General features: G+C 41.5%; 1 protein-coding gene and 1 pseudogene across 1 annotated transcript; one reads left to right on the forward strand and one right to left on the reverse strand.

The window, feature by feature from the left end:
- Positions 1–12,509: 12,509 nt before the first annotated feature.
- On the forward strand, positions 12,510–23,248 carry LOC138362865 (serine/arginine repetitive matrix protein 5-like). Its single transcript, XM_069321440.1, has 6 exons — positions 12,510–12,694; positions 17,231–17,529; positions 18,471–19,104; positions 19,649–20,356; positions 21,408–22,549; positions 22,680–23,248. Exons 1-6 carry the CDS (start codon positions 12,510–12,512, stop codon positions 23,246–23,248), a joined length of 3,537 nt encoding a protein of 1,178 aa, XP_069177541.1.
- A 5,894-nt stretch (positions 23,249–29,142) lies between these two features.
- LOC123751543 (probable glutamate receptor) lies at positions 29,143–95,434 on the reverse strand (annotated as a pseudogene).
- Between the last annotated feature and the right edge of the window lie 48,745 nt (positions 95,435–144,179).

Below are 144,179 nucleotides of genomic sequence, written 5' to 3' on the forward strand. Positions count from 1 at the left end.
TCTTCACCACTAAATGAATATATTATATATTTACATTCACAATATCATACAATTTGCCCTAGAGAGCCACTTGAAAGTCCATTTCAATAAATAAAGGGGAAATATACTAAATACATTTCTCCACAAAATAAATGTGTCTTAGATGCCAGCAAATACGTTATCGTTGGTAAACTGAGCCTCTAGGGGTATGGGGCAGATCTTGAGGTTTCTGGGGTCGGAATAATTTCTGGGAGATTGAGGAAATGTGGGAAATTTTTCTGCTAGTCGATAGTTTTGAATAGCAGCAAGAAGACCCAACTGTGCTGAAAAGATATATTCATTTTGGCAAATGTGTCCCCATGGGATGGTTTGTGGATGAGCTGTTGGACCATAGTTTACATTCGGAGAGTGTCCTGAGTCCACAGTAATTGCTGAACGCTTTAATTTCTTCTTACGCAACGCACCATCATAAATTTTTCGTTTGTGGCACAGAAGTTTCCGAACATAGAGCTTTGCATCGCCGTTGCCCTGCCACAGCCATCGGTGGATCCACCTGAACACCGTCGACACGCTGGTGCCAGTTATGTGAGCAATAGCACGGAGGGACATGCCATCCACCCACATGCTAACAAACCTGGTGCGCTCTTCTACAGAGGTTTGCTTACATCTGCGTTGCATCTTGTTTATATTCACCTGTGATGAACTGAAAAATTCAGTTGCTCAGAATCAATGATTCACAAAATAATAAAAACAAATGAATTGTCTTAATGAATTAGATAAATTTGCAAATATTGTTGATTATAATTTTACAAGAAAAATGTGTTGTTTGAGACTCAGGGGACATGAATTAACTTTTGAGATCTGACTTCCTCATGAAAAACATATGAACTAACTGATTGGAATGAAATAACCACTGAGTTACCACGATAAATGTAGAAGTTAATTATACTCGGGAATTACGGAGTCAACATACTTCGTGCTACTTAAAACTTTTTGTTCCCAGTAGTTGAATCTGAAACGACAACATACTTTGCCATATTGATGATATAAATGCACAGTTTATCATAGAAACATGTTTAGATATTTTATTTCTTCGTGGTTTATTACTTTATGCTCTATACCTTTCTCCCCTCCCCCTCCCCCCATACACACACACACACACTTTCTACCAGCCAGTTCTCTCGAGTTGCCACAACAGATAGAAAATAATGTATTAAATTGTCTGAACCTAACTATTAACTCTACACCTGCCAACCATCGCTGTCTTATCCCTGTTGAAAATTTCCCACACTAAATTACTAACATTTAGTACTTTAAGAAACAATTCTTGTACTAACCATTATATTTTACAAATACTGCTAATCAGTAGAGTAATAACATTAATTCATATCACACTGCGTAGTAATCACGATAAAAGTTTCCTAGTATCCATGGGTGTTGCGTCAGCCAGCTCGACTGGGGGATAAAAATCTACATTTAAGAAAATTTTCTTAAATTCTCCTTTATTACAGCATTCTTTAACAAGAATTATTAGCTGATAATATATTCATCACTGATCAAACGATATTTGCTGCGATCACATTATACAGTTACGAGCTGTTATCACAAGGCATTCATGGAGGAAAGAATTTCCCCTATAACCGTTCCGTCTATGTGAACTTCGTTTCATATTAATTGTTATATAGCGAGAATTTAATTAATATTAGCGTTCTTATGATAAACGTTGTCTTTATTATCTCACGTAGTTGGGCAAATTATAGGAGTTATTTCCTCCGTTCCAACACTCCGTGCTGTCGCGCATGCGCGGGCGAGACAGGAAAGGAAAGGAAAGGGAAGCAGCCATTGTTCTCAGTGAGAGAGAGTGTCTTGATGCTTACTAGATTTACTGCCTTGCTATTGTGTCATCCTTGTTCCTGCGGATGTCAGAGTGTCAGACCAGCTTTATCATATCTCAGACACCAGTATCGGCAAACTATAAGTCCTTTATTACCTCTATTGTTTGTGTTCACAATCTAATATTAGATAGGACGTTTGTCGTCAAACTGCATGCGCTCTAAAAAATAACAAATGAGTTTTATTTCAGGGCGCTCTCACATTTAATTTACAAATATGTGTAGTATCATATCTCTTTAGATAGTATTTTTATACTGCCCGTATTTCAGCAATTGCATTATTGGCAAGAGAGGAGAACATGTGACTCTACCTCAGTCACATGTTTCCAGAACATCCTGATGCAACAAGTTTCAGTGACAATTATTACCGGATGCATACTACTATTTCTCCACACAGCTAAGCTGTTATTCTGTTCTTGTAGTTTAGTGGAACATTAATTATCATTTATTTGATGATCTTCAATATAAGATCTAATATTCCATATATATTCTTTACCATGTGATGTATATTAATGTTGCAGTAATTGTAGTTGAAGTGCATTAGCTTATTATTTAAATTAACCCCCCAAAGTTTGTGGTGCGAGTCTGCTCAATATTTCATTTCATTCAACATTTCATTTATTACTTAAATATTTCACGATTTATTATTCAAGAGAACCATAGGCACTGGTTCTCTGATTTATTTCCAATTTATTTATTTTATTTCCCTTTATCTAAAGGGTGGTCCTTCGAAGTTATTGAAATTTATTATTATTATTATTAATATTCTGAGTCAGATTTTTCCACAATCCCCTCCCCTTCATCTTGTTCCTCCACCCACTGCCCCCCCTCACACCACCACCCGCAGTCCCCCCCTCACACCTCCACCTGTATTCTCCCCCTCACTCCTCCATCTACCGCCCCCCACACACCTCAACCTACAGCCCCCCTTACACCTCCACCCTCTGCTCCCCCCTCACACCTTCACTCGCGGTCCCCCCTCACACCTCCACCTTCGTACCCTTACACCTCCACCCACCATCCCCCCTAACACCTCCACCCGCGGTCTCCCTCACACCTCCACCTGCAGTCCCCCCTCACACCTCCACCCGCGAGGTTCCCCCCCCACACCTCCACCCAGAGAGCACTCCACAACCCGTGCAAGCTGCTCCTGCTCTCCACACCCACCTCTCCGCTTCACCAGCTTGCATACCTTGCATAACATATGTTCTCCCCCTTACTTACATGCCCCTCCTCTCCCCTTGCAACACCCGTTTACCACCCCCGCCCCCCACCCCTCACCACCAACCAAACGCCTCTCGCGCCTCACTTCTCTCTACTCTTTCCCTTCCTCACTTATCTCTCCCATTTCTCCGTATTGTTGAGAAACCCGACTCACTTGTCTGTCCCACGTCTCTTGTTTTGTTGATTTCTGTAATATTCTTGCTTTACATTTTCTGTATTTGTTCCATGAGGCGGAACTCATTCATTGTTAATATTGAAATTGTTTTGCATATATATTAGCCATTCCGGTTTGGTGCCTTCTATTGATAATTACTTACTTGCATATATATGTTATAGGAAGTTAGCAGAGGAGACAGTTACACAGAAAGAGAACATAAGATCATAAGAACATAAGAATAATGGTAACTGCAGAAGGCCTATTGGCCCATACGAGGCAGCTTCTATTTATAACCACCCAATCCCATTGATTGGTCTTCCTCCAAAATAATCTTTCCTGCCTCTACTCTACACAGACGCCGTCTTGTTGAATCGGCTCTAATACACAATGTACCCAACATGAACTTGAGTCCTGGCTTTGTTGCTGTGGACTCTTCCCTTTCACAGTATATACTCAAATGCTCTAATCTTTCTAACAAACGTGACTTAACATAAGCTTACCCCTTCCATTTATCTTTCTTTCTCTTTCCTTTTTTTTCACTCTTCTCCCTTTTTCTGTTCATTGTCTTCTCCTACGCTCCCTTGCTATTCTCTTCTTATTCCTATCTCCTTCTCATTCGGTGGTTATAATAGGAGCTGCCTCGTATGGGCCAATAGGCCCTCTGCAGCTCTTATAATTATTACTATCCCCTCTACTACACCTTACTTTGCTCCTCAGCTCTCTCTTGCCTATTTATTGCCTGTCTCTACTTCCTCATCACAATCGACTTGAGAATGGTCCAGGATGGACCGAAACGTCGTCGTCCCTTCACCTTCTAGTGTGTGGTCTGGTCAACATCCAGTCCCACTCTTATACATGTTCAACCCACGTTTGAAACAATCAAGGGTCATCACCTCCATAACGTTAATTGGTTCCACAAATCAACAACCCTTTTACTGAACCAGTATGTACCCAGGTCTTTCCTAAATCTAAACTTATCCAATTTATATCCATTGTTTCATATTCTGTCTTGTGTTGATACTTTTAATACCCGACCCCTTTTAATATCCCATTTGATATGCCCCTTCATCCACTTGTACACCTCCTAATCATGTCACTCCTAATTCTTCACCTTTCAAAAAAATGTAATTTTAGCTTTGTCAATGAACAAATCCACAAGGGCCGTGATGAGGGTTTGAACCTACGTCCGGGATAATCCCAAACGTGCCTTCCTTATCTTGAGAGGATTTCGGGGCTTTTTAGTGTCCCCACGGCCCGGTCCTCGACCAGGCTTCCATCCCCAGGAAGCAGCCTGTGACAGCTGGCTAACACCCAGTTACCTATTTACTGCTAGGTAACAGGGACATAGGGTGAAAGAAACTCTGTCCATTGTTTCTTTCCGGCGCCCGGGATCGAACCTGAGACCACAGGATCACAAGAACAGTGTGCTGTCCGCTCGGCCGACCGGCTCCCTTAGGCGGCCTTAGACCAGCCCTAGACGATTGCGCTATGACATGCTCAAAAGAATTGCAACCAAGAGTGCAACTGCCATCACACGGATCCCGCAGCCTTTCCGAAGCACAAACAGGGGTTTAACACAATTACCCCATGCACCCGGGCTTTGTCAACAAGCTGTTATACCTCTTCACTCTTACTTTGTGTGAATTTTGTCAATCTTTCTTCATATGACAGGTTTCTACTTTGGGGGATTAACTTTGTCATCCTACACTGGATGCGATCTAGTGAATTTATATCAATTCTAAATTACGGCGACCAAAACTAAACTGCATAATCTAAATGGGGCCTAACCAGAGCAAGATATAGATGGAGAACAACACTAGGTGTCTTGTTACTAATGCTTTGATCAATAAATCCCAGCATCCAATTTGCCTTATTACGAACATTTATACATTAATTTTCTGGTCTTAAATTCTTACTAATCATAACTCACAGATCCCTTTCGCAATCTCAACACCATCTAGCTCGTATCTTGTAACTCTATTATCATTACCTAGCCTCAAAACCTTACATTTGTCAGCATAAAACTGCATCTGCCAATCTTTTGACCATTTGAAACCCATATTTAGATCGTCTTGAAGTGATAGTGAGTCTTTTTCCATGTTTATTACCCTCCGATTTTTGTATCATCGTCAAATTTGCAAATATTGCTGCACAAACCAGAATCTTAATAATTTATATTTATTATGAATAACAGAGGTCCCAGGACGAGCCTTGAGGCACTCCACCTACAACATTTTCCCACTCTGACTTGACCCCATTTATACTGTTTCCTTTGATATAGCCATCCCCTAATCCAACTTATAATAGCACCCCTAATACCGTGAACCTCTAACTTTTTAATCAGTCTTTCATTCATGTTGCACTGTATCAAAAGCTTTGCTAAAGTCAAGGTACACAACATCACAAACTTTACCACTATTAACTGCCTCAACCATGCTGGAATAAAATGATAGCAAATTTGTTAAACATGAACGTCCATTTATAAAACCATGTTGTGAATCATTTGCTGATTAATCATTCCCACAGAAAATTTATTAGAAGCTATCAAAGCAACATCGGCCAGAACCTTGCAGCACATCCCTAAAGCAGCCCGCCCCCATGCAGCAGCCAAATTATCTGCCCTCCTGAGAAAGGTCAACGACTCTCCTGGAACGACCCAAGCATAGCACAACCTCCTAATGTTTGGCAACATATGTCTAGCCACCCCTGCAAGGAGAGACAAAACCTTAGCTGCCTCAGTCATCAAAGCTATAACTGATTTTCCCAGGGAGGACAACCAGGTGCGCCTTCCCACTCGCGCGAGAAACACCCACGGCAGGAAGAGCAACAGTGGCATATCCGAGACATCAAAAATCAGAACATCAGTCACCAAGAAAATAGAAGAAGGAAACACTATTGGCGCAATACGAGTCATCACCAGTGAGGACTCAATTGCCGACACAGATGCCGCAACAGCTCAAGCCCTAAGGGAAAAACACCCACCCAGGGCTCCGCGTGAGGACGACATTGTACATGTGGGGCTACCGGAGCAGAACCTCTCTGGGTGGCTGAATCTGTGGTCCATAAAGCAGTCATGTCTTTCCCTACAGGATCAGCAGGTGGGTTCACAGGACTAAAACCCAACCACCTCAAGCAAATGCTCAACCCTGCACTGGGTGACATTGCAAAGAACCTCTTGGTGGAACTAACCAGATTCACCAACACATGTCTAGCTGGCAACATACCAGCGCCCATAAGACCTATCTTTTTTGGAGCATCTCTCTGTGCTCTAAAGAAAAAGGATGGAGGGATCAGGCCAATAGCTGTGGGCAATTCTCTCCGGCGTCTCGTCGCAAAGGCAGCTGCAAGAACAGTTAGTGATGCAGCGGCCAACATGCTGAAGCCAAAACAGCTCGGGTTTGGCATTCCACAAGGGTGTGAGGCGGCAACCCATGCAGCTCGAGCCTTCATCGCCAACATCACAGACGAAAAGGCCCTTATCAAGCTAGATTTAAAAAATGCCTTCAATTTGGTGCGGAGGGATGCTGTACTCCGTGCGGTTCATAGTCATTTCCCTTCCCTCTACCCTTTTGTACATTCATGCTACAGTATGGATCTTAAGCTACTTTTTGGCGAACATGAAATTGACTCGCGAGAAGGCGTCCAACAGAGTGACCCCCTTGCTCCTCTCCTTTTCTGCTTAGTCATCAAACAAGTCACAGAGGTCCTGTCCAGCGAGCTTAACATCTGGTTCTTGGATGATGGTACCCTAGCTGGTTTCCAAGACTACCTCCTGGAGGACATCAGAAAAATCCAGGAGCAAGGTGCAGTTTTAGGCCTCACCCTGAACCCTTCTAAATGTGAAATAATATGTTCCAACCAGGGCATCGTAGAGAGAATAGAGGGTCTTCTGCCAAATATCCATAAAACTAAACCTGAAGACAGCACACTCCTAGGAGCTCCCCTGGGGTTGAAAGCCATCGATGAGGTCCTTGATAAGAAAATCGCCGACCTTAAGAGGATGGATGGGAGGATTGAGGATATTGATGCTCATGATGCACTCTACCTCATCACCAGATGTCTGTCCCTCCCCAGGTTAACCTACTTTCTGAGGTGTTCACCATCTTACAGTAGCCAAAAACTAAGTGAGTATGACCGGTTACTGAAATCAATGCTAGAAAAAGCCCTTAACCTCTCTCTCGATGACCTACAGTGGAAACAAGCCTCTCTTCCCGGAAGACTTGGGGGCCTCGGAGTTCGAACAGCAACGCAAATCGCTGTTCCAGCCTTCCTGTCCTCCTTATCAGCATCCGACGACCTTGTGAAGGAAATTCTACCTGCCCACTTGCATCAGCTGGCAGGTGTACATGATCCCAATTTTACACGCTGTGCCACAGAGTGGGCCTCTCGTGCAGGCCAATCACCTCAACCACCATCCCCAAAAGCCCACAAGCAATCCAGCTGGGATGGCCCCATTGTAGACCAAGTTGCTGCAGAGTGCCTGGGTGCTGCAACAAAACAACACGACATTGCTCGCCTCACAGCAGTAGCAGCACCACATGCAGGGGATTTCCTGTTAGCAACTCCAATGTCGGCAACTGGCACGCGTCTCACACCACACGCCCTCCGAATTGCTGTGGCCCTTCGCCTTGCTGCCCCAATCCACACCAGATATAGGTGTATTTGCGGCGAGGTGGTGGCTGACAGGTACGGCCACCATGGCCTACTCTGCCGAAGCACAGGGGGATGGCACTCGAGGCACAGTGAAGTTAACGACATCATCAAGAGGAGCCTCACCACAGCTGGATGCCCAGCTGAAAGAGAGCCCCGTTACCTAAAGCCCCGTAACTCTGATGCTCTTATTGGTCGCCCGGATGGTATCACAGTGAACCCCTGGAAGAATGGCAAGCAGTTGGTATGGGACTACACGTGCGTATCAACCCTGGCTAACACCTACATTAACCTCAGTGTTGCACAACCAGGTGGCGCTGCCACCCACAGGGAAGCAGCCAAATCCCATAAGTATAGAGAACTGGATCACCACTACAATTTTGTCCCCCTTGCTTCTGAGACACTCGGCGCCTGGGGTAAAAATGCTACCAGTTTTTTGAAGGAACTGGGTTCTAGGCTCATTGAAACGACAAGGGACCCAAGAGCTGCAAGCTTTCTTTTACAGCGCCTCAGTGTGGCGATACAGAGGGGAAATGCGCACTGCATCCAGGGTTCCTGCCCGCTATCTGAGGAGCTGGAGGAACTCGACAACCTATGATAACCATCTTTGTAACCCGTATGTAACTCCTTTTTTGTAAAAAAGTTCAAATAAAGTAAATATATATGTGTACATACAAAAGAATGGGGGTGGTAGGAGAAGATAATATTAGTGTTCAGTGAGAAACCACAAGGTTTCTCACTGAACTATTTCTCACTATTAGGCAAATCAGGCATTGCATAGCAGGCCGAGTACGACGTTCTGGCTAGTAGGTACAACATATATATATATATATATATAGTCTTGAATCGACTCAAGACACGCTTCTATATATATATATATATATATATATATATATATATATATATATATATATATATATATATATATATATATATATATATATGTCGTACCTAGTAGCCAGAACGCACTTCTCAGCCTACTATGCAAGGCCCGATTTGCCTAATAAGCCAAGTTTTCATGAATTAATATATTTTCTCTATTTTTTTCTTATGAAATGATAAAGCTACCCATTTCATTATGTATGAGGTCAATTTTTTTTTATTGGAGTTAAAATTAAAGTAGATATATGGCCGAACCTAGCCAACCCTACCTAACCTAACCTAACCTATCTTTTTAGGTTAGGTTTGGTTAGGTAGCCGAAAAAGTTAGGTTAGGTTAGGTTAGGTAGTCGAAAAACAATTAATTCATGAAAACTTGGCTTATTAGGCAAATCGGGCCTTGCATAGTAGACTGAGAAGTGCGTTCTGGCTACTAGGTACGACATATATATATATATATATATATATATATATATATATATATATATATATATATATATATATATATATATATATATATATATATATATATATATATATATATATATATATTGGTGTATACTGGCAGCAGGTTTTCTTTCAAACATGTCTCATTGAATATGACCGCATATTCTGTATTTACTATCTTTTGATTTAGGGCTTCTATCCCTCTAACTATTTTCTTAGCATCAGGGCTTAGCTGAAGTAGGAGTTCTCCAAAACTAATTTCCGATGGAAATTAGTTTATTAGAAACCTTCAATGTAAGTACATAGGTACGACGTCGACCAAGCTGACGAGGCGTTTGACATGCCATCTTCAATCCGGTGCCCCCAGGAATCACATGAGACAAGCCCATGACATCACCCTAACAAGAGAAATGTTGAACAAAAATTCCTGTATAATAGACAAAACCCAAGATGCAAGAAGATTACAAATTCTTGAAACAATTCACATAAGAATAGAACAACCTACCATGAACACCCAAGTCACAGAACTATTTACTCTACCCACCATGAGAGTAAGGACAAGACCGGAACATAACGATACCAACATAAAAGACACTGTTCAACATAACAGGCCAATTACACTTGATTAATCTTTGTATGTAGTTAGCAGCTGCCTCATATGGGCCAATAGGCCTTCCGCAGTTACCTCTATTCTTATGTTCTTATGTTTCACCCCTTCCCCCCCTTTATCCCTTATGTATCCCCCCATGTTTTCACCTTTATTGTCTTATCACCTGACCCAGTGCGGGTATAAAATCAACCAAACCTGAAAATTCTTTTCAACTGAGAATGAACCATGGAGGTTCGAAATGTTGTGCAAATTGTATAAATAAGTGTAATACATTCAATAGTAATTCACTTCTTTTCTTGACCTTGAAATTACGAAAATGAGTTTTGGAGAACTCCTATTTCAGCTAAGCCCTGATGCTAAGAAAATAGTTAGAGGATAGAAGCCCTAAATCAAAAGATAGTAAATATATATATATATATATATATATATATATATATATATATATATATATATATATATATATATATATATATATATATATATATATATATATATATATATATATATATATGAAAGCACATCACTCATGATATGATCGAATCATCATACTATGAATCATACAATCTAGTCATCTAATCCACATCGCATATCCATATTGAACATCATCCACGTCCTTAAGAGTAAACGTAGTAGTTTTAAAAGTTCAGAAAATAAACTTAGCTTGCGCAGAATAGGAACAAGACTGACACCTTAACCCACTAAGAGAATTCTGTTAGACAAAGACAGTCAGATGAACAGACAAAGGGCAGATAAGACAGACAGACAGACATTTCCCTACAACATATTCCAATAACTGTTAACCATGTTTTGGAGTATATGTTCAAGTGCTCTTTAAAAAATTATATTACTTTTGTGTATCAGGTAACTTCTTACATGTTTTCGGTGCAATCAGTCTCACATTTTCTTGAGCAAAAACTTACTGATTCATAACATGCTACTCTTTATCAATTAACAATTTAATATTACATCTCTAACTCTTACTAAGTCAAATCATTCTAAGACATAAGTTTACAAAACTGTTTCATGTAACTACAAAACTTGCTAAGAAAACTAAATTAACAATTCTGTTTTATGTAAAAACAAAAATACACTAGCATAATTTTTCTGTAATATAACTAACACTGTTTGTTTTTTATTTAACAACAAAACTAGACTAGTATAACTTTTCTGAAACAAAACTAAATTAAAATTGTTGTTTTATGCAACAACAGAACTAAATGAGCATAATCGTTCCACAAAATATATATTATGAATAATGATATATGTAACAAAGCAAAAAGTAGAACAATCTCTCTGTATCATATCTTAACAATGAATACTCTTTTTATGTAACATTGAAACTAGAGTAACATTTTTTTTTTAACAAACAGAACAAAATTATCTTACTTCTCTGTAACATATTTATACTATCAGTTCTGTTTTCTGTAACAACTTAACACAAAGCATAATAAGGGAATTTTTTTACTAAAGACTAAACTTGTTACTCATTATCAGTTAGTAACTTTAGAAAAACATACTACGATAAACTTATACTAATGACAATACTTGTTACTCTTTATCGCTTACCAACTTAAGACAAAACATTTTAAGAAATGGTAAAAAAATATTTAATGGCTAATAAAAGTATATGGGATACTTTTGGTATCCCAGATACCAAATATTGGTCTATAGTATCTAGAATATTAACTGACAGGGTCGAAGCCATCTCCGGAAGTATACATAATTGTTTCACTCTCGTGACATACAGATGATTATGCGGCGGAAATGAGGACAACCTCTAATAAACTAGATAAGGACAGAATGTAACATGCAACATATATCGGACTAATGCTGGTGAATAATGTACGAACATTGAGCTCCCGTTTTCAAAAGCACAAAATGAAGACATGGAACTGTGGAGATTTGTTACAAGAATGGTCCTAGCATTTTTGAACTGAGAGTTTAGCTGATATTACCGACCAAGTGAGTGGCCCGTAATGACACTGTCGGAATAAAGAAACATAGCGAACGAGACATAGAAAAGGGTAAAGTGTCTTGATGAGACAGAGAAGATGTTTAAGATGAACAATAACGTAAGAGAAAGAGAGAGAGAGAGAGAGCATGTAAGTTTCCTACATGCTGAAACTAGACTAGCATAGAACTTTCGTGAGTTTAAGAGCAGCCAGCAAGTTGTTTTAAACAGAGAGTAAAATAGTAGAAGCTGATAGAGCGCCCAGACTGGTGCATTGTACCGGGAAGAGACCGAAGGTCTCCTTAGCAAAGTGCAACCTTCTGTTACTAAGCCTTAAGTACCATGATCGACCGGATCAAGGTGCGATTCAGAAGGAACCGGACCCTTACCCGATCAGAGATCTTGGACTTGATCTAAAAACTACTGTTGCACCACTGGACGTCGTCGACGACGGAGGACCCCGAAAGCTGTCCAGCAGTACCTCAGCATTACAAGGTCTGTTCGACCTTACCACCCTCACTGCTCTTGAGGAGGCGCACCTGATCTTCACCCCACTATGTCACTACCTCGCAGTCAGGACAGTGTTTGTTTGGAGAGTGAATTCCCTATTCTTTGAAAAAGCTAGCCATCGACGTCGTCACCAGCATTAACGAGCAGAACACTTTCTTGACCGCTGTCACTGTTAAGTTCATTCCTGTAAAGGACAGCCACCTCTCCACGATGAAGGTCATCTTTGCATCGCCTTTGGAAGTTACCTTTGCTATTGACAACGGCTTCCGGTGCTGTGGCATCGACAGTACATCTCGCCAGATCACCAAGGAGCACCACTACTACAGACTTCGTCAGTGCTTCAAGTGCTGCCGCTACGAGCACTTCACGAAGAAGTGCACTTCCCAGTACCAACGGTACAGCAAGTGCGCCGAGAACCACCACTGTACACGACTGTATCAACGACTTTCTTCGGTGCCTTCTCTGTGAAGGTGAACATGCTGCCGTCTCCGCTGCGTGCCCCCGAAGACTTGAAGAACCAAGATGTCCGACGCCAGGTAGACCTCCCCAACTGGTAGTGTACTAATGAGTTTCATCGTTCAAGCTGCCAACATCCCGGCGCTTCAGGAAGGTTGAAGAGCTACCGTATCTGCAAGCCAATGGGGACCTAGCTCCCAGTCCGCCAGCCCCTCATCGACCCAGCAGTCACCAATAGCCACACTCCGGCCAAGCATCAATCCAACCTTCACAACAGGTGCCTGCTCACAACACCGTTATTAGTACTGTTTATGCACTCACATTTCAGGCTGACAAGATAGCAGGCCCAAACATCAAGGAATTCGCCTGAATTCTCAACAAACTCTACGTTGCAAGTGGACTCCCAACATTTACTGTTTCAGAGGATCTCATCACGACTCTAACGTCTGCTACTACAACCTCTTCAACTTCTGACATCACCTTCTCTCCTGCTGTACTCACTGATCTCCTGCCTACCCCCCCCCCTCCCATCAATACACACAGAAGAGGTGTATTTGTGTCTCGAAGACGCTGTGGGATCCGTGTGAGGGCAGTTGCAATTCGTTTGACCATGTCGTGGCGCAATCGACTAAAGCGCGTCAGAGATCATCCCGGACGTAGGTTCGAACCCTCATCCCGGCCCCTGTGGATCTGTTCACCCCCATTAATCTGCACTGGCCACGCTGCTTCCTGTATCTACCGCTCCTACACTTCTTCAGTCTCAACTGACTCAATCCAAACGTCTCCAGTACTTGTACCAGCTTATTCGTCATCTCACCTCAGCTTTTCACCGGCTGATGATTCTACTTCCTCTATTGATGTTGAAGCTCACTCACCCGAGGCATCGAACCTCTACTCTCCTACTAAGCAAGACCTGTTTCTGCAACGAGATAAAACCGCTTATGGATCCACTGATTTTAGGAAATTTACCAGCTGAATCTACAACAAGCAATATGAAGAACTTCTAGTGGACAATCCAAAACGGGCACGTGTGAGCCAAGTTCCTGCAGATTCCATCCTAACTGAGTGGAACGAGTCCACTTTCTTACCAAACCTCATCTCTCCTGACCTTCAGAACCTAAAAGCTCACGATATGCAGCTACGGCAACAGAGGAAGAAGAAGATGATGAAGTAAGAAGAAAAAAGACACAAGAGAAGAAAGAAGACACCACCAGTAGACAGACTGTCACAACCTATCTTGAGGTTATCTTGAGATGATTTCGGGGCTTAGCGTCCCCGCGGCCCGCTCCTCAACCAGGCCTCCTTTTTGTTATACACACCACCAGGAAGCAGCCCGTAGCAGCTGTCTAACTCCCAGGTACCTATTTCCTGGTAGGTAACAGAGCCATTAGGGTGAAAGAAACTTTTTGCCCATCTTTATCCGCCTTCACCGGAGATCGAATACGGAATCTCAGGACTTTGAATCCGAAGCGCTGTCCACTCAGCCCTAGAATGAAGAAGCACCGCCAAAGCCGGCCTTTCTGACCTGAATGAGCGCCTAGCCAGTTGTGGGATTGATCCAGAATCGACTCAAGACACGCAACTGGGTTTAGCTCTTTCTTGCAACTTCAGCGCTTGCCCTCAACAACTTCTCTTCAGCTGTCTCCACTTTCATGCTCGACCAACGGGTATCTTATCCTGTAGCTTCGTTCGTTCGTTCGTAGAAGCTAACTACATCAACAGATTAAGAAAAGTTATTGTGAAGGTGCAGATTGTAGAATGAGGTCATTCACAAGAAATCGCGATAAAGCACACGTGTATGGAAATATGAGGTCTGTAATATCAATGGAAAATGTATGATGATGTACCAGTGAATAACACAGTTCCTCGCCAGTCCAGTAATGCAAAGTGAGTCTACTTAGAATGTGATGGGACCTAATTATTATACACAGAAAAATCAGTAATATCAGAAAAATCGTGATATATCAATGAGAAAATTCACCGGAGCAGTGATGAGGATTCGAACCTATGCACTGGGTATTCTCTAGCGAACCTATACACTAATTATAATATCATTTAACTGTTGAGAAATCTGGGAACTATGATATCAGTGTTGGACTACAACTAAGGCTCTGGGCGTGGAAAGATAAGTTAACACATATTAACACAAAACTCAGTAGCTTAGAATCATACTTATGAAGGGGCAAATGTCCTGAGAGAATATTAATAGCCTTGGTGGTCCATTCGTTAAAGTATCGTATTACCTTTATATTCTGTAAGCAATCGTGTAGTTTTAATATTAAACGATTGTTACTGATACTTTGTCTTAATGAAACCTAATTTCATGGGAAAGTTAACGACGAACGAATGACCATGGTAGTTCTGCCTCATATATAATCAAATGCTCGAGATCACTGCTATCTTCAACATCTCCTGAAGCTTGATTAAGTATAGTAGGCCAAAAAAATCAAATTCCTAAGGCACAGCACATTGTTCACCGTAGCAGGCATTTTACTTTGGACTGATCTAGTAATGGTGAGGTAAAGTGTTCTACGATTCTTAGCCGAATCTCCATGAATCAACTTAATCAACTACCAAAGCTGAATGTTTATGACTACAATACCCACCGTTTAATTGTCCAACAACCAAGGATGCGCATCTCCATAGAACAATAACCATACTTTAGGATGACACAATTCTTGAGATGGTCGGTAAAACAAACCAAAAAAAGACTATCGGCCATACACGGCATAAAAAGAGATGAAAGACAATTGGACAATGAATTCATATCAAAAGTTTGATATGAATTTATATTCAGACAATCTTAGAAGATAATGAAGTGTGTATTTTTTTAAATAAACAGAAGATTCGAAGAGGTCTTCACAGAAAATAATAATAAGTGTCTATGCCATAGAATACAAAAATTTGCATAGATGGAAGAGTCATAATTAAGTTTTATTCGTTATTTAGGTGAATAGTCTGCCAGGAAATATTGACTCAAAATCCCAGTTTTATGAAAATGAGCTTTTTTAAGTTATATTTAGAATAACTTACATACAAAATTTGAAAATTAAAATGATTACATTCATTTTTTCTAACTAACAGATGAACGCACAATATATAATACGTAGCATGGAAGTCTCCAGAATGCGGTAATGGCAAGAACTAAACAATTCACCATAAGGAAAAATCCAAATTGAAAAATTCACAAACTACAAAGCTTTATGGAAGATCACCTCGCTTCTACACACACCCAAACCTGCACTAAATATATATTGGAAAGAACATTAACGAAATAATCGACAGCCACATTTAATAACGAGATAAATAATTAGAGAGAGAGAGTGAGAGAGAGAGAGAGAGAGAGAGAGAGAGAGAGAGAGAGAGAGAGAGAGAGAGAGAGAGAGAGAGAGAGAGAGAGAGAGAGAGAGAGAGAGAGAGAGAGAGAGAGAGAGAGAGAGAGAGAGAGAGAGAGAGAGAGAGAGAGAGAGAGAGAGAGAACAAAAAAAGAAAGAAAGAAAGAAAGAATGAGATACAAAGCAGGCAAATAAGGAATCAAACAAAATTATATATTACCAACGTGTTGAGATGCGGGTGGAGAGGTACTAGCCGCACCAGCTCCACAATAACAATGAATCACTGGAGTCATCTCAAGAGTTTTTATTTGCGCTGCAGGCGAAGCGCGGTTTCTCATTGGCCGTCGTCATTTATAAAATTCCAATTAGATCCACAGCGATTGGATGAGAGTCCGGGAGGGTGTGTCCTACTTAAGAAGTAATTGATGTATTTGCACTTATTTCCTTCAGCAGAAAAAACAGCGAAGACTAACACACCGCTGAGAACACCTGAGATGACCCATACTCAGCCGAGAACACCAGAGTTTATCAACACCTAGCATAGTATACAGTCCTTATCCATCCTTATCCATTGACTGATGAAGAAGATTATATGTCAATGGATTACTGTTGAGATAACCCATACTCAACTGAGAACATCAGAGATAACCTATACACAGCAGTGAACACCAGAGTTGATCAACACACAGCAGAGAGCACCAACAACGACCATCACCCAGCACAGAGCACCAGCGACGACCTTCACCCAGCACAGAGCACCAGCGACGACCTTCACCCAGCACAGAGCACCAGCGACGACCTTCACCCCAGCACAGAGCACCAGCGACGACCTTCACCCAGCACAGAGCACCAGCGACGACCTTCACCCAGCACAGAGCACCAGCGACGACCTTCACCCAGCACAGAGCACCAGCGACGACCGTCACCCAGCACAGAACACCAGCGACGACCATCACCCAGCACAGAGCACCAGCGACGACCACCACCCAGCACAGAGAACCAGCGACGACCATCACCCAGTACAGAGCACCAGCGACGACCATCACCCAGTACAGAGCACCAGCGACGACCATCACCCAGCCCAGAGCACCAGCGACGACCATCACCCAGTACAGAGCACCAGCGACGACCTTCACCCAGCACAGAGCACCAGCGACGACCTTCACCCAGCACAGAGAACCAGCGACGACCATCACCCAGTACAGAGCACCAGCGACGACCTTCACCCAGCACAGAGCACCAGCGACGACCTTCATCCAGCACAGAGCACCAGCGACGACCTTCACCCAGCACAGAGCACCAGCGACCACCTTCACCCAGCACAGAGAACCAGCGACGACCATCACCCAGCAAAGAGCACCAGCGACGACCATCACCCAGTACAGAGCACCAGCGACGACCATCACCCAGCACAGAGCACCACCGACGACCATCACCCAGTACAGAGCACCAGCGACGACTCATCACCCAGCACAGAGCACCAGCGACGACCATCACCCAGCACAGAGCACCAGCGACGACACATCACCCAGCACAGAGCACCAGCGACGACCACCACCCAGCACAGAGCACCAGCGACGACACATCACCCAGCACAGAGCACCAGCGACGACACATCACCCAGCACAGAGCACCAGCGACGACACATCACCCAGCACAGAGCACCAGCGACGACCATCACCCAGCACAGAGCACCAGCGACGACCTTCACCCAGCACAGAGCACCAGCGACGACACATCACCCAGCACAGAGCACCAGCGACGACCACCACCCAGCACAGAGCACCAGCGACGACCATCACCCAGCACAGAGCACCAGCGACGACCATCACCCAGCACATAGCACCAGCGACGACCTTCACCCAGCACAGAGCACCAGCGACGACACATCACCCAGCACAGAGCACCAGCGACGACCATCACCCAGCACAGAGCACCAGCGACGACCATCACCCAGCACAGAGCACCAGCGACGACACATCACCCAGCACAGAGCACCAGCGACGACACATCACCCAGCACAGAGCACCAGCGACGACCATCACCCAGCACAGAGCACCAGCGACGACCATCACCCAACACAGAACACCAGCGACGACCATCACCCAGCACAGAGCACCAGCGACGACCATCACCCAGCACAGAGCACCAGCGACGACCTTCACCCAGCACAGAGCACCAGCGACGACCACCACCCAGCCCAGAGCACCAGCGACGACCTTCACCCAGCACAGAGCACCAGCGACGACCACCACCCAGCACAGAGCACCAGCGACGACCATCACCCAGCACAGAGCACCAGCGACGACCACCACCGAGCACAGAGCACCAGCGACGACCATCACCCAGTACAGAGCACCAGCGACGACCTTCACCCCAGCACAGAGCACCAGCGACGACCTTCACCCCAGCACAGAGCACCAGCGACGACCTTCACCCAGTACAGAGCACCAGCGACGACCTACACCCAGCACAGAGCACCAGCGACGACCACCACCCAGCACAGAGCACCAGCGACGACCACCACCGAGCACAGAGCACCAGCGACGACCATCACCCAGTACAGAGCACCAGCGACGACCTTCACCCCAGCACAGACCACCAGCGACAACCGTCACCCAGCACAGAGCACCAGCGACGACACATCACCCAGTACAGAGCACCAGCGACGACCTTCACCCAGCACAGAGCACCAACGACGACCATCACCCAGTACAGAGCACCAGCGACGACTTTCACCCAGCACAGAGCACCAGCGACGACCTTCACCCAGCACAGAGCACCAGCGACGACCATCACCCAGTACAGAGCACCAGCGACGACCTTCACCCAGCACAGAGAACCAGCGACGACCATCACCCAGTACAGAGCACCTGCGACGACCATCACCCAGTACAGAGCACCAGCGACGCCCATCACCCAGCACAGACCACCAGCGACAACCGTCACCCAGCACAGAGCACCAGCGACGACACATCACCCAGTACAGAGCACCAGCGACGACACATCACCAAGTACAGAGCACCAGCGACGACACATCACCCAGCACAGAGCACCAGCGACGACACATCACCCAGCACAGAGCACCAGCGACGACCTTCACCCAGCACAGAGCACCAGCGACGATCTTCACCCAGCACAGAGCACCAGCGACGACCTTCACCCCAGCACAGAGCACCAGCGACGACCTTCACCCAGCACAGAGCACCAGCGACGACCTTCACCCAGCACAGAGCACCAGCGACGACCTTCACCCAGCACAGAGCACCAGCGACGACCTTCACCCAGCACAGAGCACCAGCGACGACCTTCACCCAGCACAGAGCACCAGCGACGACCGTCACCCAGCATAGAACACCAGCGACGACCATCACCCAGCACAGAGCACCAGCGACGACCACCACCCAGCACAGAGAACCAGCGACGACCATCACCCAGTACAGAGCACCAGCGACGACCATCACCCAGTACAGAGCACCAGCGACGACCATCACCCAGCCCAGAGCACCAGCGACGACCATCACCCAGTACAGAGCACCAGCGACGACCTTCACCCAGCACAGAGCACCAGCGACGACCTTCACCCAGCACAGAGAACCAGCGACGACCATCACCCAGTACAGAGCACCAGCGACGACCTTCACCCAGCACAGAGCACCAGCGACGACCTTCACCCAGTACAGAGCACCAGCGACGACCTTCACCCAGCACAGAGCACCAGCGACCACCTTCACCCAGCACAGAGAACCAGCGACGACCATCACCCAGTACAGAGCACCAGCGACGACCATCACCCAGTACAGAGCACCAGCGACGACCATCACCCAGCCCAGAGCACCAGCGACGACGACCACCCAGCCCAGAGCACCAGCGACGACACATCACCCAGCACAGAGCACCAGCGACGACGACCACCCAGCACAGAGCACCAGCGACAACCATCACCCAGTACAGAGCACCAGCGACGACCATCACCCAGCCCAGAGCACCAGCGACGACCACCACCCAGCCCAGAGCACCAGCGACGACACATCACCCAGCACAGAGCTCCAGCGACGACGACCACCCAGCACAGAGCACCAGCGACAACCGTCACCCAGCACAGTGCACCAGCGACGACACATCACCCAGCACAGAGCACCAGCGACGACACATCACCCAGCACAGAGCACCAGCGACGACGACCACCAAGCCCAGAGCACCAGCGACGACACATCACCCAGCACAGAGCACCAGCGACGACACATCACCCAGCACAGAGCACCAGCGACGACACATCACCCAGCACAGAGCACCAGCGACGACACATCACCCAGCACAGAGCACCAGCGACGACCATCACCCAGCACAGAACACCAGCGACGACCTTCACCCAGCACAGAGCACCAGCGACGACACATCACCCAGCACAGAGCACCAGCGACGACCACCACCCAGCACAGAGCACCAGCGACGACCATCACCCAGCACAGAGCACCAGCGACGACCATCACCCAGCACAGAGCACCAGCGACGACCATCACCCAGCACAGAGCACCAGCGACGACCTTCACCCAGCACAGAGCACCAGCGACGACACATCACCCAGCACAGAGCACCAGCGACGACCATCACCCAGCAAAGAGCACCAGCGACGACCATCACCCAGTACAGAGCACCAGCGACGACCATCACCCAGTACAGAGCACCAGCGACGACCATCACCCAGCACAGAGCACCAACGACGACCATCACCCAGTACAGAGCACCAGCGACGACACATCACCCAGCACAGAGCACCAGCGACGACCATCACCCAGCACAGAGCACCAGCGACGACACATCACCCAGCACAGAGCACCAGCGACGACCACCACCCAGCACAGAGCACCAGCGACGACACATCACCCAGCACAGAGCACCAGCGACGACACATCACCCAGCACAGAGCACCAGCGACGACACATCACCCAGCACAGAGCACCAGCGACGACCATCACCCAGCACAGAGCACCAGCGACGACCTTCACCCAGCACAGAGCACCAGCGACGACACATCACCCAGCACAGAGCACCAGCGACGACCACCACCCAGCACAGAGCACCAGCGACGACCATCACCCAGCACAGAGCACCAGCGACGACCATCACCCAGCACATAGCACCAGCGACGACCTTCACCCAGCACAGAGCACCAGCGACGACACATCACCCAGCACAGAGCACCAGCGACGACCATCACCCAGCACAGAGCACCAGCGACGACCATCACCCAGCACAGAGCACCAGCGACGACACATCACCCAGCACAGAGCACCAGCGACGACACATCACCCAGCACAGAGCACCAGCGACGACCATCACCCAGCACAGAGCACCAGCGACGATTATCACCCAACACAGAGCACCAGCGACGACCATCACCCAGCACGGAGCACCAGCGACGACCATCACCCAGCACAGAGCACCAGCGACGACCTTCACCCAGCACAGAGCACCAGCGACGACCACCACCCAGCCCAGAGCACCAGCGACGACCTTCACCCAGCACAGAGCATCAGCGACGACCACCACCCAGCACAGAGCACCAGCGACGACCATCACCCAGCACAGAGCACCAGCGACGACCACCAACGAGCACAGAGGACCAGCGACGACCATCACCCAGTACAGAGCACCAGCGACGACCTTCACCCCAGCACAGAGCACCAGCGACGACCTTCACCCCAGCACAGAGCACCAGCGACGACCTTCACCCAGTACAGAGCACCAGCGACGACCACCACCCAGCACAGAGCACCAGCGACGACCACCACCGAGCACAGAGCACCAGCGACGACCATCACCCAGTACAGAGCACCAGCGACGACCTTCACCCCAGCACAGACCACCAGCGACAACCGTCACCCAGCACAGAGCACCAGCGACGACACATCACCCAGTACAGAGCACCAGCGACGACCTTCACCCAGCACAGAGCACCAGCGACGACCTTCACCCAGCACAGAGCACCAGCGACGACCATCACCCAGTACAGAGCTCCAGCGACGACCTTCACCCAGCACAGAGAACCAGCGACGACCATCACCCAGTACAGAGCACCAGCGACGACCATCACCCAGTACAGAGCACCAGCGACGCCCATCACCCAGCACAGACCACCAGCGACAACCGTCACCCAGCACAGAGCACCAGCGACGACACATCACCCAGTTCAGAGCACCAGCGACGACACATCACCCAGTACAGAGCACCAGCGACGACACATCACCCAGCACAGAGCACCAGCGACGACACATCACCCAGCACAGAGCACCAGCGACGACGACCACCTAGCCCAGAGCACCAGCGACGACACATCACCCAGCACAGAGCACCAGCAACGACACATCACCCAGCACAGAGCACCAGCGACGACGACCACCCAGCCCAGAGCACCAGCGACGACACATCACCCAGCACAGACCACCAGCGACAACCGTCACCCAGCACAGAGCACCAGCGACGACCATCACCCAGCACAGAGCACCAGCGACGACCACCACCCAACACAGAGCACCAGCGACGACATATCACCCAGCACAGAGCACCAGCGACAACCGTCACCCAGCACAGAGCACCAGCGACGACCATCACCCAGCACAGAGCACAAGCGACGACCACCACCCAGCACAGAGCACCAGCGACGACACATCACCCAGCACAGAGCACCAGCGACGACACATCACCCAGCACAGAGCACCAGCGACGACCACCACCCAGTACAGAGCACCAGTGACGACCTTCACCCAGCACAGAGCACCAGCGACGACACATCACCCAGCACAGAGCACCAGCGACGACTATCACCCAGCAAAGAGCACCAGCGACGACCATCACCCAGTACAGAGCACCAGCGACGACCATCACCCAGCACAGAGCACCAGCGACGACCATCACCCAGTACATAGCACCAGCGACGACACATCACCCAGCACAGAGCACCAGAGACGACCATCACCCAGCACAAAGCACCAGCGACGACACATCACCCAGCACAGAGCACCAGCGACGACACATCACCCAGCACAGAGCACCAGCGACGACACATCACCCAACACAGAGCACCAGCGACGACACATCACCCAGCACAGCATGCACATGGGACAGCTCTTGATGCCTTCATACTTCAGCATCTAATGAAGTTTTTTCTGATGTTCCGGCAATCTGTTATTTTTAACCTTATTTGTTTAGTGACATTTTACCATTTCATTACATCATCAAAAACTTTTTTTACTATTTTTTTAAGTGGTTAAATAATAATTTAACAATGTATGTGATTTATGAATTACAAGCACATTTTACATTATATATATAGTTTAGAGCAGCACTCCAGGGTATTAATGCTTTTATTTTAAATGGTGCAAAAATATATTAGATGCCGCCACTGAAACTGTAGATACTGTACAACATGAAGGATTTTAAACAGGAGACTAGAGATTGGAAAAAGTTAAAAAAATTCTTGAAGGAATAAAAGTTGCAGAAAACAATATCAGAGTAATTATTTCAGTGTTTGAAATTATTGAAGCATTTTATATCATCTTAATGAAGTTAAGACAGGACTATATATCAGTTAGTGATTCCCAATCAGCTCATTCTTCCTTACGTCTCAGGCACCAAACTAGCTAAAGTTGATATGTGCAAGCCAAGAATTTCAGTATTACTGTGATATGAAATCATGTATGTGATCCACTGCCAACATGGTCAACACATTAACAAATTATTAAACATTGTGTGTACTGGCATGAAATAATGTGTAAGGAAATATTATATGCTTTAGTGTTTGCATATAATTTGTAGAAAAATGTTTTGCTTATTGCTTTAGAGTGGAACGGTCCTTAGAGAATTGCTAAGACATTCAGTAATATCTCCGCATTGCTTTTGTTAGTTCACCCAAAGTTGTTGTGAAAGAGAATCTGAGTTTCATGATCAAATTATTTAAATACATATATTATATAATACAGTCTTTTAGAGCACTGACAACTGATGACCAAACCACACACCAGAAGATGAAGAAGCGACGACGTTTCGGTCCGTCCTGGACCATTATCAGGTCGTTTGTGATAATCACATACGACTTAATAATGGTCCAGGACGGACCGAAACGTCGTCTCCTCATCTTTTGGTGTGTGGTTTGGGCATCAAACCTTCAGCCACGTTGTTGTGACTCATCGTCTGCGCTGACAACTGCCCATCACTCGCAAGCTCATGGCATAGTGAAAGGAACCAACCGGACGACATAAAATGACAGTTTCAATTTGTACATTATTTTTTTTTTACATTTGTATGTGTATCAAATTATTCAGACCAAACCTCTGATTATAACTCGTAGGAAAGGCTTTCACCTGTGAATCTGTTTTAACAAAATGATATAATTTTCTCCGTGGATATGGTTTCCACACATACCATATTTCGGCAGCTGAAGGGTAAAAGCAAGTAAAACAAAAGGTACAGTTACAGGCAGTTACTACAGTATTGTTACTGGTGGAACACGCAAGGTCGTAGCTGGGCATTGGTGGAAAGTCCCAGACCATGTGACTTGGAAAACTAACTTTAGAAATTAATCTATTAGAAATTGTTTTGATGCACTATAGAAAATGTTAATAAGTATTAATAAATTCAAAGTTGTCAATCAAAGTGAACAATTACACATGACAAGAATGTTTAATTCGACAAGAATTAAACATTCTTGTAGATTATACTGAGGTGGTTATCCCACAAGCATAATTATTCAGCGGACAAATTAAGTCAGTCCATTGAATAAATACTTGAACAAGAGCAGGATACCAGCATTAATGATGAGCAAACTCTTCCTCTAACGATATGTACGAATTATTACCTAACTATAAAAAAAGACCAGTAAACTGTAGTTTGTTAAACTACAATGAATAACAAAATTTTTATCCCACAACATTGTTGCTCAGAAAGCGCACTAATTCTGGCACCAAAGGAGTGCACTTCACTAATGGCCTCACTAAGTACAGTTGGATATCGCCTGCTATTACCAGAACACATTAAAAACATTATAGTGCATCTCGTACACATCAAGTCAAGAACCAGAGGACAAACACTATTGGATAACCGAACTCAGCAACCACACTGGGAACACTGACCTCAGCCCTGACCCAGGTACTGCACACAGGGTGACAGGGTGAAAAAAGGGTGACAGGCAAGAGGCACTGAACTACAGGCCAGTGTCCTTAACTTGTATACCATGCAAGGTGATGGAGAAGATCGTGAGAAAAAACCTAGTAACACATATGGAGAGAAGAGACTTCGTGACTACCCATCAACATGGGTTCAGGGAGGGTAAATCTTGCCTTACAGGCTTAATAGAATTCTACGATCAGATGACAAAGATTAAGCAAGAAAGAGAAGGATGGGCGGACTGCATTTTTTTGGACTGTCGGAAAGCCTTTGACACAGTACCCCATAAAAGGTTGATGCATAAGCTGGAGAAACAGGCAGGAGTAACTGGTAGGGCGTTCCAGTGGATAAGGGAGTACCTAAGCAATAGGAAGCAGAGAGTTACAGTGAGGGGTGAGACCTCAGAATGGCGTGAAGTCACCAGTGGAGTCCCACAGGGCTCTGTACTTGGACCTATCCTATTTCTGATATACGTAAATGTTCTCCCAGAGGGTATAGACTCATTCCTCTCAATGTTTGCTGACGACGCCAAAATTATGAGAAGGATTAAGACAGAGGAGGACAGCTTGAGGCTTCAAGAAGACCTGGACAATCTGCAGGAATGGTCGAACAAATGGTTGTTAGAGTTTAATCCAAGCAAATGTAATGTAATGAAGATAGGTGTATGGAGCAGGAGGCCAGATACAAGGTATCATTTGAGAGATGGAATACTTCAAGAGTCATAGAGAGAGAAAGACCTGGGGGTTGATATCACGCCAGACCTGTCCCCCTGAAGCTCATATCAAGAGGATAACAGCAGCAGCATATGCCAGGTTGGCTAACATAAGAACGGCCTTTAGAAACTTGTGTAAGGAATCTTTCAGAACATTATATACCACATATGTCAGACGAATCCTGGAGTATGCGGCTCCAGCATGGAGTCCATATCTAGTCAAGCATAAGACTAAACTAGAAAAGGTTCAAAGGTTTGCCACCAGACTAGTACCCGAACTGAGGGGTATGAGCTACGAGAAGAGACTACGGGAATTAAACCTCACGTCACTGGGAGACAGAAGAGTTAGAGGGGACATGATCACCACTTACAAGATTCAAAGAGGAATTGATAGTGTGGATAAAGACTACTTTTTAACACAAGGGGCACACGCACTAGGTGATACAGATGGAAATTGAGTGCCCAAATGAGCCATAGAGACGTTAGAAAGAATTTTTTCAGTGTCAGAGTAGTAGACAAATGGAATACATTAGGAAGTGATGTGGTGGAGGCTGACTCCCTACACAGCTTCAAGTGTAGATATGATTGAGCCCAGTAGGCTCAGTAGAGCCCAGTTGATTGACCGTTGAGAGGCGGGACTAAAGAGCCAGAGTTCAACCCCCGCAAACTCAACTAGGTAAGTACAGAGATTCCAGGGTACAGGAAGTGACTCCAACTATGACTCCACCAACTATTCAACAATGAATGCTGTTGTTGTTAAAGATTCGCTACCTGGAACAAAGTTCCAAGTAGCACGGGCTATGGTGAGCCCGTAGGAATGAATGCTGCAATGCGATGTTGGCCAGACACCTGCGCTGTTCACCCAACATGTTCACCCTTGTGGTCCGACCACAAGGAGTTATTTACCAGGGACTTTCATCACCAGTCTCCTCCACGTTGATCAGCTTCCGCTACCACGTTGATGATCTGCCACTTCCACGTTGATCACCTTCCGCTACCACGTTGATCACCTGCCGCTACCACGTTGATGATCTGCCACTTCCACGTTGATCACCTGCCGCTACCACGTTGATCACCTGCCGCTACCACGTTGATGATCTGCCACTTCCACGTTGATCACCTGCCGCTACCACGTTGATCACCTGCCGCTACCACGTTGATCACCTGCCGCTACCACGTTGATGATCTGCCACTTCCACGTTGATCACCTGCCGCTACCACGTTGATCACCTTCCGCTACCACGTTGATCACCTGCCGCTACCACGTTAATCACCTTCCGCTACCACGTTGATCACCTGCCGCTACCACGTTGATCACCTGCCGCTACCACGTTGATCACCTGCCGCTACCACGTTGATCACCTGCCGCTACCACGTTGATGATCTGCCACTTCCACGTTGATCACCTTCCGCTACCACGTTGATCACCTGCCGCTACCACGTTGATGATCTGCCACTTCCACGTTGATCACCTTCCGCTACCACGTTGATCACCTTCCGCTACCACGTTGATCACCTGCCGCTACCACGTTGATCACCTGCCGCTACCACGTTGATCACCTGCCGCTACCACGTTGATCACCTGCCGCTACCACGTTGATCACCTGCCGCTACCACGTTGATCACCTGCCGCTACCACGTTGATGATCTGCCACTTCCACGTTGATCACCTGCCGCTACCACGTTGATCACCTGCCGCTACGACGTTGATCACCTTCCGCTAGGACGTTGATCACCTGCCGGGTCCATGTTGATCAGCAGTAAAGACCACGTTGATCCGCAGCTGTCCCAACGTTGGTCATAAACTATTTCCACATTGGTTATCAGACACAGCTACATTAATCAGCATCAGTGATCACGTTGATCATTTTAATCATATTTGTTACTAGTTAATTAAATCTTGTCAAACATAGCGCAAAAATTATGAATAATTTAAGTTTAATTAGATTTCTGAATGAAAAATGTTACGGCTTTATATATTTGTTGGCTATTGTATATACAGCTGGCTGCTGTATATCCAGATGGCTGTTGTATATATCCAACAGGCTGTTGTATATCCAGCCGGCTGCTGTATATCCAGATGGCTGTTGTATATATCCAACAGGCTGTTGTATATCCAGCGGGCTGCTGTATATCCAGATGGCTGTTGTATATATCCAACAGGCTGTTGTATATCCAGCGGGCTGCTGTATATCCAGATGGCTGTTGTATATATCCAACAGACTGTTGTATATCCAGCCGGCTGCTGTATATCCAGATGGCTGTTGTATATCCAGCGGGCTGCTGTATATCCAGATGGCTGTTGTATATCCAGCGGGCTGCTGTATATCCAGATGGCTGTTGTATATCCAGCGGGCTGCTGTATATCCAGCGGGCTGCTGTATATTTAGCTGGATGTTGTATATTTCGATGGCTGTTGAATAAACTTGACACAACTTCTGCATAAACAGGTGTATGAAGATGTTGACCAGCCTTTCTCGTCCTGTCCACACCAAGAAAGACCATGGAATACCATGGTAGACCAAGGTAGAACATGGTAGACCATGGTAGACCAAGAAAGATCATGGTAGACCATGGTTGACCAAGGTAGACCAAGGTAGAACATGGTAGACCATGGTAGACCAAGAAAGATCATGGTAGACCATGGTTGACCAAGGTAGACCAAGGTAGAACATGGTAGACCATGGTAGACCAAGAAAGATCATGGTAGACCATGGTTGACCAAGGTAGACCAAGGTAGAACATGGTAGACCATGGTAGACCAAGAAAGATCATGGTAGACCATGGTTGACCAAGGTAGACCAAGGTAGAACATGGTAGACCATGGTAGACCAAGAAAGACCATGGTAGACCATGGTTGACCAAGGTAGACCAAGATAGACCATGGTAGACCATGGTAGACCATTGTAGACCAAGGTAGACCACGGTAGACTAAAGTAGACCATGGTAGACTATGGTGGTTGGGAGTAACATTCTGGTGATTCCGCCAAATTTCAATTTGGTAAAGGTCCTTTTAAAGTTAACCTGAAGTATTATCTGATCATTTAATCCTTGTGCACGTCAAGTGTTGGCATTGTCTACCTATGTGTTCCTTCACATGTAATTGCTCACGACCCGTAGCTCTGTATATAGCCAATTTAAATGACAAATATATTTCAAGTGATGAAGGAGTCCATCAGTGGAGAATGTTGACGGTCATAAGCTCCAGGAAGAATACTAATACGCTGATAGTGTGACCAGCAATAGAGATGACAAACAATTCCTGAAATAGAGATACCTCTATTAATGGTTAAAATTCCATACTGAATCTCGTTTAAAACAAAAAATTCAGACTTGAACATTTACTAATATAAATGGCCTTATTTATTCAAATATTGTTATTAACAGCTTTATTACCCAGACATTCTTAAGTGAAAGTGACTCTTGGCTGGTGATTTTTGTGTGAGCATACTGGCACACAGTGGAGCTTGTCTCAGCGACCTTCATCCAGTAGTGGAGCAGCCCAGCCTCAGTCATCGCCCGTGTCCTTCATCAAGGGAACAAGGAATATGCACATTGCTTAATACTCACAATACCTTAACTTTCATAAGAACATGAGAACATAAGAATTAAGTAAACAGAAGAAAACCTATTAGACCAATTGAGGCAGCTCCAATCTATATTCAGTCTATATCCAAACTCATTCAAGTACTTGTTTATCCACACTTCAACTAACCATTGAATTTGGTTGTGTTTCCGGGGTATCTGATCCCCAAATCATAAGCCCTGTTTCTAAACTAGAATATACCCACGTTATTCTTTAAACACAGCTTATCCAATTTATTTCCATAGCTTCATGTTCTATTTAATGTTGATATATTTATCACCTTTTTAATGCCCCCCCCCCCCCCCTCTTCTCTTACACACTGTCATTCATTTGGACACTTTAGTCATGTTAACCCCCTAACTCTTCGCCATCTTAAAGAGTGCAAATTAGATTTTCTCAATCTTTCTTGAAAAGGAAGGCTTCTAATTGAATGGATTAATTTCATCATCCTGTGAACGCGTTGAAGTGAATTGATGGCAATTATATATAGTATGCGATCAAAGCTTAACCACATAATCTAAATGAGGTTTAACAAGAACAAGATTCAGCCGAATAAAAACACTAATTTTTTTATTGCTTACATTTCTAGATATAAATCCCTGAATCCTGCTTGATTTATTTTGAACATTTAGGCACTAATTTTTTAGATTTATATTTCTGCTAATCATGTACTCGGCGTATTTTTCTAGGAAAATAATTAATTTGATTTAGTGCAGGCGATGAGTCACAATAACGTGGTTAAGGTATGATGACCAGACCACACAATAGAATGTGAAGGGACGACGACGTTCCGGTCCGTCCTGGACCATTATCAAGTCGATAATGATAATGGTCCAGGACGATTTTCAGGTTTTCTTCTGAATTGACTTGATAATGGTCCAGGACGGACCGAAACGTCGTCGTTCCTTCACATTCTAGTGTGTGGTCTGGTCATCAATTTGATTTAGTGTTTCTCAGTCAATCATAATATATTGCTTATCACTCATTGCCAGTCTTTTGTTATTAATTACTCACATACATATATTAATTTTGCTTACAATAATTATCCTTATATTTAGACAAAGTTTTTTTTTACGTTAGGCAGAGTTAAAGAATAATAGCTATATTTATGTAAATTTAGTCTGCTAAGTTTAATTTATTCAAATTGAAGACCTTACACATCTATGCTATAAGAGACAATGTCTGACTGTCTATCTGTTTGCCTTTTCAAAGTAGGAGACAACATGCTTAGGGTTGATATGAAACCCTATACAAATTTGTAGGGGAAAAGGTCTGGGGTATGGGACAGTTGTAGGCTGCTCAAGGTAGGCCTAACTTAAAAGGCTCATGAAATATAATTACTTATTCACAGCTCCCTACCCGATTCTCACGGATTCAGTTCTGGTCAAGTGTGAAATACTCATTCAGACGTCAGAAGACTTTTTTCGACGTCAGAAAATAATTATTTATTTAAACACATATATAAGTTTAATTTCTTTATTATTATTTAGTGACGAGAAGGGGAGAAAAAGCGCCAAGCCATTACGACTATATAGCACTTGGATGCGATCAGGATAAGGATTTGGGATAGGACGGGGTTAAGGAATGGTGGCCAACCACTTGGACGGTTGGGGATGGCCGGACGGTCGGGACGTCCGGCCAAAGTGGTTGCACTTCATTTTTCCAAATTATTTTATTATCTGAAAGGGAAGAGGGGCTAGTCGGTGGGGAGGGGAGGAGGTAAGGCGAAGGCCTGTGGATGGGAGAGAGGACGAAAGGAAGAGCGAGAGGGGAGAGATGTTGTTTTATATTGAGCTTCTCGGAACAAAAAGTAGCAAGAAGCCCGGGCTATGGTGAGCCCGTAGTGGACTTACCTGGCCCCTGGAGCGGGGTTGTAACTGAGGGAGGAGAGAGAGGTTGATGTGGGAGGGAGGACATGGAGAAGGGAAAGAGGGGGCAGGGGTGAGAAGGGAGGATAAGGGAAAAGGTGGGAGAAGACAGGACTAGGAGACGGGGAAAGAGGTGAGAGTGGAGGACTAAGAGAGGGGGAGGAGGGGGGGGGGGAGGGTTCGGTGGGAAATTATGGAAGGGCAGGAGGAGGAAGTGGGGTGGATGAGGGGAGGGGGAGGGAACCTGGACACTTCCGGGTACCTCCCTAATATTATATATAACGGAAGGGGAGATGGAAAAAGGGGAGCGATGGGGAAGGGAAGACGAAGGGAGGGCGAATGGGGAGAAGGGTGGGGAGGACAAAGGGGTGGGGGAGGACGATTTGAGTGAGAGAGGGACTGGAGGGGGAGGAGGAAGGGTGTGGAGGACAAGGGAAGGGTGGAGAGAACGAGGGGCGGAAGGGGTGTAGGAAGGGTGGGGCGGACAAGTTTCATGAGGGAGAAAAGGAGGTAGATTATTTAAAAGAGCTGTTACATTGCTCTCTGGGATTGTATGTTCAGAGGAAGAGAAAGTGACAGACCCGGGCAGCGCCGGGTACCCCATTCATAAAATTTATAAATAGTAACATATCTGTCAATCCATTCAGGGTTAAATGATATTAAACACATTATAAAGATACCTGGTGCAGATGAAGAGTCACAATAACGAGGCTGAAAAATGTTGACCAAACCACACACTAGAAGGTGTAGAGACAACGACGTTTCGGTTCGTCCTGGACCATTATCAGGTCGATCGGCAATCGACTTGATAATGGTCCAGGACGGACCGAAACGTTGTCGTCTCTTCACTTTTTAGTGTGTGGTTTGGTCAACAAAGATACCTGGTATTTAACGCTGAAACAATTGGGCTTCCTTTCTGGCCGACCATGGCAAGCATTAGAGGCAGAAAACCCTCTTTAGACTCGTAAAAGGAACACTGTCCTGTGTAGGAATGAACTAGATTTTTTAACAATTTTAAAATCATATATAAATGCCAAATTTACAGTTCTCTCACTTGGAAGCTAATTTGTAACCTGTTGTTTGTGTGTTACAAATTCAAAATTGTGTCATATGATTCATGAGCTCTTCAGTTTTATATTATACAAATTTATTATGTTTTGACTCAAAATAAAATACCTGAAATGGTAAAATCTCGAGACATGTAAATCTTTAGGCCAAAATCCACCTCCATGAGAACGTGGTCACCTCTTCTCACCAACGTGTTGATGCTCTCATCAAACTGTGAGTGAGTTCTGTATATGAGACGACCCGTCTCCTCCAGACCAGCAATCTCTCGGTATATCCCAGACTTGACCTCCTGCAAATATCGAAGTGAAGCTCGTTCTGCTTTTTTTTTATTAACCACTTTAATTTTAAGTGATAGGTAAATAATGTTTGGTAGTTTTACTTGAGTGATAATATATATTATTCAAATCACAATATAATACAGATAATAGATAATAATAGATAATATTATTATAATATTATTATATTATTATAATAATATTATTATATTATTATAATAATATTATTATATTATTATAATAATATTATTATAATATAGATAATACAGATAATACAATACAGGATTCCAAGGGGTTGTCATAGCCAGGGGTGGTAATGGGGGACGAGCTCCCATGGCCTATAAAATCTCCTATGCGGCATGCGTCTCAAATAGCCGCTGAAAAGCAAGACCAACACGGCCTGCACGGGTGGCTTAGTCTTTAAGTCCGGCGGAACTGCTTTTACCGACAGGAGAAGGGGCAAGGGCGTGCCTCAGGCGCCTTAAAACAAGCTGCTCCGGGTAGATGTGACTCGATAGCCTGGGAAGGCAGCCCATCTAGGGGAAGGAAAACCCTGATTTTAAACCTTCGCTGCCTTGCGGCCATACCCGTTTTTTGCGAATGGCTTCAGGAGTCAACCTCGAGGAAAAATCCGGAGTTGGAGCCCCTAAGGCAGTTCATTGTTGAATTCGACCTCGCTCTGGCAGCTCCTGCGACGATGCTGAAACCATGTGTATTGGCATTTGCTTTTCCATTGGATAATTTCAGCAACGTGGAGAGGGGGGGACCTGCTGCATGGGTAACAGCTTCTCCTCCATATCTACCTACCCAGGCTTTGTGCCCTGGAAAGGACACTCCTGTTTCGGATCACAGCGTCGAACCAACAGTGTACCGGTTTAAAGTCTTCTGCTTGATTGGCGAAGAGTGTGACACCAGAGGTTGCTTCCGACGGTGGGAGGGGTCATCGCGCCCCACTGGGCAGCTGCCGCCCGCCTCAAGCTGGGCAAATCCAAGCTAGTAAGGTGTTGCCTCGCCACGGTCCGTTAACCTCATTGGGTGCGTGGGGTTTAGGGTAAAAACCGACAAGCGGCCCGGCAACTTTGCACCAAGCAGTACCAAACCTAAAAAGAAAACCTCAACTGCTCTAAAGCTGGGCACATGGAACGTTAGGATACTGACACCAGGTTTCTCTGACGACCTGCAAGAAATCAACGACGCCCAAAAGACAGCAATCATCGATAGGGAGCTGAGCAAACTGCAGACGGATATTGTTGCTCTCCAAGAAACAAGGCATCCAGGATCAGGATCTGTGAGAACGAGGGCTTTCTCTTTCTTCTGGCAAGGAAAACGTCCAGATGAGACCAGAGAACATGGTGTGGGATTTGCCGTCAGGCATGCACTGTTGGGACACATTATGCCACCAATGGGGGAAACCGAACGAATTCTGTCTCTGCAACTACACTCCCAAACAGGACCTGTCAATGTAATTAGTACATATGCACCAACCCTGACTTTTCCAGCAGAGGCAAAGGAAAAATTCTACGATGGCCTCAACAGAGTCATAGCGAGAATCCCTGTAAAGGAGCCACTGTTCATCCTCGGCGACTTCAACACCAGAGTGGGTGCCGATCACAACTTTTGGCCCACTTGTCTGGGTCAATTCGGCACAGGGAGGATGAATGAGAACGGGCAACGTCTGCTAGAACGCTGCTGCCTTCATGGTCTCTGTGTCACCGACACGTTCTTCGGCACAAAGCCTCAACACCGAGTATCTTGGAGACACCCCAGATCCAAGCACTGGCACCAGCTTGACCTGATTCTTACCAGGCGTGCAAGTCTACCCAGCATCAAGATTACGCGTAGCTACCAGAGTGATGTCTGTGACACCAACCACTCCTTGGTATGTAGCAAGGTCAAGATGCAAAAAAAAAGATTCATGACTCGAAAATGAAGGGCAGACCTCGCATCGACACCACAAAGACCCGCAATCAGGACAAGGTGGAATATTTTGCACACGTGCTCGAGGAAGCTCTCCCTGGCCCAGCCGGGGTCACTGCCTGTAAAAGATGGGAGCACTTCAGAGACGCTGTGTTCAACGCTACCAATTCCACCTTTGGCAGAAAGACCAGCAGGTCGGCAGACTGGTTCGAGGCTCACTCGGAAGAGATGACACCTGTCATTGAAGAGAAGAGAAACGCCTTGGCAGCCTACAAAGCCTGCCCAAGTCCGCCCAACTTACAGATCCTTCGGGCCGTCCACTGCAAAGTGCAGCAGAGCGCCAGGCGATGTGCCAACAACTATTGGCTTCAGCTCTGCTCCCAGATACAGACTGCAGCGGATAGAGGCAATGTAAGGGATCAAGCAGGCCCTCGGCCCAATCCAGAAGAAGACCGCTCCTCTGTAATCTGCCACAGGGGAGGTGATTCAGGACCAGACACTGCAGCTGGGTCGAGCACTACTCTGAGCTATACGCCAGGGTGAATGTGGTCACCGAAGACGCCCTGAGCGCCATTGAGTGCTTGCCTGTGTTAATGGAGCACGATAGCGAACCGACCCTGGAAGAACTCAGCGAGGGCCTAGACTCCCTTGCTTCTGGTAAAGCTCCTGGAAAAGACGGCATTCCTGCTGAGACCTTGAAGTGCTGCAGAGGTAGCCTGCTCATGGAGCTGCATGAAATTCTCTGCCTCTGCTGGGAAGAAGGAGAGGTGCCACAGGAAATGAGGGACGCCAATATCGTCACGCTGTATAAGAATAAAGGTGACAGAGGCGACTGCAACAATTTCCATGGAATCTCCCTCCTAAGTATTGTCGGGAAGCTGTTTGCTCGAGTCGCATTGAAGAGGCTCCAAGTACTTGCAGAGAGAGTCTATCCAGAATCGCAATGCGGACTCAGCGCTAACAGGTCCACCATCGACATGGTCTTTTCCCTCAGACCACTGCAGGAGAAATGCAGGGAACAAAAGTAGCTACTCTTTGTAGCCTTCATAGATCTGACGAAGTCCTTCGACCTCGTCAGCAGGAATGGCCTGTTCAAGATCCTCCCCAAGATGGGATGACCAACACATCCTAAATGGCTCCCCTAACCTTCATGACTTGGAATGAAAAAAGCATTAAAACATCCCTCACAGAACTTAAACAATTCCTTTACTCATCTAAACCGGACTTAGCTTTCATAACCGAATCCTAGTTCACCCCTAAACAAAATCCTATTTTTAAAAACTTTCAGATGCAGAGACTGGACAGACCAAACCGTATGGGTGGTGGTATTTTTCTCCTAACACGGAGTAACATGACATGTAAACCTGTAACGCTTACACACTTTGTAAATGGTAAACTAGAAATTTTAGCATGTCTAATACCCTACAATGCTACACACATATCCTTTCTGGGTATATACAACCCTGGTGGCACAATAAATTTAAATGAACTAGAATTCTATCAAAACCAATTACGACACTCGATCATTGTTACAGGTGATCTCAATACAAACCTCCCCACATGGAGTAGAGGTACCCAAAATACTGCAGGCACCGATTTATATAACTACTTAGACACTACACCATATATTCTTCTTTCGCCGCCCTACCTGGCAACCTACTTTAACTACAGAACCAATTATGAAGCCTCACTGGACATCTGCTTTGGCTCGGCACACTTTTAACATGAACTACAGTTTCATACTGGACCAGATATTGGAAGTGACCACAAACCCCTCATTATAAAATTTACTAACTTTCAGCCACCAACCCACCCCCTAACACTCCCCAAGTGGAACATTAAGAAACTAGATAAGAAAAAATGGGCTGATACTGTCTGTCTCCCAGATACAGATGACGTAGACCCAAACACCCGACTGTCCACAATCACCTCGGCCATAAATTCTGCAGCCACACAAATACTCAAGAAAACTTCAGGACATAGGTCCAACAAACCACTTAAACCGTGGTGGAACGCGGAATGTGCACGAACAGTCGCTTTACGCCGACGAGCCATACAAAAACAAAGACGTCAACCCTCCCTACAGAACTGAGTTAATCTCCGGCGGGCTACAGCAGAAGCCAAAAAAACCATACTGTCAGCAAAGCGAGCATCATGGGCAAAATTTTGTGATAGCCTCACACCCACCACGCCACATTCAAAAGTCTGGGCTACATTTAACAGCATTAAAGGTCGCCCAACATTCCCTTCGTTCCCCCAGACGATCAACGGTTCACTCTGTCAAACACCTCAGGAGCGTGCAAATGTTCTTGCTGAATGTCTTAAAGTTACCCTCTCAACACCCCTTCTTTCATGCCCAAGAACTCCCCCTCAGACAAGAAATTGACCGTGCCATACTGCTACCCATGCCCGGCGTCGACAACATGTACACCTTAAGCGAGCTGCAATTAGCCTTAACCCGCCTACCTCTTGGCAAGGCACCTGGAGAGGATGGAATTCCATATGAACTCATTAAACATCTTCCATCAACTGCACATAGTGCTCTCCTAAACTATTACAACCTATGCTGGACTCACGGAAATATTCCCTCACAATGGCAGACCAGTATTATTCTTCCGTTCCTTAAACCAGGAAAAGACCCATCCCAACCTGCGTCATATAGACCTATTTCCCTACTATCATGTCTCAGTAAAGTCATGGAAAGACTAGTACATACTCGCCTCCAATGGTACCTAGAATATAATAATATTATACCGTCACTCCAAGCTGGATTTCGACCGCAATGCTCCACACTCGATCAAATACTCTGCCTTGAACATGAAATCCGCACCTGTCTCAGAAGCAGCAAATTTTGTATTGTTCTCTACTTAGACCTCAAAGGAGCTTTTGATAGCATTCCTCATACTTGCCTCCTCGCAAAGCTTGCGCGTTTATTCGTACAGGGAAGATTACTTTTATGGTTAAAATCCTATCTTACGAACAGGACCTCTAAAGTCTATATACAAGGCGAGTTTTCCGATGACATCCCAATACAAACGGGTGTCCCACAAGGCTCCATACTAAGCCCAACCCTTTTTGCTGCATTCTTAGCAGATTTGCCTAACACCCATCCTGTTCACCTCTCGGCGTACGCCGACGACTTAACACTGTATTATTCAGACAACGCCCTACCTAATACAGTCTCAACAATGCAAACAGCACTTGATCACCTCATAGATTGGACACAACAATGGGGCCTTCAGGTTAGTACTACCAAAACCTATTATCAAAAAAAGACTTGTTCATTTACCCACCCTCACAATACACAACACTCAGATCCAACACGTACGAGAACATAAATACCTTGGTAATGCACTTAGACTCGCCCTCACTTACCTGGAAAGCACACATTTAACACCTTAAACAGATGACAACCCCGACTCGCCATACTGAGTGCCCTCACTGGCACCACCTGGGGAGCACACCATAAAATCCTGCTCCGTTTCTATACAACCTACATTCGCAGCCAACTAGACTATTGTTGCCAAGCATATGCGTCGGCTGCGCCTACTAACCTACAGAGCCTAGAGGTCATCCAAAACAATGCCATGCGACTTATATGTAGCGCAATGCATTCCACTCCTATCCTCGGACTTTACGGGGAAACGGGCCTCACAGGCCTAACCACCAGACGAGACATAATGTGTGCCAACTATCTGTCACTCTGTACCACTGCTCACCAGACACACCCATACAGATCAAAAATTAACCCAACAGTTAACCCACATAACCCCCGCTTCCCAACCAATCACTCACAACCTTTCCTCACACGGGCTACAAATAACCTCAATATAGACCTCTCTCTACTCCAAAACTCGGAAACCCAACTTACTGTTCCCCCTATTCCACCCTGGCTTTATACAACTCCTAATACAGCAATACAACTCGAAGACAACATTCCAAAGTCTGCACCAAACTCAGCCATAGTCTCAGTCTTTCTCTCAACAATGAAAAATTGCTACCCAAATACTACAGCGATTTATACAGATGGATCTCGCATCATCATGAACAACGTACCCTCGGTCACTAGCGCTGTATGGATACCGGAATACCCTCTCAAGCAGGGATGGCGGTTACCAAACCGCCATCTGTTTTTACAGCTGAATTATATGCCCTATATCAAGCTCTCCAAATAATCACAACATTACCAATCGGGACATATACAATCTGCAGTGACTCCAAGAGTGCGATTCAAGCAATTACGTACTCTTCAAAAACGTGCAAGAAGTTTGTTTACCCATGTCTTCAACTTCTTCATGAACATCGATTGAACGGTTATGATACCTCTATCCAATGGGTCCCAGCGCATTGTGGTATGCTCCATAATGAACTAGTAGATCAACTAGCCAAAGCAATGCACAACACACCTCACATTACCCGTCATCCAGTTCCCCATGTTGCACGTAAAGAACCTTCAAAAATACCATCACCAAAGATTTTGCGACGAAATGGAAAACGTGATGCTCACCTTTGTACTATGGGTCCATTAAAAAGAAATAGGAAACTTGGAAACATGTCAGATATAAAAGCAGAGAAATTGATATAGCGATGACCAGATTAAGGCTGGGACACACCAAACTAGCAGCACACAGCTCTAAGTACAGAACAGACATCAACGAACTCTGCATCCACTGTCAGGTGCCTGAAACAGTCGAACACTATCTCCTTCACTGCTTCCAACATTATAGTGCCAGAGTAAATTTCAAACAAGTACTTATCTCACTTAAAATACCCTTTACCATCGAGCATATATTAGGAGGCAGTGACCACTCGTTACAAGAAAAATACCAAATAGTCAAAGCACTGGCTAAATATCTCCAATCGACCAACAAATTGGGTCACATCTGATCCGCGCCACATTTATACCTGGCGCCACCAACAGCTAAACACAGAAACCAACTGCCTCATCGCAGCACCATAGATCAGCTGACGCCATAAACACAACACACCGCCCTACGGTGTGGCGAGTCTCCCTCCAACACACCTCTGTTGTAGTCGCCGCTCCTCTGTCTACAGCACAACGCAACAAGGACCTTTGAAACTCTTATCATCTTCAACATAAACGCCTCTACCAACATCTGTACTGGTGCAGTCATCGGGAGGACAAACCCTTCATGCAAACTGCACCTACTATCAAGAAGAAAAAGGGATGCCACCCAGGCTCCTCCGCATCATCAGGTCTTTCCATGAGAACATGAAGGGCACCGTGGTCTTTGATAGCCAAACATCAGACGCCTTTGACATCTGAAGTGGAGTAAAGCAGGGCTGCGTCCTGGCTCCAACCCTATTCAAGATTTTCTTCGCAGTTATGCTGCAGCACGCCTTCGGATCTGCTATGGAAGGCATCTACCTCCGGACCAGGTCGGATGGAATGCCCTTTAACCTCGCCAGGCTGAGAGCCATGATGAAGGTTCGGCTGAAGTGTCTGCGCGACTTCCTTTCTGCCGACGACGCAGCAGTCACTGCCCACTCAGTCTAAGACCACCACCGGCTCATGACCCGCTTCAGCGAGGCCTGTCAGGCTTTCGGACTCACCATCAGCCTGAAGAAAACACAGGTCATGGGACAAGGAGTAGACTCCCCACATGATATCGGCATCTCCGATTCCAAACTGGAAGTCGTTCACGACTTTGTGTACCTTGGCTGCAGAATCTCTGACTCCCTCTCTCTTGATACGGAGCTAAACAAACGCATCGGTAAGGCATCTACTACTATGTCCAGACTGACAAAGAGAGTGCGGGCCAACAATAGGCTGAGTATACAAAGATTCAGGTTTACAGAGCCTGTGTCCTGAGCACTCTCCTTTATGAAGGACTGATGGATGCCTACTACTACAGATCACAAGTAATGGGGTCACAAGGTGCACTGGTAAGCGCAGTCGGGTCACGGCCACAAGGTGACTAAGTATAGTAACAAAATATATGCTTTACGGCAACGAACACTTATCATAACCTACCAGAGGACCCAAAACAGACAACGGGACATTATGTCAATTTAGGGAGCCGCCTCCATTTTCTAGTACGACAATTTTTAGCCCTAGGTAGAGTAATATCTATATAAATAAAAATGGAAATGTTCGTTTGTTCAAAATCGCTAATCTCCGAAAGTTCTTCACTGATTGCTTTGAAATTTTCACACAATGTTCCATTTGCATCCGAGCAGGTTTTTTATATATATATTATAATGATGTCACGTCTGTGACGGAAAAAAACATGTTTTTTTGGAAAATCTGTGTTTTTCATGTGAAAGAAATCTTCGAAACCTCTTTACCGATTGCTTTGAAATTTTGACACGACGTTACATTCAAATAGGCGCATGTTTCTATACAATTACTATATACATGCCTTACCTGTGACCGTAGAAAGCATGCTTTTTTGAAGAACATCGCCATCTGTTGGATATAATAGCAACACAGGCTGTAATCTCCCAAAGTTTTTCACCGATTGCTTTGAAATTCTGACGTAACGTTCGATTCGATATGAGCGTCTTTTATATACCTCCTATATTGATGCCACCTTTGTGACAAGTAAAAACATGCGTTTTTAAAAACCAGCGCCATCTGTTGCACATAATAGCAATATGCACGATATAATAAATATGTCACGAATTCCATTTGAAAGTTTCTGATTACATTATTAAATTTTTTTTAATAGATTTCGATTTATTTAATTATTTATTTATTTATTTTGTATGACATTGTGTTGGAATTGAGCTGTGTTGTTTACCATACCGTTCATTTCATAAGTATAAGTATAGATGCCACTCCTGTGACAGGTAAAACTATGCTTTTTCTTGAAAAAACAACGCCATCTGTTTCATGTAAGATCAACACACATGCTATATTAGATATGTTACAATTCCATTTCAATATTTCTGATTGCATTGATAAATTGAATTTTCATAGATTTTGATTTATTTTCATTTTGATTTAATTATTTTGAGTGAATTGCGTTGGAATTGAGCTGTGTTGTTTACCATACCGTTCATTTCATTTAGTTTATTTTTTTACTTTTTCATATTTTCATTTCATTTTTAACTGTTTTTCTTATATTTCAGTGAAAGGATCATCATATCACTTGATGTTTCAATTTTCTGATGGGAACATCAGACCATTTGGGAAGGCATCAGACGAGGGAGTGGTGAATGGTGGGGATGACGAGCGCACGGATCGAGAAAAGGTGGGGAGGACGATGGGACAAGGGAGGGGGGAATTGCGGGGAAGGACTGGGGGACAGGGAAGGTTCCAGGGAACAGGAATATATACTAGCAGTACCCGGCCAACGCGCGACCGGGTACTGCTGGCATACATATATGTCTATATATATAAAATGTATATGTTCGTTTGTTCAAAATCGCTAATCTCAGAAAGTTCTTCACTGATTGATTTGAAATGTTTGCACAATGTTCTATTCGCATCCGAACAGGTTTTTATATTCATATTATATAGATGTCACGTCTGTGACGGGACATCAAAAAACATGCTTTTTTTATAACTGTATTTTTTATGTGTTTTTCATGGGAGAGAAATCTTCGAAACCTCTTTACCGATTGCTTTGATATTTTGACACAACTTTGCATTCGAATAGGTGAGTGTTTATATATACCTTCTATATGCATGCCACACCTGTGACCAAAAAAAAATCGTGCTTTTTTCTTAAACAGTGTCATCTGTTGGACGTAAGAGCAACACACGCTGATATCTCCGAAAGTTCTTAATCGATTGTATTGAAGGTTTGATACAACTTTCCATTCGAATACACTCATGTTTTTATATATCGACTATATAGATGCCAGTATATATATACTGTGACATGTAAAAACATGCTTTTTTGAAAAACAGTGCCATCTGTTGCACGTAATAGCAACTCACGCAATACTAAATATGTTACGATTCCATTTCAATGTTTCCGATTTCATTCATAAATTAAATTTTCATAAATTTCGATTTATTTTCATTTTGATTAAATATATTTTGTGTGACATTGCGTTGAAATTGAGCTGTTTTTTTTACCATACCGCTCATTTCCAGAGTATAGTTTATTTTCGTATTTTTTCATTGGTTTTCATTTCGTTTTTTTGCCTGATTTTTTTATATTTCAGTGATGGGAACATCAGATCATTTGACGTTCTTAATTTTCTGATAGGATCATCAGATCGTTTGGGAATGCATCGAACGAGGGAGTGGGAGATGTTGGGGAGGACAAAGGGAAAGGAGTGGGGGATTTTGGGGAGGACGAGAGGACACGGGAGTGGGTAATGGTGGGGATGACGAGGGGACGGGGCAGTTTGGAGATGGTGGGGTCGATGGGATAGGGGAATGGAGAATGGTGGGGAAGACAAGTGACAGAGGAGTGGGGGTAGGTGGAAAGGACGAGGGGACGGGTGAGTGAGGAATGGTTGGGAGGATGAGGGGATGGGGCATGGGGAATGGTGGGGAGGACTGGGAGACAGGGAAAGGTTACTGTGGCCGGGTACAGCTAGTATATAATACGCAAACAATTTACGTATAACTCCTTAAACTCAAGACTTTGATCACGTACATGTAAAAACTGTACATTGGCCGAGTCTTTCTCCCATATGGTGATGACGGAGCGGTCTTCCAGCACGTCCTGGAGGGACTGGAAGGGCTGAGAGATGTGTCTGACAGCCAGGAGAGCCATGAGGTTGCCGGCGTAGCTCTGCGTCAACACCACCGTCACCAGCCCCCACACCGCCAACACCACCCGCTCCCACCACCAGTCATCACCACACCCCAATACACCTATGTGAAGATTATGTGTTAAATAGTAGTAAGTTATACATTTTATTTCCGAAACCGTATTTTTTTAAATAAGTAATTTCTATTCAGTAAAGAAAGTAACGTTAAAAATTTGATATTAGGCATTTTAACAGTATTAATGATTTGACTGAACTCTTATTTGAATTTTGTTTGCCTTATCTGCCTAAGTGAAGCTAATATATTGTTAAACAGAATAATGGAATTCTGAATAGTTGAAAATACGATACCGATTTCATAGAAAAGAAATGGAGTACTTTCATTGATCTATGAGGTATTTTGTTCAGGCGGTGGGTGGTAGAGATTTAGTTATCATGTGCTGTACGGTGAGATCTGGATTTGAGCATTAGGGGGCATATTCTGGTTAAACAAAAGTTGTTCTATTTGCTTATAAATTTATGTATAAAATGGTTATAGAAAGGGCTGCAACTGGTCCAAGTTTCACCATCACACCCTAAACAGAAAAGTAGAAAAAAAATACACAACGTATTATGCAACGAATTTTCAACATTTTCAAATAATCTCAGGGAACACATGTGTCAACTAAAATCCTTTCTATAACACTCAGGTATTAAATTTAGCACATAATAAAGGATTGTAGTATCAGTTTTATCAAAAAAGTGTTTAGTGCAATAATATAATTATTCAAAGTTACCCTTCCAAAAATATGCAATATATGATGTTTATAAATTTTTATAAAATCAACAAATGTACTTTGGACTAAAATGTCTACTAAATGCTGTAGAAGCACAAACTCTATATATAAGGTGTAATTTGCATGTAAATTGATTAATAAATGAAAGCTCTGAAGTACTTTGAAGTTGTAAATTACTTTCCTGAGTAAAATAAAGATCCAAGTTCGGCCACCTGTAGCTGAGCTTGACTTTGACAGATTTCGTTCATAATTGGCACCCTTGCAGATAGGCATCCATTGAGCAAGGTGTGCAAGTTTCATGCAAATCCCTTGATAAAAAACGAAACAAAAAAATTGACAAAAAAAAAGAAAAAAAAAAGAAAAAAATTACATATATATATTGCACATACATATTACAATTAATACAAGAGTTTGTGCTTCTACAGCACATAGTAGACATTTTAGTTGACACATGTGTTCCCTGAGGTTATTTGAGAATGTTGAACATTCGTTGCATAATACGTTGTGTATTTTTTTTTCTCCTTTTCTGTTTAGGGTTTGATGGTGAAACTTGGACCAGTTGCAGCCCTTTCTATAACCATTTCATACATAAATTTATAAGCAAATTGAACAACTTTTATTTATCCAGAATATGCCCCCTTATCAAGGTAACGAAGTCGTTACTTTGAATATTTAGGGTGGGTCTTTTATCGTTTAAGAATTTGACTTTCAGTATTTGCATTTTTCTCTGGTCACTGGTAGATGCCAGGACTGTTGTATTTTCTACAAGCTTGCTAGTATATACTTGTAGAATATACAATAATCTAGCATGATAGTACATAACTCAGTTTTTTACCTGAAAATAAAACTGAAAACTCCACACCCCAGAAGTAACTCTTGTACACCAGTTGCATAATGCTCTTGGTAGTATGGGTTCGAGTCACTTCCGGGGCGTGGAGTTTTCAGTTGCATATATACCTGGGGCCCATTCAGGCTTTTTCACATTTGTGTTACTCACGTGGCCCCAAAAAACGAGGTGATTTGATAAAATACTATGCCAAGGTTATCATCTGAGTGCCGGCGGGATGATGAAGGAAATAGCCTCGGCTGCGATCACCTTTTGTCTGGTCGTGATGGTCGAGCGATTAAGGTCTCCTGTACACTAGTTGCATAGTGCTCCTGGCTGTATGGGTTTGAGTCACCTTCTGGGGTGTGAAATTTTGTGGTTATATATATATATATATATATATATATATATATATATATATATATATATATATATATATATATGTGTGTGTGTATATCACGAAAATAAACACGTGATTAAGAATGTGACAATGTCAGACCACGGAGGAAAATGAAACAGGAAATTTCCTTAAGTACTTTCGTATATTAAATACATCTTCAGAAGGAATGATTCCTTCTGAAGATGTATTTATTAATATACGAAAGTACTTAAGGAAATTTCCTGTTTCATTTTCCTCCGTGGTCTGATATATATATACATATATATATATATATATATATATATATATATATATATATATATATATATATATATATATATATATATATATATATATATATATATATATATATATCAACAAATGTTGATATATATATATTTATATATATATATGTATATATATATATATATATATATATATATATATATATATATTTATATATATATATGTATATATATATATATATATATATATATATATATATATATATATATATATATATATATATATATATATATATATATATATTATTAAATATGACCGAAAAAGTAAGATTAATAATTCTAACACGAATTTTCTCAATCTTTCGTACATTACGCTTCACTGCTGGAGGTAAATCAAAAATCACTTCTCCAAAATTCATTTTTATTTCTAGTCTGACGCGACACGGGCGCGTTTCGTTAAACTTATTACATTTTCAAAGACTTCACAAATACACAACTGATTAGAACGTATCTCTGATTTTATATCTACATTTGAGTGAGGTGGGAGGGGTGATGTGGCATTAACACAAGACAGAACAAGAGGGGATATTAATAGGGTATTAAAAGTATCAACACAAGACAGAACAGAAACAATGGGTATTGAATAGAAGTGTTTGTAGAAAGCCTATTGGTCCATATTTCTTGATGCTTCTATATTGGAGCGGAGTCTTGAGGTGGGTAGAATATAGTTGTGCAATAATTGGCTGTTGATTGCTGGTGTTGACTTCTTGATGTGTAGTGCCTCGCAAACGTCAAGCCGCCTGCTATCGCTGTATCTATCGATGATTTCTGTGTTGTTTACTAGGATTTCTCTGGCGATGGTTTGGTTATGGGAAGAGATTATATGTTCCTTAATGGAGCCCTGTTGCTTATGCATCGTTAAACGCCTAGAAAGAGATGTTGTTGTCTTGCCTATATACTGGGTTTTTTGGAGCTTACAGTCCCCAAGTGGGCATTTGAAGGCATAGACGACATTAGTCTCTTTTAAAGCGTTCTGTTTTGTGTCTGGAGAGTTTCTCATGAGTAGGCTGGCCGTTTTTCTGGTTTTATAGTAAATCGTCAGTTGTATCCTCTGATTTTGTCTGTAGGGATAACGTTTCTATTAACAATATCTTTCAGGACCCTTTCCTCCGTTTTATGAGCTGTGGAAAAGAAGTTCCTGTAAAATAGTCTAATAGGGGGTATAGGTGTTGTGTTAGTTGTCTCTTCAGAGGTTGCATGGCTTTTCACTTTCCTTCTTATGATGTCTTCGATGAAACCATTGGAGAAGCCGTTATTGACTAGGACCTGCCTTACCCTACAGAGTTCTTCGTCGACTTGCTTCCATTCTGAGCTGTGGCTGAGAGCACGGTCGACGTATGCGTTAACAACACTCCTCTTGTACCTGTCAGGGCAGTCGCTGTTGGCATTTAGGCACATTCCTATGTTTGTTTCCTTAGTGTAGACTGCAGTGTGGAAACCTCCGCCCTTTTCCATGACTGTTACATCTAGAAAAGGCAGCTTCCCATCCTTTTCCGTCTCGTAAGTGAAACGCAGCACGGAACTCTGCTCAAATGCCTCCTTCAGCTCCTGCAGATGTCTGACATCAGGTACCTGTGTAAAAATGTCGTCAACATACCTGCAGTATATGGCCGGTTTCAAGTTCATGTCGACTAAGACTTTTTGCTCGATGGTACCCATGTAGAAGTTTGCAAACAGGACACCTAGGAGAGAACCCATGCGACCCCATCTACTTGCTTATACATGTGCCCATCCGGGCTCAAGAAGGGTGCCTCTTTAGTACAAGCTTGGAGTAGTTTCCTCAGAATACTTTCTGGCATGTCAAGAGGAGTACAGGCTGGATCACGATACACTCTGTCGGCTATCATTCCGATTGTCTCGTCCACAGGTACGTTGGTAAACAGCGATTCTACGTCCAACGAGGCTCTTATCCCTGTGGCCCGTGTGCCCCGCAGTAAGTCCACAAATTCCTTTGGAGACTTCAGGCTGAAGGCGCAAGGAACATAAGGAGTCAGCAGGCCGTTGAGTCGCTTTGCCAGTCTGTACGTGGGTGTGGGTATCTGGCTAATGATTGGCCGAAGTGGGTTTCCAGGCTTGTGCGTCTTGACATTTCCATACACATATCCAGGTTTATATTCCCCAATGATCTTTGGCAGGTGGAGTCCAGATTTCTTGGCGTTTACAGTTTCGATCAGTTTGTTGACCTTTGCTTTTAATTCGGCTGTAGTGTCCTTCGTTACCCTTTGGAACTTAGTTTGGTCAGAGAGTATGATGTTCATTTTCGCCAGATATTCGTCTTTTTTAAGAATGACATATATTGGCGACTTGTCACCTCTCCTGACAACTATCTCCTTGTTCTCACGAAGGCTTTTAGCTGCCGCTTTAAGCTCGGGGGACAGTATGGTGCTTCTGTAGTTGCCTCGATTCTTTCCTCCTTCTGCAATAAGTTCTGCTTGTAAGGTATCTTTGGTAGTGACCTTCTTTTGTGTCTCGAGGTCGAATATGTCGTCCAACAGAATTTCCAACTCTACTTTCCGGGCCATTTCACTCGGTCTGGACATAACATGACAGTTTATGCCCAGATTTAGGAGAGTGACTTGGTCCTCAGTGAGGTTAATTCCTGCAAGGTTCAGGAAGCCATCTCTTGGTCGTGGAATTGCCATAGGTCCTCCATATAATGTTGTTAGTTTCTTGATAATCCTTGTTTCAGTGCTGAGGTGATGTTGGTCTGTGAGGATGTCGAGGTGTTGTTCAATGCGGGTACGGATACTATGGTTGATGTTGCTATTTCTCCACTCGTTTGTAGCATGAAGTAGTTGCGTTTTGTTGTCTTTGATTTCATTCTCTGCCTTGTATATCTGATCACGAATCAGATCCTGGCGATATTTTATCGTGAAGGTTTGATTCCTTGCTGCTGGGTCGGTCACTTTAATATTAGTATATTTTGGTAGCAGTCTTTCCTGTAGACATATATTATTAAATATGACCGAAAAAGTAAGATTAATAATTCTAACACGAATTTTCTCAATCTTTCGTACATTACGCTTCACTGCTGGAGGTAAATAAAAAAATCACTTCTCCAAAATTCATTTTTATTTCTAGTCTGACGCGACACGGGCGCGTTTCGTAAAACTTATTACATTTTCAAAGACTTCACAAATACACAACTGATTAGAACGTATCTCTGATTTTATATCTACATTTGAGTGAGGTGGGAGGGGTGATGTGGCATTAACACAAGACAGAACAAGAGGGGATATTAATAGGGCAATTCCACGACCAAGAGATGGCTTCCTGAACCTTGCAGGAATTAACCTCACTGAGGACCAAGTCACTCTCCTAAATCTGGGCATAAACTGTCATGTTATGTCCAGACCGAGTGAAATGGCCCGGAAAGTAGAGTTGGAAATTCTGTTGGACGACATATTCGACCTCGAGACACAAAGAAGGTCACTACCAAAGATACCTTACAAGCAGAACTTATTGCAGAAGGAGGAAAGAATCGAGGCAACTACAGAAGCACCATACTGTCCCCCGAGCTTAAAGCGGCAGCTAAAAGCCTTCGTGAGAACAAGGAGATAGTTGTCAGGAGAGGTGACAAGTCGCCAATATATGTCATTCTTAAAAAAGACGAATATCTGGCGAAAATGAACATCATACTCTCTGACCAAACTAAGTTCCAAAGGGTAACGAAGGACACTACAGCCGAATTAAAAGCAAAGGTCAACAAACTGATCGAAACTGTAAACGCCAAGAAATCTGGACTCCACCTGCCAAAGATCATTGGGGAATATTAACCTGGATATGCGTATGGAAATGTCAAGACGCACAAGCCTGGAAACCCACTTCGGCCAATCATTAGCCAGATACCCACACCCACGTACAGACTGGCAAAGCGACTCAACGGCCTGCTGACTCCTTATGTTCCTTGCGCCTTCAGCCTGAAGTCTCCAAAGGAATTTGTGGACTTACTGCGGGGCACACGGGCCACAGGGATAAGAGCCTCGTTGGACGTAGAATCGCTGTTTACCAACGTACCTGTGGACGAGACAATCGGAATGATAGCCGACAGAGTGTATCGTGATCCAGCCTGTACTCCTCTTGACATGCCAGAAAGTATTCTGAGGAAACTACTCCAAGCTTGTACTAAAGAGGCACCCTTCTTGAGCCCGGATGGGCACATGTATAAGCAAGTAGATGGGGTCGCCATGGGTTCTCCCCTAGGTGTCCTGTTTGCAAACTTCTACATGGGTACCATCGAGCAAAAAATCTTAGTCGACATGAACTTGAAACCGGCCATATACTGCAGGTATGTTGACGACATTTTTACACAAGTACCTGATGTCAGACATCTGCAGGAGCTGAAGGAGGCATTTGGGCAGAGTTCCGTGCTGCGTTTCACTTACGAGACGGAAAAGGATGGGAAGCTGCCTTTTCTAGATGTAACAGTCATGGAAAAGGGCGGAGGTTTCCACACTGCAGTCTACACTAAGGAAACAAACATAGGAATGTGCCTAAATGCCAACAGCGACTGCCCTGACAGGTACAAGAGGAGTGTTGTTAACGCATACGTCGACCGTGCTCTCAGCCACAGCTCAGAATGGACGCAAGTCGACGAAGAACTCTGTAGGGTAAGGCAGGTCCTAGTCAATAACGGCTTCTCCAATGGTTTCATCGAAGACATCATAAGAAGGAAAGTGAAAAGCCATGCAACCTCTGAAGAGACAACTAACACAACACCTATACCCCCTATTAGACTATTTTACAGGAACTTCTTTTCCACAGCTCATAAAACGGAGGAAAGGGTCCTGAAAGATATTGTTAATAGAAACGTTATCCCTACAGACAAAAATCAGAGGATACAACTGACGATTTACTATAAAACCAGAAAAACGGCCAGCCTACTCATGAGAAACTCTCCAGACACAAAACAGAACGCTTTAAAAGAGACTAATGTCGTCTATGCCTTCAAATGCCCACTTGGGGACTGTAAGCTCCAAAAAACCCAGTATATAGGCAAGACAACAACATCTCTTTCTAGGCGTTTAACGATGCATAAGTAACAGGGCTCCATTAAGGAACATATAATCTCTTCCCATAACCAAACCATCGCCAGAGAAATCCTAGTAAACAACACAGAAATCATCGATAGATACAGCGATAGCAGGCGGCTTGACGTTTGCGAGGCACTACACATCAAGAAGTCAACACCAGCAATCAACAGCCAATTATTGCACAACTATATTCTACCCACCTCAAGACTCCACTCCAATATAGAAGCATCAAGAAATATGGACCAATAGGCTTTCTACAAACACTTCTATTCAATACCCATTGTTTCTGTTCTGTCTTGTGTTGATACTTTTAATACCCTATTAATATCCCCTCTTGTTCTGTCTTGTGTTAATGCCACATCACCCCTCCCACCTCACTCAAATGTAGATATAAAATCAGAGATACGTTCTAATCAGTTGTGTATTTGTGAAGTCTTTGAAAATGTAATAAGTTTTACGAAACGCGCCCGTGTCGCGTCAGACTAGAAATAAAAATGAATTTTGGAGAAGTGATTTTTTATTTACCTCCAGCAGTGAAGCGTAATGTACGAAAGATTGAGAAAATTCGTGTTAGAATTATTAATCTTACTTTTTCGGTCATATTTAATAATATATGTCTACAGGAAAGACTGCTACCAAAATATACTAATATATATATATATATATATATATATATATATATATATATATATATATATATATATATATATATATATATATATATATAAAATATGTATAAAAAATATAAAAAAATATAAAATATAAAAAATATAAAATATACATATATATGACAGTGTCATACCATGGAGGAAAATTGAAACAGGAATTTCCTTAAGTACTTTCGTATATTAATACATTTTCAGAAGGAGTGACTCCTAATGAAGATGTATTAATATACGTAAGTACTTAAGGAAGTTCTTGTTTCAATTTTCCTCCGTGGTCTGACACTGTCACATTTTTAATCACGTGTTTATTTTCGTGATACACACACACACACACACACACACACACACACACACACACACACACACACACATATATATATATATATATATATATATACATATATATTTATTATTAAATATGACCGAAAAAGTAAGACTAATAATTATAACACGAATTTTCTCGATCATTCTTATGTTTCTTTGCACTGTTGATGGTAATTGAAAAATCAATTCTCCAAAATTCATTTTTATTTATAGTCTGACACGACACTTGAGCGCGTTTCGTAAAACTTATTACATTTTCAAAGACTTTAGTTTACACACACACAACTATAACTGAATAGAGCTTAAACATCTTCGATTTGTTATACCTGCATTTGGGTGAGGTGATATGTTACAACAGTTTTGAATGAGGTGAAAACAAACTTTCAACACAAGACAGAACACGAAACAATGGGTAATGAAGGTAAGAATGGAAGTAATTGCAGAGGGCCTATTGGCCCATATTTCTTGATGCTTCTATATTGGAGCAGATTCTTGAAGTGGGTAGAATATAGTTGTGCATTAATTGGCTGTTGATTGCTGGTGTTGACTTTTTGATGTGTAGTGCCTCGCAGATCTCAAGCCGCCTGCTGTCGCTGTATCTATCGATGATTTCTGTGTTGTTTGCTAAGATTTCTGTGGTGATGGTTTGGTTGTGGGAAGAGATTATATGTTCCTTAATGGAGCTCTGTTGCTTATGCATCATTAAGCGCCTGGAAAGAGATGTTGTTGTCTTGCCTATATACTGAGTTTTTTGAGGCTTACAGTCCCCATTTGAAGGCATAGACGACGTTGGTCTCTTTTAAAGCGTTCTGCTTTGTGTCTGGAGAGTTTCTCATGAGTAGGCTGGCCGTTTTTTTTGGCTTTATAGTAAATCGTCAGTTGTATCTTCTGATTTTTGTCTGTAGGGATAACGTTTCTATTAACAATATCTTTCAGGCCGCTTTCCTCCGTTTTATGAGCTGTGGAAAAGAAGTTCCTGTAAAATAGTCTAATAGGGGGTATAGGTGTTGTGTTAGTTGTCTCTTCAGAAGTTGCATGGCGTTTCACTTTCTTTTTTATGATGTCTTCAACGAAACCATTGGAGAAGCCGTTGTTGACATGGGCCTGCCTTACCCTACAGAGTTCTTCGTCGACTTGCTTCCATCCTGAGCTGTGGCTGAGAGCACGGTCGACATAAGCATTAACAACACTCCTCTTGTACCTGTCTGGGCAGTCACTGTTGGCATTCAGGCACATTCCTATGTTTGTTTCCTTAGTGTAGATTGCAGTGTGGAAACCTCCGCTCCTTTCCATGAATGTTACATCCAGAAAGGGCAGCTTCCCATCCTTCTTCTGCTCGTAAGTGAAACGCAACACAGAGTTCTGCTCGAATGCCTTCTTCAACCATTGCAGATGTCTGACATCAGGTACCTGTGTAAAAATGTTGTCAACATACCTGCAGTATATAGCCGGTTTCAAGTTCATGTCATGAACTTATTTTTACACAAGTACCTGATGATGATATATATATAGTTGCATATATATATATATATATATATATATATATATATATATATATATATATATATATATATATATATATATATATATATATATATATACATATATATATATATATATATATATATATATATATATATATATATATATACATATATATATATATATATATATATATATATATATATATATATATATATATATATATGTATGCAACTGGCGTACATATACTTGGAGACCATTCAAGTTTGTTCGCATTTGTGTTGCTCACGGGGCCCCACAAAGTGAGGTGATTTGATGAAATAACTATGCCCAAGATTACCATCAAAGTGCCGTCGAGACGGTGGTCAAATAGCCTCGGCTATCATCGTCTTTTGTATTATCATTGGTTAAGGTACACAATGGAATTGGTGTACATGGTACCTTAATCACTCGACCATCAGTGACCGTACAAAAGACGATGATAGCCGAAGCTATTTGAGCACCGTTCTGATGGCACTTTGATGGTAATCTTGGGCATAGTTATTTCATCAAATCACCTCACTTTGTGGGGCCCCGTGAGCAACGCAAATGTGAACAAGCTTCAATGGTCTCCAAGCATATATGCAACTGAAAACTCCACACCCCAGAAGTGACTCGAACCTAGATCGCCAGGAGCCCTATGCAACTGGTGTACATGATACCTTAACCACTCGACCATCAGTGACCATACAAAAGACGATGATACCCGAGGCTATTTGACCACCGTCCCGACGGCACTTTGAGGGCACTTTGCCAAAAATTTGCGAAGGGGAGTTGCCCCATAATTTTCCTTGTTTTCATATAGAAGTCAAGGTGGATAAAAACATTTAGTTAGAAATTAAAATAATTTTATATAATTATAATAATTTTATATAAATATCTAATTAATGAAATATGTATTGTAACAGTTCTCTTTTTTTTTTTTGGCGCCTCGTAAAATTGACTAGCTATAAAAAAATGCGGCTCGTCACCCATTAATAGACAGCGGCTGCCCCGCTGCCTTTTCCTAGGTGTTCGTTAGGTTAGGCTCGGGCAATTTATAACTTTTGAGACGTAACAACTTCAGAGGACGGGTTGGACTCCCAGACCCGTCTCAACTTATTCTGATACCTAGGAGTCATATCATCCTGCAAGGGCAGCGCCATGAAATTCCAATATTTTAAGGACTTGTCTTTTCATGCCCTAAGTCACCAGCTTCCGCAGTAGGAGTCAATGCTACTCACACAAAGCAGATACGTAACTCCTGTCCCATCAACATTGCTTCCTCATTCTCATCGTGGTGCAGTGTCTAACCTTCATCGCAATGTCTCGCATCATTGCATACTTCTTGAGAAATTGTCATGTAATTATCAACACAAGGCACTGAACCCGGAAGACTTCGTAGCAACGTTTATTTCATAGAACAATACAACATTTGTATACACCATTCTAGATAGCAATATGAGAGTAAAAAGTCATAAGACGAGTGACGTCTAAGGTAAAAGATTCATCCCATTTGTTCCCTCGGTCTTTATCGAAGGGGACAAATGATTGAGAGGAACATTTTTTCATCTTAAAAAAGAAGTCTCTTTTTAAAAGAAAGAGCACGCCTGTCAGTGGGACAATTCATTTCTGAAAATAAGGCACAGGCCTTTGTTCCACCAAGTGCTCTAGAGATAACTGGGAGAGTTGAATAAATTTAAAAATTAATTCAACCAATTTTTTATATTTTACTCAGCAGGTCCACACCATTTTGTGCCACCACGTGTCTCCAGCTTGTTGGACTTTAATATTATATTCTCTGAAATTTATCTAGTAATTCTTCTTCTTTATTATCTCATTAAATACCTAAGAAGCCAACCGAAACTTTTCCGTCACCATATTCACATTCTCTTCTCCACAAATCATTAGAGAGAAATTTGTTTGTGTTTAAATATATTATCTTTTTATGAATGTTGTCACACTAGTGTTTATACAGCCAATATTTCTTTCAAATATTACCTGCTGTAATATCAGAAATACCCAGCCAGCAGTTTGGGTGTGTGAATTATTTAATTTAAATATATATATATATATATATATATATATATATATATATATATATATATATATATATATATATATATATATATATATATATAAATATATATATATATATATATATATATATATATATATATATATATATACATATATATATATATGCGAACAAGCCTGAAATTGAGTTTTCAGTTTGATATATATATATATATATATATATATATATATATATATATATATATATATATATATATATACATATATATATATATATATATATATATATATATATATATATATATATGTCGTACCTAGTAGCCAGAACTCACTTCTCAGCCTACTATTCAAGGCCCGATTTGCCTAATAAGCCAAGTTTTCCTGAATTAATATATTTACTATAATTTTTTTCTTATGAAATGATAAAGCAACCCTTTTCTCTATGTATGAGGTCAATTTTTTTTTATTGGAGTTAAAATTAACGTAGATATATGACCGAACCTAACCAACCCTACCTAACCTAACCTAACCTATATTTATAGGTAAGGTTAGGTTAGGTAGCCAAAAAAAGCTAGGTTAGGTTAGGTTAGGTAGGTTAGGTAGACGAAAAAACATTAATTCATGAAAACTTGGCTTATTAGGCAAATCGGGCCTTGAATAGTAGGCTGAGAAGTGCGTTCTGGCTATTAGGTACGACATATATACATATATATATATATATATATATATATATATATATATATATATATGTCGTACCTAGTAGCCAGAACTCACTTCTCAGCCTACTATTCAAGGCCCGATTTGCCTAATAAGCCAAGTTTTCCTGAATTAATATATTTACTATAATTTTTTTCTTATGAAATGATAAAGCAACCCTTTTCTCTATGTATGAGGTAAATTTTGTTTTATTGGAGTTAAAATTAAAGTAGATATATGACCGAACCTAACCAACCCTACCTAACCTAACCTAACCTATATTTATAGGTAAGGTTAGGTTAGGTAGCCAAAAAAATATAGGTTAGGTTAGGTTAGGTAGGTTAGGTAGACGAAAAAACATTAATTCATGAAAACTTGGCTTATTAGGCAAATCAGGCCTTGAATAGTAGGCTGAGAAGTGCGTTCTGGCTATTAGGTACGACATATATATATATATATATATATATATATATATATATATATATGTCGTACCTAGTAGCCAGAACGCACTTCTCAGCCTACTATGCAAGGGCCGATTTGCCTAATAAGCTAAGTTTTCATGAATTAATTGTTTTTCGACTACCTAACCTACCTAACCTAACCTAACCTAACTTTTTCGGCTACCTAACCTAACCTAACCTATAGAGATAGGTTAGGTTAGGTTAGGTAGGGTTGGTTAGGTTCGGTCATATATCTTCGTTAATTTTAACTCCAATAAAAAAAAACTGACCTCATACATAATGAAATGGGTAGCTTTATCATTTCATAAGAAAAAAATTAGAGAAAATATATTAATTCAGGAAAACTTGGCTTATTAGGCAAATCGGGCCTTGCATAGTAGGGTAAGAAATGCGTTCTGGCTAGTAGGTACGACATATATATATATATATATATATATATATATATATATATATGTCGTACCTAGTAGCCAGAACGCACTTTTTGGCCTACTATGCAAGGCCCGATTTGCCTAATAAGCCAAGTTTTCCTGAATTAATATATTTTCTCTAATTTTTTTCTTTTGAAATGATAAAGCTACCCATTTCATTATGTATGAGGTCAATTTTTTTTTATTGGAGTTAAAATTAACGTAGATATATGACCGAACCTAACCAACCCTACCTAACCTAACCTAACCTATCTTTATAGGTTAGGTTGGGTTAGGTGGCCGAAAAAGTTAGGTTAGGTAAGGTTAGGTAGGTTAGGTAGTCGAAAAAACATTAATTCATGAAAACTTGGCTTATTAGGCAAATCGGGCCATGCATAGTAGGCTGAGAAGTGCGTTCTGGCTACTAGGTACGACATATATATATATATATATATATATATATATATATATATGTCGTACCTAATAGCCAGAACGCACTTCTCAGCCTACTATTCAAGGCCCGATTTGCCTAATAAGCCAAGTTTTCCTGAATTAATATATTTACTATAATTTTTTTCTTATGAAATCATAAAGCAACCCTTTTCTCTATGTATGAGGTAAATTTTTTTTTATTGTAGTTAAAATTAACGTAGATATATGACCGAACCTAACCAACCCTACCTAACCTAACCTAACCTATATTTATAGGTAAGGTTAGGTTAGGTAGCCAAAAAAAGCTAGATTAGGTTAGGTTAGGTAGGTTAGGTAGATGAAAAAACATTAATTCATGAAAACTTGGCTTATTAGGCAAATCGGGCCTTGAATAGTAGGCTGAGAAGTGCGTTCTGGCTATTAGGTACGACATATATATATATATATATATATATATATATATATATATATATATATATATATATATATATATATATATATATATATATATATACATGTCGTACCTAGTAGCCAGAACGCACTTCTCAGCCTACTATGCAAGGCCTGATTTGCCTAATAAGCCAAGTTTTCATGAAATAATTGTTTTTCGCCTACCTAACCTACCTAACCTAACCTAACCTAACTTTTTCGGCTACCTAACCGAACCTAACCTATAGAGATAGGTTAGGTTAGGTTAGGTAGGGTTGGTTAGGTTCGGTCATATATCTACGTTAATTTTAATTCCAATAACAAAAAATTTACCTCATACATAATGAAATGGGTAGCTTTATCATTTCATAAGAAAAAAATTATAGAAAATATATTAGTTCAGGAAAACTTGGCTTATTAGGCAAATCGGGCCTTGCATAGTAGTCTCAGAAGTGCGTTCTGGCTATTAGGTACGACATACATATATATATATATATATATATATATATATATATATATATATATATATATATATATATATATATAAATATATATATATATATATACATATATACATATATATATATATATATATATATATATATATATATATATATATATATATATATATATATATATATATATATATATATATATAACAGAAAACTCACACCCCAGAAGTGACTTGAACCCATACTGCCAGGAGCAATGCAACTGGTATGTACAGAACACCTTAATCCACTCGACCATCATGACTGGACATGAGGTGATAGCCGAAGCTATTTGAACCCCCCCCCCCCACCCGGCGGCACTCGGATGGTAATCTTAGGCATAGTATTTTATCAAATCAAGTGTTTTCAAATAGCTTCGACTATCACCTCCTTATGTCTGGCCGGGATGGTCGAGTTGATTATGGTGTCCTGTACATACCAGTTGCGTTGTTCCTGGAAACGGGTTTGAGTCACTTCCTGGGTGTGAGTTTTCAGTTGCATATAGTCCTCGGGACCATTCAGGCTTGTTCGTATATATATATATATATATATATATATATATATATATATATATATATATATATATATATATATATATATATATATATATATATATATATATATATATATATATTTATATATATATATATATATATATATATTTATATATATATATATATATATATATATATATATATATATATATATATATATATATATATATATATATATATATGTCGTACCTAGTAGCCAGAACGCACTTCTCAGCCTACTACGCAAGGCCAAATTTGCCTAATAAGCCAAGTTTTCATGAATTAATTGTTTTTCGACTACATAACCTACCTAACGTAACCTAACCTAACTTTTTCGGCTACCTAACCTAACCTAACCTATAAAGATAGGTTAGGTTAGGTTAGGTAGGGTTGGTTAGGTTCGGTCATATATCTACGTTAATTTTAACTCCAATAAAAAAAAATTGACCTCATACATAATGAAATGGGTAGCTTTATCATTTCATAAGAAAAAAATTAGAGAAAATATATTAATTCAGGGAAACTTGGCTTATTAGGCAAATTTGGCCTTGCATAGTAGGCTGAGAAGTGCGTTCTGGCTACTAGGTACGACACATATATATATATATATATATATATATATATATATATATATATATATATATATATATATATATATATATATATATATATATATATATACATATACATATATATCAGAATATATAATCTTCAGAACCCTTCTGAAGATGTATTATTAAATGTGAAAGTACTTAAGGAAATTCCTGCTTCAATTCTTCCTCCGTGATCTGACACTGTCACATTTTTCATCATGTTAAGTTTCGTGATATACACACATACGTATCAGAAGAACATTGTATCATCATCGCAGTACCAGTACCTCGACATGTCATAGGAACAGCATTGTATCTAAGTAGCACTGCTACATCATCAACCTACTGATGTACTCAATAGTGTGTCGTTCTGGACAACTCCATCAGGTAAAGCATTTAACTTTCATATCTTTCGTTTGTTGGCTAGATTATTGGGGAAGTTATGAAATTCTTGTACCGTTGAAAACAAATGATGACATATCTTAAGTTATTATCCAAGTTTCTTTTTATCTCCTGATAAACCAAATGTAATTCTTATAAAGTTATAAAAATCGAAGACATTTTTAATAATTAATAATCTTCGTATCATTACTACAAAATTATCAAAAGACTTAAAGGTATTGATGCACATTCAGTGTTCGAATGTAATTTACGCTGACCTGTAGGTTGGCAATTTCGTATTTGATAATTTTACTAACTTGCTGATTTATTTAATTAATCTCACTATAAACACTACAATAACAATAAAGTTCGCAATATGTTATCTAAAACATAATCAATATCTAATATTTTGTTTTATAGTAATGTAATTCCTTACTTTGATTCAACAAAATACGGAGGTAAGCGGATGTTGTCAGAAAGTTCTTATTTTGATGGACGGTCGTGAGTGAGAAGCAAGAAGACATGAGGAAGGCCGTCAGAGGCAGCACCAGCAGCGCCGCCAGGATGGCCGCCCACACCACCGGCTCCAGAGGGAACAGGAAGCCCCACGGGTCCACCTCCGGCCGGCCGCGGGATCCCAGCATCCTAATGTATTCTATAAGAATTGGCTCCATGAAGTCCACTACCTCAGCGCGGACTCCACTAATACCGAAGAGGCCAACTGCTACATCTACTTCCTGCAAGTTTGAAATAAAACAACTACATTGTGCAAATAAGGAACATGATAAAACCGGATGAAGTCGCTCGTGGAGAATAATAAGAAAATCATAGCAGAATACATGTTTATTTGATAACTGAATGTGATGATTCTAAAGCCCAAGAGACATGATACCACACTAACACCACAACAGACTGATGTAACCGGAATGATTTAACTCATGGTAACTTTTCTCTAGTGGAAACGATGAGTCTAACGCTGCTGAAAATATGATGATCAAATCCCACATCAGAAGATGGAGAAACGACGACGATTCGGTCCGTCAGGGACCATTATTAAGTGGTGCGTGTGGTCTTGATAATGGTCCAGGATGGACCACACAACTTAATAATGGTCCTCGACGGACCGAAATGTCGTCGTTTGGAATTTTATGAAAAAAGATATTGTGATTTAGCATATTATAGCACAAAAAGTTTAATTTCTGCTCCTGTATGTTAAATGCTTCCTAGTGGACTTAACTTACCTGCCTGATCACCATACCCATCATGCCTGACCAGGTACCATCGACACGCTTAATGCCCCAAGATCCATCAGGAGGTCTCAAGTACATGTACCTAGAGCCAAGAAAAACAAACTGGTTTACTAATAGAATACCACTCGTAATACAGCAACTTGCATTATGTTTGCCAGTGCAATGTCTAAACATTAAATTACTTAAAAATGATGCTAACTCTATTGCATCGTAGATAAAGAAGTACCTTCTAGTGATCATATACAGTGCGAAGGATTTATCAATATTTTTTTATTACTTTTATTGTTCTAAAATGCCACAACCTAATATATTAATGTTACCTAGGCTCAACAGTTCCTGTGTATCATACCAATTAGTTCCTGTATGTTGTACCTGGGATCTTTCTGGAATTTTTTTACGTAACTGTAATCATCCCTTACTCGTAATTTTTCCCTCTCAGTTAATGAATATTTTAATTGTTGATAATGGTATAATTCTTCTACCCTTTTATGATCGACACTTAGACTACAGGCAGTAAAATAGCATTTATTAAGCAATATGTTGGATTGGCTGCCTGAGGCTGTAGAAGTAAATTAATTGGGTAACAGTTTATAAGTTTAAGCTGAGAAATTTCTGTCTGTGGTCATGGAATTGAGAAACCTTCATATGCGGAGTAATGTCATCTTGGCATTGATATTTCTGTCATCACTAAGCTGCAGAAGGTAGTGCATACATACAGTCTTGTGCACAAAGTGCTAAAGAAAACATTCAAGTAGTAATCTATCATACTAGTGAAACAGAGTGATATTTAACATCCATGTACCAAAATTAGCTACAAAGATTGAGTACACATCCACAAATTATAGTACATAAATTTTTTCCTTGAAACCTGGATTCAGAAACATTGTTTTTCGTTGAACTCCTATAGTAATACCAGACCAACAGTACTAGGTGTGGATATTATCTAAGTGTAGGAAACCATGCATTGCGAACATGTCTAGTTTATTTTTAAACATTAAGTTATTAATTTGGTCTGTCTGTATATCTGTGAGACAGTTAATCTTTTATTGGTTGCTAATTAACGTAATGCGAATCTCCTTTTTTATATAGCAGTGTAAATAAACATAATGTAAATTTTATCTCTATATTTTATGTATCCCTCTTTTCTTTAAGTGATAAAAGTGCTTAATGCAAGATTCCCTACAGATTGTCATACATAAAGAGCTAAAAAATTTCTTGTCAAAGACTTTTGCTCATTCAAATCCACCATTTAATCTCTAATATATTCCTGCCGTAGAGTTTGACATTTAATTGGAAAATGGTGATTAGCATAGTGTCAGAACTAGAATTATAATAATTCTTTGGTTGCTGTGGAAAAGTTTGGTGAATCAGACACTCGAAGTCTACCATGGGTACTACAAACTGTGATTTACGAGAAGTTGAGAGCCGTGGCGAGGTATGACACACAGGTCCGTCAAGGGTCCAACAAACTCCAGTCTCTCTTCCGGGCGAATCTTGGTTTTCTCCCTGGTAACCATGATGTTAAGGGAGTTTATCTCTGTTGCCAACTTCAAAGTCGGCCGCTGAAGTAACCTATAGACAGAGTAGATAACAATGCTTCCTTCAGTAGGGTAAGCCTGCAAACAGTATACATATATGAATATAAATAAGTTTCGCTATTAACTGAAATATTTACTTTTATCATATATCTTGAATATTTTTTTCTAACAACCAAACATAAAACACAATTTATATTCTTCTGAATAATCTTCCGACATTTTAAATACTTAATAAAGTATTTAGTTATTCAATTAATTATCTGTCTCATAATTTAACTAAATTAAACTCGCGAGTATTTGCATTAGTTATTCCTTGCATTTGTTTCTTCATTCTCACCTGGAGAACTTGTCAGGGAAGAGCGGGAGGCTGGAGGTGAGGGCGAGGCCTCGGTGGGACGTCCAGGAGGCCACCTTCAGCGCCTGGGCTCCCCTAGGACTGTACGGCAGCTGGATGTACATAACACATCTATTGAGAGGTTCAGAAAGTATTCATAAAATATTTGTTTTGATATTTGATAATATTAGCAACAAGTAGAAAATCTTTCTTCCCCTAAACAAAACGAATCATGCTAACCCATATCTCTCACAGAGTATAATAAAGAGTATGTGAAAAGCAGCAATACCTGAAGCTGATTAGTGATTCATGAATAATCAGAAGAATGGAGTTAGTCATGGAGAGCAGCCCATGGAGGACCTGCAGGTGGTGGAGGGGGAGGTGGGTGAGGACCAGGAGCCTCGTCGACCACACCAGGAGGCGGCCCTAGTAGTATGATTTATGACTACGAGGGGCCGTTTTGCTTTTTTCGAGGGCCCCTCGTAGTCATACCTGTTTTTCGTTGCAGTTTTGAAGGGCCCCTCGTTGTCATACCTGTTTTTCGTTGCAGTTTTGAAGGGCCCCTCGTAGTCATACCTGTTTTTCGTTGCAGTTTTGAAGGGCCCCTCGTAGTCATACCTGTTTTTCGTTGCAGTTTTGAAGGGCCCCTCGTAGTCATACCTGTATTTCGTTGCAGTTTTGAAGGGCCCCTCGTAGTCATACCTGTTTTTCGTTGCAGTTTTGAAGGGCCCCTCGTAGTCATACCTGTTGTCGTTGCAGTTTTGAAGGGCCCCTCGTAGTCATACCTGTTTTTCGTTGCAGTTTTGAAGGGCCCCTTGTAGTCATACCTGTTTTTCGTTGCAGTTTTGAAGGGCCCCTCGTAGTCATACCTGTTTTTCGTTGCAGTTTTGAAGGGCCCCTCGTAGTCATACCTGTTTTTCGTTGCAGTTTTGAAATGCCCCTCGTAGTCATACCTGTTTTTCGTTGCAGTTTTGAAGGGCCCCTCGTAGTCATACCTGTTTTTCGTTGCAGTTTTGAAGGGCCCCTCGTAGTCATACCTGTTTTTCGTTGCAGTTTTGAAGGGCCCCTCGTAGTCATACCTGTTTTTCGTTGCAGTTTTACAGTTTTATGGGGACACGATCCGGCATACCTGTTTTTCGTTACCCGAGCAGGTGATTGCCTTATAGTCCATGAAATTACGCTCAAGGGTATTAAAAGGTCCCTCGTAGTCATACATGTTTTTCGTTAACCCCTGTGGTTCATGCATAGGCATTGCTAATGGTCAATGACGTCACCAGCTAGCCGCTCAGCGTTCCTGCACAGGCACGATCAAGGGGATTAAAAAGCCGGTCTATGAGTCGTGTGTTTTGTGATACAACAGTGGTCCTGAAACCTAATGTAAAATACCATCAATCCTAGTCTATTTTAAATTTCCTATTTACTTCCAACTATCGTCCATTGCAAAAAGGGGAAGCAACACAGAGCATTAACTACCATGTATCTCAGCGTTCATCCCTGTAACTGAACCAGTATTTACCCAGGTCTTTTTTCCTAAATATAAATGTAAAACTTATCCAATTTATTCCTGTTCTGTTTCATGTTGATACGTTTAATAGGTTATTAATATACCCCTTTACTATGACCATTCAGTCACACCTCTATCATGTCACCCCTTTTTCTTCTTCTTCATCTTTCTAGATAATGTAATTTTAGCTTTGACAATCTTTCTTGAAGGATCGTTTATTATGCATAGGGCAAAAAATAAAAATGAAAAAACTGTTATCAGTCGTTTATATGAAAAAACAGAGCCCTGGGCATTGGTGATTTCAATGCGAGTTCAGTATTAAACCAATATTGTCCCTAACCGTATACACATCTCACATTCGCTGAAAACATACCTACCACACCTTACTTCAGCATATAACAAATAAAAAATACTCATTCAGTAAAAGCAAGCCTCTCATGTTTTTTGAAATAAGGCCTTATGCGGCGCGAGGCGCGCTAAATGTGGATCCCAGGAGGTTCACACATAAGTGTGAACTCTTAATCTGGCTTAATACCTCAACTGTACTCTGTGCTTCATCAAAGTTGATATTCAGCTACAATAGCTCGTATTTTCGCTCATTGCTTATATTTTCTGTTATTCATAAACCCGATCAAACCATCCTAACCTAACCTAACTTAACTTATTATATATAACAAACAAATACATTCTACAGTCCAGTTATTGTTGATGTTTAGTGACATCGTGAAAAGCGACCTCAGGTATAGGGATAAGGTATTGCTGGCCATTAGCATATAGGTGTCAAGGTATTACAGCACCTGACTTGTCAACTATGTATGACGTCACCAGATGGCCAATGCGGCCTTTAGCTTCCTACCTGTATATGTTCTGTATTTAATGTTATTATTAAAAAATGACTAGACTAACCATCCCCACCTAACCTAATCAGAGGTTTAAGAATATACATTGTATAGGTTTCTATTATTTTATTAGTAATAAAAGTTTACATTCTAGTCTTAACAGTAAAATTGTAATGGGGAACAAGCATAATATTTCAGATGTTGGTCATAGCAATCCCAGATCCTGGTAATTTTTTGTGAGACCAGTTCCTCTGCCACATCAAATCTGGAAGAATAAATAGAAACCATATTAGCAACACAGAATAATAATAATAATAAATAAGCAATAATATGAAAGACAATATATGGCAAACACCTAAAATATACTTACAGCTCAGTAATATGAGGAGTCATCACACAGCGATAGACATTTATCCTGTCCATCTATGCAAAATGTCTTTTTGCAGTTAGGCATTGCAAAATTAGAATATGCAAATTGAATTATCTTCCTATCGTTCATATTATATTCCCCATATTCAAATAAAGTTTGAAATTTATGTAGTGCAGCTCTCAAGTTCAGGTTGCATAATTGATAAACGAAAAACAGGTATGACTACGAGGGGCCCTTCAAAACTGCAACGAAAAACAGGTATGACTACGAGGGGCCCTTCAAAACTATAACGAAAAACAGGTATGACTACGAGGGGCCCTCGAAAAAAGCAAAACGGCCCCTCGTAGTCATAAATCATACTACTGGCCCTTGAGGGACCACTGGGCGAAGGTGGCGAGGAAGGCGAGGTCGTCGCTCACCACCACCACCGTCACGCACCATGACACCTGCCGCACCTGTTGACGTCAACATGGTAGATGTTATGTGAGAGTGACCAACCCGCCTCAGTAGTGATGTGAGAGTGATCTACCCGCCTCAGTAGTGGTGTGAGAGTGACCTACCCGCCTCAGTAGTGATGTGAGAGTGACCTACCCACCTCGGTAGTGATGTGAGAGTGACCTACCCGCCTCAGTAGTGATGTGAGAGTGACCTACCCGCCTCAGTAGTGATGTGAGAGTGACCTACCCGCCTCAGTAGTGATGTGAGAGTGACCTACCCGCCTCAGTAGTGATGTGAGAGTGACCTACCCGCCTCAGTAGTGGCGTGAGAGTGACCTACCCGCCTCAGTAGTGGCGTAAGAGTGACCTACCCGCCTCAGTAGTGATGTGAGAGTGACCTACCCGCGTCAGTAGTGGCGTGAGAGTGACCTACCCGCCTCAGTAGTAATGTGAGAGTGACCTACCCGCCTCAGTAGTAATGTGAGAGTGAGCTATCTGCCTCAGTAGTGATATGAGAGTGACCTACCCGCCTCAGTAGTGATGTGAGAGTGACCTACCCGCCTCAGTAGTAATGTGAGAGTGAGCTATCTGCCTCAGTAGTGATATGAGAGTGACCTACCCGCCTCAGTAGTGATGTGAGAGTGACCTACCCGCCTCAGGAGTGATGTGAGAGTGACTTATCCGCCTCACTAGTGACGTGAGAGTGACCTACTCACCTAAGTAGCGATGTGAGAATGACGAACCCGCCTCTGCAGTGATGTGAGAATGAACTACTCGCCTCTGCAGTGATGTTATTGATATTAAACCGCTCAAGAAGTAATGTGAGAGTGACTACCTTCTAATATAATTCTCAATTCTATATATATATATATATATATATATATATATATATATATATATATATATATATATATATATATATGTATATATATATATATATATATATATATATATTTATATATATATATATATATATATATATATATATATATATATATATATATATATATATATATACACCCGTCCACTCATGTGCGGTACCAGCATGTGCGTTGCTGAGCCACAGCAACCTTCCCTGTCCCCTCGTCCTCCACACCATCTCTCACTTTCGTCCCCTCGTCATTCCTACCATTTCCCACTCCCTCGTCTGATGCCTTCCCAAATGGTCTGTTTCCATCAGAAAATAGGGAACATCAAGTGATCTGATGTTCCCATCAATGAAATATAAGAAATACAGTTAAAAATTGAAATCAAAATATGAAAAAATTAACAAATAAACTATACCCAAGAAATGAAATGGTAAACAATACATCTCAATTCCAATGCAATTCACACAAAATAATTAAATCAAAATGAAAATAAATGAAAATTCATTTTATCAGTGTAATCAGAAACATTGAAATGGAATTGTAACATATTTAGTATAGCATGTTTGTTGCTTTTACATGCAACAGATGGGGCTGTTTTTCAGGAAAAGCATAGTTTTACCTGTCACAGGTTCGGCATCTATGCTCATACTTACGAATGAACGGTATGGTAATCAATGCAATCGGAAACATTGAAATGGAATTCGTGACATATTTAGTATAGAGTGCATGTTCCTATTATGTGCAACAGATGGGGCTGTTTTTAAAAAAACACATGATTTTACCTGTCACAGGGTGTGGCATCTATATAGTTGGCATATAAAAAGATGTGCTTGTTCGATTGCAACGTTGTGTAAAAATTTCAGAGCAATCGGTGAAGAACTTTCGGAGATTACAGCGTGTGTTGCTCTTATGTCCATCAGATGACGCTGTTTTTTTTTTTTTTTTAAGCATGTTTTTTTATCTGTCACAGGTGAGGCATGTATAAAGTAAATATACAAAAATACGCGCCTATTCGAATGCAACGTTCTGTCAAAATTTCAAAGCAATCGGTAAAGAGGTTTCGAAGATTTCCCTCACATGAAAAACACATGAAAAACAAAGCTTTTCTGAAAAAAACACAGTTTTGAAAAACACAGTTTTCTGAAAAAGCATGTTTTTTTTTTTTACCGTCACAGACGTGACTTCTATATAGTATGTATATATAAAAAAAAAACCTGCCCGGATGCGAATGGAACGTTGTGTGAAAATTTCAAAGCAATCGGTGAAGAACTTTCGGAGATTAGCGATTTTAAACAAACTAACATTTCCATTTTTATTTATATAGATGTCAGGCTTATATCTAGGTCCCCCCAAATGTCTAACTGCTGACGACCGCCATGATGAACGACCGTCCTCACGACAGTTCCCAATGTCAAGAAGCTGTTGTACTAAAGTGCCCGACTGTAATCAACCCAAGAACAAGGACCCAAGAACAGAAAACGGGACATTGTGTCACTTTCGCGAGCCACTACCATTTATGTGTACATTATTGTTTGGCCTTCCTGGCTGCTACCAGGCCAGGAAGGTAATGTTTGGTCTAGTTTCTCATCTTACTATCATCATTGTTACCAATAATGGCCCTAATTTGATCTCTATTCTATTTATATACGTTGATTGTAGGCATCCATCAATATCATTAAACTATGGAGTTGGCGGTCTAGATTGGCCTCTCCGGGGCGCAAAGCCAGGGTAAGTTGATATGTGGAAGAAGCTGTTACCCATGCAGCAGGTATAACAGCAGGTATTATTCTTGATAACAACATTGATATCATGATTTGCAGTTGGTTGTCTGTGTTGACTGGTTCTCTGATAACCATCTTAAAGGTAGGTGCCCTCCATAGTCCTTGACCTGACCTAATCTAACCTATTACCTAATCTAATATTGACATTTAATATAATCTAACTTTACCTAATCTTATCTAGTGTACCCTAACCAACTTAATCTAATCTGACCTAACATTAACCATACATAATATAACGCACGCACACGCGTGCACACGCGTGCACACACACAAGGGACCTGTGGCTGAGGGGACAGTGCTTAGGACTCGTAAACCTCGCGTCCTGTTTTGATCCTGGTGCCGGCTGAAACAGATAGGCAGAGTTTCTTTCACCCTGATGCGCCTTTTACCTAGCAGTAAATAGGTACCTGGGAGTTAGACAGCTGTTACAGGTTGCTTCCTAGGGGGTGTGTGGGAAACAAAGAATGGTTAGAAATTAGTAACAGTTGAGAGGCGGGCCAAAAGAGCAGAGCTCATCCCCTGTAAGCACAACTAGGTGAACACACACACACACACACACACACACACACACACACACACACACACACACACACACACACACACACAGACACACAGACATACACACACACACACACACACACACACACACACACACACACACACACACACACACACACACACACACACATACACACACACACACACACACACACACACACACACACACACACACACACACACACATACACACACACACACACACACACACACACACACACACACACACACACACACACACACATACACACATACACACATACACACATACACACACACACACACACACACACACCATACCCACCTGCTCATCATGGGCGACATCAATCACGGAAAGATTGACTGGGAGAACAAGGAACCGCATGGAGGCGAGGATATGTGGAGAGCCAAACTATTGGAGGTGGTGACAAGAAACATTTTAACCCAGCATGTCAGAGAACCCACAAGGATGAGAGGCAATGACGAACCAGCGAGACTCGACCTAGTCTTCACTCTGAACGACTCCGACATAAAAGAAATCGGTTTTGAGGACCCAGTAGGAATGAGCGACCACAGTGTACTGGTGTTTGAGTACCTGATTGAAGAAGGGTTATTGAACTCGAGGAGTGATACCGAAACCAAAAGGTTAGCATACCGAAAGGGAAACTATAGGGAAATGAAAGGGAAACAGATATAGCATGGAAAACAGAGCTCAGGGGAAAGACGGCCTAAGATATGATGGATTACATCACGCAGAAGTGCAAGGACGCATCAAACAAGTTTGGCCCAGTCCAAAAGGAAAACAGAGAAATGAAGATGAGAAACCCATGGTTTATTCAGAGATGTAGGCTAGCTAAACAGCAAAGTAAAAGGGCATGGAGAAACTATAGTAATAACAGGACACTGGAGAGCAGAGAAAGATACCAGAATGCCAGGAATGAATATGTCAGGATGAGAAGAGAGGCAGAAAGACAATACGAAAATGATATCGCAAGCAAGGCAAAGACTCAGCCTAAATTGTTGCATAGCCACATTAGGAGAAAAACAACAGTAAAGGAACAGGTTATAAAATTAAGGATAGGGGTGGAAGGATTCACTACAAATGACAAGGAAGTGTGTGAGGAACTGAAAAAGAAATCCCAGGAGGTCTTCACCTTAGAGCAAGGAGAAATTCCAGAGATAAGTGAGGGAATAGCTAACCAGGAACCACTGGAAGAGTTTGAGATTACCAGCGGGGAAGTAACGAAGTGTTTACTAGAGTTGGATATGACAAAGGCTATAGGCCCAGATGGAATCTCCCCTTGGATACTAAAGGAAGGAGCAAGAGAACTGTGTCTAACACTCTCCATAGTGTATAACAAATCACTGGCAACAGGGGAACTGCCAGATATTTGGAAAGCAGCTAACATAGTAACGATATACAAGAAAGGGGATAGGCAGGACTGAACTACAGGCCAGTGTCCCTAACCTGCATACCATGCAAGCTGATGGAGAAGACTGTGCGAAAAAAACTAGTGGAGCATCTGGAGCGAAGGAACTTTGTAACACAGCATCAACATGGGTTTAGGGATGGCAGGTCCTTCCTCACAGGGTAACTTAAATTCTACGACCAGGCAACAAAAATAAGGCAAGAAAGAGAAGGGCAGGCAGACTGCATATTTTTGGATTGTCAGAAAGCCTTTGATACAATGCCACACAAGAGGCTAGTGCGAAAGTTGGAGATGCAGGCCGGAGTGAAATTGAAGGTACTCCGGTGGATAGAGGAGTACCTAAGCAACAGGAGACAACGAGTCTGTGTGAGGGGTGAGGTCTCAGATTGGCGAGACGTTACAAGTGGAGTCCCGCAGGGGTCAGTCCTTGGACCTATACTGTTTCTGGTATATGTAAATAATCTCCCAGAGGGTATAGATTCGTTCCTCTCAATGTTTGCCGACGATGCAAAAATTATGAGGAGGATTGAAACAGAGGATGATAGTAGGAGGCTACAAGATAACCTAGATAGACTGAGTGAATGGTCCAACAAATGGCTGTTGAAGTTCAACCCGAGTAAATGCAAAGTAATGAAACTAGGCAGTGGAAACAGGAGGCCAGACAAAGGATACAGAATAGGAGATGAAGTACTTAATGAAACAGACAGAGAGAAAGATCTAGGAGTTGATATCACACCAAACCTGTCTCCTGAAGCCCACATAAAGAGAATAACGTCAGCGGCATATGCGAGGCTGGCTAACATCAGAACGGCGTTCAGGAACCTGTGTAAGAAATCATTTAGAATCTTGTACACCATATATGTAAGACCAATCCTGGAGTATGCGGCCCCAGCATGGAGCTCGTACCTTGTCAAGCACAAGACGAAGCTGGAAAAAGTCCAAAGGTATGCTACTAGACTAGTCCCAGAACTAAGAGGCATGAGTTATGAGGAAAGGCTGCGGGAAATGCACCTTACGACACTGGAAGACAGAAGAGTAGGGGGGGACATGATCACAACCTAGAAAATCCTCAGGTGAATCGACCGGGTAAACAAGGATGAACTATAGAACACTGGAGGGACGCGAACAAGGGGACACAGGTGGAAGCTGAGTACCCAAATGAGCCACAGAGACATTAGAAAGATTTTTTTCAGTGTCAGAGTAGTTAGTAAATGGAATGCACTAGGAAGTGATGTGGTAGAGGCTGACTCCATACACAGTTTCAAATGTAGATATGACAGAGCCCAGTAGGCTCAGGAATCTGTACATCAGTTGATTGACGGTTGAGAGGCGGGACCAAAGAGCCAGAGCTCAATCCCCACAAACACAACTAGGTGAGTACAACTAGATGAGTACACACACACACACACACACACACACACACACACACACACACACACACACACACACTCACACAGTTGAGGTCAGACAGCCGCAGTGGTCAGAAGGGTCTGGAAAGCTCTTGCAAAGCTAGTGAATTGGGAGGGATAATCAGTGTATATGCGTATATGAGTGTATATAAGTGATTGAATAACTAGTAAGCTCACTCAAACCACAAGAAAGTGAAGAAAAACAGTAGAAAAAGTACCACTGAAAATAATTGTTGAGTACATCGTGGTATTGTGAAATTGTGGAGCTGGAGCCTTACTAGTGACCTCACCAGCTGTGACGCAGGGACGCGGGGATCTCACACCTGACCAGTCGCGTGAAGTACTTTCTCGCCTGTTTGTGCTAGATTGTGCAAGGTATTGAGGAGTGCCTTTTTGGCTAGGTTGTTACTGCAATGACTAGATCAGGAAGGGGTTCAAGGTCAATCACCAGCAGGGACGAGGAGGAGGACAAATTTATAGAAAAATTTATAGGGAAATTTGTAGAGAGAAGGAGCGATTGGATGGAGGATCCAATCCAAGGGATTAAAAGCGAGTTATTTCAGAAAATACAGGATGCGGTAGAGAAGCAGAAACAAGAGCTTATGCTCTATATTCAGGAAAAGATTAGGAAGAGAAGAGAGGACTGGGAGAGGGAATGTGCTCGGATCACAAATGAATTAGGAAGGATTAACAGCATGGCTAAGGACAGAGGATTAGTGGGGGATGGGTTAGTGAGTGCGGTTGGGATGGAGAATCCCCACGGGACAGGCTACCAGCAGGACAATGAATTACTGAGGAGACGGTCTATTATATTACATGGATTCGAATCTGGGGCACCAACAAGACAAGAAAAGATAGAGACGGAAAAATATGAATTGCATGAGATATTGAGATGTATTGGAGCAGGAATGGCAGAACACGAGGTGGATATCAGCCGCCGGGTTGGACCTTACAATTGTACCAAGAATAGACCTGTTCTGGTGCAATTCTCCAATGAGGAGGCTGTGGAGTGCATAATGAGGAACAAGCATTTACTCAGAGGAAGTGAAACCCATTACAATGTGTTTATAGAGAGGTTTATGACGAAAGATGAACAAATAGCCCACAAGAATAGATGGCAAGCACAACACCGAAATAGCCTCCCAGGTAGTCTCAACTCCCAGGTCACCTCCCAGGTCGCATCCTCCCCAGCTCAGCCCTCCTATACCTCCCCCCCTGCCTCAGCCCCCTAAACCCCCCCCCCCCTGCTTCATCCCCCCAAAACCCCCCCTGCCCCTTCCACATTTGAACTTCCCCAACAACTCCCCTGCCCCTGCTGCATTACACCTGTCAACGACCCCAGTGAGTCAAGCCTTGCCCTCCCCAAACCCACCTTCTCATCCCCCCTCCCCTACTACCCCCTTCTACTCCCCTGCCCCTTCTACCCCATTGCCTTCAATTCCATCTACTCCATCCCAGCTCCCACTGCACCCCTCTTCCACTCACCCCCAAACCCCACCCAACCCTCGCCCCTCCTATGCACCTCCAGCCCACATTTAACCCCCTCACCTTGTAACCCCCTAACACCTTCCCCCATCTCCCCCCTTCCCCTCTTCTACCCCAAAACCCACACTTACCCCCGATTCCCCCCTAACTAATACACCCTCTCTTCCAATTCCAGCACCCATGCTCCATTCTCCTCTCAGCCCTCTGCCCTCAATATCCCTCTCCACCCAAACCTCTCAACCTCTATCTGACTCTCAGTCTCACTCTATTTCTCAACCCCCCTATGCTATTCAGACCCTCCCTAACTTTCAGACCCATTATGCCCTTCCTACCCCCTAGATGCCCAGACCCCATTTGACTACCAGGCACTCCCAGGCACCCCCCCTAGCACCCCCCAAGACACCCCCCCACAGCCCCCACTTGCCCCCCAGAAACCCCCCAGTCCCCCCCAGACCCCCGGTGAAAAGGGGAACTCTGGCACCAGAGTTTCCAAGAAGAGTCTCAAGGTTTGGTACACCAATGCTGATGGGGTATCCAATAAAGTAGAAAAGATAAAAGAAAGAGTTAGTGAGGCAATGACGTTTATTTCCGCGTTGCTATATCCGTTGTTCACCAATACCTGAGTTACTCTTTCAAACTCTCTACTCACGTTGCTCCATTCAGAGTAGTGGGTAAGCGCTCGACGAATATAAGCATTGAAAACACTTGCTTTGTATCTTTGGGGGCACTCACTTCTACCGTTCAGGCACAATCCTATGTTGGTGGGCTTAGTATATACTTTGGGCCAACGTAAATACTAAGTCCAAAGATGGATATAAGATGAAAGCTGTTGAAAATTATAGCATAGAAGAACTCTGTTTAGTGTTTGCAGGTTAAAGTTGTGTGTATGTGTGTGTACTAAAGTCTTTGAAAATGTAATAAGTTAATACGAAACGCGTTCAAGCGTCGCGTCAGACTAGAAATAAAAATGAATTTTGGAGAATTCATTTTTCAATTACCATCGACAGTGAAAAGAAACATAAGAAATATTGAGAAAGTTCGTGTTAGAATTATTAATCTTACTTTTTCGGTCATATTTAATAATATATGTTTACAAGAAAGACTGCTACCAAAATATACTAATATATATATATACATATATACATATATATATATATATATATATATATATATATATATATATATATATATATATATATATATATATATATGTCGTACCTAGTAGCCAGAACTCACTTCTCAGCCTACTATTCAAGGCCCGATTTGCCTAATAAGCCAAGTATTCCTGAATTAATATATTAACTATAATTTTTTTCTTATGAAATGATAAAGCAACCCTTTTCTCTATGTATGAGGTCAATTTTTTTTTATTGGAGTTAAAATTAACGTAGATATATGACCGAACCTAACCAACCCTACCTAACCTAACCTAACCTATATTTATAGGCAAGGTTGGGTTAGGTAGCCAAAAAAAGCTAGGTTAGGTTAGGTTAGGTAGGTTAGGTAGACGAAAAAACATTAATTCATGAAAACTTGGCTTATTAGGCAAATCGGGCCTTGAATAGTAGGCTGAGAAGTGCGTTCTGGCTATTAGGTACGACATATATATATATATATATATATATATATATATGTCGTACCTAATAGCCAGAACGCACTTCTCAGCCTACTATGCAAGGCCCGATTTGCATAGTAAGCCAAGTTTTCATGAATTAATTGTTTTTCGTCTACCTAACCTACCTAACCTAACCTAACATAACTTTTTCGGCTACCTAACCTAACCTTACCTATAAAGATAGGTTAGGTTAGGTTAGGTAGGGTTGGTTAGGTTCGGTCATATATCTACGTTAATTTTAACTCCAATAAAAAAAATTGATCTCATACATAATGAAATGGGCAGCTTTATCATTTCGTAAGAAAAAAATTAGAGAAAATATATTAATTCAGGAAAACTTGGCTTATTAGGCAAATCGGGCTTTGCATAGTAGGCTGAAAAGTGCATTCTGGCTACTAGGTACGACATATATATATATATATATATATATATATATATATATATATATAGACATATGTCGTACCTAGTAGCCAGAACGCATTTCTCAGCCTACTATGCGAAGCCCGATTTGCCTAATAAGCCATGTTTTCCTGAATTAATATATTTTCACTAATTTTTTCTGATGAAATGATAAAGCTATCCATTTCATTATGCATGAGGTCAATTTTTTTTTATTCGAGTTAAAATTAACGTAGATATATGACAGAACCTAACCAACCTTACCTAACCTAACCTAACCTATCTTTATAGGTTAGGTTAGGTTAGGTAGCCGAAAAAGTTAGGTTAGGTTAGGTTAGGTAGGTTAGGTAGTAGAAAAAACATTAATTTATGAAAACTTGGCTTATTAGGCAAATCGAGCCTTGCATAGTAGGCTGAGAAGTGCGTTCTGGCTACTAGGTACGATATATATATATATATATATATATATATATATATATATATATATATATATATATATATATATATATATATATATATATATGTCGTACCTAGTAGCCAGAACGCACTTCACAGCCTACTATGCAAGGCCCGATTTGCCTAATAAGCCACGTTTTCATGAATTAATTGTTTTTCGACTACCTAACCTACCTAACCTAACTTAACCTAACTTTTTTGGCTACCTAACCTAACCTAACCTATAAAGATAGGTTAGGTTAGGTTAGGTTAGGTTAGGTAGGGTTGGTTAGGTTCGGTCATATATCTACGTTAATTTTAACTCCAATAAAAAAAAATTGACCTCATACATAATGAAATTGGTAAATTTATCATTTCATAAGAAAAAAATTTGAGAAAATATATTAATTCAGGAAAACTTGGCTTACTAGGCAAATCGGGCCTTGCATAGTAGGCCAAAAAGTGCGTTCTGGCTACTAGGTACGACATATATATATATATATATATATATATATATATATATATATATATATATATATATATATATATATATATATATATATTTATATATATATATATATATATATATATATATATATATATATATATATGGCACAACTCTCCTAAACACGAGAGTTAAGTATACAACTTTAGAACATTTTCCCACCAGGAGACTCGAACCCTAGCCAGCACAGAAGCCTTCCAGCAACTGGCATAACAGGTACGCCTTAACCCGCTCAGACCCTTAAAGAGATGGTAATTTCGGAGTATTTAAATACCCCAAAGATCAACACCTCCCAAGAGCACCAGAGCAAGTGAGGGGTCATTTATACGTTAATTTCATCAAGTCCCTGTTAATATGGGAAGACACAGTGTCTCTGCTTAAGGCACAACTCTCCTAAACACGAGAGTTAAGTATACAACTTTAGAACACTTTCCCACCAGGAGACTCGAACCCTAGCCAGCACAGAAGCCTTCCAGCAACTGGCATAACAGGTACGCCTTAACCTGCTCCACCACCCACTCAGACAATTAAAGAGATGGTAATTTCGGAGTATTTAAATACCCCAAAGATCAACACCTCCCAAGAGCACCAGAGCAAGTGAGGGGTCATTTATACGTTAATTTCATCAAGTCCCTGTTAATATGGGAAGACACAGTGTCTCTGCTTAAGGCACAACTCTCCTAAACACGAGAGTTAAGTATACAACTTTAGAACACTTTCCCACCAGGAGACTCGAACCCTAGCCAGCACAGAAGCCTTCCAGCAACTGGCATAACAGGTACGCCTTAACCTGCTCCACCACCCACTCAGACCCTTAAAGAGATGGTAATTTCGGAGTATTTAAATACCCCAAAGATCAACACCTCCCAAGAGCACCAGAGCAAGTGAGGGGTCATTTATACGTTAATTTCATCAAGTCCCTGTTAATATGGGAAGACACAGTGTCTCTGCTTAAGGCACAACTCTCCTAAACACGAGAGTTAAGTATACAACTTTAGAACACTTTCCCACCAGGAGACTCGAACCCTAGCCAGCACAGAAGCCTTCCAGCAGGGAAGGTACTATTAACAGGGACTTGATGAAATTAACGTATAAATGACCCCTCACTTGCTCTGGTGCTCTTGGGAGGTGTTGATCTTTTGGGTATTTAAATACTCCGAAATTACCATCTCTTTAAGGGTCTGAGCGGGTGGTGGAGCGGGTTAAGGCGTACCTGTTATGCCAGTTGCTGGAAGGCTTCTGTGCTGGCTAGGGTTCGAGTCTCCTGGTGGGAAAGTGTTCTAAAGTTGTATATATATATATATATATATATATATATATATATATATATATATATATATATATATATATATATATATATATATATATATATGTACCCTATATGTAACCCCTTTTTTGTAAGAAAGTTCAAATCAAACAAATATATATGTGTACATACAAAAGAATGTGGGTGGTAGGAGAAGATAATATTTGCGTCCAGTGAGAAACCACAAGGTCTCCTCTGAATACTTTTTTTTTTCTTCCTCGATGCAATGGGTCCCCACATTGGCACCAGAGGTGATACCCTCACAAACAAAATATATATATATATATATATATATATATATATATATATATATATATATATATATATATATATTTTGGTAGCAGTCTTTCCTGTAGACATATATTATTAAATATGACCGAAAAAGTAAGTCTAATACGAATTTTCTCGATCTTTCTTATGTTTCTTTTAACTGTTGATGGTAATTGAAAAATCAGATCTCCAAAATTCATTTTAATTTCTAGTCTGAGGTGACACTTAAGCGCATTTCGTAAAACTTATTACATTTTCAAAGATTTCAGTTTACACACACACACACAACTATAACTGAATAGAGCTTAAACATCTTCGATTTTTTATACCTGCATTTGGGTGAGGTGATATGTTACAACAGTTTTGGATGAGGTGAAAACAAACTTTCAACACAAGCCAGAACACCAAACAATGGGTATTGAAGGTAAGAATGGAAGTAATTGCAGAGGGCCTATTGGCCCATATTTCTTGATGCTTCTATATTGGAGCGTAGTCTTGAAGCGGGTAGAATATAGTTGTGCATTAATTGGCTGTTGATTGCAGGTGTTGACTTCTTGATGAGTAGTGCCTCGCAGACATCAAGCCGCCTGCTGTCGCTGTATCTATCGATGATTTCTGTGCTGTTTGCTAAGATTTCTCTGGTGATGGTTTGGTTGTGGGAAGAGATTATATGTTCCTTAATGGAGCCCTGTTGCTTATGCATCGTTAAACGCCTGGAAAGAGATGTTGTTGTCATGCCTATATACTGAGTTTTTTGAGGCTTACAGTCCCCAAGTGGGCATTTGAAGGCATACACGACGTTGGTCTCTTTAAAGCATTCTGCTTTTTGTCTGGAGAGTTTCTCATGAGTAGGCTGGCCGTTTTCTTGGTTTTATAGTAAATCGTCAGTTGTATCTTCTGATTTTTGACTGTAGGGATAACGTTTCTATTAACAATATATTTCAGGACCCTTTCCTCCGTTTTATGAGGTGTGGAAAAGAAGTTCCTATAAAATAGTCCAATAGGGGGTATAGGTGTTGTGTTAGTTGTCTTTTCAGAGGTTGCATGGCGTTTCACTTTCCTTCTTATGATGTCTTCAACGAAACCAATGGAGAAGCCGTTGTTGACTAGGACCTGCCTTACCCTACAGAGTTCTTCGTCGACTTGCTTCCATTCTGAGCTGTGGCTGAGAGCACGGTCGACATAAGCGTTAACAACACTCCTCTTGTACCTGTCTGGGCAGTCACTGTTGGCATTTAGGCACATTCCTATGTTTGTTTCCTTAGGAAGGAACTGCAGTGTGGAAAATGCAATGAATTCCTTAGGACTGCAGTGTGAAAACCTCCGCTCCTTTCCATGACTGTTACATCTAGAAAGGGCAGCTTCCCATCCTTCTCCATCTCGTAAGTGAAACGCAAAACAGAATTCTGCTCAAATGCCTCCTTCAGCTCCTGCAGATGTCTAACATCAGGTACCTGTGTAAAAATGTCGTCAACATACCTGCAGTATATGGCCGGTTTCAAGTTTATGTCGACTAAGACTTTTTGCTCGATGGTACCCATGTAGAAGTTCGCAAACAGGACACCTAGGAGAGAACCCATGGCGACCCCATCTACTTGCTTATACATGTGTCCATCCGGGCTCAAGAAGGGTGCCTCTTTAGTACAAGCTTGGAGTAGTTTCCTTAGAATGTTTTCTGGTATGTCAAGAGGAGTACAGGCCGGATCACGATACACTCTGTCGGCTATCATCCCGATTGTTTCATCCACAGGTACGTTGGTAAACAGTGATTCTACGTCCAACGAGGCTCTTATCCCTGCAAACGGCCATCAATACTCAGAATAGACTTAAAACGTTGATAAAGCGAGAGGGGCTATTCAGTAAATTCAATTTTAATAATAAAAGGATAGACTGGGAGATAATAAACAGGGAACTTACAAACATTCCACGGGGAACTATTCTAAGAAATACAAGTCCTACAGAAGGAATAGAAAACCTGACTTCAGAAGCGTATCAAGTCTGTCTGAAACATGTTCCTTTGAGGAAAGCCAGACAGAGATCTAACGTAGAAAGAGAACGCAGACGACACTATAAACGCAGAAAAAAATAACGGAACTGCTTATGTAGACACGAATTTCCCGTCAGAGAAGGAATAATTTAAATAGGGAGATTGAAGAAATCGAGCGAAAATTGAAACACTCATGTGAAACTGAAGAAAGGCATTTAGAACAGAAAGCAATTCAGGAAATAAAGAAAAATCCAAAATATTTCTTCTCATATGCGAAATCAAAAGCAAAAACCACTGCCAGTATTGGACCTATTCGTACAAGTGAAGGTTCATACACGGAGGATGACAAAGAAATTAGTGAAATCCTAAAAAAGCAGTATGAGGACATGTTTAGCACTCCAATAAACAACATGAAGGTGGAAGATCCAGACAATTTCTTTATGCGGGATATTCAAACCCCTGTAAATATAACTGATATAAACACGAGCACACTAAATTTTGAAAGAGAAATTGAAAACATGCCCATGCACTCGGCCCCAGGTCCAGACTCATGGAATTCAATATTTATAAAGAAATGTAAAGTGCCGGTAGCACAGGCACTCAGTATAGTGTGGAGGAAGAGCTTGGACATGGGGGAGATACCAGATGCACTTAAAGTAGCAGACATAGCCCCTCTAGACAAGGGAGGGAGCAAAGCATTGGCAAAAAATTATAGACCAGTTGCTCTAACATCGCACATCATAAAAGTATTTGAGAGAGTGATTAGGAGTCAGATCACCAATTTCATGGAGACCAATGACCTTCACAACCCCGACCAACATGAATTTCGAGCGGGAAGATCGTGCCTCTCACAGCTACTTGAGCACTACGACAAAGTCACTGAGGCATTAGAAGAAAAACAGAATGCAGATGTGATATACACGGACTTCGCAAAGGCTTTCGATAAATGTGACCATGGCGTGATAGCACACAAAATGAAGTCAATGGGAATAACCGGTAAAGTAGGACGCTGGATACTCAGTTTTCTGTCAAACAGGACTCAGCGAGTAACGGTCAACCATATAAAATCTAGTCCAAGTGCAGTTAAAAGCTCTATACCTCAGGGTACAGTCCTTGCACCGCTGCTTTTCCTTATTCTCATATCAGATATAGACAAAAATACAAGGCACAGCTTCGTATCATCCTTTGCAGATGCCACAAAAATCAGTATGAAAATTACCTCGGCTGAAGACATTGAAAAACTTCAAGCTGATATTAATAAAGTTTTCGACTGGGCATCAGAAAATAACATGATGTTTAACAGTGATAAATTCCAGGTACTCAGGTACGGTAAAAATGAGGACCTTAAACATAATACAGAGTACAAAACACAATCAAATGTACCCATAGTAGGAAAACAGCAGGTAAAAGATTTGGGAATAACAATGTCTGACGACCTAACGTTTAAGGAGCATAACCAAGCAAATATTGCGACAGCCAGAAAAATGATAGGATGGATTACGAGAACTTTCAAATCCAGGGATCCCATCACAATAGTTGTACTCTTCAAGTCACTTGTGTTGTCCCGTCTTGAGTACTGCTCAGTACTCACTTCCCCCTTCAGAGCAGGAGAGATTGCTGAAATAGAGGGAATACAGAGAACATATATGGCATGCATAGACGCAATAAAGCACCTAAATTATTGGGATCGTCTCAAAGCCCTCCAAATGTACTCACTAGAAAGAAGACGAGAGATATCAAATAATATACACCTGGAAGATACTGGAGGGCCAAGTACCAAATCTACACAGTAAAATAACAACGTACTGGAGTGAAAGATATGGAAGAAAATGTAGAATAGAACCAGTGAAGAGCAGAGGTGCCATAGGCACAATCAGAGAACACTGTATAAACATCAGAGGTCCGCGGTTGTTCAACGTGCTCCCAGCAAGCATAAGAAATATTGCCGGAACAACCGTGGACATTTTCAAGAGGAAACTAGATTTATTCCTCCAAGGAGTGCCGGACCAACCGGGCTGTGGTGGGTATGTGGGCCTGCGGGCCGCTCCAAGCAACAGCCTGGTGGACCAAACTCTCACAAGTCAAGCCTGGCCTCGGGCCGGGCTTGGGGAGTAGAAGAACTCCTAGAACCCCATCAACTAGGTATCAACCAGGTATTCCTTTGGAGACTTCAGGCTGAAGGCGCAAGAGACATAAGGAGTCAGCAAGCCGTTGAGTCGTTTCGCCAGTCTGTACGTGGGTGTGGGTATCTGGCTGATGATTGGCCGAAGTGGGTTTCCAGGCCTATGTGTCTTGACATTTCCATACGCATATCCAGGTTTGTATTCCCCAATAATCTTTGGCAGGTGGAGTCCGGGTTTCTTGGCGTTCACAGTTTCGATCAATCTGTTAACCTTTGCTTTCAATTCGGCTGTAGTGTCCTTCATAACCCTTTAGAATTTAGTTTGGTCAGAGAGTATGAGGTTCATTTTCGCCAGATATTCGTCTTTTTTAAGAATGACGCATATTGGCGACTTGTCACCTCCCCTGACGACTATCTCCTTGTTCTCACGAAGGCTCTTAGCTGCCGCTTTGAGCTCGCAGGACAGTATGGTGCTTCCGTAGTTTCCTCGATTCTTTCCTCTTTATGCGATAAGTTCTGCTTGTAAGGTGTCCTTGATGGTGACCTTCTTTTGTGTCTCGAGGTCGAATATGTCGTCCAATAGGATTTCCAACTCCACTTTCCGGGCCATCTCACTTGGTCTGGACATAACGTGACAGTTTATACCCAGATTTAGGAGAGTGACTTGGTCCTCAGTGAGGTTGATGCCTGCAAGGTTCAGGAAGCCGTCTCTCGGTCGTGGAATTGCCATAGGTCCTCCATAAAATGTTGTTAGTGTCTTGATTATCCTTGTTTCGGTGCTGAGGTGATGTCGATCTGTGAGGATGTCGAGGTGTTGTTCGATGCAAGTATGGAGACTTTCGTCGATGTTGCTGTTTCTCAATTGGTTTGTAGTATGAAGTAGTTGCGTTTTGTTGTCTTTGATTTAATTTTCTACCTTGTGTATCATGTGAAGAAAATTCAAATGTTTTTGCGTGTATAATAGAAAATATTTAGGCAAATCTGACCTTGCATAGTAGGCCAAGAACGGCGTTCTGGCTACTAGGTAATATATATATATATATATATATATATATATATATATATATATATATATATATATATATTAAATATGACCGAAAAAGTAAGATTAATAATTCTAACACGAATTTTCTCAATATTTCTTATGTTTCTTTTCACTGTTGACGGTAATTGAAAAATCAATTCTCCAAAATTCATTTTTATTTCTAGTCTGATGCGACACTTGAACGCGTTTCGTAATAACTTATTACATTTTCAAAGACTCTTAGTTTACACACACACAACTATAACCTGCAAACACTAAACAGAGTTCTAACTATGCTATGATTTAAAAAGCTTTCATTTTATTTTATACTCGCATTTTGGGTGAGGTGATATGTTACAACAGTTTTGGATGAGGTGAACAAAACTTTCAACACAAGACTGAACACGAAACAATGGGCATTAATTGGGTAAATTGAAGGTAAGAATGGAAGTAACTGCAGAGGGACTATTGGCACATATTTCTTGATGCTTCTATATTGGAGCAGAGTCTTGAAGAGGGTAGAATATAGTTGTGCATTAATTGGCTGTTGATTGCTGGTGTTGACTTCTTGATGTGTATTGCCTCGCAGATGTCAAGCCGCCTGCTATCGCTGTATCCCTCGTTGATTTGTGTGTTGCTTGCTAAGATTTCTCTGGTGATGGTCTGGTTGTGGGAAGAGATTATATGTTCCTTAATGGAGCCCTGTTGCTTATGCATCGGAAACATTCTAAGGAAACTACTCCAAGCTTGTACTAAAGAGGCACCCTTCTTGAGCCCGGATGGGCACATGTATAAGCAAGTAGATGGGGTCGCCATGGGTTCTCCTCTAGGTGTCCTGTTTGTGAACTTCTACATGGGTACCATCGAGCAAAAGGTCTTAGTCGACTTGAACTTGAAACCGGCCATATACTGCAGGTATGTTGACGACATTTTTACACAGGTACCTGATGTCAGACATCTGCAGGAGCTGAAGGAGGTATTTGAGCAGAATTCTGTGTTGCGTTTCACTCACGAGATGGAGAATGATTGGAAGCTGCCCTTTCTAGATGTAACAGTCATGGAAAGGAGCGTAGGTTTCCACACTGCAGTCTACACTAAGAAAACAAACATAGGAAAGTGCCTTAATGCCAACAGTGACTGCCCAGACAGGTACAAAAGGAGTGTTGTTAACGCTTATGTCGACCGTGCTCTCAGCCACAGCTCAGGATGGAAGCAAGTCGATAAAGAACTCTGTAGGGTAAGGCAGGTCCTAGTCAACAACGGCTTCTCCAATGGTTTCGTCGAAGACATCATAAGAAGGCAGGTGAAACGCCATACAAACTCTGAAGAGACAACTAACACAACACCTATACCCCCTATTAGACTATTTTACAGGAACTTCTTTTCCACAGCTCATAAATCGGGGGAAAGAGTCCTGAAAGATATTGTTAATAGAAACGTTATCCCTACAGACAAAAATTAGAAGATACAACTGACGGTTTACTATAAAACCAAAAAAACGACCAGCCTACTCATGAGAAACTCTCCAGATACAAAGCAGAACGCTTTAAAAGAGACCAACGTCATCTATGCCTTCAAATGCCCACTTGGAGACTGTAAGGCTCAAAGAACTCAGTATATAGGCAAGACAAAAACATCTCTTTCTAGGCGATTAACGATGAATAAGCAACAGGGCTACATTAAAGAACATTGATTCTCTTTCCACAACCAGGCCATCACCAAAGAAATCTTAGCAAACAACACAGAAATTATCGATATATACAGCAATAGCAGGCGGCTTGACATCTTAAATGTCAAGCCGACGCCGAGACCAAGCCGTTGGTCTCTTTTAAATCGTCAGTTGTATCTTCTTCTAATTTTTGTCTTTAGGGATAACGTTTCTATTAACAATAACTTTCTGGACTCTTTCCTTCATTTTATGAGCTGTGGAAAAGAAGTTCCTGTAAAAAATAGAAAATGGGTATTCATAATATATATATATATATATATATATATATATATATATATATATATATATATATATATATATATATATATATATATATATATATATGTTGTACCTAGTAGCCAGAACATCGTACTCGGCCTGCTATGCAAGGCTCGATTTGCATAATAAGCCAAGTTTTCCTGAAATAATATATTTTCTCTATTTTTTTTCTTATGAAATGATAAAGCTACCCATTTCATTATGTATGAGGTCAATTTTTTTTATTGGAGTTAAAATTAACGTAGATATATGACCGAACCTAACCAACCCTACCTAACCTAACCTAACCTATCTTTATAGATTAGGTTAGGTTAGGTAGCCGAAAAAGTCAGGTTAGGTTAGGTTAGGTAGGTTAGGTAGTCGAAAAACAATTAATTCATGAAAACTTGGCTTATTAGGCAAATTAAGAAACTAACAACATTATATGGAGGACCTATGGATATTCCACGACCATGAGACGGCTTCCTGAACCTTGCTGGAATCAACCTCACTGAGGACCATGTCTCTCTCCTAAATCTGGGTATAAACTGTCACGTTATGTCCAGACCAAGTGAGATGGCCCGGAAAGTGGAGTTGGAGATCCTGTTGGACGACATATTCGACCTCGAGACACAAAAGAAGGTCACCACCAAAGACACCTTACAAGCAGAACTTATTGCAGAAGGAGGAAAGAATCGAGGCAACTACAGAAGCACCATACTGTAAACCGAGCTCAAAGCGGCAGCTAAGAGCCTTTGTGAGAACAAGAAGATAGTCATCAGAAGAGGTGACAAGTCGCCAATATATGTCATTCTTAAGAAAGACGAATATCTGGCGAAAATGAACCTCATACTCTCTGTCCAAACTAAATTCCAAAGGGTAACGAAGGACACTGCAGCCTAATTGAAAGCAAAGGTCAACAAATTGATCGAAACTATGAACGCAAAGAAATCTGGACTCCACCTGCCAAAGATTATTGGGGAATACAAACCTGGATATGCGTATGGAAATGTCAAGACACACAAGCCTGGAAACCCACTTCGACCAATCATCAGCCAGATACCCACACCCATGTATAGACTGGCGAAGCGAATCAATGGCTTGCTGACTCCTTATGTCCCTTGCGCCTTCAGCCTGAAGTCTCCAAAGAATTTGTTGATTCACTGCGGGGAACACGGGCCACAGGGATAAGAGCCTCGTTGGACGTAGAATTACTGTTTACCAATGTACCTGCGGATGAAACAATCTGGATGATAGTGGACAGAGTGTATCGTGATCCGGCCTGTACTCCTCTTGACAAACCAGAAAACATTCTAATCAAACTACTCCAAGCTTGTACTAAATAGGCACCCTTCTTGAGCCCGAATGGGCACATGTACAAGCAAGTAGATGGGGTCGCCATGGGTTCTCCCTTAGGAGGCCTGTTTGCGAACTTCTACATGGGTACCATCGAACAAAAGGTCTTAGTCGCCATGAGCTTGAAACCGGCCATATACTGCAGGTATGTTGACGACATTTTTACACAGGTACCTGATGTCATACATCTGCAGGAGCTGAAGGAGGCATTTGAGCAGAATTCTGTGTTGCGTTTCACTCACGAGATGGAGAATGATGGGAAACAGCTCTTTCTAGATGTAACAGTCATGGAAAGGAGCGGAGGTTTCCACACTGCAGTCTACACTAAGGAAACAAACATAGGAATGTGTCTAAATGCTAACAGGGACTTCCCAGACAGGTACAAGAGGAGTGTTGTTAATGCTTATATCGACCGTGCTCTCAGCCACAGCTCAGGATGGAAGCAAGTCGATGAAGAACTCTGTAGAGTAAGGCAGGTCCTAGTCAACAAGACATCATAAGAAAGAAGGTGAAACGCCATGCAACCTCTGAAGAGACAACTAACACAACACCTGTACCCAATATTAGACTATTTTACAGGAACTTCTTTTCCACAGCTCATAAAACTGAGGAAAGGGTCCTGAAAGATATTGTTAATAGGAACGTTATCCCTACAGACAAAAATCAGAAGATACAATTGACGATTTACTATAAAACCAAAACAACGGCCTACCTACTCATGAGAAACTCTCCAGACACAAAGCAGAACGCTTTAAAAGAGACCAATGTCGTGTATGCCTTCAAATGCCCACTTGGGGACTGTAAGCCTCAAAGAACTCAGTATATAGGCAATACAACAACATCTCTTTCCAGGCGATTAACGATGCATAAGCAACAATGCTCCATTAAGGAACATATAATCTCTTCCCACAACCAGACCATCACCAGAGAAATCCTAGTAAACAACACAGAAATCATCGATAGATACAGCGATAGCAGGCGGCTTGATATCTGCGAGGCACTACACATCAAGAAGTTAACACCAGCAATCAACAGCCAATTAATACACAACTATATTCTACCCACTTCAAGACTCCAATATAGAAGCATCAAGATATATGGGCCAATAGGCCCTCTGCAGTTACTTCCTTTCTTCCCTTTAACTTACCCAATATTATACCTATTGTTTCGTGTTCTGTCTTGTGTTGAAAGTTTGTTTTCACCTCATCCAAAACTGTTGTAACATATCACCTCACCCAAATGCAGGTATATAAAATGAAAGCCGTTTAAATTATAGCATAGTAGAACTATTTTTAGTGTTTGCAGGTTATAGTTGTGTGTATGTAAACTAAAGTCTTTGAAAATGTAATAAGTTATTACGAAACGCGTTCAAGAGTCGCGTCAGACTAGAAATAAAAATGAATTTTTGGAGAATTGATTTTTTAATTACCATCGGCAGTGAAAAGAAACATAAGAAACATTGAGAAAATTTGTGTTAGAGTTATTAATCTTACTTTTTAGGTCATATTTAATAATATAAGTTTACAAGAAAGACTGCTACCAAAATATACTACATATATATACATATTATATGTATATATATATATATGCATATTATATATATGTATATATATATATATATATATATATATATATATATATATATATATATATATATATATTTATATATATATATATAGACATATGTCGTACCTAGTAGCCAGAACGCACTTCTCTGCCTACAATGCAAGGCCATATTTGCCTAATAAGCCAAGTTTTCATGAATTAATTGTTTTTCGACTACTTAACCTACCTAACCTAACCTAACCTAACTTTTTCGGCTACTTAACCTAACCTAACCTATAAAGATAGGTTAGGTTAGGTTAGGTAGGGTTGGTTAGGTTCGGTCATATATCTACGTTAATTTTAACTCCAATAAAAAAAAATTGACCTCATACATAATGAAATGGGTAGCTTTATCATTTCATAAGAAAAAAATAAGAGAAAATATATTATTTCAGGAAAACTTGGCTTATTAGGCAAATCGGGCCATGCATAGTAGGCCGAGAAGTGCGTTCTGGCTACTAGGTACGACATATATATATATATATATATATATATATATATATATATATATATATATATATATATATATATATATATATATATATATATATATATATATATATATATACATATATATTATTAAATATGACCGAAAAAGTAAGATTAATAATTCTAACACGAATTTTCTCAATCTTTCGTACATTTCTTTTCACTGTTAGAGGTAAATCAAAAATCAGTTCTCCAAAATTCATTTTTATTTCTAGTCTGACGCGACACTTGAGCGCGTTTCGTAAAACTTATTACATTTTCAAAGACTTTAGTTAACACATACACAACTGAATAGAACTTACACATCTCCGGTTTTGTTTATATCTACATTTGAGTGAGGTGGATAGGGTGAGGTGGTATTTAATAAGGTATTAATTTCATCAACACAAGCCAGAACATGAAACAATGGGTATTGAATAGAAGTGATTGTAGAAAGCCTATTGGTCCATATTTCTTGATGCTTCTATATTGGAGCGGAGTCTTGAGGTGGGTAGAATATAGTTGTGCAAGACTCCGCTCCAATATCTCTACAGGAAAGACAGCTACCAAAATATACTTATATATATATATATATATATATATATATATATATATATATATATATATATATATATATATATATATATATATATATATATATATTGGATTCATACTCGAACTCTCGACTTCACTTGTCAGCTCCGCTGTCCCCCCACTATTATCTGCTATCCATGAGCTCTCTAACCCTCAAATGATGTGGCTTTCCCAGAAGGTAGCTAAGTACTTAATGACCCAAATGTGATTGAAACAATCTTCAAGACTAACCCTCAAAATTTCATTTCGACCTCAGTAGTGTTGCTCCCTGGAGGAAGCTGCACCCGACGTTCTCTGCTGCCACATCAACGAGTCTTCCTTATTGTGCCTGCCTACATTTTTCCTACTACAATGAATAACAAATCCAAGTCCAGCAACGCCACTAAGGCAGATAGCACACCGATCAGGAATAAATAGCCAAGCTAGCAACATGGTTAGTTCAGCTCTCTCTCTCTCGTGGTCCGCCAGGGGGGGGGGGGAGGGGGACGGGGGTACCGACTATCCCCTTGTCTAAAATAACAAACCATCACAGCTGGGTGGTGCGTCGAGATCGTCACGGGCCATGCAACAATTATGCAGCCGTATGGATTGACCTGAACGAGCTGCTGCCCCTTCTTCCGATTTCAAGCGCTCTGCTGATAACCCATGGTTCAAGTTATTAACCCAAATACATGAAGACTAACTGTCAGTAATCCAAGAGCAATCAGAGTTAATAATTAACAGGCGAAGTGAAGCTTCAGCAATGCTCAAGATTAATCAAGATCTGTCTGCCAGAGACAACCTCCTTCAACTAGAATTAAACTCTCTCAAGACAACAGTTACTGACTTTAAACCAGCAGAAACCACTAGATAACAGGAAGCTATGCTACAACAGTTTGAAAACCATCTTAACACCCTCTAACAGCAACACACTATTACCCAAGACGAATCAGACCAACATAAACTCCTTGATTCTGTCATTATCTCTTCACGTGATATTCCCCAAGAATCTGAAGGAGAAGACTGTGATGCCATCGTGATCCATGAATTGCAGGATAAGATAAGGTATTCAATCAAAACAAGTGATATCAAATCAGCCTATAGAGTGGGCATCAAATCACCTGTTATAAATAAATAACAGGAAAATTCGAGTTAAACTAGATAGCTGCTCCCCCAAGTCAGACCTTATCAAATCTGCAGTCTCTAGTAAATCCACTGTTCATGTGAATGAATGTCTGACCAGGTTCAGACAAAATCTCTTACTTAAACTGCGTGGTTTCTGCAAAAATTCCCCTGTAATTAAACATTGTTTTGTGCGAGATGGTAAAATTATAGCTAGGAGGACTGACAAAGGAAAAACCTATTTAATAACCACTGTTACTAACCTCAATTCTTTCCTGTGGAATAGCTGCTGAATAACAAGAATTCAAATTATAATCTCATATAACTACCAACGTGTACTATAGCTCTGCCTTTCCTTTTAAAAGGTTTTAACTTTATTTAAAAAAATGTCCTCTTTATTATTGTCTCTTTTTTTCTTTTTTATTCCCTTGTTCCATTGTACACTGGCTTGGCCTGTGCCTTCTAGTATAAACCTTATCATCCAGTGTACCTGAGTGTATCTCTATTTAATCTACCTAGTTTTGTTTTAGTGTTTTAGTGTAACTTTAGTATTTAACTATGGTGTACTTATAATATTATACTAAGTAAGCTATTTGTTTTATACATTTCTTAATTGCTTTTTTACTTCTATTGGTCTTCTATTGTTATTAATTATTCTAGCTCATTTTTACTTTTCTTAAGTTCCAATTAAGTTTTTATTACTTAAATTACCATTAAGTTTATATTACTTTAGAATGTTTATTCTACTTTTCTTTGTAACCCAGGTTGCCTAGCCTCACCACCCTTGTAACCCAGGTTGCCTAGCCTCACCACCCTTGTAACCCAGGTTGCCTAGCCTCACCACCCTTGTAACCCAGGTTGCCTAGCCTCACCACCCTTGTAACCCAGGTTGCCTAGCCTCACCACCCTTGTAACCCAGGTTGCCTAGCCTCACCACCCTTGTAACCCAGGTTGCCTAGCCTCACCACCCTTGTAACCCAGGTTGCCTAGCCTCACCACCCTTGTAACCCAGGTTGCCTAGCCTCACCACCCTTGCTCCATTGTGCTCTTGGCTTTGCCTGAGCAATTTTGATCATTAGTGCAAATTATTACCTTCGGTGTACCTGAAAGTACCTTTAAGCAACCTACCTCAATTTTGTGTATAGTTTTATATATTCTATTTTTTTCATAGCCAGTTCTTTTATAATTTTATTTTTTGTCTTTTCTGTAAAACAGCCCTCTTATGCAAACTATTATAGACCCAGACCTGAACCTCTTATCAAGTATATATGACAATCATCACTTTAATGATCAAAATTGCAGGTATTATACAGCACATGATGTAAACAATGTTTTAGCGTGTAATCACAAAGTTACTGTAATTAACTTGGATGTAAGATCGCTAAGCAAACACTTTGATGATATTAATGCCCTGATTCAACCAGTTGACAACAAACTCTCTTTTGTTGTGTTTACTGAAACGTTGTTAAAAGAAGACACTACTCAACTCTACAACACACCTAACTACTCAGCCATTCACAACTGTCGTCCTATACAAAGAGGTGGTGGTACTTCTCTTTACTACCACCAAGAACTGACTTGCTTAAAAGTAATTAAATCTAGAGACCCTTATGGATAGTATATATTTGCCTGTTTCAGAGTCAAGGATAGCGATGCTATCCTGACTGTGGGGTCAGTCTACAGAGTTCCTAACACTGATGTGAGGGAATTTAACTCTAACCTTAGAAATCTTATACTAGAGAGCAGACTGAACAAAATCCACTTAATTATTTCTGGGGACTTTAACATTGACCACCTCTGCGAGCCTGATAACCTTCCTGCTGCTAGTTTCCTCAACTGTATGAATTCCTGCTTCATCATACCCTTGATCACTAGACCTACTAGAATCACAGATAGTACTGCCACGGCTTTTGATTCACATCTAGACCAACATAACCTCTCCACATACTTCAGGGATAATCATCGATAGCACTACAGACCATTACCCCACATTTCTCCTAACCAACATTAACAAACCACCTCTAGAGACAAGGGAGATAAGCTTTAGGCTGCACAATGAAACTGCTATACGCAATTTTATAGCTGCTGCTGCTAATATAAACTGGGAATCCGAATTAGGTAACATAAGGGACATCAACCTACCAGTGTAATCTTTTTTTTTAAAAACTCTCAGCCTTTATAACACCCATTGTCCTATGCTAACAAGACAAGTCACAACTAAAAGGGTAACAATCCTTGGTTTACAAAGAGGGATACTTAAATCCATTAATACAAAACATGACCTTGAGAGGAAGTATAGGTTAGGAATCGTCTCCGAAGAATTTTCAAAGAATTACTCATCATTGCTATCAAAAATAATTAGAAGAGCCAAAATTAAATACTACGAAGATAAATTTATCCACACAAAGGGCAACATTAAGAAAACATGGAGCACAATTTCTCAAATATTGGGATCAAAGAAAATTTTAAATAACAAACCAATACTCCTGTCAAATAATGATGGTCTGCTTTCAGCCCCTGACACTGCTCTTGAGTTCAATAGGTTCATCTCTTCCATTGGGTCATCCCTTGTAAATGATATTCCATCTTCCAGTACTAATGTTCAGGACTATCTTACAGGTAACTATCCACAGTCTCTGTAACTAATGCCTACTAATTCCACTGAAGTTACTGAGATAATCCTTTCCCTTAAAACCAAGTCAAGTGCCCTTGAGGAGATACGTACTCTTATTTACAATTAAGCCTCCAGATCTTTAGCTCCTGCCATTGCATTGCTCTTTAACAAGTCACTTGAACTCCAAACCTTTCCAGATATTCTAAAAAAAAAGCGAGAGTAACCCCTGTCCACAAATGTGGTGATCCTAATGATGTTAACAACTTCAGACCTATATTAATTCTGCCAAACGTGTTAACAATATTTGAAAAACTAATGTACAAGCAGCTTTACTCTTATCTAGCCAAACTCAATATACTTAGCTCTTGTCAATATGGCTTCAGACATCAAAAAATTACTAACGATGCACTTAAAACACTTTCGCGCTCTCGGGGCTCAAAAAAAAATAATACCCTAGATGCTTTCGGCGCTTCGCGCGCCTACGCGGTAAGACCGAAAAAGTGTACACTCTTTTGACTGTCCTGACAATAATTGAAGGCGCACGTATTTAAATTTGGTATCACTGTGTTCGCAATGAAATTGTCTATAAGAGCATACCTATAAAATGCCGCCCAAGCATAAGGACTATCAACACCAAATAAAAAACTATTGAGATCACTCGCCGAGAGCGCCAAACAGCAACAAAATGTTTCCACTCTCTTAATGGTTGCGAAGCCTACAGTTGTCCTACATCGCTAATTGTGGTATCATTGGAATCGCAATAAAATGTTCTACGCGAACATATGCATATGAATGTATAATAAAGGTAATTGCCCACCCGCAAGAGTGTGTGAAGTGGAGAGTAGTTAGCCGCCAGCGCACTGGCGAAAACACGGGGGAAATCACGCTTGGAAAGTTTATACATTTATACGTTTCCTGACCCTACTTTTCTATGTACGTATTTCTTTTTTATACCAATGTGTTCGCAATAAAACTTTCTATAAGATGAAATGTATAACAATTGTACAAAGCATGTGAAAGAGAAGCGCCAAATATAGAACCACGTCGCTCAGTATGCGTTCGCGGCAGAAACGAACGCATTGTTTTCGTTCGTTTGATGTTTCTCATGTTTATACTTGTTGAAACATTTTATAATTTGTATGACAGTGATCGCAGTAAAATTTCCTACACAGACATATACATAACACATACAAATATTTCCCACGTGTTGGATATATCAACGGCTAAAGGGAACCCACTGCCACACGCCCGCCACACCCAGAGCCACACCCGCCACACCCCCAAAAATACTTTGTTTTTTTTTTGTGTTACTCATAGAAGTTAATGTGATATAATATTCATTCTGGTACCAAAAAATTCGCAAATAAATTCTCTACAAAACGTATATAATATAACTTCTTATAGATGATAAAAAATTCCAAATAGGTGTACTTACCGTGTCTATGTTGATTGAAGATCAACAGTTGAGCATTTTTTCTTCACTCCACCATCTTCAGGCTTCTGATCCTGAAGTTGCTCATCTGATGTTTCTTAGGTGGAGTGAAGCTGTTGCTGGTGGTTATTTTTTCTCCACCCAAAATATCTTTCTTCGGTGGTACCTTGTGTAGCAAGGCGCAGCGCACAGTGCCACATCACAAGTTTTACATCCAAGTCGCACGTCCCTCCTTATGCCAGACTTGAAACAAACACGGCATCTTCTTTTTTTAGCCAAGTTCACGATTTCATGCGTCAACTTGTAGTTCAGACGTTGTTCTGAATCTATAATTCTTCTATTTCTTGGATGCATTGGAGGAATATTGTCTTCTACAGGAACCACCAAACTTGTAGTAGAATCTTCTATGAAATCAGAAACATCAAGTGGTTCTATGTCCTCAATGTCCGTTTCAGAATTTGTGGTTGATGAGTGGGCTTGAGGTGTTGAGGTGAACAGAGGACGCCTCGCACCAGATGGCCCGGGTGTTGAAACTGCCGCGTCAGCAGGAGGAGCTGCGCTGGCATCTATGTCGGGAACATGTGGTATGCTTGTTGTTGTTGGCCATTCCTCGCTGTTCCACGCCAATAAGGCTTTTATTCCTACTGCGTGAAACTCTAATAGTGTTAGTTTTTTTGTGTCTGTGGAGTAGTGGTTATACAATGCGTATGCATTGTGCATGTCCATTTGCAGAAAATAGAAAGTGATCTTCTTGGTCCATTTGTGCGTTTTTCTTGCAAACTCATAATATTTGACCATTTGATCAAAATGATCAACACCTTTCATGAACTTATTGTAATCCACTATGGCCTTTGGTTTGCCCATTTTCACAATTTCTACTCCAGTTCTCCCGTCTCGTTTACGAACGCGTTTCCTGCGCTGTGCTTGAGTAGTGTCGGCATTGTGGATATTGGTGATGACAGAGACGTGGCGCTTGTCCTTCCATACTATAACAAAGGTGTTATCCTTACGCATGTATACGGTCGTGTCGGTTGCCATTTTACCCTTTACCACTTGTTGCAGATCCTTGGGGGCGCCACGTTGGAGTCTAAGTGTGCCACATGTGTAAACACCCACTTCACGTAATTGTTCTGTTAGGCTTACCGAGTTATAGTAGTTATCCATATACAAATGATAACCCTTGTTGACTAGGGGCGCCATCAACCCCATCACGGTTTCCACTGTCGTTTTTCCAATTCCACAATACACATGAAATTTATATATGTAGCCTGATGTCCCTTCGTCCAACATATAAAATTTTACACCATATTTATCAGGCTTGTTGGGATTGTAGACCTTGAAAGAGAGGCGGCCGCGCCATGCCATTGTACCCTCATCGAGACTCAATTCTTTTTTGGGGATATATACAAATGCAAATTTTTCTGAAAAATAGTCCATTAGTGGTCTAACTTTTATCAATCGGTCACTATTATTCACTGGAACGCCTTTTTTGTTGTACATGTGGAAGAACTTAGAAATGTGTTGGAACCGAGCAGACGACATAAACAAGTTGAAGAATCGACAATGCCACATCTGATTCGTCTGCCAGTACATCCTCATTGTAGGCATCTTCACTATGCCCATCAGTATGCACAGGGCCAAATATCGGGCCATTTCTTTCACAGGCACTATTTCCACGTTTTTCTTGCTGAGTCAGCCATGAGATGTATGATGTGTGTGGCATGCAAATTGGTTTCATACACTAAGTATTCAACCACTGCTCTAGTGAAAAATAGCTGTAAAAAATGCAATGGAGTAGTAGGTAGTGGAATTGTTAGGCCAGGGTTTGCAGTAAAGTCATCAACGATGGAAGGAGTATTGCTACAATTCCACTCATCACCCAGCCTAGCCCTCTTTGGTACCGGACACATGCGGGTTCCGCGTGGCGGGGCTGGGGCTTCTTCTTCACTCTCATCCTCACTCTCACTCGAAATATCATCATCAGTTGTGGAAACCTCATATAACACATCATTTTCAGGTTCGTCAACTTCAAAATCATCATCAGAAGACCCTGAAAAGGCTTCAACAACGTCGGGAATCTTGGATGGAGTCAGCTTGACCCCCACGATACAGATCGTGAATCATGGCGATCTCTTCTGCTTTCCTAGATTTCCTACCTTTCTTTTGCGTTCCACTGCTTGTTCCTGGTGCAGCATCCATGTTGTGGGTATTGAATTGGTTTTAGGTACACAAGAACGGAAACGGAACGGAAATAAATGCGTAAAACGGGTCACGTTTGCCGCGAGAGGGGAGCGCAGTGTGGGCACTTGGCGTGTCAACAAAACAATGGGCCGACCACGTGACCGGGTAGGCCGAGATGCCATGTGTTCGGTGAGGGAGAACGGGAATTTCATGGCGAAAAATCTGAGAGTATCCCCATCCAGTTCGGTTTGAAAATGGAATTTATACAAATATTTTTTCGATGGACTACAGGCGTAGTCTGTTATGCGGAAATGTAAGAAAATACGGTGACGACCTATGGCTAATCTAAAGCGCGAAAGTGTTTTAGTATGATTAACTTGATACATGCAGCTCTTGTTAAAAATGAGTTCCCTGTTGGGTTATTTGTGGACCTGCATAAGACTTTTGACACTATCAACCACCAAAACCTTCTTCTTAAATTACATCATTATGGAGTCAGAGGTCACTCCCTGCAATACCTTAAGTCTTACATTACTGACAGGCTCCAGTATGATTCAGTGAATAATTCAATTTCTCCCACCCTACAAATCAACATTGGTGTTCCTCCGGGCAGCATACTTGGCCCTCTCCTCTTTCTCATCTACATAATGACCTTCCAAATGCATCCCAACACCTCAAACCAATTCTATTTGCTGACGACAAAATCTTCATTTACTCTAGTCCTGACTCCCTTGGACTGAATGTCACAATGAATACTGAGCTAGATAAAGTCCATCTCTGGCTAACTTCCAACAAACTCACCCTCAACTTTGACAAAACTCTCTATATTTTGTTTGGCAATAAATCCTCAAATCAAATAAATCTCAGGATAAACATTACCCAAATTTGTAACAAAGCAGATGGCAAATTCCCTGGCGTTCTCATTGACCCAAAGGTGAATTTTCAGGGACACATTCTAAATATATAAAAAAAAGTTTCAAAAACTGTTGGTATTCTTTCTAAGATCAGATATTAGGTACGTCGACCTGCCCTGATGACACTCTATTACTCTCTCATTTATCCTTATCTCAACTATGATATTTGTGCTTGGGGTTCTACTACCCAAAATCATTTACATCCTCTAATTACTCAACACAAAGCTGCTATTAGGATAATATCTAACTCTGGCCCCAGACATTACTCGGTACCCTTACTCAAATCTCTGAAAATGTTGGATATTAAGTCACTGCACATCCTCTCATGTGTATTTTATATATATAAAACGCTGAACTATAATCAGGTACCTGCGTAAAAATGTCGTCAACATACCTGCAGTATATGGCGGGTTTCAAGCGCATGTCATCGAGCAGAGGGTCGTAGTAGACATGGGCTTGAAACCCGCCATATACTGCAGGTATGTTGACGACATTTTTACGCAGGTACCTGATGCCAGATGTCTGCAGCAGCTGAAGGAGGCATATATAAATATATATATATATATATATATATATATATATATATATACATATATATATATATATATATATATATATATATATATATATATATATATATATATATATATGCGAACAAGCCTGAATGGTCCCCAGGACATATGCAACTGAAAACTCACACCCCAGAAGTGACTCGAACCCATACTCCCAGAAGCAACGCATCTGGTATGTACAAGACGCCTTAATCCACTTGACCATCACGACCGGACATAATGAGGTGATAGCCGAGGCTATTTGAACCACCCCACCGCCGGCACTCGGATAGTTATCTTGGGCATAGCATTTTACCAAATCACCTCATTCTTTGGGGCAACACGTGAGGAACACAAATGCGAACAAGCCTGAATGGTCCCCAGGACATATGCAACTGAAAACTCACACCCCAGAAGTGACTCGAACCCATACTCCCAGAAGCAACGCATCTGGTATGTACAAGACGCCTTAATCCACTTGACCATCACGACCGGACATAATGAGGTGATAGCCGAGGCTATTTGAACCACCCCACCGCCGGCACTCGGATAGTTATCTTGGGCATAGCATTTTACCAAATCACCTCATTCTTTGGGGCAACACGTGAGGAACACAAATGCGAACAAGCCTGAATGGTCCCCAGGACATATGCAACTGAAAACTCACACCCCAGAAGTGACTCGAACCCATACTCCCAGAAGCAACGCATCTGGTATGTACAAGACGCCTTAATCCACTTGACCATCACGACCGGACATAATGAGGTGATAGCCGAGGCTATTTGAACCACCCCACCGCCGGCACTCGGATAGTTATCTTGGGCATAGCATTTTACCAAATCACCTCATTCTTTGGGGCAACACGTGAGGAACACAAATGCGAACAAGCCTGAATGGTCCCCAGGACATATGCAACTGAAAACTCACACCCCAGAAGTGACTCGAACCCATACTCCCAGAAGCAACGCATCTGGTATGTACAAGACGCCTTAATCCACTTGACCATCACGACCGGACATAATGAGGTGATAGCCGAGGCTATTTGAACCACCCCACCGCCGGCACTCGGATAGTTATCTTGGGCATAGCATTTTACCAAATCACCTCATTCTTTGGGGCAACACGTGAGGAACACAAATGCGAACAAGCCTGAATGGTCCCCAGGACATATGCAACTGAAAACTCACACCCCAGAAGTGACTCGAACCCATACTCCCAGAAGCAACGCATCTGGTATGTACAAGACGCCTTAATCCACTTGACCATCACGACCGGACATAATGAGGTGATAGCCGAGGCTATTTGAACCACCCCACCGCCGGCACTCGGATAGTTATCTTGGGCATAGCATTTTACCAAATCACCTCATTCTTTGAGGTGATTTGATTAAGGCGTCTTTGAGGTGATTAAGGCGTCTTGTACATACCAGATGCGTTGCTTCTGGGAGTATGGGTTCGAGTCACTTCTGGGGTGTGAGTTTTCAGTTGCATATGTCCTGGGGACCATTCAGGCTTGTTCGCATTTGTGTTCCTCACGTGTTGCCCCAAAGAATGAGGTGATTTGGTAAAATGCTATGCCCAAGATAACTATCCGAGTGCCGGCGGTGGGGTGGTTCAAATAGCCTCGGCTATCACCTCATTATGTCCGGTCGTGATGGTCAAGTGGATTAAGGCGTCTTGTACATACCAGATGCGTTGCTTCTGGGAGTATGGGTTCGAGTCACTTCTGGGGTGTGAGTTTTCAGTTGCATATGTCCTGGGGACCATTCAGGCTTGTTCGCATTTGTGTTCCTCACGTGTTGCCCCAAAGAATGAGGTGATTTGGTAAAATGCTATGCCCAAGATAACTATCCGAGTGCCGGCGGTGGGGTGGTTCAAATAGCCTCGGCTATCACCTCATTATGTCCGGTCGTGATGGTCAAGTGGATTAAGGCGTCTTGTACATACCAGATGCGTTGCTTCTGGGAGTATGGGTTCGAGTCACTTCTGGGGTGTGAGTTTTCAGTTGCATATGTCCTGGGGACCATTCAGGCTTGTTCGCATTTGTGTTCCTCACGTGTTGCCCCAAAGAATGAGGTGATTTGGTAAAATGCTATGCCCAAGATAACTATCCGAGTGCCGGCGGTGGGGTGGTTCAAATAGCCTCGGCTATCACCTCATTATGTCCGGTCGTGATGGTCAAGTGGATTAAGGCGTCTTGTACATACCAGATGCGTTGCTTCTGGGAGTATGGGTTCGAGTCACTTCTGGGGTGTGAGTTTTCAGTTGCATATGTCCTGGGGACCATTCAGGCTTGTTCGCATTTGTGTTCCTCACGTGTTGCCCCAAAGAATGAGGTGATTTGGTAAAATGCTATGCCCAAGATAACTATCCGAGTGCCGGCGGTGGGGTGGTTCAAATAGCCTCGGCTATCACCTCATTATGTCCGGTCGTGATGGTCAAGTGGATTAAGGCGTCTTGTACATACCAGATGCGTTGCTTCTGGGAGTATGGGTTCGAGTCACTTCTGGGGTGTGAGTTTTCAGTTGCATATGTCCTGGGGACCATTCAGGCTTGTTCGCATTTGTGTTCCTCACGTGTTGCCCCAAAGAATGAGGTGATTTGGTAAAATGCTATGCCCAAGATAACTATCCGAGTGCCGGCGGTGGGGTGGTTCAAATAGCCTCGGCTATCACCTCATTATGTCCGGTCGTGATGGTCAAGTGGATTAAGGCGTCTTGTACATACCAGATGCGTTGCTTCTGGGAGTATGGGTTCGAGTCACTTCTGGGGTGTGAGTTTTCAGTTGCATATGTCCTGGGGACCATTCAGGCTTGTTCGCATTTGTGTTCCTCACGTGTTGCCCCAAAGAATGAGGTGATTTGGTAAAATGCTATGCCCAAGATAACTATCCGAGTGCCGGCGGTGGGGTGGTTCAAATAGCCTCGGCTATCACCTCATTATGTCCGGTCGTGATGGTCAAGTGGATTAAGGCGTCTTGTACATACCAGATGCGTTGCTTCTGGGAGTATGGGTTCGAGTCACTTCTGGGGTGTGAGTTTTCAGTTGGATATATATATATATATATATATATATATATATTTTGGTAGCAGTCTTTCCTGTAGACATATATTATTAAATATGACCGAAAAAGTAAGATTAATAATTCTAACACGAATTTTCTCAATCTTTCATACATTACGCTTCACTGTTGGAGGTAAATCAAAAATCAATTCTCCAAAACTCATTTTTATTTCTAGTCTGACGCGACACGGGCGCGTTTCGTAAAACTTATTACATTTTCAAAGACTTTAGTTCACAAATACACAACTGATTAGAACTTACGTATCTCCGATTTTATATCTACATTTGAGTGAGGTGGGAGGGGTGATGTGGCATTAACACAAGACAGAACAAGAGGGGATATTAATAGGGTATTAAAAGTATCAACACAAGACAGAACACAAACAATGGGTATTGAATAGAAGTGTTTGTAGAAGGCCTATTGGTCCATATTTCTTGATGCTTCTATATTGGAGCGGAGTCTTGAGGTGGGTAGAATATAGTTGTGCAATAATTGGCTGTTGATTGCTGGTGTTGACTTCTTGATGTGTAGTGCCTCGCAAACGTCAAGCCGCCTGCTATCGCTGTATCTATCGATGATTTCTGTGTTGTTTACTAGGATTTCTCTGGCGATGGTTTGGTTGTGGGAAGAGATTATATGTTCCTTAATGGAGCCCTGTTGCTTACGCATCGTTAAACGCTGCATAAGGCAGGTCCTAGTCAATAACGGCTTCTCCAATGGTTTCATCGAAGACATCATAAGAAGGAAAGTGAAAAGCCATGCAACCTCTGAAGAGACAACTAACACAACACCTATACCCCCTATTAGACTATTTTACAGGAACTTCTTTTCCACAGCTCATAAAACGGAGGAAACGGTCCTGAAAGATATTGTTAATAGAAACGTTATCCCTACAGACAAAAATCAGAGGATACAACTGACGATTTACTATAAAACCAGAAAAACGGCCAGCCTTCTCATGAGAAACTCTCCAGACACAAAACAGAACGCTTTAAAAGAGACTAACGTTGTCTATGCCTTCAAATGCCCACTTGGGGACTGTAAGCTCCAAAAAACCCAGTATATAGGCAAGACAACAACATCTCTTTCTAGGCGTTTAACGATGCATAAGCAACAGGGCTCCATTAAGGAACATATAATCTCTTCCCACAACCAAACCATCGCCAGAGAAATCCTAGTAAACAACACAGAAATCATCGATAGATACAGCGATAGCAGGCGGCTTGACGTTTGCGAGGCACTACACATCAAGAAGTCAACACCAGCAATCAACAGCCAATTATTGCACAACTATATTCTACCCACCTCAAGACTCCGCTCCAATATAGAAGCATCAAGAAATATGGACCAATAGGCCTTCTACAAACACTTCTATTCAATACCCATTGTTTGTGTTCTGTCTTGTGTTGATACTTTTAATACCCTATTAATATCCCCTCTTGTTCTGTCTTGTGTTAATGCCACATCACCCCTCCCACCTCACTCAAATGTAGATATAAAATCGGAGATACGTAAGTTCTAATCAGTTGTGTATTTGTGAACTAAAGTCCTTGAAAATGTAATAAGTTTTACGAAACGCGCCCGTGTCGCGTCAGACTAGAAATAAAAATGAATTTTGGAGAATTGATTTTTTATTTACCTCCAACAGTGAAGCGTAATGTACGAAAGATTGAGAAAATTCGTGTTAGAATTATTAATCTTACTTTTTTGGTCATATTTAATAATATATATATATATATATATATATATATATATATATATATATATATATATATATATATATATATATATATATATATATATATATATATATATATATTATTGACTTAGTTGTGTTAGTTTAGGTTACGTTAAGATAGGTTAGGTTGAATTCGTTAGGTTCGGTCATATATCTATGTTAGTTTTAACTCATATTTAAGAAAATTAACTCATACATAATGAAATGAATACCTTTATCATTTCATAAAAAAAAATAAAAATACATATAAATTCAGGAAAACTTGGCTTATTAGGCAAACCGGGCCTTGCATAGTACGCCACGTACTCCATTCTGGCTACTAGGTACAACATTATATATATATATATATATATATATATATATATATATATATATATATATATATATATATATATATATATATATATATATATATATATATATATTTCATTGAATATGACCGCATATTCTGTATTTATTATTTTCTGGTTTAGGGCTTCTATCCCTCTAACTATTTTCTTAGCATCAGGGCTTAATTGAAATAGGAGTTCTCCAAAACTCATTTTCGTACTTTTAAGGTGAAGAAAAGAAGTGATTTACTATAGAGTGTATTACACTTATTTGTATAATTTTACAAATAAGTGTATAATTATACAATTTGTATAATTATACAATTTGTATAATTATACAATTATTTGTATAATTATACAAATAAGTGTAATACACTCAATAGTAAATCACTTCTTTTCTTCACCTTAAAAGTACGAAAATGAGTTTTGGAGAACTCCTATTTCAATTAAGCCCTGATGCTAAGAAAATAGTTAGAGGGATAGAAGCCCTAAACCAGAAAATAATAAATACAGAATATGCGGTCATATTCAATGAAACATGTTTGAAAGAAAACCTGCTGCCAGTATACACCAATATATATATATATATATATATATATATATATATATATATATATATATATATATATATATATATATATATATATATATATATGTCGTACCTAGTAGCCAGAACGCACTTCTCAGCCTACTATGCAAGGCCCGATTTGCCTAATAAGCCAAGTTTTCATGAATTAATTGTTTTTCGACTACCTAACCTACCTAACCTAACCTAACCTAACTTTTTCGGCTACCTAACCAAACCTAACCTATAAAGATAGGTTAGGTTAGGTTAGGTAGGGTTGGTTAGGTTCGGTCATATATCTACGTTAATTTTAACTCCAATAAAAAAAAATTGACCTCATACATAATGAAATGGGTAGCTTTATCATTTCATAAGAAAAAAATTAGAAAAAATATATTAATTCAGGAAAACTTGGCTTATTAGGCAAATCGGGCCATGTATAGTAGGCCAAAAAGTGAGTTCTGGCTACTAGGTACGACATATATAAATATATATATATATATATATATATATATATATATATATATATATATATATATAAATATATATATATATATATATATATATATATATATATATATATATATATATATATATATATATATATATTTATGATCGATGTTCCCTTCGGGAATCTTAATTTTAAGATGAATAGGAAAACCAGGGATAGACTGAACATCTTGTTTTAGATTCTTTACTTTAAAATGCATAACGTTTCGAATACTTCATGTATTCATCATCAGATCTAAAAGAAAAAAACAGAAATCCCAATCAAATAACTGGTAAACGAAGAACTCATACTGAATACAATAGCCTATCAAAGAAAGGTAAATGATTAAAAACAAAACACTTAAGCTTTCTTAAAGTGATCAATACAAATAAAACTTATTAACTGTCACATAGATAAAAGCTAATTAAAAAATCCATTAAATTACAAGAGGAATTTTATAACTACTAAAACAAACCATACTATTAAACTTACGCAAAATGATCAACAGGAGCAAAACTTGATAGCTTATACATAGATACTAAACACTATTACAAATATTCATATAATGACTGCAATTCTACAAAAAATGTATATAAAATGCAAGCAGAATAAGCGACAATTATAAAGTACTAACCAAAATCTTATGAAAATTCAAATATTAAACAAATCTAAGTACCAAAAAATGTATTATATATCCTAAATAAAAACAAATATACAAATGTACAATGTCAAGACTTAAAATAAGTAAGAAAAGGCAAAGACATGGTAAACTAAACAAAATTATAATAAAATTAAACTGCCAGAATGAACTATAAATCAAATTACAGGTCCTAATGTGCACTATACAGTGTACAATTGAACAGCCGAGAGGTCGCAGGTCCTTTATATATATATGGATTCCATTACTCTCAAATCTGACTGGCCATTCATACAAGTGTCCAGAATTTTAAAATCAGATTCCAGAAGAGAATGATTAAACTCATAACACTGGTTTCAAATGTCCGAAAATGCTGGTTTAGACAATGGTAATCCAGTCCTAAAAGATACTCCCCGGTGCTCAAGTATCCTAATCTAAAAGTTCCGAATGGAACTCCCGATATATCCAGCATTACAGCTGGAACAGTTATACATATATACAACATTAGAGCACAGGGGGGGGGGGGGGTAGGCACTTTATCTTTAAATTTAAAATAAGAGCCTATGGTATTTGTGTTGACAAAAATAAATCTAAAGTCTACTTGAGGATAACAATGCTGCAACAGCTTCCTCAAACGACTCCTTACAGAAAAACTAATACTGCCATAAAATGGTAATTTAATATATTTAATATCCCTTTCTACTGTAGTAATCCTACACGATGGGTGAAAGTTCTTATTTAAGAAATTCCTTATAAAGGTATAAACCATATGCAAAGGATAACCATTATTTGAAAACAAATTCACAAGAAAATTAATTTCTTGATCAAAGTTATTCCAATTTGAGAATAAAACAAAGGAGTAGCAATGGGGGTCTCCCTTGGGTCCTGCACTTGCTAATGCTTTTTTGAGTTTTCATGAAAAAAATTGGCTTGATAAATGTCCTTTGGACTTTAAACCAGTCTTGTACAGGAGATATGTAGATGACACTTTTTTGTTATTTAAGGACCAATGTCATATTGAGAAATTTAGAGAGTATCTTAATGCACAACATAGTAATATACGTTTCACTGCAGAGTGTAAAGTGGATAATTCATTGTCATTTCTTGATGTCAAAGTGAATAACCTTTGTGGGATATCTGGGGCTTGACTCAATTTATTCAATTATTAAATTAATGAAATCAATTACGAAGTACCACCCACTTTTAAGAAAAGAGGGAAACTAATAAAAAGTGATCATTGGAAACACAAGGAAGAACCAGTGTCTATGGATAAATATTAGGAAGCATAATCACTTAAATAATTAATGGGCTGTATAGTTAATTAACTTAAATCAGAGCCTCAAACACCTACATTGGGGGGGTATTGCTAGAACTTCATATATGTCTAGGAACTAGTGTGGTTCGTGCACCAGTTCATTGTTTAATAACTAATCTTGTGACCAAAATATTAAAGAATCTATAGAAGATTATCACCAGAAATTATAAAGATTATTAACATTAGAAAATAATCATCTAAATAAACACAGATTATCTCCAGTGTGCATGACGAGCATCCAATTAGATAGAATGATGAACAAATAACTAAATTTGGAGTAATTAAATGTGTACAAAAAAGTCTTAGCTTTAAGACGATTTCTATGACATCATTCACGCCTCGTCCTCGTGATCTCAGGAATTCCTCGTTGAAACCCTTAGAGGTGAATGACACGAAGGTAGGTAACAGCTCGTTGACTCCTCACATATGAGCTGTAATTTAAGGGATATTACGTAGCATTGAACTAGGCTACTTAAATCTCAATATTCATGAAAAATAAATTAAATTTAGTGTGGTACTAACGTTGGATTTGTTGTAGTCGTTCGATATAACGACAAGCTGCCCCGACATATACAATCTCTAATGATGCATCAAAAAAGAACTATAAACTTATCTAAGGGTGCAAATTATGCTGAAGCTTACCGGTATCGCGCCCCAAGCCCAAACTTCCACAATGTCGAACACGTGGTTGATAGCTTGGCCTGAATATCGACGCGTTATTAGTTGACCGAGCACTGCAGATCACGTAGAATAATAATAATTCATTCTGGGTTGAGTACCAGTGTAATTCTTGCTGATAATCTCAACGTCACGTGTCTCAGACTTTGACGCCACGACCTTTGTTGCTCAATTCCGCAACACGAGTCCACCACGCCACACACACAATGGCTTCTCGCTACACATTGGCTTCTCCCTCCTCAACCGCGTCCCGCATTCACCACAGAAATTATTTATCACGAATAATATTATTTCGCCCAATTGTGGTTGAAATACTTTATTTAATAAAGACTGGGTTGTAATTCTAGGGATTTAAATATTATTACTTTCTTGTCTTATGGTGGTAAACGAGAAATGGAGAAGATTTTTGTTTTCTCCATAGCATTCACGCGTGATGGTAAAATTATTACTTGATAACAATTGTAACTAAAAAGTCTCGATTTAGAATTATTTGGGAGTTATGTTATCCATAAGTAATAATCACACGGAATACTGATGATTTTAGAGAATCACATTCAATTCTCTAACACACTGGCTATAAATATGTTTAACTAGATATAATCTGACGCAATACTGGTGCTTGGTTTCGTAAGAATTCCAGTATCCATATGTAGATATAATGGTTAGTTTATGTGAACATTACTGTTAGTAAGTTTTAGTAACTACAGTAATTAGTATATTTTAATACTAATTTATTATAATACAATAGTATTGTATTAGTGTTGGAAATTTCCAACAACCTTAATGGGCTCAACACTAATGTTTTTAGAAACCAACTTTTACTGGTTTAGGTTTAAATTTTAATTTTTTTGTGCCTGATATTTTTAAGAAAAATGCAATTAATACTCTACTGAATATAGCCTTTGTTTTATGCTCAAATTGGAATAACTTTGATCAAGAAATTAATTTTCTTGTGAATTTTTTTTTCAAATAATGGTTATCCTTTGCATATGGTTTATACCTCCATAAGGAATTTCTTATATGATAAGTTTCACCCATCGTGTATGATTACTACAGTAGAAAGGGATTTTAAATATATTAAATTACCATTTTATGGCACTATTAGTTTTTCTGTAAGGAGTCGTTTGAGGAAACTGTTACAGCATTGTTATCCTCAAGTAGACTTTTGATTTATTTTTATCAACACAAATACCATAGGCTCTAATTTTAAATTTAAAGATAAAGTGCCTACCCCCCCCCCCCCCCCATGCGTTGCTGTGGCTCAGCAACGCATGTGCGTTGCTGAACCACAGCAACCTTCCCTGTCCCCCAGTCCTCCCCACCATTCTCTCCTCACCCGTCTCCTCAGCCTCCCAACCATTCCCCACTCCACCGTCCCACCGTCTATTTTTATGTGGATTGCTTCAAGAATTTGTAATCTTCTTACATCTTGGGTTCAGTCTATTATACAAGTGTTTTTATTCAGCGTTTCTCTTGTTAGAGTGATGTCCTGCGCTTGTTTCATGTGATTTCTGGGGGGCACCAGATTGAAGATGACAGGTCAAACGCCCGGTCAGCTTGGTTAACGTCATACCTATGTACCTAGGTTACTTGAAGGTTACATCCTTCGTGGGGGCAAGTGTACGTGTAAACAACGCTTGCTTGCTGTAAAGGGTTCTCTGTCGACTTCGGGCTGTTTTTGATAAGGAGGTCGGTAGTCTTCTTTGATTTATAAAATACTAGCAGGTACCCTGCCACGCATTACTGTGGCTCTGCGTTGCTGAATAACAGCAACTCTCCCCCTGTCTCCCAGTCCTCCCCACCATTTCTCCCTCCCCCCATCCCCTCATCCTCCCAACCATTCCTCATTCTCCTGTCTTCTCGTCTTCCTCACCATGTCCTCCCCACTATCCACCACTCCACCATCCCCTCGTCCTCCTAACCATTCCCTACTCCACCGTTCCTCGTCCTCTCCACCATCTCCCATTCCCCTGTCCCCTAGGCCTCCCTACCATTCCCACCCCGCCCCCATTCCCTCATCCTCCCCTCCATCCCCCACTTCCCTGTCCCCTTGTCCTCCCCCAACAATCTTCATTGCCCTGTCCCCTCGTCCCCACCATCCCCCACTCCCGTCCCCTCGTCCTCCCCACCATTTCCCACTCCCTCGTTCGATTCATTCCCAAATGATCTGATGTTGCCATCACTGAAATATAAGAAAAACAATTGAAAAAAACGAAATGAAAAAAATGAAAAAAAAAATTAACTATACTCACAAATCAAAATCAATCAAATTTAATCAAAATTAATCAAAATAAAAAAAATAACGAAATCTGTGATAATTCAATATATCAATGAAATCGGAAACATTGAAATGGAATCAAAACATATTTAGTGTAGTGTAAGTTGCTCTTACATGCAACAGATGGCGGTATTTTTTTTTTAAATCATGTTTTTACCTGTCACAGGTTTGGCATCTATACTTATACTCACAAAATGAACGGTATTGTGAACAACATATCTCAGTTCAAACGCAATATAATACAAAATAATTAAATCAAAATTAAAATTAATCGAAATGCATGACAATACAATTTGTCAATGCAATCAAAAACACTGAAATGGAATCATACCATGTTTAGTATACTGTGTGTGGCTCTTACATGCAACAAATAGCGTTGTTTTTCAAGAAAAGCAAAGTTTTACCTGCCACATGTGTGGCATCTATACTTATACTTACAAAATAAACTGTATGGGTAAACAACAGAGCTCAATTCCAACACAATGTCACAAAATTCAGTAAAAATTTAAATAAATAGAAATCTATGAAAATTTAATTTATCAATGCAGTCAGAAACATTGAAATGGAATTTGTAACATATTTAGTATAGCATACATGTTGCTATTACTTGCAACAGATGGTACTGTTTAAAAAAAAAAATTGTTTTTACCTGTCACAGGTGTGGCATCTACGTAGTAGGCATATAAAAACATGCACATATTTGAATGGACCATTGTGTCAGAATTTCAAAGCAATCGGTGAAGATCTTTGTGAGATTACAGTGTGTGTGTGTTGCTCTTAAGTCCAACAGATAGCACTGTTTTAAAAAAAAAGTATGTTTTTTCCTGTCACAGGTGAGGCATGTATATTAGTAGGAATATTAAAACACGCGCCTGTTCGAATGCAACGTTGTGTCAAAATTTCAAATCAATCTGTAAAGAGGTTTCGAAGATTCCTCTCACATTAAAAACACAGTTTACAAAAAAAAACATATTTTTTCATTCACAGACGCGACATCAATAAAGTATGTATATAAAAACCTGCTCGGATGCGAATGAAACATTGTTAGAAAATTTCAAAGCAATCATTGAAGAACTTTCGGAGATTAGCAATTTTGAACAAACGAACATTTTCATTTTTATTTATATAGACAAGCAGTACCCGACCATGCGTTGCTGTGGCTCAGCAACGCATGTGCGTTGCTGAACCACAGCAACCTTCCCTGTCCCCCAGTCCTCCCCACCATTCTCTCCTCACCCGTCTCCTCAGCCTCCCAACCATTCCCCACTCCACCGTCCCTCGTCCTCCCCAACAACCCCTTTTTGGGGGGATATTCCTGTGTGGGCCCTAAGCCTCTGGCTGGCCCACTAAATGTTGCTTATTTCTGTTTTACTTGGGCAGAATATGAGTATTTATGACTCCTTGTTCCCCAGTCCTCCCCACCATTCTCTCCTCGCCTGTCTCTTCAGCCTCCCAATCATTCTGCACTCCACCATCCCTTCGTCCTCCCCACCATTCCCTACTCCACCATCCCTTCTTATTTTCAGCAATATTTCTGTGCGGGCCCTAAGCCTCTGGCTGGCCCACTAAGTGATACTTGTTTCTGTTTTACTTGGGCGGAGTTTGAGTATTTATGATTCAGATGGTCGCTTTAGTAAGATTTTGCCATATGTGTTTACCAACTTCTTCTGCTCTGTTGAATCCAAGTTGAAATCTTACTTTGTTTGTAACTGCGCACTGTGTTAGATAATGTTCTAGTGGTCTGTAAAGGCATTTCTCCACAGTGCTGACATTTCCTCTCATCTTCCTGAACCTGTAGGCCTACTTCTAGTGTACATGGGTATCGAAACCTGATGCGATGTAAGTGTACTTCTGTTGCTCTACTGCTCCCTTTCATCAAACTAAGTGGTTCATAGTTGGTTGAATTCTTGTACCAACCCGCAGATCCTGATGTTGCACCTGCTGTGTTGTGGTCACTGTACATCTTTTACATTGCTCTGTATCTATTTACTTTCTTAATCTGTGATTGACTCTGTGGTAGGTAAATGTCTATATTTCTTCTCTTAGTTGCAAGTTTTGCAGCTTCATCTGCACGTCATTTCCTATTATTCCCACATGACTTGGCACCCAGTTGATAAGTACGCGTCGGCCTTGTCGTTTGAGTGTTTGCATTAATGATATGACATTTGTGATCAGATCCACCATCCCCTTTTCGTTCCTACCATGCCACACTCCCCTTTCCCTTTGGCCTCCCCACCATTCTCCATTCCGCCATCCCCTCGTCCCCACCATCCCAAACTCCCCTGTCCACTTGTCCTTCTCCACCATTACCCTTCCCTTGTCCCCTCATCATCCCCACCATTCCCCACTCCCTCGTCCGATGCCATCCCAAATGGTCTAATGTTCCCATCAGAAAATTGGGAACATCAAGTGGTCTGATGTTCCCAATTAATGAAATATAAGAAAAACAGTTAAAAAATAAAATAAAATATGAAAAAACCATACTCACGAAATGAACGGTATGGTAAGCAACTGTGACGGTGTTCCCCCCCTTATATTTCTCCCACGCCAGCTGTAAGAGTTATATCCACTTTACCCGAGCGTTCTCTACGTTGCGGGCAACAGTTTGACATATGTGGGAGAGTGTAGTGTTCTCGCGTTGGCGAGAAATTCGTAAAAGAAAAGTATTAAGGCCTGTGGTTTAGGCCCTTTAGGACGCCAATATGGTGCCGGCCCCTCCGTTTTGCCACCAAAACTGTGTGACGTCAGTGGCACCAGATTGGTCACTGACAGTGACGTGGCTCAGGGAGCCAATGAAAATCGCCCCTGGCAAATATGACGTCACGAAGGCAGGGGGGGGGGGTCCGGAGATCGCGCCTCTTTGGCGCCATCAGTCTGACACGACACGTCAAGGTAGTCGGACGTGAGAAGGTTGGTCCTGTCAGTTTGACAGTTGTACCCCGCTCCCGTGGATTTTATGCGTAACCTGTAGTCTGCAAGTACTCTGTAAGGTTTTCCTTCATTCCATGTGTTGGATCAAAGAGGAAATCTACGGAATATTGAGCAACAACTGCTCCAGGGACAGGTTCTGTGCAAGAAGAAGTGAAGTCTGTGCAGTGACGTTCACCCATCTAGTGATGACGTAGCAGCTGGGCCAGTCCACCGGGAAGCAGTGGGAGAAGAAAACTAATTGGGAATCAGGACGACTGCAGCCGAGAAGTAGGTTTGCAGACGTAGTTGCGAGGAGAAGTCGACGGCCAGGAGACCGACTCCAGCCCTTCAAGAAGTTGTGGAGGAGCACGGACCTGCAGAGAACAGAGCACGGAGACGACCCGTTTATTTTGGGACGTTGATTGGGTTCCTGGAGAAAGCATCAGTGTGTGTGGGGGGGCGTTCCCTACAACGAGGCAACAGCCGGGACCAGGAGCAGCAATTCAACTCTCACCGGAGGGCGAGTCCACATCAGTGAGGTGGAAGCAGGTGATTCTAGTTTCCCTCCCATTTCCCCTTTAGTCAGCTATATATTTAGCCAGAGTATTTTCTATGTCGTAAGCAAGGCTCACCTATGTCTATGTCACAGTAAAGCACAGTTGTGCAGAGTGAGGCTGTACAGAGCTCTCATGATATTTATATATGTGGTGTGTGTAGGCACCTGGGATTATTAAGTTTGAGTAAGTTTAGTCTACAATCATCAGCAGATTTCCTAGAATTGATCAAATCTACCCAGCCCGATGGAATCATCGCTTCCCTGGACGTTGAATCCCTTTTTACCAACGTCCCAGTCGACACAACCATAGGAATGATACTGGACAGAGTATACAGAGACGAGAGCACCCCCAAATTAGACATACCTGAGCCACACTTGAAAAGTCTTCTCGAAGCATGTACAAAGGAAGCCCCTTTCATCAGTCCACAAGGAGACATGTATTTACAGATAGACGGAGTAGCAATGGGCTCCCCCTTAGGAGTTTTATTTGCTAATTTTTATATGGGAACCATCGAAGATAGGGTCTTCAGTAGCAGACAAAAACCAACTGTATACTGCCGTTATGTAGATGACATATTCGTAATAGTAAAAGACTCAGATGAACTAATTGACCTAAAAAGACACCTAGAGAGAGAGTCAGTACTCCGATTTACACATGAAAATAGTGAAAATAACAGTCTGCCATTCTTGGATGTACTAATAACAAAAACAGGAACCTCTTTAAGCACCAACGTATATACCAAGCCCACCAACATAGGATTATGCCTGAACGGTAGAAGTGAGTGCCCCCAAAGATACAAAGCCAGTGTTCTCAATGCTTATATTCGTCGAGCGCTTACCCACTGCTCTGAATGGAGCAACGTGAGTAGAGAGTTTGAAAGAGTAACTCAGGTATTGGTGAACAACGGATATAGCAACGCGGAAATAAACGCTGCTATAAGAAGACACTTGGACCGTTGGTATAATTCAGAACCTAGAACAGAAACCACAACACCCCCAATAAAATTATATTACAAATCAACCATGCACAGTGAACATATAAAAGAGGAAAGAATAATGAAAGAAATAATCCGTAAAGGAGTAAAAAGCACTACTCCTAACCAAAACATAAACCTGATAATATTCTACAAAACCAAGAAGACTTCCGAACTCCTTATCAAAAACAGCCCGAAGCCGACGGAGAACCCTCTACAGCAGTCAAGCGTTGTATACATGTACACTTGCCCCCACGAAGGATGTAACCTTCAATGTAAGTACATAGGTATGACGTCGACCAAGCTGACGAGGCGTTTGACATGCCATCTTCAATCTGGTGCCCCTAGGAATCACATGAGACAAGCCCATGACATTACTCTAACAAGAGAAATGTTGAACAAGAATACTTGCATAATAGATAAAACCCAAGATTCAAGAAGATTACAAATTCTTGAGGCAATTCACATAAGAATAGAGCGACCTACCATGAACACCCAAATCACGGAACTATTTACTCTACCCACCATGAGAGTAAGAACAAGACAAGAACATATCGATGCCAACACAGAAGACAATGTCCAACATAACAGGCCAATTACACTGGATTAATCTTTGTGTTTAGATAGGAGATGCCTCGTATGGGCCAATAAGCCTTCTGCAGCCCCTATGTTTATCCCTTATGTATCCCCCCATGTTTTTCACCTTCATTGTATTATCACCTGACCTAATGCGGGTATAAAATCAACTAGTATTGTAAGATTGTTCACTTGAGAATGAACCATGGAGGTTCGAAACGTCGTGCAAATTATACAAATAAGTGTAATGCACTATAGTAAATCACTTCTTTTCTTCACCTTAAAAGTACGAAAATGAGTTTTGGAGAACTCCTATTCCAATTAAGCCCTGATGCTAAGAAAATAGTTAGAGGGATAGAAGCCCTAAACCAGAAAATAATAAATTCTGAATATGCGGTCATATTCAATGAAACATGTTTGAAAGAAAACCTGCTGCCAGTATACACCAATATAAACCCACATGACCCAGCAGTCCGCAATACAGAGTTTACCTATAGGTATAGGCAAGAGCTCATTCGGCATCAACTAAACAAGAAGAAGGAAGCCCTCCAAACCTTTATAGAGCAGGCGGAGCATCTGTTAAACAAATGGACCCAGTACGACATCCCTATCCAACTCAAGCAAACCATCAACAGTGAACTATTTAACCTGAAACAACAACATAAAACTCTTGTAGAAACAAAGACACTCCGTAAGTTAACATCCCTAAACGGTGGACAGCTAAAAATCCCTCGTCCTAAAGATGGCTACTTTAACCTGACTTCTTATGATCTTACCCAGGACCAACGAGACCTCTTAAATCTTGGTCTAAATTGTCAATTCTTATCTAAACCAAAGATGCATCAAAAACGCTTGGAAATCGAAATGCTTCTGGACGATATCCATAAGCTAGAAGACAACAAAAAAGTCATCACCACTGACACACTTCAAGCTGAACTACTTGCAGAAGCAGGGAAAAAACGAGGAACATATTCATCTACAATCTTAACCCCACGACTCAAAGAAGCAGCGAAACAACTAAAAAATCTGAAAGACGTAACAATAAGAAAAGCCGACAAAACAGCAGCATATGTATTGATTCCTACCCATGAATACATGAACAAAATTAGCGACATCCTAAGTGACGACTCCAAATTTCAACGAATCACGAGGAACCCCGTAGAAGACCTTAAGCGGAAAGTAAACAAAACAATTACAGCAATCAACGCAAAGAAAGGTAGTGTGCATTTCAATAAACTTCAAGGCGACTATGGCTTAGGATATGCCTACGGCAATGTTAAGACGCATAAACCAGGTAACCCACTACGCCCTATAATCAGCCAAATACCAACCCCAACTTATCACCTGGCAAAAAAACTCAATGAACTCCTAACTCCATACACTCCAAGTAAGTTTAGTCTACAATCATCAGCAGATTTCCTAGAATTGATCAAATCTACCCAGCCCGATGGAATCATCGCTTCCCTGGACGTTGAATCCCTTTTTACCAACGTCCCAGTCGACACAACCATAGGAATGATACTGGACAGAGTATACAGAGACGAGAGCACCCCCAAATTAGACATACCTGAGCCACACTTGAAAAGTCTTCTCGAAGCATGTACAAAGGAAGCCCCTTTCATCAGTCCACAAGGAGACATGTATTTACAGATAGACGGAGTAGCAATGGGCTCCCCCTTAGGAGTTTTATTTGCTAATTTTTATATGGGAACCATCGAAGATAGGGTCTTCAGTAGCAGACAAAAACCAACTGTATACTGCCGTTATGTAGATGACATATTCGTAATAGTAAAAGACTCAGATGAACTAATTGACCTAAAAAGACACCTAGAGAGAGAGTCAGTACTCCGATTTACACATGAAAATAGTGAAAATAACAGTCTGCCATTCTTGGATGTACTAATAACAAAAACAGGAACCTCTTTAAGCACCAACGTATATACCAAGCCCACCAACATAGGATTATGCCTGAACGGTAGAAGTGAGTGCCCCCAAAGATACAAAGCCAGTGTTCTCAATGCTTATATTCGTCGAGCGCTTACCCACTGCTCTGAATGGAGCAACGTGAGTAGAGAGTTTGAAAGAGTAACTCAGGTATTGGTGAACAACGGATATAGCAACGCGGAAATAAACGCTGCTATAAGAAGACACTTGGACCGTTGGTATAATTCAGAACCTAGAACAGAAACCACAACACCCCCAATAAAATTATATTACAAATCAACCATGCACAGTGAACATATAAAAGAGGAAAGAATAATGAAAGAAATAATCCGTAAAGGAGTAAAAAGCACTACTCCTAACCAAAACATAAACCTGATAATATTCTACAAAACCAAGAAGACTTCCGAACTCCTTATCAAAAACAGCCCGAAGCCGACGGAGAACCCTCTACAGCAGTCAAGCGTTGTATACATGTACACTTGCCCCCACGAAGGATGTAACCTTCAATGTAAGTACATAGGTATGACGTCGACCAAGCTGACGAGGCGTTTGACATGCCATCTTCAATCTGGTGCCCCTAGGAATCACATGAGACAAGCCCATGACATTACTCTAACAAGAGAAATGTTGAACAAGAATACTTGCATAATAGATAAAACCCAAGATTCAAGAAGATTACAAATTCTTGAGGCAATTCACATAAGAATAGAGCGACCTACCATGAACACCCAAATCACGGAACTATTTACTCTACCCACCATGAGAGTAAGAACAAGACAAGAACATATCGATGCCAACACAGAAGACAATGTCCAACATAACAGGCCAATTACACTGGATTAATCTTTGTGTTTAGATAGGAGATGCCTCGTATGGGCCAATAAGCCTTCTGCAGCCCCTATGTTTATCCCTTATGTATCCCCCCATGTTTTTCACCTTCATTGTATTATCACCTGACCTAATGCGGGTATAAAATCAACTAGTATTGTAAGATTGTTCACTTGAGAATGAACCATGGAGGTTCGAAACGTCGTGCAAATTATACAAATAAGTGTAATGCACTATAGTAAATCACTTCTTTTCTTCACCTTAAAAGTACGAAAATGAGTTTTGGAGAACTCCTATTCCAATTAAGCCCTGATGCTAAGAAAATAGTTAGAGGGATAGAAGCCCTAAACCAGAAAATAATAAATACAGAATATGCGGTCATATTCAATGAAACATGTTTGAAAGAAAACCTGCTGCCAGTATACACCAATATAAACCCACATGACCCAGCAGTCCGCAATACAGAGTTTACCTATAGGTATAGGCAAGAGCTCATTCGGCATCAACTAAACAAGAAGAAGGAAGCCCTCCAAACCTTTATAGAGCAGGCGGAGCATCTGTTAAACAAATGGACCCAGTACGACATCCCTATCCAACTCAAGCAAACCATCAACAGTGAACTATTTAACCTGAAACAACAACATAAAACTCTTGTAGAAACAAAGACACTCCGTAAGTTAACATCCCTAAACGGTGGACAGCTAAAAATCCCTCGTCCTAAAGATGGCTACTTTAACCTGACTTCTTATGATCTTACCCAGGACCAACGAGACCTCTTAAATCTTGGTCTAAATTGTCAATTCTTATCTAAACCAAAGATGCATCAAAAACGCCTGGAAATCGAAATGCTTCTGGACGATATCCATAAGCTAGAAGACAACAAAAAAGTCATCACCACGGACACACTTCAAGCTGAACTACTTGCAGAAGCAGGGAAAAAACGAGGAACATATTCATCTACAATCTTAACCCCACGACTCAAAGAAGCAGCGAAACAACTAAAAAATCTGAAAGACGTAACAATAAGAAAAGCCGACAAAACAGCAGAATATGTATTGATTCCTACCCATGAATACATGAACAAAATTAGCGACATCCTAAGTGACGACTCCAAATTTCAACGAATCACGAGGAACCCCGTAGAAGACCTTAAGCGGAAAGTAAACAAAACAATTACAGCAATCAACGCAAAGAAAGGTAGTGTGCATTTCAATAAACTTCAAGGCGACTATGGCTTAGGATATGCCTACGGCAATGTTAAGACGCATAAACCAGGTAACCCACTACGCCCTATAATCAGCCAAATACCAACCCCAACTTATCACCTGGCAAAAAAACTCAATGAACTCCTAACTCCATACACTCCAAGTAAGTTTAGTCTACAATCATCAGCAGATTTCCTAGAATTGATCAAATCTACCCAGCCCGATGGAATCATCGCTTCCCTGGACGTTGAATCCCTTTTTACCAACGTCCCAGTCGACACAACCATAGGAATGATACTGGACAGAGTATACAGAGACGAGAGCACCCCCAAATTAGACATACCTGAGCCACACTTGAAAAGTCTTCTCGAAGCATGTACAAAGGAAGCCCCTTTCATCAGTCCACAAGGAGACATGTATTTACAGATAGACGGAGTAGCAATGGGCTCCCCCTTAGGAGTTTTATTTGCTAATTTTTATATAGGAACCATCGAAGATAGGGTCTTCAGTAGCAGACAAAAACCAACTGTATACTGCCGTTATGTAGATGACATATTCGTAATAGTAAAAGACTCAGATGAACTAATTGACCTAAAAAGACACCTAGAGAGAGAGTCAGTACTCCGATTTACACATGAAAATAGTGAAAATAACAGTCTGCCATTCTTGGATGTACTAATAACAAAAACAGGAACCTCTTTAAGCACCAACGTATATACCAAGCCCACCAACATAGGATTATGCCTGAACGGTAGAAGTGAGTGCCCCCAAAGATACAAAGCCAGTGTTCTCAATGCTTATATTCGTCGAGCGCTTACCCACTGCTCTGAATGGAGCAACGTGAGTAGAGAGTTTGAAAGAGTAACTCAGGTATTGGTGAACAACGGATATAGCAACGCGGAAATAAACGCTGCTATAAGAAGACACTTGGACCGTTGGTATAATTCAGAACCTAGAACAGAAACCACAACACCCCCAATAAAATTATATTACAAATCAACCATGCACAGTGAACATATAAAAGAGGAAAGAATAATGAAAGAAATAATCCGTAAAGGAGTAAAAAGCACTACTCCTAACCAAAACATAAACCTGATAATATTCTACAAAACCAAGAAGACTTCCGAACTCCTTATCAAAAACAGCCCGAAGCCGACGGAGAACCCTCTACAGCAGTCAAGCGTTGTATACATGTACACTTGCCCCCACGAAGGATGTAACCTTCAATGTAAGTACATAGGTATGACGTCGACCAAGCTGACGAGGCGTTTGACATGCCATCTTCAATCTGGTGCCCCTAGGAATCACATGAGACAAGCCCATGACATTACTCTAACAAGAGAAATGTTGAACAAGAATACTTGCATAATAGATAAAACCCAAGATTCAAGAAGATTACAAATTCTTGAGGCAATTCACATAAGAATAGAGCGACCTACCATGAACACCCAAATCACGGAACTATTTACTCTACCCACCATGAGAGTAAGAACAAGACAAGAACATATCGATGCCAACACAGAAGACAATGTCCAACATAACAGGCCAATTACACTGGATTAATCTTTGTGTTTAGATAGGAGATGCCTCGTATGGGCCAATAAGCCTTCTGCAGCCCCTATGTTTATCCCTTATGTATCCCCCCATGTTTTTCACCTTCATTGTATTATCACCTGACCTAATGCGGGTATAAAATCAACTAGTATTGTAAGATTGTTCACTTGAGAATGAACCATGGAGGTTCGAAACGTCGTGCAAATTATACAAATAAGTGTAATACACTATAGTAAATCACTTCTTTTCTTCACCTTAAAAGTACGAAAATGAGTTTTGGAGAACTCCTATTCCAATTAAGCCCTGATGCTAAGAAAATAGTTAGAGGGATAGAAGCCCTAAACCAGAAAATAATAAATTCTGAATATGCGGTCATATTCAATGAAACATGTTTGAAAGAAAACCTGCTGCCAGTATACACCAATATAAACCCACATGACCCAGCAGTCCGCAATACAGAGTTTACCTATAGGTATAGGCAAGAGCTCATTCGGCATCAACTAAACAAGAAGAAGGAAGCCCTCCAAACCTTTATAGAGCAGGCGGAGCATCTGTTAAACAAATGGACCCAGTACGACATCCCTATCCAACTCAAGCAAACCATCAACAGTGAACTATTTAACCTGAAACAACAACATAAAACTCTTGTAGAAACAAAGACACTCCGTAAGTTAACATCCCTAAACGGTGGACAGCTAAAAATCCCTCGTCCTAAAGATGGCTACTTTAACCTGACTTCTTATGATCTTACCCAGGACCAACGAGACCTCTTAAATCTTGGTCTAAATTGTCAATTCTTATCTAAACCAAAGATGCATCAAAAACGCTTGGAAATCGAAATGCTTCTGGACGATATCCATAAGCTAGAAGACAACAAAAAAGTCATCACCACTGACACACTTCAAGCTGAACTACTTGCAGAAGCAGGGAAAAAACGAGGAACATATTCATCTACAATCTTAACCCCACGACTCAAAGAAGCAGCGAAACAACTAAAAAATCTGAAAGACGTAACAATAAGAAAAGCCGACAAAACAGCAGCATATGTATTGATTCCTACCCATGAATACATGAACAAAATTAGCGACATCCTAAGTGACGACTCCAAATTTCAACGAATCACGAGGAACCCCGTAGAAGACCTTAAGCGGAAAGTAAACAAAACAATTACAGCAATCAACGCAAAGAAAGGTAGTGTGCATTTCAATAAACTTCAAGGCGACTATGGCTTAGGATATGCCTACGGCAATGTTAAGACGCATAAACCAGGTAACCCACTACGCCCTATAATCAGCCAAATACCAACCCCAACTTATCACCTGGCAAAAAAACTCAATGAACTCCTAACTCCATACACTCCAAGTAAGTTTAGTCTACAATCATCAGCAGATTTCCTAGAATTGATCAAATCTACCCAGCCCGATGGAATCATCGCTTCCCTGGACGTTGAATCCCTTTTTACCAACGTCCCAGTCGACACAACCATAGGAATGATACTGGACAGAGTATACAGAGACGAGAGCACCCCCAAATTAGACATACCTGAGCCACACTTGAAAAGTCTTCTCGAAGCATGTACAAAGGAAGCCCCTTTCATCAGTCCACAAGGAGACATGTATTTACAGATAGACGGAGTAGCAATGGGCTCCCCCTTAGGAGTTTTATTTGCTAATTTTTATATGGGAACCATCGAAGATAGGGTCTTCAGTAGCAGACAAAAACCAACTGTATACTGCCGTTATGTAGATGACATATTCGTAATAGTAAAAGACTCAGATGAACTAATTGACCTAAAAAGACACCTAGAGAGAGAGTCAGTACTCCGATTTACACATGAAAATAGTGAAAATAACAGTCTGCCATTCTTGGATGTACTAATAACAAAAACAGGAACCTCTTTAAGCACCAACGTATATACCAAGCCCACCAACATAGGATTATGCCTGAACGGTAGAAGTGAGTGCCCCCAAAGATACAAAGCCAGTGTTCTCAATGCTTATATTCGTCGAGCGCTTACCCACTGCTCTGAATGGAGCAACGTGAGTAGAGAGTTTGAAAGAGTAACTCAGGTATTGGTGAACAACGGATATAGCAACGCGGAAATAAACGCTGCTATAAGAAGACACTTGGACCGTTGGTATAATTCAGAACCTAGAACAGAAACCACAACACCCCCAATAAAATTATATTACAAATCAACCATGCACAGTGAACATATAAAAGAGGAAAGAATAATGAAAGAAATAATCCGTAAAGGAGTAAAAAGCACTACTCCTAACCAAAACATAAACCTGATAATATTCTACAAAACCAAGAAGACTTCCGAACTCCTTATCAAAAACAGCCCGAAGCCGACGGAGAACCCTCTACAGCAGTCAAGCGTTGTATACATGTACACTTGCCCCCACGAAGGATGTAACCTTCAATGTAAGTACATAGGTATGACGTCGACCAAGCTGACGAGGCGTTTGACATGCCATCTTCAATCTGGTGCCCCTAGGAATCACATGAGACAAGCCCATGACATTACTCTAACAAGAGAAATGTTGAACAAGAATACTTGCATAATAGATAAAACCCAAGATTCAAGAAGATTACAAATTCTTGAGGCAATTCACATAAGAATAGAGCGACCTACCATGAACACCCAAATCACGGAACTATTTACTCTACCCACCATGAGAGTAAGAACAAGACAAGAACATATCGATGCCAACACAGAAGACAATGTCCAACATAACAGGCCAATTACACTGGATTAATCTTTGTGTTTAGATAGGAGATGCCTCGTATGGGCCAATAAGCCTTCTGCAGCCCCTATGTTTATCCCTTATGTATCCCCCCATGTTTTTCACCTTCATTGTATTATCACCTGACCTAATGCGGGTATAAAATCAACTAGTATTGTAAGATTGTTCACTTGAGAATGAACCATGGAGGTTCGAAACGTCGTGCAAATTATACAAATAAGTGTAATGCACTATAGTAAATCACTTCTTTTCTTCACCTTAAAAGTACGAAAGTGAGTTTTGGAGAACTCCTATTCCAATTAAGCCCTGATGCTAAGAAAATAGTTAGAGGGATAGAAGCCCTAAACCAGAAAATAATAAATACAGAATATGCGGTCATATTCAATGAAACATGTTTGAAAGAAAACCTGCTGCCAGTATACACCAATATATATATATATATTTATATACATATATATATATATATATATATATATATATATATATATATATATATATATATATATATATTTATATATATATATATATGTGTGTGTGTGTGTGTGTGTGTGTGTATCACGAAAATAAACATGTGATTTAAAAATGTGACAATGTCAGACCACGGAGGAAAAATGAAACAGGAATTTCCTTAAGTACTTTTGTATATTAATACATCTTCAGAAGGAGACTTCATCCTGTTTCATTTTTCCTCCGTGGTCTGACATTGTCATATATATATATATATATATATATATATATATATATATATATATATATATATATATATATATATATATATATATGGCACAACTCTCCTAAACACGAGAGTTAAGTATACAACTTTAGAACACTTTCCCACCAGGAGACTCGAACCCTAGCCAGCACAGAAGCCTTCCAGCAACTGGCATAACAGGTACGCCTTAACCCTCTGCACCACCGCTCAGACCCATAAAAGAGATGGTAATTTCGGAGTATTTAAATCCCCCAAAGATCAACACCTCCCAAGAGCACCAGAGCAAGTGAGGGGTCATTTAGACGTTAATTTCATCAAGTCCCTGTTAATATGGGAAGACACAGTGTCTCTGCTTAAGGCACAACTCTCCTAAACACGAGAGTTAAGTATACAACTTTAGAACACTTTCCCACCAGGAGACTCGAACCCTAGCCAGCACAGAAGCCTTCCAGCAACTGGCATAACAGGTACGCCTTAACCCTCTGCACCACCGCTCAGACCCTTAAAAGAGATGGTAATTTCGGAGTATTTAAATCCCCCAAAGATCAACACCTCCCAAGAGCACCAGAGCAAGTGAGGGGTCATTTAGACGTTAATTTCATCAAGTCCCTGTTAATATGGGAAGACACAGTGTCTCTGCTTAAGGCACAACTCTCCTAAACACGAGAGTTAAGTATACAACTTTAGAACACTTTCCCACCAGGAGACTCGAACCCTAGCCAGCACAGAAGCCTTCCAGCAACTGGCATAACAGGTACGCCTTAACCCTCTACACCACCGCTCAGACCCTTAAAAGAGATGGTAATTTCGGAGTATTTAAATCCCCCAAAGATCAACACCTCCCAAGAGCACCAGAGCAAGTGAGGGGTCATTTAGACGTTAATTTCATCAAGTCCCTGTTAATATGGGAAGACACAGTGTCTCTGCTTAAGGCACAACTCTCCTAAACACGAGAGTTAAGTATACAACTTTAGAACACTTTCCCACCAGGAGACTCGAACCCTAGCCAGCACAGAAGCCTTCCAGCAACTGGCATAACAGGTACGCCTTAACCCTCTGCACCCACTGCATGACCCCTCACTTGCTCTGGTGCTCTTGGGAGGTGTTGATCTTTGGGGGATTTAAATACTCCGAAATTACCATCTCTTTTAAGGGTCTGAGCGGTGGTGCAGAGGGTTAAGGCGTACCTGTTATGCCAGTTGCTGGAAGGCTTCTGTGCTGGCTAGGGTTCGAGTCTCCTGGTGGGAAAGTGTTCTAAAGTTGTATACTTAACTCTCGTGTTTAGGAGAGTTGTGCCTTAAGCAGAGACACTGTGTCTTCCCATATTAACAGGGACTTGATGAAATTAACGTCTAAATGACCCCTCACTTGCTCTGGTGCTCTTGGGAGGTGTTGATCTTTGGGGGATTTAAATACTCCGAAATTACCATCTCTTTTATGGGTCTGAGCGGTGGTGCAGAGGGTTAAGGCGTACCTGTTATGCCAGTTGCTGGAAGGCTTCTGTGCTGGCTAGGGTTCGAGTCTCCTGGTGGGAAAGTGTTCTAAAGTTGTATACTTAACTCTCGTGTTTAGGAGAGTTGTGCCTTAAGCAGAGACACTGTGTCTTCCCATATTAACAGGGACTTGATGAAATTAACGTCTAAATGACCCCTCACTTGCTCTGGTGCTCTTGGGAGGTGTTGATCTTTGGGGGATTTAAATACTCCGAAATTACCATCTCTTTTAAGGGTCTGAGCGGTGGTGCAGAGGGTTAAGGCGTACCTGTTATGCCAGTTGCTGGAAGGCTTCTGTGCTGGCTAGGGTTCGAGTCTCCTGGTGGGAAAGTGTTCTAAAGTTGTATATATATATATATATATATATATATATATATATATATATATATATATATATATATATATATATATATATATATATATGTATATATATATATATATAAAAGTTTGTGAGGGTACCACCTCTGGTGCCAATGTGGGGACCCATAGCCTCGGAGAAGAAAATAAAAAGTATTCAGAGGAGACCTTGTGGTTTCTCACTGAACACTAATATTATCTTCTCCTACCACCCCCATTCTTTTGTATGTACACATATATATTTACTTTATTTGAACTTTGTTACAAAAAAGGAGTTACATATGGGTTACAAAGATGGTTATCATAGGTTGTCGAGTTCCTCCAGCTCCTCAGATGGCGGGCAGGAACCCTGGATGCAGTGCACATTTCCCCTCTGTATCGCCACACTGAGGCGCTGGAGAAGAAAGCTTGCAGCTCTTGGGTCCCTTGTTGTTTCAATGAGTCTAGAACCCAGTTCCTTCAAAAAACTGGTAGCACTTTTACCCCAGGCTCCGAGTGTCTCAGAAGCAATGGGGACAAAATTGTAGTGGTGATCCAGTTCTCTATACTTACGGGATTTGGCTGCTTCCCTGTGGGTGGCAGCGCCACCTGGTTGTGCATCACTGAGGTTAATGTAGGTGTTAGCCAGTGTTGATACGCACATGAAGTCCCATACCAACTGCTTGCCATTCTTCCAGGGGTTCACTGTGATACCATCCGGGCGACCAATAAGAGTATCAGAGTTACGGGGCGTTAGGTAACGGGGCTCTCTTTCAGCTGGGCATCCAGCTGTGGTGAGGCTCCTCTTGATGATGTCATTAACTTCACTGTGCCTCAAGTGCCATCTCCCTGTGCTTTGGCAGAGTAGGCCATGGTGGCCGTACCTGTCAGCCACCACCTCGCCGCATATGCACCTATATCTGGTGTGGATTGGGGCAGCAAGGCGGAGGGCCACAGCAATTCTAAGGGCGTGTGGTGTGAGACGCGTGCCAGTTGCCGACATTGGGGTTGCTAACAGGAAATCCCCTGCATGTGGTGCTGCTACTGCTGTGAGGCGAGCAATGTCGTGTTGTGTTGTTGCAGCACCCAGGCACTCTACAGCAACTTGGTCTACAATGGGGCCATCCCAGCTGGATTGCTTGTGGGCTTTTGGGGATGGTGGTTGAGGTGATTGGCCTGCACGAGAGGCCCACTCTGTGGCACAGCGTGTAAAATTGGGATCATGTACACCTGCCAGCTGATGTAAGTGGGCAGGTAGAATTTCCTTAACAAGGTCGTCGGATGCTGATAAGGAGGACAGGAAGGCTGGAACAGCGATTTGCGTTGCTGTTCGAACTCTGAGGCCCCCAGTCATACGGGAAGAGAGGCTTGTTTCCACTGTAGGTCATCGAGGGAGAGGTTAAGGGCTTTTTCTAGCATTGATTTCAGTAACCGGTCATACTTACTTAGTTTTTGGCTACTGTAAGATGGTGAACACCTCAGAAAGTAGGTTAACCTGGGGAGGGACAGACATCTGGTGATGAGGTAGAGTGCATCATGAGCATCAATATCCTCAATCCTCCCATCCATTCTCTTAAGGTCGGCGATTTTCTTATCAAGGACCTCATCGATGGCTTTCAACCCCAGGGGAGCTCCTAGGAGTGTGCTGTATTCAGGTTTAGTTTTATGGATATTTGGCAGAAGACCCTCTATTCTCTCTACGATGCTCTATTCTCTCTATATGTATATATATATATATATATATACATATATATATATATATATATATATATATATATATATATATATATATATATATATATATATATATATATATATATATATATATATAGTAACGCCATTATAGTGAAATATTATGTTAAGTTCTGTAGAAATGAGTTATTGAACTTGAGATCAGTGTGGTGATTCATTGCGTTCTATTGCCATTACAGAAAATATTGTGTTGATGACAAATATAGTGATTCCTGCGAATTTAAATAAATAGGCGTTTAATGCCAAAGAAACAAGTTCATAAGCATTCGCACGGTGAGGGGGGCCGCTTAGCTGACATTGACAGAAGGGGGAGTGTTGCCCTCAAGACGAGCCCCAGTTTTGTGAAGAGAGAGTGACTCACTGCATGTACTTGATGTTTCGTTGTTGATATGGATATAATACCTTGAGTGTTTTTTAAGTAAAATACAAAATACCTTCGCGTTTGTATTATCCCTCTATACTTTTGTTGCTATAGAACAGTTCCAAAGGGTGAGAGTATTAGAGACATATACCTGCCTGTGACCAGATTTAATGAGTGAGCTCTCTGCCACTACTACCACAATTCCACAATACCACTGACGTGTTACTGGACACGGGAAACACCAGTTGGTGACCTTGCAGATAGTTGTAGAGCCCTTGTTGGGGCGGGCACAAGGTTGGGAGAGAGCAGCTGTGTTCTCACTCGTCTTTGGCTATAAAGGCCGGCTGGAGATTGACTGGGATACTCTCCTGGCGAACAGTGGCGCCGTGAGGATTGAGTGAAGACCCATAGGGCTACGGTGAGTAACAGTTATCGCTAATACTACTGGGTTGTGTCTATGTAGAGAGAAAGGCACCACGGCGTTGGCGACCGTTGACAGGACATTAAGTACGGTCATTTATACTTGCACTTATACTTACAACTAAGGTATTCCCCGACATTGGCGATCTTGCCAGGTGTCCGGGATAAAGATCTTGTGTACACTGTTACTCACCCCTCGTACACCCCGACATTTGGCGACTTTGCCAGGATAACGATCAAGATAAAGGTTGCAATTGTGGTACTTTACAGTGGTATTAGGTATCAGGTACAGATTATCACTCACAGCACAAGATGGAGGATGAGAAGGTAGCGAGGTTCATTGACACAAGGGATGAGCAGGTGCTGGAGGATTGCACCAAGGCACAACTGCAGCTGGTAGCTGACCACTTTGGGATAAAGTTGAGATCTTCCAAAGTGGGAGAGAGGAGACTGGAGATCATGGCACAGCTCAGGGCACGACATGAAGCTTTGGGGGAGGAACGGCCACAGACACCTGCCAGTGTGGAAGAACATTTGAGCATTGGTGGAAGCAGCAGGGGATCCAGCGGCAGCAGGCGCAGCGGCAAGCTGGAGATATTGAAACTGCACCTGGAGGCACAGCTGCGCCGGGAAGAGCGAGAAGTTTAGGCACAGCTGCGCAGGGAAGAACGAGAGGCTGAAGCACAGCTGAATTGTGAAGAAGCAGAAGCACAGCAGAAGCGTGAGGAACGAGAGGCACAGGTGAAGCGGGAAGAACAAGAGCGAGAGGCACAGCTGAGACGGGAAGAGCGTGACCATGAGGCACAGCTGAGATAGGAGGAGCGCAAGCTAGAAGCTAAGCTGAAACAGCAAGAGGTTGAAGCTAACAAAGAGGTTGAGCTGAAGCGAGCTGAGCTAGGGCTAGCCCCACCTGCCCCACCACAGCTGGAAGACTGCCGAGTGAGAGAGTGAGATTTGCCGGTCTTTGTACCAAACGAAGCTGAAGGTTTCTTTGACCACTTCGAGAAGGTCGCTACATTGAAGTGGCCGAGAGCAGAGTGGGCGGAGCTGGTTCAGGGTAGCCTCACCGGAGAAGCTCGTGAAGCCTACAACATTCTCGACCTCAGGGAGTGCACCAACTACGATGCTGTGAAGAGAGCCGTGCTCCACTCTTTTAAGCTAACGCCGGAATGTAACAGGAAAAGGTTCAGGGAATGTACCCGCTCGCCAGGAAAATCTTATGCGGAGACGGCGAGGGACATGGAGAGCAAGTTCCTGAAGTGGCTGGAATCCGAAGGAGCGAAGTCGGCTGAAGATGTCAAGAGGCTGATGGTCATGGAGAAGTTTATGTCCGTGCTCTCTCCTGAGATCAGGGTTAGAGTAAAGGAGGCGGACATAAAGGACCTGAGAGCCGCGGCCGACAGAGCTGACATGCTGGAAGAAGCCTTACGACCACGCTGAGAGGGACAGCACCGACCGCCAGTATACTCCGGATATGGGAGAAGTTATAGAAGGACGGATGGATGGAGAACAGGAGCGAGTTCTCCCAAGTCCCACCTCTCGAGTGGAGACAGTAGAGGATGAAATAGTGTTGTTGAGCCGGTAAAGAAGTCCCTAGCTGAGAGTTCGGGAGCTGTTGCTGCGACGAAGGAGACGACGGAAGGCGCGAGGAAGACCCACGGAGCGACGGCCTCTGGAGGCGTTGCCAGGGCGAGTGGTGGTGGAAGGTCACCGCTGGGGAAGTTCCGCTGCTACAATTGGGGGGATTCGGACACTTCTCGCGGGAATGCAAACGCCCTAAGCAGCGGGGGAACGTTGCTTTCGTGAGGGTCAAGGACTAGATGGCCGAGAGGGTGCGTTATGGACCCGTACTGAGTGGGGAGAAAAGTGTTCACCCATTCGTGTGTGAGGGAACCGTAAGGATGGGGGACGCAGACCCCATTCCGGTGAAGATATTGAGAGACACTGGGGCAGATTTTACCCTGGTGAGCAGAACCCTGTTTCCCAAGGGTTACGAGAGTACCAGTGTGGGGGTGGCAGTTGTGACCACTATGGGAGGCCCAGTGAGGATGCCCCTACACCAGGTGACTCTGAATTCTAATTATGGCTGCCAGACCCTATTGGTGGGGGTCTGTGCATCAATGCCCAAGATGGAGGCACAAGTCATCCTGGGAAATGACGCATGTGGAGGGTGTGTCCTCCCTAACCTCGTGAAGGGCGAGGAGTGCTAAACTATAAGGAGAAAGGTGGAGTGTTAGATGCCTGTGGGGATGAGAAGGGAATCGCCGCGGTGGCGTTCCCTGTAAGCGCTGTGATCCCAAGGCGGTGCGACGGACACGGAGGGAGTGGATCTGGTAGGGCTGAAGAGGAGACATCCGACAGCCTGGGAGTCGATCACCTCTTCATGGAACCCGGAGAACGAGTGTAAGGCGAAGGCAGCCCGGATGGTGAGTTACAGGTGACCCTCGCCAGTTCTCTTGGGGTGGACCGCACTCGAGGTGTGTCGGAAAATCCGACACCATTTAATATATCATACAGACAGATAATAATAGCTGCTGTATTACCAACAAGTTACCCATAGAAAACATAACTTGTAGTGGAATTACCGTCTAAAGAAAACGGGATATCATCACCACATACTAATATAATTCACCAGCTATTCTGCTGGGAATTATTCTTAAATACATTAGTCTTTGGACTTTACCATCATAAAAACATCTTATATAAATTAACTTAATTATCAATATTAAAGTAGAGTAAATGTGACCCTTCTATCACTTTCTGTCATGTGGACAATGTAAGCCAGGCGTGAGAGGGAGGAAGGAGGGCAGCCATTGTTGTTTATACGAGACCAGAGGCTCACACGGGAGCAAATTCGGCTCCTGTTAATTTTACTTGGACGTAGTGTTATGGAAACCAAAGGTGTACCATTTTCAACACGCTGTCAACAAATTCAAGTTAAGTGTTCTTTCCGAAACCCATTATCTATCATTAGTGGCCATTAATGTCATTATATAGGGTGTCCCGGTTAGAGCACGTGGTAGCCTCAAACTAAAGGTAATTATGCAGGCGATGAGTCACAATAACGTGGCTGAAGTATGATGACCAGACCACACACTAGAAATTGAAGAGACGACGACGTTTCGGTCCGTCCTGGACCATTCTCAAGTCGATTGTCGATAAAGGTAATTAAGCCAGGTCTTCATGTTCCATGTACAGTTTTCTCTGAAATAACTTGTCGTATATAGGTTTCTGGCTTCACAGTTAGTGCCCTTTTCACAGGTCAAGACGAGGAAGCATATGCTTTGTGCACCAGTTACTGGGTGATGGAAGCTACATCAAAGAGGATAATTTGGTGTCTACACCCTAGTTATACCTGGTGGACTAACCAGCTGTACTATAAGATAAGGAACCTCTTCAATGTATGCAGTTAATACTGTAGTTTGATTGGCTGCATATATATTAATTTAATAAACCCCCCTAATGTGTAGAGGATCGATTTGTGAGATTATTGCAGAAATACAGTCCACTTATCATTATACAAATTGCTATCGAAGTATATAAATTAACGTAAAAATAAATTCATATAAATTAAATAAATATAAATCTCACAGGTCGGTTCCCACATTATTTGGACCTTCGGAACCGGAATATTTGGTCCTATGAACCCACATTTGGTCATCTTAGTACCGGATGAACCAGTTAACCAGTGGATTCATTAAATAAACTAGTGCAGTGTGATTTAAACAAAGCCAGTCAAGACGGCGGCGTTGACTCGTGCGAGTTCACGAGCCCCGCTCAGTTCAGATAAGCCTTAGTCAGCGGTTTCATGCACACCCACTGATTTGGTGGCGTGTTATTCTGTGAAATGACAGCGCTAATATAGAAGCCAGCCAAATTAGTGACTGTGTCTTCGCGATATTGTTCACGGATTTCGTGGTGTTAAATTTCGCGAGAGATTATCTACGAATTTTGTGGAGTTTATTTCGCGAGGTCACTAATAATATTTAATACTTCTTGATAATATTAGAAGTTTCATAGAGGCTAATTAAGAGGCTATTATCAATAATTGTGTATATTATTTCTCCAAAATAGAGAATTATTTAATATATATTGCACTAGTGATCACAGTATATTATTTACTAATTGCCAACCCACAACAGGGTAGGATATTAACCATTGACTAGTTGAACTATTATTGTTCATCCTAGTCCCATTACCATAGTCTAGTTGTATTATATTAAACAACTTAACACCATTAATGAATGGTCCAGACCCTATTTTGGGTGTAATTTTTATCAACTCGAGTTGAGTTGTATATATAATAATTTACTTATGATCATTACACCTTTGAGTGATTAATTAGTGTCTCTACCATCCTAGGGTGATATAGAAGAGCTAACCTAAAGGTACTTCCAGTGACACTGGTTTATCACTCAAATCATTAGTGTGTATGATTGTATATATATAATGTGTATTAATTTTAAGTGCTAACCTCTAGTAGAGGTAGGATTATTGCCTAGTGAGTGCAGATTTTACCCTAGGCTATCATTAGTGTTTGTTCAGTATTATGAGCAGCCCAAGTACAAGTCCCACAAGGCTTCACCAACTAGCCAGTATGGATAATGCAGGGAGAATGAAAAGAACCCTTGCAGGTCTTAAAGGCCACTTAACAAGACAGATCAAGAAATGTGAAGATTTGTCACAACAATCTCAAGTTGATTATGCTGACCTGGAAAGCTATTATCAAGCAGCTGCAGGTAAATTTGAGCAAATCAAATGCCAAATGGCTGTCCTTGTGGGGACAGACTACTACCATCGATTCATCGGTAGCCCTACTAAATATCAGGGCATAACCATGTTAAACTCTGCAGGAGGTAAATTACTCTCAGGCCCAGTATCAAGCCTGAGGAGACCTATGCCTGCAGATAAACATTACCAGTAGAAATCTAAATTTCTCAGCTGATTATATTTCTCCAGTAGCATTATACTAAGGAGATTACAGCTGACTATACCAACAGAGGTTGATGTTAGTATCATCATTTAAAGCTGAAGATGAGTTGATGAGGCCTCAGTGGCAAATCAGTGAACAGTAGCCTAAAACAGCTACAAGTCACTGCGACCAATGTCACTAAACCCACTGCAGTCTCAGAACCATACTTTACTTTAATGATGAGCTATTCAATCTTCTGAATCAATTAACTAAATTAAACCCCAATAAATCTGATGACTGATTTGATACATTTATTATTTAATCAAGATGTATTCCATGGGCCTCAGTGTTTATATATCAGTGACTAGTTACCTGAACAAACTTCAAGTTATATCTAATGTCACTGATCTCACTGCAGTCCCTGAATCATACTTGACTGTAGTATTTGATCACATTCAGTCTTCTGGGTTAAATAATATGTAATAAGGCTTGATCAGCCCCCTGGGGAATTATGTCGGAAAATCCGACACCATTTAATATATCATACAGACAGATAATAATTGTTGCTGTATTAAGGCTTGAATATTAGCCTTTCAAGAGTTGACAGGGAAATGAAATCGCATTAGACTTCTAACCCCTGCAACTCTAGTACGGGACATCCGTCCTGTACGAACAGACGCACAAATGTGTGATTAGTAACTACTAACATCAAATTAATCTAATAATTCGAAGGAGGAGTATCGGTGTTCGTCTGTTCTAAATAGGACTTCGACCCGTGAGCAGCCCCCTGGGGAATTATGTCGGAAAATCCGACACCATTTAATATATCATACAGACAGATAATAATAGCTGCTGTATTACCAACAAGTTACCCATAGAAAACATAACTTGTAGTGGAATTACCGTCTAAAGAAAACGGGATATCATCACCACATACTATTATAATTCACCAGCTATTCTGCTGGGAATTATTCTTAAATACATTAGTCTTTGGACTTTACCATTATAAAACATCTTATATAAATTAACTTAATTATCAATATTAAAGTAGAGTAAATGTGACCCTTCTATCACTTTCTGTCATGTGGACAATGTAAGCCAGGCGTGAGAGGGAGGAAGGAGGGCAGCCATTGTCGTTTATACGAGACCAGAGGCTCACACGGGAGCAAATTTGGCTCCTGTTAATTTTACTTGGACGTAGTGTTATGGAAACCAAAGGTGTACCATTTTCAACACGCTGTCAACAAATTCAAGTTAAGTGTTCTTTCCGAAACCCATTATCTATCATTAGTGGCCATTAATGTCATTATATAAGGTGATCCGGTTAGAGCACGTGGTAGCCTCAAACTAAAGGTAATTAAGCCAGGTCTTCATGTTCCATGTACAGTTTTCTCTGAAATAACTTGTCATATATAGGTTTCTGGCTTCACAGTTAGTGCCCTTTTGACAGGTCAAGACGAGGAAGCATATGCTTTGTGCACCAGTTACTGGGTGATGGAAGCTACATCAAAGAGGATAATTTGGTGTCTACACCCTAGTTATACCTGGTGGACTAACCAGCTGTACTATAAGATAAGGAACCTCTTCAATGTATGTAGTTAATACTGTAGTTTGATTGGCTGCATATATATTAATTTAATAAACCACCCTAATGTGTAGAGGATCGATTTGTGAGATTATGAGATTATTGCAGAAATACAGTCCACTTATCATTATACAAATTGCTATCGAAGTATATAAATTAACGTAAATATAAATCTCACAGGTCGGTTCCCACATCGTGGAGAGTTGCAGCAGATAGAGTTCCCCGAATTGATTCATGAGGCCAAAGGAGGACGTGTTGGTCCTGAGAGGGCCACTCATTTTTACATACAGGACGGAATGCTGACGAGACAGTGGAGGCCTGTGAGGATGGAGGCCAGAGAAGAATCTCTAGGTACGAGGCACCAGGTAGTGTTGCCGGCCCAGTGCAGAGCGGCAGTGTTGGATCTGTCGCACTCTGTGGACTCTGCAGGTCACCTGTGGGTGACCAAGACGTTGAGTAAGATCAGGGATCATTTCTACAGGCCAGGTATGGACGCCGATGTGAGGCGTTACTGTAAGACGTGCTTACCTTGCCAGAGGGCAGGGAAGAGCCAACCCGCGATACTAAAAGCCCCGTTAGTCCCTGTTCCTGCGTTTGGGCCTGCATTTGAGCATCTGTTGGTCGACGGGGTGGGACCATTGCCACGGACGAAGCGAGGAAATACCTACCTGATGACAATCATGTGTGCGTCGACTAGATTTCCGGAAGCTGTCCCGATGCGGCGTTTGACGTCTAGAGGAGTAGCCGGGTAGCTGCAACGATTTTTCTCTTGGGTGGGAATGCTCAGGGAAATTCAGACGGACTGTGGAAGTATATTCCAGTCCAAATGGTTCAGACAGACCGTGACAAGTTGGGGAGTGACTCAGATTCGGTCTTCGCCCTACCGACCGCAGTCGCAAGGGGCGATCGAAAGGTTTCACTCCACCTTGAAGATCGTTCTGAGAGTGTTCTGCGCAGAGCAGGGGAGCCAAGTGGGATGAGGCAGTATACCCTGCATTGTTTGCCATAGTAACACAGTGGTAGAGTCGTTAGGTTTCTCACCGTTCCAGCTGGTGTATGGAAATGAGGTACGAAGTTCTCTGTCCATGCTGAAAGAACAATGGACACCAGGAGTGACCGTGGGAACGGTCAACGAGTACGTTCGGAAGTTCAAGGAACGTCTCACTTTGGCAAAGGAACTAGCAGGAAAACATCTGAAGGAGGCGTAGCGTAAGATGTCGGAATGGTATGACAAGAAAGCTACGCCAAGAGAGTTCCAGGTTGGGTCCCAAGTTATGGTATTGCTGCCAGGGAAGAGCCGAGTCACGATTCGAGGGACTGTACAGGGTGCTACGGCGGTTGGGTCCTGTAACGTATGAAATCGGTAAGCCGGACAGACCCCGCAAGACACAGGTGTGTCATGTTGACCGCCTGAAGCCTTTCTTCCCTGAGGAAGGAGGAGCCGCCGAGCAGGGCGGAACGATGACTCGAGACCCCCAGCAGATGATTTTGTGCATGCAAGTGGATCAGGAACTTCCAGAGGAGGAAGGAAAGTGGTCCATGGCGGACGGCATCCATCTCACCAATTCGGAGAGTTTGGCGAAGATCGAGGACAAGCTACAACACCTGGAAGGACAACAGAGCGCGGACCTGACGAACCTGTTAAGGGAGAATGCCTCTCTCCTCTCTCTTTACCGACGTGCCCCGACGACACAAGAGTGTAACGCACGAGGTAGAGGTGAGGGACGCCAGGCCCGTCAAGCAGAGCGCTTATAGGGTAAGCCCAGAGAAGCGAGAGTTGATGAGGAAGGAGGTGGAGTATCTCCTTGAGAACGACCTTGCAGAGCCTAGCAACAGTGAGTGGAGTTCCCCGTGCTTGTTAGTGAAGAAAAGCGATGGTACATTCCGCTTTTGTACAGACTACAGAAAGGTGAACTCCATCACTGTGGCAGATTCCCACCCCATGCCAAGGGTGATAGATTGCATCGACCAGGTGGGTAGTGCAAGATATGTATCCAAGGTCGATCTGCTCAAGGGGTACTACCAAATCTCATTGACTCCCGAGGCCAGGAAGATATCAGCTTTCGTAACACCGGGCGGGCTGTATCAGTACAAAGTGTTGCCCTTCGGAATGAAAAACAGCGGTAGTTGTTTCCAACGCATGATGAATGGGTTGCTGAAGGGAGCCGAAGGCTGCACGGTATACATCGATGACATCGTAGTGTACGCCGACGATTACAAGACACACCTGGAGAGACTCAGAGAATTGTTTAGGAGGCTAGAGGATGCTAACTTAACCGTGAACCTAGCCAAGAGCGAGTTTGGGAAGGCCCACTTAGAGTACCTAGGCTTCGTCATCGGCCAAGGAGAAGTAACCCCTGTAGATCACAAAGTGTCAGCCATTAGGGAGTACCCAGGACGCGTAAGGAGTTGTTGAGGTATCTTGGGATGATAGGATACTACTGTGGTTTCTGCAAGAACTTTTCCACGGTAGCGCATCCCCTGACCGAACTACTCTCTAAGAATGTACGATGGAAGTGGGGAGAGGCCTGCCAGGAGTCTTTTGAGAAGACCAAGAAACTGTTGACGGAGGCCCCAGTATTAATATCCCTAGATTTTTTAGCCAGATTCATCCTGTATGTGGATGCCAGTGACGTTGGGATAGGGGCCATGTTGGCCCAAGAGAGGATGGAGGTACATAGGCCAGTAGCTTTCTACTCCAAGAAATTTGTAAAATACCAACGTGCCTATAGTACCGTCGAGAAGGAGGCTTTGGCTTTAGTAATGGCCCTGAAGCACTTTGACGTGTACGTGGGAGGAGGGGCGAGACCTGTTCTTGTGTTTACAGATCACAACCCTCTGACCTTTTTGTACAAGATGAGGAACTCCAACCAACGACTGACGAGGTGGGCATTACTACTGCAGGAGACATCTGGACATCAAGCACATCAGAGGGAAAGACAACGTAGTAGCGGATGCCCTGTCCCGTATACACTAACCAGATATGACTCTTATTTAAAGGGGAGGGGTATGTGACGGTGTTCCCCCCCTTATATTTCTCCCACGCCAGCTGTAAGAGTTATATCCACTTTACCCGAGCGTTCTCTACGTTGCGGGCAGCAGTTTGACATATGTGGGAGAGTGTAGTGTTCTCGCGTTGGCGAGAAATTCGTAAAAGAAAAGTATTAAGGCCTGTGGTTTAGGCCCTTTAGGACGCCAATATGGTGCCGGCCCCTCCGTTTTGCCAACAAAACTGTGTGACGTCAGTGCCACCAGATTGGTCACTGACAGTGACGTGGCTCAGGGAGCCAATGAAAATCGCCCCTGGCAAGTATGACGTCACGAAGGCAGGGGTATCCGGAGATCGCGCCTCTTTGGCGCCATCATTCTGACACGACACGTCAAGGTGGTCGGACGTGCGAAGGTTGGTCCTGTCAGTTTGACAGTTGTACCCCGCTCCCGTGGATTTTATGCATCACCTGTAGTCTGCAAGTACTCTGTAAAGTCTTCCTTCATTCCATGTGTTGGATCAAAGAGGGAATCTACGGAATATTGAGCAACAACTGCTCCAGGGACAGGTTCTGTGCAAGAAGAAGTGAAGTCTGTGCAGTGACGTATGTGACGTCTGAGGCAATTCACCCATCTAGTGATGACGTAGCAGCTGGGCCAGTCCACCGGGAAGCAGTGGGAGAAGAAAACTAATTGGGAATCAGGACGACTGCAGCCGAGAAGTAGGTTTGCAGACGTAGTTGCGAGGAGAAGTCGACGGCCAGGAGACCGACTCCAGCCCTTCAAGAAGTTGTGGAGGAGCACGGACCTGCGGAGAACAGAGCACGGAGACGACCCGTTTATTTTGGGACGTTGATTGGGTTCCTGGAGAAAGCATCAGTGTGTGTGTGGGGGCGTTCCTTACAACGAGGCGAGAGCCGGGACCAGGAGCAGCAATTCAACTCTCACCGGAGGGCGAGTCCACATCAGTGAGGTGGAAGCAGGTGATTCTAGTTTCCTTCCCAATTCCCCTTTAGTCAGCTATATATTTAGCCAGAGTATTTTCTTTGTCGTAAGCAAGGCTCACCTATGTCTATGTCACAGTAAGGCACAGTTGTGCAGAGTAAGGCTGTACAGAGCTCTCATGATATTTATATATGTGGTGTGTGTAGGCACCTGGGATTATTAAGGAATTTACTGTGTCGTTGATGATTTCTTTCATGTGACATTAATATGATAACTTATGTCAGAGAATATATATATATATATATATATATATATATATATATATATATATATATATATATATATATATATATATATATATATATATTATATATATATATATATATATATATATATATATATATATATATATATATATATATATATATATATATATATATATATATATAGTCAACAACGGCTTCTCCAATGGTTTCGTCGAAGACATCATAAGAAGGAAAGTGAAACGCCATGCAACCTCTGAAGAGACAACCAACACAACACCTATACCCCCTATTAGACTATTTTACAGGAACTTCTTTTCCACAGCTCATAAAACAGAGGAAAGGGTCCTGAAAGATATTGTTAATAGAAACGTTATCCCTACAGACAAAAATCAGAGGATACAACTGACGATTTTCTATAAAACCAGAAAAACGGCCAGCCTACTCATGAGAAACTCTCCAGACACAAAGCGGAACGCTTTAAAAGAGACCAACGTCGTCTATGCCTTTAAATGCCCACTTGGGGACTGTAAGCTCCAAAAAACCCAGTATATAGGCAAGACAACAACATCTCTTTCTAGGCGTTTAACGATGCATAAACAACAGGGCTCCATTAAGGAACATATAATCTCTTCCCACAACCAAACCATCGCCAGAGAAATCCAAGTAAACAACACAGAAATCATCGATAGATACAGCGATAGCAGGCGGCTTGACGTTTGCGAGGCACCACACATTAAGAAGTCAACACCAGCAATCAACAGCCAATTAATACACAACTATATTCTACCCACCTCAAGACTCAGCTCCAATATAGAAGCATCAAGAAATATGGACCAATAGGCTTTCTACAATCACTTCCATTTCAATGCCCATTGTTTCGTGTTCTGTCTTGTGTTGATGAAATTAATACCCTATTAATGCCACCTCTTGTTCTGTCTTGTGTTGATGAAATTAATACCCTATTAATGCCACCTCACCCCATCCACCTCACTCAAATGTAGATATAAACAAAATCGGAGATGTTTAAGTTCTATTCAGTTGTGTATTTGTAAACTAAAGTCTTTGAAAATGTAATAAGTTTTACGAAACGCGCTCGTGTCGCGTCAGACTAGAAATAAAAATGAATTTTGGAGAATTGATTTTTGAATTACCTCCAACAGTGAAAAGAAATGTACGAAAGATTGAGAAAATTCGTGTTAGAATTATTAATCTTACTTTTTCGGTCATATTTAATAATATATGTCTACAGGAAAGACTGCAACCAATATATATATATATATACATATATATATATATACATATATATATATATATATATATATATATATATATATATATATATATATATATATATATATATATATTTATATATATATATATATATATATATATATATATATATATATATATATATATATATATATATATATATATATATATATATATATATATAGATATATATATATATATCACTGCACTCACGAAAATTAACATTTTCGTGAGTGCAGTGATTGATTGTGTTATTGTCTTCGAAAGGAAGTACTGAGTCTAAGGTCAGTACCGTAACTGATTGCATTTATTATCTTTAAGTACAGTATAACGCCATTATAGGGAAATATTATGTTAAGTTCTGTAGAAATGAGTTATTGAACTTGAGATCAGTGTGGCGATTCATTGCGTTCTATTGCCATTACAGAAAATATTGTGTTGATGACAAATATAGTGATTCCTGCGAATTTAAATAATCAGACGTTTAATGCCAAAGTAACAAGTTCATAAGCATTCGCACGGTGAGGGGGGCCGCTTAGCTGACATTGACAGGAGGGGGAGTGTTGCCCTCTAGACGAGCCCCAGTTTTGTGAAGAGAGTGACTCACTGCATGTACTTGATGTTTCGTTGTTGATTCGGATATAATACCTTGAGTGTTTTTTTAAGTAAAATACAAAATTCCTTCGCGTTTGTATTATCCCTCCATATTCTTGTTGCTATAGAACAGTTCCAAAGAGTGAGAGTATTAGAGACATATACCTGCCTGTGACCAGATTAAATGAGTGAGCTCTCTGCCACTACTACCACAATTCCAGAATACCACTGACGTTTTACTGGACACGGGAAACAACAGTACCTTGCAGATATTAGTAGAGCCCTTGTCGGGGCGGTCACACGGTTGGGAGAGAGCAGCTGTGTTCTCACTCGTCTTTGGCTATAAAGGACGGCTGGAGATTGACTGGGATACTCTCCTGGCGAACAGTGGCGCCGCGAGGATCGAGTGTAGACCCGCAGGGCTACGGTGAGTAACAGTTATCGCTAATACTACTGGGTGGTGTCTATGTAGAGAGAGAGGCACCCCGGCGTTGACGACCGTCGACAGGACATTAAGTACGGTCATTTATACTTTCACTTATACTTACAACTAAGGTAAACCCCGACATTAGCCATCTTGCCAGGTGTCCGGGATAAAGATCTTGTGTACACAGTTACTTGCCCATCGTACACCCCGACACAACACAGCTCAATTCCAGCACAATTCACACAAAATAATTAAATCAAAATGAAAATAAATCAAAATCAATGAAAATTCAATTTATCAACGCAATTCGAAAATTTGAAATGGAATTGAAATGTATTTAGTATAGCATGTGTGTTGCTCTTACATGCAACAGATGGTGGTGTTTGTCAAGAAAATATAGTTTCCCTGTCACAGGTGTGGCATCTATACTTATATTTACGAAAGGAACGGTATGGGAAACAACACAGCTCAGTTCCTACACAATGTCACACAAAATTATTCAATAAAAAATAAAATAAATAAAAATCTATGCAAATAAAATTTATCAATGCAATCGAAAACATTGAAATAGAATTCGTGAAACATTTAGTATAGCGTGAATATTGCTATTATGTGCAACAGAAGGCGCTGTTTTTCAAAAACGTATGTTTTTAACTGTCATAGGGGGTGGCATCTACATAGTAGGTATACAAAAAGACGCGAATATTTGAATGCAACGTTGTGTCAAAATTTCAAAGCAATCGGTGAAGAACTTTCCGAGATTACAGTGTGTGTTGCTCTTACGTTTAAGAGATGGTGCTGTTTAAAAAAAGAAACATGTTTTTTTTGTCACAGGTGAGGCATGTATATAGTAGATTTAAAAAAGACGCGCCTATTTGAATGCAAAGTTGTGTCAAAATTTCAAAGCAATCGGTAAAGAGGTTTCGAAGATTTCCCCTCACATGAAAAAAACATAAAAAACACAGGTTTTCAGAAAAAATCATGTTTTTTACCGTCAGAGACATGACATCTATATAGTATGTATATAAAAAACCAGGCCAGATGCGAATGGAACATTGTGTGAAAATTTCAAAGCAATCGGTGAAGAACTTTCGGAGATTAGCAATATTGAACAAACGAACATTTCCATTTTTTATTTATATAGACTAGCAGTACCCGGCCACGCGTTGCTGTGGCTCAGCAATGCACGTGCGTTGCTGAGCCACAGCAACCTTCCCTGTCCCTTTGTCCTCCTCACTATTCTATATTCCCTCCATCCCCTCGTCCCCACCATCCCAAACTCCCCGTCCCCTCGTCCTTCCCCACCATCTCTCACTTTCGTCGAATCATCCTCCCCACTATTCCCCTCTTCTTTCCCAACATGCCCCATACCCTTGTCACTTCGTCCTCCCCACCTTTCTTCCTTCCCCCTTCCCCTCGTCCCCACCTTCCCAAACTCCCCCGTCTCCTCGTCCTTCCCCACCATTACCCCCTCTCTTGTTCCCTCGTCATCCTCACCATTCCCCACTCCCTCGTCCGATGCCTTCCCAAATGGTCTGATGTTCCCTTCAGAAAATTGGGAACATGAAGTAATCTGATGTTCCCATCACTGAAATATAAGAAAAACAGTTAAAAAATGAAATGAAAATATGAAAAAATATAAAAATAAAGTATTCTCACGAAATGAACAGTCTGGTAAAGAACACAGCTTAATTCCAATGCAGTTCACTCCAAATATTTAAATCAAAATGAAAGTAAATCCAACCTATGAAAATTCAATTTATCGATGCAATCAGAAACATTGAAATGGAATTGTAACATATCTAGTATAGCATGTGTGTTGCTCTTACATGCAACAGATGGCGCTGTTTTTCAAGAGAAGTATAGTTTTACCTGTCCTAGGTGTGGCATCTATACTTATACTTAATAAATGAACGGTATGGTAAAAAACACAGCTTAATTCCAACACAATGTCACAAAAAATAATTCGCTAAAAAAACAAAATAAATCGAAATCTATAAAATATAATTTATCAATGCAATCGGAAACACTGAAATGGAATTCGTGACATATTTAGTATAACGTGCATGTTGCCATTATGTGCAACAGATGGCGCTGTTTTTCAAAAACGCATGTTTTTACCTGTCACAGGGGTTGCATCTATATAGTAGGTACATAAAAAGATGCACCTATTCGAATGCAACGTTGTTTCAAAATTTCAAAACAATTGGTGAATAACTTTCGGAAATTACAGAATGTGTTGCCCATATGCCCAACAGATGGCACTGTTTTTCAAAAAAAGCATATTTTCCTGTCACAGGTGAGGCTTGTATATAGTAGATATATAAAACGAGGCGCCTATTCGAATGCAACGTTGTGTCAAAATTTCAAAGAGATCGAAAAAGACTTTTGAAGTTTTCTCTCACCTGAAAAACCACAGTTTTTCAGAAAAAGCATGTATTTTTACCATCACAGACGTGACATTTATATAGTATGTATATAAAAACCTACTCGGATGCGAATGAAACGTTGTGAGATATTTTGAAAGCAATCAGTTAAGAACGTTCGGAGATTAGCGATTTTGAACAAACAAACATTTCCATTTTTATTTAAATAGTTTATCAGGTCTATGTTTTGGGTAGGAGTTATGCTTTTCACTCCTTTTATGGATTATTTCTTTCATTATTCTTTCTTCTTTTTTATGTTCACTGTGCATAATTTATTTGTAATATAATTTTTTGGAATTGTTGTGGTTTCTGTTCAAGGTTTAGGACTGTACAGGTCCTGAACCTAGAACAGTCAGGTTGGTCGAGGTGTCTTCTTATAGTAGCGTTTATTTCCGTGTTGCTATATCCATTGTTCACCAACACCTGAGTTATTCTTTCAAACTCTATTCACGCTGCTCCATTTGGAGCAGTGTGTAAGTGCTAGACGAATAAGCATCGAGAACACTGGCTTTGTATGTTTAGGGGCACTCACTGGTACCGTCCAGGTATAATCCTATGTTGGTAGGCTTACTATATATGCGTGGTACTTAAAGAAGTTCCTGTTTTAGTTATTAGTACATCCAAGAATGGCAGACTGTTATTTTCACTATTTTCATGTGTAAATCGGAGTACTGACTCTCTCTCTAGATGGCTTTTTAGATCAATTAGTTCATCTGAATCTTTTACTATGACGAATATGTCCTCTACCTAATGGCAGTATACAGTTAGTAGTTGTCTACTTCTGAAGACTCTATCTTTGATGGTTCCCATGTAAAATTAGCGAATAACACTTCTAAGGGAAGCCCATTGCTACTAAGTCTAGTTATAGATTCATGTCCCTTTGTGAACTGATGAAAGGAGCTTCCTGTGTACATACCTCGAGAAGATTCTTCGAGTGTGGCTCAGGTATGTCTAATTTGGAGTGTCTCTCGTCTCTATATACTCTGTCCGGTTTCATTTCTATGATGGTGTTGATTGGGACGTTCGTAAATAGGGATTCGATATCCAGGGAAGCAATGATTCAATCAAGCTGTGTAGTTTTAATTAATTCTAGGAAATCTGCTGATGATTGTAGACTATAGTTGCTTGAAGTATATGGAGTTAGGAGTTCGTTAAGTCTTTTTACTACGTGATAGGATGGAGTTGGTATTTGACTGATTATTGAGCGTAGTGGTTACTTGGTTTGTGTGTTTTAACAATGCCATAGGCATATCCTAAGCTATAGTCGCCTTGGAGTTTAGTGAAATGAACACTACCTCTCTTTTGTGTTGATTTACAGTAATAGTTTTGTTCATATTCAGAAGCTTGATGAAAAATGTGAGTGACCTTCCACTTGCTCTAGTGCCCTTTGGGAGGTGGGGGATAATTGGGGGTTAAATACCCCAAAACTTCA

The sequence above is a fragment of the Procambarus clarkii genome, chromosome 9, assembly GCF_040958095.1.
Source record: "Procambarus clarkii isolate CNS0578487 chromosome 9, FALCON_Pclarkii_2.0, whole genome shotgun sequence".
Lineage (NCBI taxonomy): Eukaryota > Metazoa > Arthropoda > Malacostraca > Decapoda > Cambaridae > Procambarus > Procambarus clarkii.

What these genes read in the sequence shown, in the direction of transcription:
- LOC138362865 (XM_069321440.1), top strand. Translation starts at nt 12,510, where the DNA reads ATGAAGGTCATCTTTGCATCGCCTTTGGAAGTTACCTTTGCTATTGAC. An exon ending in CAGCGACGACACATCACCAA is followed by an intron (nt 19,105 to 19,648) that starts GTACAGAGCACC and finishes ACCTTCACCCAG; the next exon opens with CACAGAGCACCAGCGACGAC. An exon ending in ACAGACCACCAGCGACAACC is followed by an intron (nt 22,550 to 22,679) that starts GTCACCCAGCAC and finishes ACCGTCACCCAG; the next exon opens with CACAGAGCACCAGCGACGAC.